The sequence below is a fragment of the Vidua macroura genome, chromosome 2, assembly GCF_024509145.1.
Source record: "Vidua macroura isolate BioBank_ID:100142 chromosome 2, ASM2450914v1, whole genome shotgun sequence".
Classification (NCBI taxonomy): Eukaryota; Metazoa; Chordata; class Aves; order Passeriformes; family Viduidae; genus Vidua; species Vidua macroura.
This window is the reverse complement of record NC_071572.1, coordinates 37,747,711-37,891,889: the sequence shown is the minus strand read 5'-3', so window position 1 is coordinate 37,891,889 and position 144,179 is coordinate 37,747,711. Positions and strand designations below refer to the sequence as shown.

Below are 144,179 nucleotides of genomic sequence, written 5' to 3'. Positions count from 1 at the left end.
CAGGCTGTTTTCTCAGGCTCCTGTCACTGGTCATCACAGAGAAGAGATAAGTACCTTTCCCTCCTCTTCCCTTCTTGAGGAAGTTGTAAACTGCAATGAGATCTCCCAGAATAATCTTCTCCATAACTTTACCAGGCACTGAAGTGAGGCTGACAGGCATGTAATTTCCAGAGTTCTCCTTCTTGCCCCTGTTGAAAATCAGGACAACCTTCACCAGCTTCCAGTCAGCTGGGACATCTCCAGATTCCCAAGACAGCTCAAAAATCATTATAAGAGGTTTTGTGGTGACATCAGCTGTTGTTTGAGGATTCTTGGATGTATCCTGTCAGGCCCCATCAATTTGTAGGGATCTCGCTGGAGCAGCAGATCCCTCATAAGTTCAGGGTCATCTGGGAGTTGATCATTCCCACAGTCGTGGTCCTCCAGTTCAGGGCTGGAGACACCCTTGGTCCATCATCCATGCTGAACACAAAGGCAAAGAATGTGTTGAACACCTCTGACTTGTCCATGTCCCTGTTTGTGAGGCCACCATCCTCACCCTGTAATGGGCCTTACATAAAGCCATCAGGTCAAAAGGGAGTGCTTGTAAGCTCTCTGGTCCTGTTAGCAGTGCAGGCCATGTTGACCACAAAGGAACAAGGCTCTTTTTTTCAAGCTCCTGGCAGTTTAGAAGACAATTCAGTGGCATCCAGGAACATCTAAACAAGGCAATGAAACTGAAACAAAAGCTGTTGCTGATGGAGGCTGTTTCCCACATTGTCTCTACCTACCTAAGAAACATGGCATAGCTAGCAAGGACACTTTGGTTATAAAGCAACACATGTGGAATAAAACCATTAAAGAACAATAAAAATTAGAATCCCATGAAGCCAATGTACATGATGATCCCTTATCAGAACATGGTTCTATTTTAACATATGGCCTGTAAAAATGTTACTCAGTATATTTTAATACCTAAAAGAATGACCTTTTTAATTGCTGATGAAATTGGCTTGCTCCCCAGGCAGTCCAGTTTTGATGCAGCTACAGAGGAATTAACTGTTTTGTGACAAAAAATAAAAAATGCATAATTTATATTTCCAGCAAATACCACAGATTAAAAAAGAAACTTAGAAATATGGTGTATCTTTTAATTATATTTTTTTTAATATTCATAGTGAGAAGAAGTAGAAATCAAAGTTACCGCAAGCCACCATTATAAGTATTAATTCAACTGATTAAAAATTATATAAATAATTTAACCAGTTTCAATAATAGAATAACAGACTAGATTTGATGAGCTAATAATAAAAAGATTTATCTACAGACAGAAACACATTATGCACAGGGTACATAATTTCTCATATCCATAGAAGATCCATTTCTCTTATAATGAAAATATTGTAAGATTTGATCTACTGAAGCATCATAGGATACCCCAGTGTGACTGATGTAAACCTATCAAGGGAGCTATGCCAAGCATATTGATTCTTATCTTATTTTAACACTGTTACTTTTCAAATAGTCATTTGTACAGCATGACATGGGGTTCAATGCTGCTTTTTCAAAATCTTTTTTCTTTTCTTAAATGCCATAAAAGCATTTTCTTGTGAAGAAATCATAGCTCATTTTATATTTCTCTTAACAGCATTTACTTAACGACTTCACCACTTCGGAGTTACAGCTGGGACTGACTCATAAGATATTTATATAAAGGACTATTTTATCTTGTAGCTAAATTCCCATATACAGACAAACTCTAACCATAGATAGAGCAGGACAAGATTGGTACCAAGGAATGTGGATTTATATTTAGGATTGCTGAAGACTCAATTTTACAAAAAGCCTCCAAAGTGATCTCAATATTTATTCATTTCCTAATAGACTAACCTGAGCTTATTTCCAGGCAGAAAGTGCCTGTGAATCTTGCAGAAAGAAGCAGCTTTCACAATCCATGTGCTGCCCTCTTCTACCCAGAACATGTGGGCAGTTGCACAGCTGTATCAGTATGTTCCTATCACAGTAGGCTCAAGGAGGCTTCTCAGTTATTTCCTAACAGAGCTGACAGGTGTTGGTTCTTTTCAGATATGCTCTCTGTTTAAATTGAAGGGGTATTTTTTATTTATCCCTGAAAAACAAAACAAGAACATTTAATGCTTTGACAAGAAGCCTTTTCTTCCCAGCATCTACAGCTTTACCAGTAAAGTAAATAATAAAAAAAAAGGAATAACAATAAGTTTAAATGACTGAAAACTCCAAATTATAGTCAAGACAGCCTTAAAAGTAAAAAAAAAAGAGTAATTTTGTGGGGGAAAAAAAGGTGGGTTTTTGTATAAAATAGGCTGGAAGTTTTGAACATTTCCTTTTCCCTACTGCCAAATCAGGGGAGACGCAGACCCCTGCTAGTATCTGATATCCAGTATAACTGAAGCCATTACTCTTAATAGAGGCAGACTACTACAATTATCCATTGGTGCTGTCTCTGAGGGCTCTGGGATCAGCCTGCTTTGGTGCTCTCTGAGGCTCCCAGCCCCATGGGGCAGGTGTATGCTTGATCACAGCCTTTGCAGGGAGGCAACCTCGTCCTTTGAGACACCTCACCCACTGCTGACCATGGTGCCCATGGGCAACCACTGTCAAATTCCACTTACTTGTGGTGTTATGAGTTTACTCATTCTCATGGGCTTGGAGGGAGATTGGAATTTCATCAGATCTTGGGAGACCCTCACATGCTCCCTTTCAGTTCCATTGCCTGCCTTCGAATGGCTGTTTTCAGTAACTTTTTCTCTATCCATGTCCATGTGTCCCTGTAGAGCCCATTGATGCAAATTCACACACAGAAGACTTTTATGACAAACTGGATTTCATTTTTGACAGCAGAGGAAGGAAGGGAGGAATGACCCTCCTAACCTACAATCTTAAAATCATAGTTATATTTTTCTCCTTTGCAAAAATAGCTCTGGTTCTCTGCTTGATCTTGTTCACCACTGAGTTGCCGTGGAAAATGTTGTTTTAGGAACACCTCAGATATTATGATTGATATGTGCTTTTATTCCTGATAGTTGGAAAGGCTTGAAGAAAGCCACCCAATAAACTTGCAGATAGCACATCACTACAAAGGGAAGAACAGCCGTCACTGTAGGGTAAGTTTTGCTTGCACAGACCCTCCTTCCACAGAACTTATTATAATAAGTATTTTAAAACTTCCAGTGTGGTAAAACCACTCTGTGTCACATCAGATGGTATATGTGTTTGTATATATATATCTGTATATATGCTTTCAGGATACAGTGAAATGATTTGTTGACTTCCAAGGAATCAAGGAACCAACCTGACGGTCCACTCTCTGTACTTTTTTTGGCTTATTTGTACAGCACAAAGTAAATATAGAACACTATCTACCAGACTCCTGTCTTTTTTAAAACTAATGCTGAAAGAATTATAAATGTCTGTGACATGGCAGTATTTTATTCAGTGTTCTACCCGCTCTAGCTCAAAGGAGTTTTGGGCAGGGAGTGGAGTTCTGGGATGCTATGACTAAGGGGAGTGTGTATGAGGGACTTTTTTTTTAATCTCAAGATGTCTTTTTTTTTCTTTTTTTTACCCTGCCTGAAAAGTCTGTTCCAAGAGGATTTATCTTGGATCAAGTTTTGAAGGCATAACTAAAAACAAGGAGTGAGATTTTGGTCTTCTGGGAAAAGGGATGGAAAGCAATGTACCAAGGTAGGGGTGTGGATCATCCAGATAAAACAGGTCCTGGCAGAAGTTAATCTGATGTGTTGGACAACTATACTAGTTCTGGGGAAAAGTGGTAAAGCAGATCTCATTACCAATTGTTAAGTTTTCTGATACAGACATTCTAAAGGTGCTTGACACCTCTTCCCTGTGTAAGAAGGATTGGTCCTGTGATTGCTTGTGTCTTCTCCATTTATCTTTGCTTTATGAATGTATTTATAGCTGCTGGAAGCTCCTTTTCTTGGAACCATGAGGACAGGCACTCAGAGCCTCTTAGCTACTGGGCTCTTACTGTTTATTGTAGAATCATAGAATATGCTGAGTTAAAAGGGACCCAAAAGGATAATTGAGTCCAACTCCTGGCCCTGCACAGGACAGTCCCAAGATCCACACCATGTGCCTGAGAGCATTGTCCAAATGCTTCTTGAATTCTGTAAGACTTGGGGAGCCTGTTGCAATGTCCAACCACTCTCTGGATGAAAAATATTCTTCTAACATCTTTTTCTAAACCTCCCCGACACAGCTTCCTGTCAGTCCTTTTGGTCCTGTCGCTACAGTGAAGAGATCACTGTCTGCCCCTCTTCTTCCCCTCTTAAGGAAGTTGCAGATTGCAATGAGTTCTCCCCTCAGTCTCCTCTTCTCCAGGCTGAACAGACCAACTGACCTCAGCCACTCCTCATAAGGTTTTCCTTCAAGGCCCTTCACCAAATTTGTTGCCTTCCTCTGGACACTCTCTAATAGTTTAATGTCTTTCTTCCATTGTGGCACCCCAAACTGCACACAATATTTAAGGTGAGGCCACCCCAGTGCAGAGCAGAGTGGGACAATCCCTGCCCTTGCCCGGCTGGTGCTGCTGAGCCTGAAGCACCCAGGACATGCTTGTCCCTCCTGGCTGCCAGGGCACTGGTGACTCATGTTCAACTTGCCATTGACCAAGACTCCCAGGGCCCTGTCCATAGCACTGCTTTCCAGCATCTCATTCCTCAGTCTCTACCTCCAGGGTTGTCCCATGCCAGGTGGCTGGTAATCTCAACTACTCTCCCTCAACTATTTCAAGGTCTCTCTGCAGAGCCCCTCTGCCTTCAAAGGGGTCAGCAGCTCTTCCCAATCACAGACAGACTTAGTAAGTCCCATAAAATGTGACACCTTTTTCCTGGTCATAGCTAAGAGTCTAAACCTTTTGGCTTCTGGTAGAGATGCCAGTTTTGGGATGATTTTGGGATCTTGTATGCTATATCCAGATGTTGTAGAAATCACACGTGGCTTAGTGCACCAGTTCCCTGCTCCTGGCTGAGACACCCACAGATTCCCTCATGAGGAAGCAGTGAGGAAGCAGGGCAGAGGCAGGCTGCCCATCCACCCTGGCAGGGTGCACACATTGTAGCAGAAACTGAAAGGAGATGGAATTAAGAAGGGCCCAAAAGGCTCTCAGTAAGCAAAACCATTTAGGGTAACAAATGACACCAGATGGCTGGATTTGATGCTGTATTTATGAGGGAGATCAATTAAGAGAAGTAGTGATTCCACCATTTCATGGAGTATGTCATCTTCAGAGGCCAGAGATGACTGTTAAATTACTTAAACTGACTTCTCATGTATTAAAGGCTTGTAAATGTCACCCACACATTCCATTCTGAACACAATGACTTTAATTAGACTTAAATATTTCAATCCTCAAGCAACTAAAACCTTTGATACCACAGAGTGGGAACAGACAAGATTGAGGCATCAGTCTACAGAGAAGGGAATCTACTACATCTGAAAGGACCTCTTTTACTTAAATTCCATAAAATGCCATGAGTCTTTCCAGTACGAATATATTTTTCTTCCCAGAAGCATTTCTTTATAATCCCAAATCTGATATTCATTTTGACTTTAAGTAAATGCCAATCATCCATCTTTTGACAGGTACATTTCAGAATACCAGTTCATCTGTTGTCCTGCTCCAGTCAAAGTCTGATGTCTTAGAATAAGGGAGAAAAATGAAGAAAACAAAATTTGGCCAGTTTTTGGTCTTACTGAAATAAGGAGCCTTGAGAACAGATTGCAGCCATTTATTGCAGACCTGCCACTTCTGTGGCACTGCACAGGCAAGACACTTGTACCTTCCTTGCCCTAGGAATATGTGGCTGAAAGTGGATGGCAGAGTGGTATTTAAAGCCACAAGATCCAAGGTAAGAAGGACCACAACCTCTTAGGCTTACTTTGGTACCTGCTTGTGCTATCTTCACGCTCTCAGAAGCTGGTTGAAATCCTATCTTTAGGACAGCAGGTAACGTCACCTTCTAATTATAGTGACTGCACCACCCTACAAAATCAGTGTTAATTTATCATCTTCCCTGTTAGAAAACTGCATCATATGTCAAGGTGAATTTTCCTGACTTCTGCTCATTGGATCTGGTTGTCTCATGTTATATAATACTGAATAGACTTCCAGTTTTACTTTCTTTCCCGAAAGCCAGAACTACATACTTGTAAGACCTTTTTTCCCCCTACATGTATGAGTAGCTACGCAAGATGTTATCTCAGCCTCCTTTTTATAAGCTGAATAGGAACAGCTTCTCATCTGAAGAGTTATTTTTAGCAATTTCATTTTATGACTCTTCCTCTGGTAGTGAGGATAGCAGAGCTGCTATGGTAGTCCAGCATCTTACAGCAGCACAGCACATTACTGCAGCACAGAAGTACAGCTATTGTAGAACTATTACTGTGGCATGTTGCTCCTTTGTGTAAAGGCAATACTGAATCTCTCCCCTGCACTTTGATGCTCCCTCTTTTTTTCCTCAGTCAAGGAGGAGCATCATCTTGATCAAGGACGATGCTGATATCTCTAAGGGCAGTGTGACACTTCACCTAAGGAAGGTGATGAAGATGGCCAATGAATAAGCAAAAAAAAAAAAATGTTTCTGAGTTCTGGAAAAAGATTTCTTGAAATATTTGGGGCAAGGGGAAGAAATTCCATTTGTAGTCATTGTGAAAGTGGAGAGCTATGGTGTTTTTATATCATATTTTAAAAAGAAACCAGAATGCACTACTTAACTGCTACATGTCATTGTGAACCTATTACAACTTCCCCAAAAAGAAATTACAACATTTTAAGATTCAAGGACAGGTCAAGGAAAAAAATCAAACAGAGAAGAAATATTGACTGCCTCACTCTTCTTCTTAGAGTGAGGCTCAGAACCAAAAGGAAGAAAAAAAGCTGAATACATGCCATGTTTGATAGCAAAGAATTTGCCAGAGGTAGTTTTGAAAACACATTTGGAACGTGTAAAGTGCACTACTTACAGGGAAATGTGTTCAACTCCCTGATGAAGTAGGCGACTTAAAATTTAGAGGCAAAGCTCAAAAAAGTTCCAGTGTGTCCAAAACATATCACTTCAAAATGGTTTGAAGAAAAACAGATTTATGTTGCTAGAGATATTTCTCAAGATAATTTATAAAATTATAGGTTTACAGTAAGCAGTTATGTAAGAATAGAGTAAAATATTTTTAAATGTATGTAGTTAATAAAGCAAGCTTATTTGAGCTATGTGATAAAATGGATATATTTTACCTTCAGGAAAAACACAGAAAATAATTGGACACTTCTTTTCCAGAACAGAAGAAAAATTAAAACTCAAAGACAGCCATTTATGATAGATATTTCAGAACATATTTATCATCATGTGTTCATGAATACCTATATGATATGTAAAGAACATGTTTCTCTTTAATAATCAGCAGAAACTACATGAAAGAACTACTTCTAGATTTAAAAAATAAAATAGCCGTATATATAATTTATAACAATTTCAGGTTTCAGTACAATATGCTTGCCTAAGTAGATCATGAAAATTGTTCATTTATACTGCTAAATTGAATAACTGAATATTCTTTGAAGAAGAAAACTTCATACGATACAAATGCTAGTTAGACACATGATTTCCACCGTACTTCTACAGAAAATAGGTCCTTAATAATGTGATTTTTGCACACTTAAAAATCTTTCCTGCAATCATATGATCTTAAAAGGGTGTTTTTCTTTTAGAAGAATGCATATTCATTCTACCAAGTTATCAGTGGGGAGTGTAGCTCCACAGGATTTTCATTTCTGATGATTTTTTCAGTTCTAAAGGATGGGTCCCTACCAGAAACTCTCAGAATGAAAACTTATCATCTCAAAAGGATCTGATCTCTGAAACCAAATAAAAGCTAGACAAACCAAAATGATAGAGTTGCCTCTACCATTCAAATTTGAAGCTGAAGTATTATAATTGTGTTCTGACTTTATTTGAGGAGGTTAAAGCAGAAGTTATAGAACTGCAGAATCTGACAGAATGGTTTGGGTTGGAAAGACCTTCTAAAGATTTTGAGTCCAACCTCACTGCCAAGGGCAGGGACCCCTTCCAGTAGATCTGGTGCTCAAAGACTTTTCCAGCCTGGCCTCAAAAACTTCCAGGAACAGGACAGTCACCACTTCTCTGGCAAAGCCTAGGAATAAAGGACTAAAGTAACCCAGGTGATTAATATTGTGGAGAAGGTATCCAGCTGAGAGTTGAAACACTGCTGTGAGTTGGTTGTGACTAAGCAGGACCTGGATGACACATGGAATTGCTCAGGAACAGGGTTCTCTTCCCTGTGACTTCAGTGTTCTGAGATTATTGAGTACATTCCATTAAAAGTAGGGGGTTTGCCTTTGAAATTTTCCAGTCTCTATAGCATGATTACTCTTGATTCTTTCTGGTTTTCCCTCCCCAGAAGCACCTGTCACAGGCTCTGTTATCCTGACACTGTAGCCATTCACAAAAATTGAGTTTCTCATTATTATGTAGGAATCTAAAAATTGGTGGAGAAATAGACTGCATAATTAAATATATTTATTCTTATTACAAATCCTAACACCATTTAGCCACACATTTTTCCAGACACATGGATTTTGTGCAGTTCTACTTCAGAGAAACTAAATTGATTTTTTTTTTCATGGTCACTTGGATAAGCAGCAAAAAGGTATATGACAGCAGCCTGTGTTTTAGCCATGGAGACAATCTCCTGTGATATCAGCAAAGTTGACAAGCCCGACCCTGAAGGTTACTCCAGTCCCAGCAGACCCTGGAGAAGGTCGATGTGCTATCTTTGGCCTTCAGCTAGTGCCAGGGAGACAAGCTACACTTGCTGTTTACCAATCTGGTATCTTACAGAAGAAAAGATAGGTCAGAAACTCAATTTTTTTCTGTCTATGCTCTATTTTTGTCTTGCTGAAGAATGCCATTCTCCTCTTCCTTATTTTCTCCTTGCTTTTGTGCAGGGGCTTTTCTGTCTCAACCAGTTCTGACACAGTAGGGACCTATAAAAGAGTAACTAAAAATAAGCATCTTCAGTATTCCCTGAGCTGCAAAAATTTTCCTCTAGCTCATCTTTCTGAAAAGCTCAAAAAGTAGAATCAAATTTTAATTTTTAAATTACTAAAATGCATACTTTTGTGCAATGGTTCCTTTAGAAGTTGAGCCCAACAGAGATAAATCCAAAAAAACCTTAGTAATTCATTTTAGTTCAAACCTGTCTTTCCTCTGGTCATCTTTCCACTGAGGAAAATGTGTATTTCGGTGGAGGAATCTGCCCTGACTGCCTCCAGGTTCTTGCCTCTTTCACTACAGGATCTCCACTCCTGACCCTCTGCTTCCACTTAAAAAATCTTTTTCCTTGAACAGTTTTCCAGATTCTTTCTGAAAACTGAGTTTGTTTCTGTTACATGCTGCTGTGCCATATGGACACCAGGAAATTTTCAGAGTAGCTGTGTTTCTAAGAGCCTAAAGGTATTCTGGCTTATGCTGGTAAATCATCTGCTGGTAGTGTCTAGGATTTGCTTAGGGAAAATGATATGTACAGTCCCACAGATGAAACTCATGCACCATTTGTTCCTCTGCTACTGGTGCTGGAATGCAATTTAAGAAACTACAGGCCACAGAATTTTGAATCTGTTCTGGAGGGTTTGGGGCCTCTTCAGCCCTCCACCACCTTCTGAGGAGTGAATGAATATTGATGTCAATAAAATGAGGTAATGGTGCTGTTGCAAGAAGTCTCACATGACCATGTGGATTTTCCATTCTTCTTACAGGACCGTTGGCTTGAATTGACTGACACAGGAAGGTGTAGCAAATTGCCAGGTGTCACTGCAGCTGGTACTATTTGATCCTTTCCATCCTTAACTGCTCTGATAGCCAGTTCAACAAGCATCAGCAAGATGTAAAATGAGTAGAATTAAAATTGTGAATATTTTCATATTTACATGTATTTCTGTTTTTAAACAGTAGTTGAAATGAAAAGAAGATAAATTTAGGAAGGCTGGAGCTTAAACAAAATACAATTAAGGAGTCACAAATGGCTTAAATGAAAATAGTGGCATTAATGAACAGTAGGAAATCACATTTTCTATGAATGAATGAATTTTCACTGCTGCCCATTGTTTACCTGTGTACTAAATGTGTGTGTGTGTGGGCGTGTGTGTATTTGGGAATGACACCATCTTCCCTATTGTAGCTACTTGCAGGAGCATCAAGTCACACTTGTCCATGAATTTAACAGAAGTGACAACACCAATTGTCACACAGCATTCCCAAGGTGGATGGTGTGTAGGAGAAGGCAAAGTAGTAGGACACCAATTAGTGGTTTTGCTCTATTTTGCTAATGAAAACTACATTTCCTTCTTCATAGATGCCCTTTATCCGGGGGAGGAGTGGAAATTCACAATTTTCAAATGTGATTATCATCTGCCTCTAGTGGAATTAACACAGCGAGTTGAGTCTTCCAATCACTGTGGCTAAAAATAATTCTTTTCTAATTTGTTCTTATATTGAGTATTCATTTATTCTCATTTTGCTTATTCTTTGAAAAGTAAACTAAGTCTGCAAATGTTTGATATTGATGTTGGGTCAGACTTCAGGTTTTGATATTTATCATTTGTTCAATGAAATGGAACTTTTTAAAGACAGTTTATAAATCACTTTGTCAGCTGAAAAGTGAACCACCAGAAAAAGAATGGAAGTAGTAAAAAGGCTTTTAAAAATATCTTACACATAGTCTGTGACTTCCTGTGAAAACTGTGGAAGGAATCTTTTCAGTCAGTTTCCTTCAATCCATTCCTGATTTTCCCCTGAAAATTTTAATGTAGCATCTATTGTGAAATATGTGTGCACATGCCAAGGTGAAAGATAAATGTAGCTCTTTGTTCCCACTGTTTCCTCTGGATAAATCCAATATATTGTAATGAAAATACCTGCAGGACCTGCAGCTCACCTCTACAGGCTGGTGTGAAAAGACATATATATCAGAAACTACCAGAACCAACATGGCATTTCTAAAAATAGACTAACACCAGCAATTGACAAGTGATGTTGTCGGTGAGGCAATTAAATGCCCATTTCACTTGAGAATTTTTCTAAATGACAGATGGTTCAAAGCATGAAGTTACATGATTTGTGCAGTGGGAAGAAAGGGAGCTTCCCTGCAATGGGCAGAGCTCATCTGGGGCCTGTGGGAAGATGATGGAATGCCACCAAGGGGAGGACAGGCCAGGACCCCTGAGCTGAGAGGTACAATTGAATCCTTTCATCTGGGCACACCCTCATTCTTGTGTGGTCAACTCTGAGGGCTTCTACACTATCAAAGTGTGAACTGAATCTTTGATTAAAGTTTAAATACAGATTCCACTACCCCAGGTATGAATTTGCTCAACTTCTGCTTACAAAATAAGTATACAGTAATACAACCGTGTATCATAAAAACCTTGAAAACTTATTTCTAAATTTGCATCTCTTCCCCATGTGAAAGACCTCATCTGTGAAAGGGTTTAGTGTGAATTCAATATTATTATTTAGTCATTATTTAATATTTATCAATATTATTAGTTAAATTCCCACATATAATCAAAAAAATGAAAGTCAAACAGATGTAAAAAACTCAGACAGAGACTGGAATGTCTTTAATGACTGTTATTAACAGAAATAATTATATTCTGCAGCAAAATCAATTTAGTCAACATTTGCTGGATTGGACAACAGGCATCTTTTGTGCATGTCAGTGCACAAAATTTACAGAATTTAGTAATCAATTTTTTTAATGTCAGTGACTGTTTTGGAGCATGTGATTGAGTGTGCAATATTCATGTCACAATTTTCAGCTATTTTCTCCAAAGCTTGGTGATTGTTATTTTGTAACAGTTGAAAAAGCAATTTCACTTTACTGGAATCTGTCATTGGACTGCCTTGACAATTACAGGATGTGCAATACATACAGGATAAAGACAGGACAAAATTAGAACTGCTGCCCTTCTTTCAGTTGTGCTGTCATCAATATTTAGGACTTCAGGCAGCTGGGCATTGTGGTTTGCATGGCTCTTGTATTTCAATGCCTTCATAAAGTCAGAACTGAATATTTATAACCTGAAGGAGAGATGATATACAGAACCAACATGAGGAACTTGTTAAGATGCTATCAATGCCCTCGTGACTGATGATGTTACCCCAATTAGAGCAGGTTAACTCCACTTATATGTGCTACTTCAAGAAGTTACTTTGGACCATAACAAGCAGCAATGGCTCAGCTTGTCTTCTTGAAATGTGGGGCCTAAAGCCATCCTGGCGGAGGTGTGTGTTTGCTTCATTCCTTTGAGGAAAGTACTGCAGGAGAATGTAGATGCTCGCAGTCTAATTTTCATTTACAACAGCACGCACTCACACTGACCTAGATGTTAATACAGGGGCTGTAGCACTTGATGAAGCCACAGCCACACCTATTTTTATTCTGTCATACCATGAAAATTGAGTTTACAGAATCTTGCCCTGATGGGCCAATGAAGGCAGATAGTGTTCACCTTGCTTGCACAATTAGCCTCATCTACACAGCTTCATCCCATGATTAAAGGGAAAGGATGGCTTTTAAATTTCATTAACTCAATATAAAGGACTCTGTAGAAGATAAAAACCAAGGTTCTGATCCTGCAAACATTTTCTCCTTTGGGACGTTTTACTTTATTTTCCCCCTTGTATTCCTCCTTTGCTAAACCATCTTCTTAGGGTTTTGTCAAACACTGATCTCTCATGGGAAGTGCAGCATCCCTGCCAGGACCTTGTCTTTGGGGTTGCCCATCTCTCACATCCTCCTGTGCAATGAGCCTCGACAGACATCTACCTTTATCTTTCTCAAAGGTCCTTGAGAAAGAAAAGTAATGAGTGTTTCTGCTCACCTATATAATATAGTTCTTGTATGTTCTTATTATGCTTCTTAGGGCATTTTATTCTTTCTCTCCATGTTCCCCCCTGTTTGTTACCAATGAGATTCATTGATTAGTTATGTCAAGTTAAGATGTAAGCTCTCCCAAGCATGTGCCATCCTTTGTGTTTGTAAAACACTTGATTCCAGGATGCTAAATGGATGCCAAATCCATATTAGGCCTGTTCCTGTGTGCCACAGACAATCACAACAATCCCATTAGTCATAAGAACATATAACTAGTGCTGCATTTTTGTGTGCATAACCATAAATTACGTGACTGTGTGTTTTTTCTACGAAAAAAGCCCTGTGATTTCAGCAGAAGTGTAGGCTGATTTCATGAATAGGTAGTACAAGAAAAATTTATCTCCAAATTCTGATCATCCAGCAAATCTTTTGCTTTTGATTCTCATGACATGATTCCTTTGTGAGGATATGAATTCTCTGAATACTTATTTTCAAGGAATAACTCCTTTCACCGGGTTGCAGATGATGTGAAAATATAATAATACATTATTCCAACACAAAGACTCAGTTAGGTTTTCAAGAGAACTGTATAACTTTCATTTCAGTTGCTTCAGTTAATTCTGTATTTCTTGAGGCTCTGTATTGTCCAAAAGGCTTCCTCCAACTAAAGAAGAATAAAATAATTTCCATTTGGCATTAGTTGTTCTATTTCTTTTCAAAAAAGAGCAGCAGCCTTGATAGTGTTCATGCTCTGCTATTAACGGCTAAGAAACCTTTTCCTTAATTATATTTTTGCAGACAATGCCTTCATTTCACCTTCCCAAGGCAGATAATGCCATGCTGCAACACATCAAGTCCTGGTACACAAGCCATACACCTCATTATCCCAGGTCATGGGATGGAATACAACAAGCCTGGTATAAATGGATGTCATGAAGCACAATGTAGGATGTCAGGAGTCCTTGACATGCAGCTCTTCTCTGCAAAATGTAGCGTGATGAAACATTGCCTTCTCTTCACTCTTCAGCAGCTGAAGGCAACAAACTGAAAGTGTATGCAAGAGCATAAAGAACTCCAGACCTTGCTAAAATGCTTTTTAAAATTTTCTAAACAGAGGTGATTATCTAGCTGGAGTTGCAAGCAAAAGTGTTTCAATATAATAGGATTTCATACAATAGGAATCTCTTCCTGCTTTTCATCTTTTAGCATCCAGGCCATTCAGCTCTGAGAAACAGCATCTCTCTCCCTCTGGAAATCATAAAAGTCAATGACGCACCTTAATTGTCTATACAGGAAACTTTGGCACTTGCTTGAGAAGAATTGCCTTTGTTAGACATGTATGAAGATGTATGTACAAGGAAATTGCTAAATTATGCTGACTTGATACAATCCTCCCTTTTATTTCTTGTGGCCCTCATTAATGGCTAATTTATTAAATGTATGGGAATAATTTACAGTTTAAAAAAATAATTACAACTCCAAAGAATTATTTTTTATTATGTAAGAACAGAATCCAATTATTTTAACAGACTAATCAAGGTATTTGAGTTAATCATTTATTTTAAAAATGTAGCTAAAACTTCCTGTAATCTGAATGAAAGCAGGAATTAATTTTTGCAACCAGAATCCATTTTAAGCACTACACATCCTGTAACCAGTACAGGCATGGTATGCATAACAGAGGGACTGAACTGTAATAGATGAAAATCACTTATTCTTGGGGAAAAAATAAAGGAAAACATATCAGCTTTCCCAGGAAGGAAAAAAAAAAAAAGAAGAAATCAACAGAGCAGTGTTCCTCCGCCTCATGTTCTATTCATCAGCCTTTCATTACCTCTGGCATTCTTGGGGCATATTTCCATGGTGTTGTCTCCAGACTTGAAATGCATGGTAATATTTTGATGGCATGTGTAGTGTTCTGAATCCTGTAAGCAGCATTTGTTCTCTCAAGGTGATGCAGCTTGGAGGCAGAAAGGTTTGCTATTTGTAGCAAGAAAATTGAGGAAGAAAAGGATCACTCAGAACAGTCTACTCTGAGAGTAAAAGTGTTTTGTGCAAGAACCCCCAAAATTGTCCTCTTTCAGCTTGAATGGGCCTGTATTTCTAAGCTGTTTCACTGAAGCCTAAAGTACACAAATGGAAGCAAATTTTAAAACACTTTTGCTTTCTGGGATTTTTTGCAGCTATTATATGAATTATTTAAATCTATCAGATAAAATGTAGTAGAGTGAAGAGAGTTCACTTGCTGTTCAGGTCTCTTCATTGGAAGGAGTTGAAACTCCCTCCCAAAACAAAAGCGCAGTTCTTTTGCAGGTGTGTGACAGAGGAGTGTAAAGCTCAGTAAAAACTGCAGTTACGTGCCAATTTGCACACTGTTTTCTCCTGAAAGAAAAATGTTTGGGCTACAATTCTCATCTTTATAAGCCTGCTTCATTTCTCAAGGCCAGAATCATCCACTGATGCTCTTGCAAAACACCCTGCATAGGCTGATGCCACCATCTCCTCCTGTTCTGTGTGCAAGAAGGGCACTGGCCTTGTGCTTCACTCCTCCCAGGCTGATGCATGGTCAAAGTTGCTGTAAGAGCACCCCTGAGCACTAGAAGGTTCCTGAGCTCTCTCTACATGCAACACTGAGTCAGGCACTTCAGGATTATCGAGTATTATATCAATAGAAGAGGTCTGTGTGCACACAGTATGAGTCTGTTTGTCTTCCCTAAAATTTACTGGTGTGACTCATGACTGGCTTTCTTTCTGCTGCTAATGGCATAATTGAAATACTTTTAGAGTGGTCAATTTAACATTCTTTAAACCCAACAGTAAAAAGAGAGGAATGGCAATTACAATCCCACACACATTTTGAAATTTTTAATATCCATGGGCGGAGTAGAATATATTCTCATTTACTAAAGGTATGGCAGATTGCTGGTGTGCACCACATCACTACACTCTCCTCACGAGTCATGCAGGATTTCAGTGGGCTATGTGCAGTGGCTGGAATGGGATCAAGTCTGCCTATGTGTTCTCAAGCCAAGATGGAACAAAGGGAAGGTAAAGCAAGGTTAATGTAAGGTAAAAGCAAGGTAAGGTAAGGTAAAAGCAAGGTAAGGCAAGGCAAGGCAAGGCAAGGCAAGGTAAGGTACAGTAAGGTAAGAAGGTAAGGTAAGAAAGAGCATCAAAGTAATATGAAGGGACACATGGAGAAGAATTGGTAGTAATGACAAAGCAAGAGAAAATACTTAGGGAAAGTGCAAGATGACACTCTTGATAGATGGAAAAGACTTGATCCTGTGCAGAGGGATAAATGAGGAGGACAGACAGCTGAAGTGAGAAACAGTGAAGTAAACAATTCAGATTGGTACAGAGAAGGCATGCAGGAGTATTGTGAAGCATTTTCTGTATGGAAATGAGAGACTGAAGGTGTCCCACTGCCTTTCCTTTCATTACATGACAGCATTTGCTGGTTGCAGAAGAGTAGCCTCACAGAGAGTGCAAGTATTAGTTCTCCCTCCAGAGCTGGCCAGCCCCAGGCAGAGTTACAGGCATTTCACACAGCACAGCTGTACTCATTGTATTGGTCAGAGGTCTCAGCAGTCAGATTTGTGGTGGTGACAATACACCCAAAGGTCAGTCAGCCTTGTCACACAGGCAATGCTCCTGAAGATTGAGCTGTTGGGTTTGCGGCTTGCCAAGACTGTAAAAGTTATAAACCATCACACTGATCATCTGAATAATAACTCCTTCTCTTTGAGGCAATAACCTCTCTTTCTGCAGCAGGGACATGTCTGTGACACCATCTATGGCTGAAAACATTTAGAATACACATATTTCAGGGATGAATTCCCTCCCTGGGGCTCACTGACTAAGTGACAAATGCTGCAGTATAGAAAGTATTTTTCTGATGCAATTTGGTGCGAGACTCTGCAAAATGAGAGACTTTAATTGCACATGATTCCTTAGGGTTGCTGGCAAGTTAGCCAGTTCTGGACTTCCCTTTTTCTGCAGTTTTTCAACATTGCTCAGTGCAATTACACACACAAATGCTCGAGACCCCTCTCAAACTGTTATTTGGGTGCAGAAAATGGTAGTTTATGCTAGTGAGAGATGTGCAGGTATAGTCATACACCTTTAGTTTGCATGTGAGTCCATTCAGACCCAGATTCAGACTCTATGTAGGACAAACTTTATTTGACTCCCAAAATTTCCTCCTTTGTCAGCGAGGTTCATGTGAAGAATAGATGTTAATGGGAGTTTTATACAGGAGCTTTGCTGGGTAAAGAACTTCACCTAGTGATATTATGGCAGCTTCTTGGTTATATATTAAAATGAGGACAGAAGATGTTGTATTTTAAAAGGTGAATACTAATATACTTTGAAATATATTGGAAAGCAATTTTTATAGCTGGGTGGAGTGATTATAGCACTTTAAAAATCAATCACTGTTCCCCTTTTAAAAGGTTCTTTGCATTTACCAAACTGATGAATAGCCTAATTAAATTCAAAGGAGTTAAAAAAAAAACAAGTTCATAAACTGAAGCATGCTGAAGTGCTATTTTGGGGAACACAAAATATGACTATGTCAAAAGCCTGTTTGGTGAAGCAGCATGTGATGAAAACTGTCTTACTCAATTGCTCCCTTCATGTCTCTGATAAAGCTTTTGAATGAAGAATGGCAGTGCTGTTCTTTGAGGATCAGAGTTCCAGTTTCAACCTCACCTTTTTCACTTCCAGTAGTGATGTGAAACAGGAGGAAATTATAAATGCAGAACTGTAAATGATTGCTCTCCATTTTTATTCTTTGTGGAATTATGGATGCACAGTCATTTTATTTCTTATTTTAGTGTCCAGGCACAGCAGAACTCTGTTGCATGAGGCACTGTGCAAGCATAAAGTGGGACAAGTTACTTTAATGTAAAACAGCCATGAAAGTTAAAAAAAATATTCTCCTCTCTTGAATTGGGAGATTTAAAGGATAGGACTGCACTGCTAAAACTAAAATATTTAAAATTTTGTATGTTTAATTATATAACTAATGTATAGCTAATATATTTACACTTGGGTTTTTTTAATCAATTTATGATCTATATTGAATTTATGTCTTCCTTCTTCCTAAAATTTCAGCAGAGTGAAAAAAACAGAAGACTGCTACAGACATTTACATTTGCTTGTTCTACATTTCTGCTGAAGTCTTTTTAGTTTCTCAGGCTTGTTTGGTTTTCAAATACAACATCAGGAGTCAAAATTTCCTTTAAAATGGTCAGGGGGTCTCTTATATGAGAACTTAGCTAATCTAGCACTTGGATACTAAAGAAACAAACTCTCTTTTCTGCACATGGATTGGTTGCTTCCCCACCTAACAGGCAACACTTGTAGGAACATGCTGTCATCAAAACTTTGAACAGTTATCTCATTTTAAATTAAGTGAAAGAAAGAAATGGGAGAAAGAGTATTAGGGGTATTATTTTTTATCCCAAATTTGAAAAGATTTGGCTGCAGAAGTAGAGAAATAGGTAGAGAAAATGTCAGAGAAGAAAATATTATTGTGATTAGAAAAAATGTACTGAAAAGGAAATAGAAATAGAGATAAGGTCCAGAAACAAACTCAATGGGTAGGTGAGAGATGAAGTTGAACTAGGGCTGACACTCAGCACAAAAAACAAGCAGTACAGCAAGGGAGGAAAGTCAAAGGAGTGAAAAAAATGAGAACTGCAGACCAAGTGACAAGTCTTAGCAACATAGAGAAGGAAAGAGAGAAAAGAGCTTATTAGACCAGTCTAGTGAGAGAGAAAGGAAGATATAGTAGGCATGGAAGAGTAACATACAGCTTAAGTGTGGAGCATCCCCGTTCAAAACAATGGTCAGGTGTCAGCTAATGGGAGGAAAGGGACAAAGCACTTTGCTACAGTGATGGATGTGTGGGTTTTAAACACTGTGCTCAGTGAGATGTCAGTGGGCTTTTCTTCAAATTGTCAGTTTTTGAGTCATGTTAAGGATTACCCTTTGCCTTGGAGGAGAGAGAACAAGAGCTTACTCTGATTTTCTAGTTGTAACTCAATGATTTAGCAGAATAAATAGAATTTCAAGTAAAAAGAAAACTACCAGCAGCTTCTTTTCTTGTTTGGATTTATTTTTGCTAGCATATACTGGAGTTTGACATTACTTTCTCTTTGCTCCCAGATGCATTAGCACACACTATTCTACAAGAATAGTGTCACTGTCAGGTTCGGACAGACTTGTGCCACTGACTGACTTAGAAAGGGAGGCTTTCTGGAGGAGATAAGCTTATAAGTAGCTCCATAAAATTTCTACTTTTCTCATTTTTTATATTGTGTGGAGGTTATCAGGCAGCCAAAGTTCAGTCACTCTCAAGTGCAGTTCATGGCTCAGGAACATACAGGTGCCAGACAAATTTATTGCAGAATGGCACAGTCTGATTTCAGCATGTGAATAGTCCCTCTGATAAAAGCATATAGAATTTGGATTTTCCAAGAAGCATCTCAAAATGAAGAGCTGAAGCCTGTGACAAACTTAATGGTGTTTGCTAACTTCTTGATTTTGTAAAACTCATTTGTCTGGAGGAAAAAAAAAAAATCAATCTCCTAACCATTTTATATAGACATTGAAGCTGTTAGTCAAATCCTGATTTTTTTTTTTTCTCTTCTTTTCTTCACTATTTACACTTGCACTTCAGTAGACTAGTGCTAGTATCTAGAGCTAGTATGAACAATATCTGCTACCAGTAGCTGCTGGCAAATGTCTGATGTGTCTCCATTGACTAGTGAGTACAGCTGCACATTTTGTCAGCGGAATTTTGGGAATTTGTAAAGTCGTTTTTGCATATGGTACACCATACTTGCAAAGCTGCGTGAGGGTAACCACGTTAACAGAATGATTATCATTGTCTGCTATTGCTTCGTGCTGATCCCACAGGGTGTGCTGGTAATATCTATGTGCAAATAAGGTAGACATTATTGTTAAGATCTGAATAGTGAAAGATGTGGCAGCCCAAATTAAGGCGCAAACGAGACCATATGCTGAAATCAATAGTATGGATCTTATTTACAAAAAATGTGAGGTAGAGAGATAGAGGGAAATAGAAAAGAGAGGGGAGGGAGGAGGGTGAGAGAGAGAAGAAGAAGAATAAGAGGGAGGAGGAGGAGAAGGCAGAGGAGAAGGAGGAGGAGAAGGAGAAGGAGAAGGAGAAGGAGAAGGAGAAGGAGAAGGAGAAGGAGAAAGAAGGAGAAGGAGAAGGAGAAGGAGAAGGAGAAGGAGAAGGAGAAGGAGAAGGAGAAGGAGAAGGAGAAGGAGAAGGAGAAAAATATGCCACCTATGCATCCAGTGGCATCCCATTGGGTCTTCTTCACCCTGGGCTTCTTGGTGCTGGGCCATCCAATGTCATTCAAAATTTTCCCTATTTTTATGATTTAGCAAACAGAGGAACTAATGCTCATTGGGTGCATAGTTCTTTTATTCTATTTGTTAAATGATTCCCTCACTTATAATGCTAATTCTCTCATTCTAATGCTAATTAATCCACACACTCAGTATTTCTCTTCTTTTGGGTCGTTTCTTGGGTTGATGGGCGGTGAGTCACTGGTCACAATCTCCCCCAGAATTACCTTTTATCCACAAGAAATTATTTTAGCACAGTTATTGAGTTGGCTTTCCTTGTGGCCCATAAATTCTGAATTTTTTGTCCACTGTCCAAGACTGAGCACCAAGATGTTTCCTATTACCATCCAGTTGCAGTTGCATCTGGACAGTTTTCCTTATCTCCTGTTAATAGGCCCATCAATGTCTCCCCTCATGACTCAAAGATAACACTCTCCAGGAGCCAGTTCTGTTTAACAGGTGATTAAGAGCACACCTTGTGACTCAAAATAACATCAGCCCATTGTGAGATGCTCCGCCCAGGGGGAGAAGCTAGGCATTCCCACCTGGATAAATCCAGGAATTTCTAGACAGAAAGGCAGCCTTTCCACAGGTTTCCAAGAAGACACAGCAACCACATCTGCCACTCCAAGAGGACTGCAGCCACTCCAATTTGGACTGCTACCAGCACGCTGGCCAAAGCGGGTGTCAGGTTGTATTCTGACTTTGCCAGTGGTCTTCCTTTTGTATCATTGTGTGTATTTTTGTCTTTTGTTTTCCCTTTTCCCAATAAATTGTATTTCTGACTTGGTTTTGCTTTCAAACCAGAACATCCATTATCAGTGATAGATTCTTCTCCACAAGCTTTGTGAACCTCCCACTAAGTCTGGGTCAATACCTGGACAATAGTACCACGTTGTTTCTTATCTCAGGTTCTTGCTGTGCCTTAACTTACAGTCTGAGTTCCAGGTACCCACAGAAGCATATTCTGGGGGACTTTGGAAGTCATTGGTGGTTGCAGATGTCATCTATCTGTCCCATGACTTGGGGTGATCTTTATTTAATCAGTGATATATGTATGAGCTGTTGCTTCTTTACATACTTTGCCACAGTGGAATTTTTTGTATTAACCAGCATGAGCTAACCAGATTTCACTTCCACCAGGCCTGGAACTAAGCCATCCTGTTGCTCCATTCTCTGCTTATCTCATGGCAAACTCCTTCTGTGGCCTTAACAGTGTTTGAGACAGGCAACTGCGCTGTTTAAGTCCTTACAACTAATGTTTTTTCCATATTTAACTTTAAAAGGTATGTGCTGGTTGACAAAACTGCTTCCGTGTTCCTATATTTTTCCTTCATCTTGCTTCACTTGTAAAGCCTATGCTCTCTCTGTGTCCATAGGGTTTAAATAATCTCTAACTTTAGTTTCAGATGTCTGAAGATCCCCTGGAAGGTGCCCAGTTTCATTATTCAGCTCTTGTGTGGAAAGAGCCTCAATCCCTCTTGACTCTCCCAAACTCCACACTTCTGGGTGAAACAGTAGTGATCTGCAAGACCACCTGGCAATGGTAAGTTTCATTGGATACTTGTCTGGATAGTTGGACTTCTGGCATGTTCAGTACTACCTTCTCTTGTGTGATAGAAGTATTTTTTTTTCTAAATCTACATTGTGTTTAAAGACCACTATGGCTGCCAACCAACCATCTTGATGTAGATGGGAGAGTTTATGTGCTAATGGTATGTGCTGCTATTTACATCAGACCATGATCTGTGCCAGGGAACAAGCAGGACAGGTGCAGCCCTCACAGGCAGGGAGCTGGGGGCAAAAGGTGGCAATGAGCCAGGACTGTGACCCACCTGGTGGAGACCCACAGCACTCATAGAGGAGCAGAGCCCCGGAATAGTCACCCAGGTCAGACAAGAGTTCAGATGGCCAGGACAGTTCACTGCAACAAGGCAGGGTCAAAGTTAATCTAGGAAGATAAGTCAGCGCAGGAAGGCCAGTCCTTATGTGGTACCAGAGTGAGCACTGACTTTCCCATTGTGTAGTTCAGTTAGGAACAGGGGGCTAAGCATAAGGTTCAGTTAACTCTGGGCTAAAAAGCAGATACCAAGGGAAGAGATAGGTAGGAACACTCTCATGGCCCACCTCCTTCCCAGCCATCTGCTCCCAGATGACCGAGCTGGGCAACACCACAACTGGCTTGAGCATGTACAGCCAAAATCGAGGGAGGTGAGAAGACAAAGTGGAAGAAGCTTCAGAGTCTCTTTGTGCATGCAGGGACATTAAGCAGATAATGATTCAGAGAAGTTCCTAGTTCTGCTTCCCAATCGTCACACCAAACTACTGAGTATCCTATGGTTCCTACCCTGCCCTTTCTTCTACAGAAAGCAGGCCTGTGGGCAGGGAATGGAGGAAACACACACAGAGATCTTATCTTAATTTAAAGGCCAGACATTTCTGGATATGAATCTGCCACCTGAAGCTGGAGGGAAATCTGGCCTTTATTGTTCAGGCATAGATATCCAGGGGCAAAGTGGTATCAGCAGCACTGATTTTGGTGCTCAGTCTGACAAAATCAGATTATGGTATTTCAAGTTACAGTTATAATTTTGCAGCCCATGACATGCAGGTATTGGGGCCAGCTTCATAAAAGTTAATGTGAGAGCCTATTGAAACAAGTCTGGAGTGCTAGCCAGAGAGTACTTTTCATAAAAGCATCACAGTGCTTGCTTTCGGTTCTCAATCCAGCATCTGTTTCAATAGTGAAGCCACAACACTCATTTTGTGGGATGCAGAGAACCCTGTAGATCTATCTATCCAGTGCATTTTACAGGTAACAACTTCAGCCACTGCAATGATAAAATTTGATGCCCTTACTACCAAATAAACATGTTTGGTAATTTTCTAAATGTTTAAATTTGTATAGATCCTTATGGGAAAGAAAACACACTCTGCCAACAAACTTGAAGGTTCTTCTTTATAGTGTAGGAATATTAATAAACGCTTCACAAATATAATTTTAATAGCAGAAAGTGAAAGAGCTTGTCCCTAGGGTCATTCTTACATAAAATCTTGTAAAAAACCTACAAATTCACAGCCTGGGGAAAAAGTTAATCCAGATATTTGGTTAATCTTTGGTAACATTTTAAGTAACTGGAAACAGAGTCTTCTAAAGGAATGTTGAAAATTGTCAGGAAAATTGAACTGTAGGAGGGACTGTCAGCTCTGCCTACAATTTCTTATATACATCTCCTGTTGGTGATAACCCTATATAAAAATCTTAAAATGGTTAGTATGAGCACTGCACTTTCCTAATAATTTTCCTTATTTGATCTGATAATTGTCCATTAGATCACCATTACTGCAGTTAATCATACCTGCATTTCTTGGCAAGGTTTGCTTTCTTCAGAGTTAAGTTTTATCTCAAGTTACAGTTCTTTTTAGTATTGCCTTTAAGGCCTGGAAACAGCCTACACCTTGTTTCTTGTGTCTGGATACATGCAGATAATATTTATGTCTTGAACTAAATCCAGGAGGAAACGCGATTGAGACCTTTTATCACTACTTGAGTGACCCTTCTGCACATGTCTAGATTTTGAGTGTCTGAATTTAGGCAAAATTAATTCCATCCCAGCTAGAGTTATTCACTATTACCCTCCTCACTATCAGATGAAGGACAAAGAAACATGAGCAATTCCAAAAATATTCACCTTCATTTGCAGGTGTCATCTGACACTTTAATGTCATTCTCCAAGAATAATGAGGATACTATGCTGGATCTGAATTCATAGTAGGCAAATCCAAACCTGTAAAAACAAATAAACAAAAGGGTAATAGTCCATTCACATCTGCCAACTCCATAGACTAGGCTAAAATTTTCTCATTTTTTCTCACTTTGTATAAAACTGATTCAAAACAAAAGTTGTTATTGGTCTTAGGGAATATCAGGTCTCCCCTCCTTAACATGTAACACATGGATTCTTAAGAAGCTGTTGGTTTTTGTCACTGCTGGAGAAACCCTTCATTTGCATTTTTCAGCAAGAGTCTGATAAATAACAGAAAGTCCTTCCTTCCCATCAGCTCTCCCAAATGCTTCAAGCCAGATGGAGTGTTCTCTTTCTGCTTCTGTCACCTTTGGTTTTGGAAATGCAAAATTATTTATTGTTCAGCCGGAAGCCACAGCTTGTCTTTCTCTTCCCATCCTATTTTGTATCTCCTGCTGCTGTAAATACTTCCAGACTGTGACTCTTCTTCAAAGCTCCTCCAAGCTGTTGGAGGATGATTCTGACCCAAGTTTTCTCAGTTGCTCAGTTGTCCCCAGGGATCCCAGCATTGCCACTGTCCACAGCAATCCTGGCAGCACCAAATCATCTATTCTAAAACAGACATCTAGGACAGATAAATGTCAGGGACCTCATCCAACCATAACCCTTGGAAAAGCTGGAAGCTGCAACAGAAGCACGGGCAGCAGTGTGCTTGTAACCTCAAGGAAGACAGCATTGCTCTCTGGTCATTCCTGCTTCATGTAAAGACGGTTTTCATCTAAATTACACAGGCTTGAGCCTGTTTATTTCCATACTGATATTTAAATAAAGTTAAAATTCTGCAGAATTTGATAACACTTGTTTGGAAGAATCGAGGTTAGAGAGGAGCTGTTTCGTCAAGTCTTACATATTTAGTAGCTGACATCTTCTACTATATTTAGCTTGTGTACTGAAGAGCAGATAGCTGATTATGCAACAAATTGAACTTTTTCTGGCCTCTTTGCAACAAGCAGGGCATTTAGCAACCTGATTACAACTGTAAACAGTTAATAATTATTGTAATAAGGACTGTTAGCATTAATTCACCATTACACTTCTGATCTTTTCAAAGCATTTTACAAAATACTGGAGACTTGTAACATTCCTGTGAGTTAATTAAGACCTGACATTCTTCTTGCTTTGGGAGGGATCTCAGGATTAAAGGTCCCATCTGGAATGAAATGGAGATGATATCAACTCAGGTTTCAGTTTTAACATTAATAATACTGATAATATTTAATTGAGTGTTTAAGTTCATGTAACTTATGTGCCTTAATATAGAAACTGCAAAATTATACTAAGATACTCCTGGCCCAACTTTTCCAGAAGTTTCTCTTGCTAGTTATAATGAAGGCACAATTAAGCCCTCTGTTAATGAACTTATAAATCCTGCAACTGTAACATTTGTTAAATGTGTGAGGAAAAAGAGGAAGTCTGGAAGAAAATTCACGCAGCAGAAAGTCACTCAGATTTTTTTTTTTAATCCCTAGCTAATGGTGAATCAACTATGTAAGTATCAGACATAAGGAATTTTTTTTAAGAACAGTATTTTTGTCAGTGTTTAATTTCATGTAGTTGGCACTTTCCAAAGATTACTGAGGAAATGGGTGGCATCAAGACTTTGAGATATAAAGAAATTTCCCCAAATATCCAGGCCTTTCATTGCTCAGTACTCTCCTCTAAAAATTAAATCCTCATCCTTCAATGAAAGAATGAAACAGATTTCTGAAGCATCATTACTGTGCTTTATAACTCCACAAGTAAATCAGAAAAGATGCTTCAAAATAAACAAACACCTTAAACACTTTGGTTTCTCACAAAGTGCTAATTATCAGTACCATGCTGTATTATTATTCTTTTAGTGATCAATTTTCTAATTTTTTAATAAAATACCATGGTAAAAGAATGACTTTGACAGGTTAACTGCGCAGTAAATTGGCTGTTATTAGTCAGCAACATTTCATAATATTATGTTTGTGCATATAGCTGTAGGTAAATTGTCAAAGTAATATAACACATCAATAAGGAAACCTGCAGTTCTTCTTCCTAATTTCAACAAAAAAATTACATGTTTGAAATTCAAAAATAAGCCAAAAAAACCCACCAAAAACAAACAAACAAACAAAAAAACCCAACAAAACCAACCCCCCCCCCCCAAAAAACCAAACTCAACCAACCAACCAAAAAAAACCTAACCAAAACAAAATCTCTATAGCTGATTTTATTGACTTACTGTTGCTTGATTCATTCATGCTTACACAAAGTGGGGGCCTAGCCATGGTAAGCCTTCCGATGTTCACCCATTTAGAGACTGCAAAAGTCTTGTTGATTAAGTAATGTACATTTCATCATCTGCTAAAGTGTCAGCCCTGGGGAGATGGATGAATTCATATTCTGTATTCCCTAAGGAACCACACATTACCTGTGCATTACCACACAACGGAGACAATAAGGCAGATTTGTTTTATCTGAAACAAGCTATATTTCCCAAGATAGCAGCATTTTGTGTTTAAATTAATATATGCTTATGTGTTACTGCATGCAAAATTAATAGATTATATTTGTTTTTCTTCTGATAGAACTACAAAGTCTCACTTTCCTTCTCTGATTTATTGACATTTTAATGTAAATTTTAATATGATATCTTATATGCTCTTTCCCCTTTTAATAAATCAACTGCCCTCATATTTTGACATTCTGTTTAACCATGGTAAAAAGTAACCACAGATTCAATAGAGCTTCAATTGTTCTCTTTTAAACGTTGACATTCTATGATTTTGTGCAAGCCGCTCTTCCAAAGGAAAATGTGTCAGACCTGGAGAGGCAAATAGAATTACCCATTTTTCATGTGATACCATCCTAACCATTAAATATCACCTATCAGGCTGTAAGGAGGCAAAAGCATGGCCCTCCAAATTAATGATAAAATACCACAAAGCTCCTGCCCCTTCAGCTTTCCAGTCTCATTCAGTCTCAAAGGAAAAGGAGTTTTTTGCTCTTTTCTTTTTCCATCCATAGATATTTCTAGAGTTTTGTGGATTTGGTGGGCGTATTTTTTCCCTAATAGCAGCTCTTGGGATTTGGAAAGTAATGAAGTAGTTTGCTGATAAGTTTCCTCAACTTTGACATCTGTGATTTTTCTGACTAGATACAATGACCTCCTGAATGCTTTGTGACATTAACTGGGGAGCTGACACAAGCATCAGTTCAGACTAGAAGCAAGTGTGGAAGTGCCAGTGCCTGTGCTCAGCCACAGCCACTGGAACAGCCACATGGCTGAGCTGACAAACGTACCCCAGCTCAAGACAAGTGTGATGCAATAGCATTCAATGTAGCTCACTGCAAGGAAGGGTGGCAGCAAGTAGCTTCCCACACATTGCCATGGTCTAGGAATGTGTGCACCAGTGTCTCTTGCTTCTCAGATGACATGTACTAATATTGTACCCTGCAGCAGTCTGGTCATGTATCTGAGCCTCGTGCAGGAGACAGTGAAGAAAGTGCCAGCTTAGAAAAGCTCAGCTACAGGCTGCTGGCAAAAGAGGAGAGAATATTTGTCATAGTCACAATGTGATTGAAGTATTGTTAGAGGTGCTTGTCATACCACATGTGGCTTCTGATGCATACCTTCCCAGTTGTGCTCAAAGGCTTAAAAGTTTTGATTAAAGGCTTTTATTTAAATTAGTGAGAATTGGGAGAGTTCAAAATTTTCTGGGTGACAACTCTATTACTTATGACAGGATGCTTAGTTATTTGTAAGTGAAAACATTAAATTTATATGATACCAGTGTATAAATTAGCTAGAAAACCATGGATTCACTTGTGAAGCCACTCTCTCTGAAGCTTGCTGAAATTAAAACTCCGGTTTGCGTTATCTCCGGATACATAAACACTAACAGGTCCAGAAACTTTATTCCTTTCAGGATTACTGTTACTAGTCAGTTTTTGGTCTGTTACAAGGACCTCAACACACGTTACAACGTGTGTAGAGTTGTCACCCAACACAGATTATCACAGTTTAGCATCTTCTTGTTCATCATTCCATTTTTCATCCAGTACATGTGCTATGAAAAGCACTATATTACTTTTCATCTTTTGTGCTATTTTAACCTAGCACAACCCACTGCCTTTTGTTCACATATGTGGCAGAATGTCACTATGGTAATAACTGTGCTATTTTTTTCAGCTGTTTTAATGGTATGACAACATTTGTTGGAAGCAAGAGATTTGCTGGGGTACTATTTCTAACATCTGGAGCATATTGCCTACTGAGGTTTGTTCTGTTGATTCAATTTCTGATTATAAATCCAGCCCTAAATTTTATTTGTTCTCCTTGGCTTCCACTCAATGATCTAAATTTGTGGGTTTTTACTCTTTATGTATAGTTTTCCTTAAGACATTCAGTGAAAATCGCTATGCAAGCACAATTCGTGCTGCATGGTGTTATTAAGTATTCTCTTTTGAGTTGTACAGTGAAAGAACTGTATAATTCATTTTGTTGTAGCTTCCCAAAGAAATATATTTAGCTAAAATATTTTTGATTAAAAATTGATGTGTCATTTAGTTACTTCCCACTGATTTTAAGTGAACACAAACGGGATAGACTTAGGAGGTTTTTTGAAAAGTGTGGTGATCTCATGTATTTTCTTCAGGTTGAATCTAAAAAAGCTTTCACTGATAAAATATTATTTCAAAGTTATCACACCTAATTTCTTATCACAATGTTCCTCTGGAGATCAAGATTTTAGAGTAAAATAATCAATAACATTATAAGTACCTCGTAGTTGAGGCATATGAATCAATCTCCTTTTCTCACACTTTGAATTTTAGTATTACAGATCATAGCATGGAGAGCCATGATATGCAGTACTGCTTAAAATATTCTGCTGGTGAGAAGACGGTGTGAGAACTGCTATTTTAAATTTAAAAATCCCATTTTTACGTCAGAGCAGGATGTGATTATACCCTGCTACTTTGCAGTTCACCATAACAGTAGTGAATAGTGAAAACTCTGTGAAAACATGGTTCACTGACTTTCTCAACAGATTTTAACCAAACTCCACTTCCACAGGAACCATCTCTGATGCATTAGACCTTTAACAGTTTTTTTTATGGAATAAAAAAAATTGCTTTCTTTGGAGAATAATTCTTAGAGAAGTTCTCTTTGATGCTTTACAGAGGGGTAGCTTTGTCTATGGAACTGCAACCAGATTTTACTCTCTAATCTATATGATCAGCTTTCATTTATCGTCATAGTATTGACAAATGTATACATGAGCTGGTCTAATTTTACTGTGATCTATCTCACATTGACAAAATAAGTTCCAATTCAAATAAATCCTATACATCTCCTTCTTTAATAAGCACTAAATGTGAATCACAATGCCATTAAAAATTAGGATTATCTCCAGATCTCAATATGCACTGGAGGTCCACTAAAACTAATAGTGGTGCTGAATCAAATCCAAATGGAAATACCCTTCAAAGTGGGCAAGGGAAATTTAGAACCGGATCTGAGTTTATGTGACTCAAACCTGTCTTTAACAGTTAATTATGAAGTTACAACCATTCCTTGTTTAACTGATATATACAGGGCACAAAAAAAAACTTGGGATCCTCTGCTAAGGTCTACTGCAGTCCAATTTTGACTTGTTTTTGAAGGCAATGTTATCCTTCTGAGTAACTGAGGTACAAAAGTATCTCTTCTGCTCCTGTCACTGACTTTTTTCATCAACTTCTTTCTCTTTCACCACTCCTCAGTGTTATATCCTGTCTGCTCTGCAGTCTTTCTATTCCTCAGTCAGCATAGGGCTGGCATGTATTTTTATTCTCCTTCTTTTGTGGAATCTTGCTTCATAGACCTATGTCTACTCCTCTGCCCAAATACTGGGGGGAAGTAGAGAGGGACAAGGTGCACAGATCTAGACTGAATAACTCAGAAACCAGATTTTTGCCTCAATTTTTTTGTTCCTAGCTCATCAGTTCTTGTAAATTGTATGTCTTCTGTATATCTAGTGGAGTGAAGAGTGTACCTTTTAAAGCCTTCAGGAGGAGGCCCTATATACTGAAATTTTAAGTGCAAGATAAAAGCCTGCATTAGGTACATGGTTTGTCATATTCTGTGACCCTCTCAATGGAGACATGGGAATATTGTTTAGGCCTGTACTTCCTTAGCTTAATACAACTAAAACTGAATTTTCTTTCTTCCCATCCCTCTTTTATGTAATTGTCACAGGCATTTCAGATGTATTTCCAGTAATTCAAATTTCCAGCTGTGCAGTTCTCTGACCTGTCTTAGGCTTCTCATGGTCAATTTTACTTTTTCAACATCCTTCAAAATACATCCTTTTCTTTATACCTCCACCAGCAAAACTTCATGTCATTTTTCCTTCTTTTGCTTTTTTTCCAAGGTAAAGGTCTCTAGTCTCTCTCACTGAACATTTTCTTCTTACAATTGTTCAGCTTGAAACAGTAATTCAATTCTGCTTAAACTACAGTTAACATGAGATCTGAGATCCTCAACTGGGCCCTTATCTCTTGCAAGCTAAAGCATTAACTCTGCCCTCTCCTACTGAGAGAAGCAAAACCAAGTTGCTGTGTAACTGTGGGGTTACACATTCAAGCATTCAAGTGCCCTTCTGGCTTGTACACCCTCTCTGTTGCTCTCCATCCATTTTCTTACTTTGCTAATTTCTTTGCCTTTCTCCCCCTTTTGGAAGTTTTTCATGTAGCTCTTAGCTTAAGGAAGTGGAGGTGTGGACAATGCAGGATACATGATGGCAGGTTCCTGTTTTCAGCTGGCCTGGCAGGACCCTCCTCCTCTTTCCACTGACTATGGAAGAAATCAAAGACAGCAACCACTGTTGGGCCAGCCACCTGCTGTGTTTCCTTCTATACTCTTCCCTCTGCTTAGTGATTTTCTTAGAGTGCATTAAGGAACATGTCTCCCTACAACTCCAGCCTTCCCGTCCAATAATGACTCCTTGGGTCATTGCCTAGTGGATAGGAGCCATGGTATTTTCAGTTTATATTGCTGTGGAGAACAATTTATCCTTTTAAATCTGGAGGATATTGGTAATTCTGGTACTTGTAGAAAATGGTTTATGTGTTTGCTTCAAATTTGTTTGCTTCAAATTGTATTTTTCATATAGCTTTTATTTGTTCAAGTAATGTTTATTTTTATATCAAAGCATTCATGTCATGAGATGGTTTTTAACCTTCCTTGGTTCTATGTTTAAACTTCAGTGAGAATAATATTTTGATTAAAATATTTGTCTTAGACTTAAATGACAGAGCAAATATTAATGAGTGATTCTGCACTATACGAGCTGCAGAGAATGAAACTATCTTTACAAAACACTTTTTTTTCCTGCTCACTTGAACACCGAATGACTATTCTACCTTCCTGGGAATAGCGTTTTTTGTCCTAGCTCCAAGAAGGGAGTCATACAGGACAGAAGACGCTCATCCATTTTAGCATTTATCTGTTCTAGTGGATTTCCACTCCATATGCAATAGCTTGAGCTGATCAGTCGTTTTCCCCCATAAATTCACTGCACTTCCATGCATCTACTACCATGTCTCACTGACCAAAAATTCTGGCCTTGTTGAATTTGTATTCTGTCTAGAATACTACTTACAGAAAAAAGCAATAGAAGATTTTAGCCACCCTCATGTTCCTTTTCATTCCAAAAAGTCACCTCTCTTTCTTCACTAGTTCAATATGGGGAGAGGGGTCCATCTAGTATTCAAGGTTAAGGTTTAATAAAGAATTACAAGATTTACTATACTATCTTTTAATCTTATTTTTCTGCCACTGCAGAACTTTATAGCTGCCACACAAAACTTGTGGTGCTTGCGCTGTCTGAATTCATATGATGGATTACTGAGAATGAAAAATTATTCAGTGGTAACACCTCACATCACTCCAGTGAGATCTCATATGATGATAAATGCTTCAAGTTCTCTAAGCTCAGACTTGTAGAACAGAGAGATTGAATCTGTTCAACAAAAACAAAAACCCACATGAATGGGCTTTCAAGGAAAGATGAGAAAGGAAGTATAAAACAAGATGTTACAGTGCTCTGTATAGAGGGGACAAAGCCACATATATGTCTGATAGGTGGTGCCTGCAGTCTGGGAATGAAAGGAAAAGAAACTTGACTATAAGACAATTTTATTTGAGGATTGAAGTAAAACTAAATACTAGCTATCCAGTTCCCTGGCAGAGACTAACAGGACTGACATAAACCGATTTCCTTAAGACCTCTTCAGCACTGAAAGTTTCCTTTACATGAGTAACTTCCAATAGAGACTTTTCATGTTTGCTCCACTGATGTCAAAAGTCTTGACCTTACAAACAAGTAAGTGAGCCTAGGATTTACAATGTTTCCTGTGGTCCCTCTACTTCACTGACTGGTCTGGGACATCTAATGGTAGAAGGGGCATAACATAATAAATACGGCTCAGTTTTCTGCAGTGTTTCCACACTGACTTCAGGTGATAGCCTAGAGATATCTCTCAAAAATGCAGCAACAAAGGTGGGAAGTAGGTTGCAGGAGTCAGGAAATGTGTACCCCAAAAAGCTGACTGAAAGCTAACACTCTGAAGTAGTTCCTTCTCCAAACATCTCTTTGCACACAGAAGTTTCGTAGATTTAGCAGCTTATGTGTCTAAAAGGAACTAGAATTTGGCACAAGCTGTGAGCACTTATGGACACAGAAGCATCTGAACACTCCATCAACAGGAGAGCTTCCTTGCACAAACAGCACCACAGGCTCCATCAGTGCTGTGCATGACTCCACAATGCCTGCAAAGTTTTCACTCAGCTGTGAGATAGGAGGTGAGGAGGCCTTTGAAGACATCCGAGAAGGGAAGTGGGAAAACCTTGAGTGATCAGTGATTAGGGGTTCATACTACCATTTTGTTATGTGGTCTCTCTGACCCCATATGAGGCATCCCCATAGAGCTTTCCCCATATGAAGAGAGGCCTTTACCTTCTATGACTTGGACTTTGCAGGGATTGAAGTACATATGAAAGCTGGGTAGTAGGATTAGAGGAATCTGTCAGAAATCTGGGGGGTTGCCAAGGGAGTTAGTGCATGGCAAAAGTAGGGAGTCTGAAAGTATCATATGGTGACTGACTCTAGTGTGGCCGTTCCATGTCATGCAGCCCTCTCTGAACAATGTTTCACAAACATTTGACAATGAGTGAGTCCATCAGGAGGATGGACTCTGGCTGCTGTAGAGGTCTGTGTGTTCCAGCATCAAAATTTCTGTGCAGCAGGGAAGGGAAGGAGTTTCTCCTGGCAGTTTACCCTTGAATTAATATCTATATAACCCAGAAACAGAAGAACTGCATCTTGCCCTTTGGCCATTTTAAAGGGATTCTGTGCATGAGGGTGTGGTGGGCCCTGAGCTCACCACAGAGGGGGTGAAGTCCATGAGGACCAACTGTGGGTGTGGGAAGTTCCACAATACAGCTTTGTTGTGAGGACTTGAGGGAAGGCCAGAGACCAGATGCCCAACTGTACAAAAGCAGCCACTCTTCAACACCCCTACCTCTACACAAGACAGTTTCCAGGCCAACACAAGCTGCATGTCATCATGTCCTGAAGACGATCTTGGAAATTCTCCTACCAGATGTCTCAGACATAGCCCATACAGTCCATCTCCAGTATTTCACATTTAAATAAATGTCATTCTTACCAGAAGTAGACTCTGAAAGGCACATCTTTCTCTGCAGTCAAGCAAAAACAAAAAACCAAAAAAACCTTCAAATCCTGCCACACGGGATTGTTTCAGGTGTTAAACAGCAATCAGTTACTACTCTCCAGTTAGAGTACTTGTGGTTGAAGAAATTTTAACCTTAGACTTCATACTTAAAAGAAATGAAAAGCCAACATTGCTATCTCAATTTAGTTTTGCAACAAGTAAATTTTAAAATATCTAAACTGACATCAAAATTTGTTACATAGGGAACTGATGTCAGATCCAGCTATATTCAAAATCTAAAACTGACAGAAAAGTTTGTTATATTTGTATTTTATGACATGCTAAAGTAAACAGGATTTTGCCTGACAGCTTCTCAGGCAGGCAATCTTACCATTATTGTATTGTGAAAAGTATGTTAGCAATAGAGAGTACTGTAAGGGGTATATGCTAATATGCAACAAAACCTGGACAGAATTTTTGATGCCACTTGAAAATACGTGATGTAAAGACATCTTCAGGTTTGTTTTTCTGTGGTAGACTTACAAGAGCATTAGAAAAATCAGATAAACCTGCTTAGAGTATCTAAATTCCTGAAACTATAATAACTTCTTCCTGAAGTGTTACATTTTCATTATTTTTGCTAATTTTCAGGTTATCTCTTTGATTTTTCAACATTTTTTGTCATAGAAGCATCATCTCTCTTTTCTGTTTTGTTGTCATTCTTTGGATTGTTTGTACTTCAGATACATCTAATAGTATGTCTTAGTTACAATGAGAAGGTCAGAATTCATCCCAGTATTTATGTTAGCAACTTCCTAGTATTCCAGAGAATGAACTTTTTAATACATGCATTCCACTTTTCCTTTAGAGAATGGCACTTACAGCTCTACACAGGTAAGTTAGGCTTGTCCCTGTACTGTACTCTGCAAAATGACAAATTGTTGGACATCTCTATCCATCACCAAAGCATCACCGCTCTAATATATAGGTTCTGTGGTTGAATGTAATTAAAGTATGCATTATTGATGTGTCTCTGCAAGAAAAGAAGCAGTTAAAATGTACTTTTGTCATCAGTATAATTCTAAATACGACGACATCTGTCATTATTAGTTTTACCTAGTATCTTCAAGGAGCAGCACTGTTTTAATTAACTATCAGAGGTAGTTTTTTTCCTCTGTTCATTAAACAGTTTTCTCTGATTTCCCTATCAGAATTACTCTGTTCACTTTTCTCATTAATCCCCCTCCACATCTGATAGCAACTTTATTTTCTTTCCCTGAGTTACCTCAGTCTTTTCTTTCTTCATTTAAACTTAGCTCTGCTTCTTATTTCTTCCCCTTTATTCTTCTCTATGAACTCCTAAATATAATTTCCTTAAAACCATGTTCCTGTTTTTCCAACTGCTATGGCTTTGATGTTTCCAAAATCTCTTCCTTTGAAATATCTGGACAATTAGGTCATTCTGTATTTGAGGACCCCCATCTATGAATGCTTTCTCTGCATTCTGAAGTGCTCCAGGACTACCTAGGAGACTGCTGGGCTCAAGGCTCACTGCAATGCATGCCATTCTACAAGAAATATAAATGTCACAGTACACATGAGGAGTACTGCCTTTCACTGGAGAACTGAGATGCAGAGATGACAGCCTGCCCGTGCAAGTTCACGGCAAAATTTGGAGATAGTGGGCAATTTAATGTCTTTATTACCAAACCACCTCATCCTTGTCACTGGTAAAACTGAGTCATGGTTATCAGTCACAGATGAGTACAGATGATTCAGAGGTTCATTAATGAAGCACTCTTTGATGTTGTTCGAGGCTGAACTAATTAGGTTTGGAGATACAGCCAGAATATTCAAGAATCTTATTGTTTCCCTTTGTTTGCTTGTAATTGCTCTTCTGCAGTACAGCAGTTTTCTGTGCTAGGAGATTTATTTCTAATATCTACAGAATATTACATTACCCTTTAATGTAACTCCCTGGTGACATTTTTAAATGATTCATGCACACTTCATATGTACCAATTTATTTTTAAATGGAAGGTGCAGAGGAAAATCTTAAAAGACACACATCTGCAAAGGGAGCTTTGCTGAAGACTTTGCATTCAAGGAGTTGCTGATCTTGGATAGGTCTCATCTGCTCTGTTACGGCTCATATTTAGGGCTTGAGAAGTCCTCCTGTTATTAATATAATATGCAACTTACATTATAGCTTTGGGAAAGGTAAACTCTACATGGATCAAAGGGCAGTGTGCATTGATGATGATCAGGAGAGCGCTGCTCATTGAGGAGGGAGTGAGCCACACCACAGGTGAGCAGGCACACCACACCTGAGCAGGCACAGGGCAGTATGCACTGGGCTGAATGTCCAGCACAGCCTCCAGGCCCTGTTGTGCCATCGATGTGCATTGAATGCAGGATGAGCTCCACCAACTCATGATACCAAGGGGAGCCTGCAGGCAGCTCCCACCTGACTCTGCTGATTGCAACACCTGCCTGGCCTTAACTTCATCTAAAAAAAAGAGTAGAGAGAAGTTAATGTGTGAACATCCTGTAGGAATACAGTCATTTTCTTGTATGCAGTACAATTATTATATTATACAATTGCTCAAATGGCCGAAAAGGGAGATCTTACCTCCACAGACATGATCAGCTCTACATACAGTGATGGGGAAATTCCATTCAGTCTTAGCTCTGATGCTGTATGAACACCTGTGCCCTCCATCTGAAAGAATATAACATCTACTCACTACATATATTTCTTTCTAGTCTGTCTTATTAAAGCAATTATATTATTGATACTTTTGTTGTCAGGCCCTTTTTATTGAGGTCCAGGAAGAGCCCTGCATGGGCTTGTTCCCTCTCTTGCCCACCCCCAGAACAACCTCTCAATCACTCTTACTCAGTACAAAGTCACTAAGGACCTTAAATAAACATTATTCTGATTTTAAAGTATAGCTAAAGAGGAAAAGCCGAAGGAAAAAGAAAAGTGAGGCAGCTTCTGGTAACTGAATTCAGGATTTGTCTCTGATATTGTTTTGTGTGGTCACTCTTTATGAACAGAACATATTCATTCATGTAACTTAGTAATGGGGGACAAATCATCATAGGGGAGGAAATAAAATCTAGGGCATACTTATTTCTAAAATATTACTCTCATCTTGGAAAACCAGCACCTGAGGACTTTTGATGTTTAGGCAAGAAACTTAGTGGGATTGCTCTACACTTAGAATAATAGTTAAATTTCTCAGTCAGAAAGTCAGATGATGATATGATTAAATCATGGGAGCATAAATCAGGATTCTCATCCAGGTGACTTTCATGAGAAACTTTAATTAAACTTTGATTAGGTGTAGATTGGAGAGGAGAAGTATTTTTGTCTTGCCTATCCACCTCTGTGTTCACCTCTCTGTTCACTGTCTTATAATTTTTGAAGCTACCAGTCAATCTTAATTCATTATGAAAGACTAGGTGAAGTCTTAAATATATCAGACACCAGGCAAACCAGAACCCAACAGTACTGCTGCTTGAAGAACTATTTCCTATTTCCTCTTTCCTTTTTAAATAATCTTTATATTGTATAAGAGATGGAAATATTTCTGTCCTTTTTGATCAGTCCATAGAATCAGTTAGCCTGTATCCTATTTCTAGCAGTAACTGGTACAAGAAAAGCATTTGTACAAGTACAGAATTACCTGTCCACAATAGAGTGGTCCTCCGCAGTGGGATTTCTATTCCCATGCCCTCTTAGTTGGAGCTTGGCCTGAAGAGGATTTTGTATCCCTTCTCTTTCCTAGGTTGGCTTTCTGAAGGCACCCAGGTGTGTCACACTACCATCAAAAACCATTGATCCCACTGGGCATTTTTAGCAAAACATGAATAAATAAGAGAAGTCTGGTAAACCATATGAAAATTGGTGGTTTTGGAAAGGGGCTTATATTAATGTTCCCACTCAAAAAACATCTGGCAAAATTCAGCTGCAATAGACCTGGTCTGGTGATTGCTTGGGAGCTAGCCTTCAGACAGAGAGCTACAGTAGTGTTGCCTCTGGCAAATGAACATTGAGGCCTGGGGAATGAGAGCTAGGACATGTGGGAGGAAAGCAGATGAGGGGACAAGGCCTACAGTAAATCAGTTGGACTACTGTTTACAGACAACTTGCTTCAGACACTGTTGCTTCTGTAATAAGAAAGAAAAGGGTGACAATTTTCACATCAGGACCTTCATGTTATTCTGGAGGAAAGGGGAAAAAAACAAAGGTTCCCTGCCACCATGAGAAAGTTATAGAGTGTTTGCAGGGACTGACTCCATTGTACTAGTAAATTTAACTGAGTGAAGTGTTTATGAATTTTTTAATCCATGTAAACCAGAGTAGTTTAATTACATATAAAAAAAGGTATTGCATAACCTCTGTGAGGTGTTGAATATTTCATCTCAGCCTAAGGATGCAGCATGTTCCATTAGTTGAAAAAGCCCTTGAGGACATGTGAAAGCACTGGATGAGAGTGTCTCCACATTAGATAGGAAAGCATGTATACATGTATATCCATAGGGGAGAAGAGAAAATAGCTATGGGCAATGTAATATTGTGAGCAGTAGGTTGTATCTCATTGAGAGGAATATATAGAAAAATACAAGCATCTTTCATTATAAAATCCAATTTTACTAGCATGATAATTTTGACTGGGAGCCTCATTTTGCTTTGAGATGTGCCTTTGATTTCCTTTAAAGAGTAAAGAGAATGCTTATAAAGTCTGAATAAAGTCTGAAGTCAGTAAAGTCTGAATCACATTCATATATTCTTATCTGAGTATCAGGTTGTTAAATGATAACTTGATTGTAATATTTGGCATCTGTCTAAGATGTCTTTGTTTTTTATGCAATCAGCTTGCTGCTGAATATTCACACTGCTTGTGGCTATTTAAGAAAATAAGATTTAATTTAGCAAGGTATTTATTGTTAATTTGTTTGATAATTTGGTCTCCACTGACATAAAGAGACTTTATTCATTCAGTCATTTATTTTGCTCGTGGCTTCAGCAGAAGCACACCATAAAACATATGAATTCCCCTAACTGCAGTTCAGAGATGTCGTACACTACATTCCCTGCAGCTCAGGTTCACACCTTCTGAAGAGCAGGGATCTGCAATGAGTTCAGAGTCCATAGTGGATAGATGTACGTTTGGCTGTGCAGCCATGCTTGGTTAAGCAAGAACATCCCTCTCTAAGTAGGTACTGAAAACTGAGCTAAAACTTTAGTTTTATTCATCTGTCATTGCCATGTCTCCTATACCAACTCACTAATAGCATGTAACAGTTTAATAATTTAAAGCTGTTCCACACTTAGCTCTTAAAAACATAAAACTTGGCTTTTCTCATCTGTCACAGACCTAGAGCCCAGGTCAGCTCTGAGTTAGATAGTAGCAATTTTGCAAGATCCAGAAATACAGGGACAACATTGATCTGTAGGTGCCTGACCTAGAAGGTGAGGCAGACCTTGCTGGGACACAAGGATCACTGCTGTGATATGGCTGATGAGAGCAGGAGAGGAAGAAGTTGAGCAAGTTGATGTAAGTTGATGCTTACAAGGCATGTTTAGCTAAAGGTCTGTAAATGTCCAGGGAAAGGCTTGGGGTAATAAACAGCTGGTCTTCACCATTTCCTTGTGAACATAAAGAGCTATGACAAGCAGTCACTCCCTGCCACTGCTGGCAAAGCAGATTGCTGGGCAAACCAGATTGCTGCTTTGCTGTCTCCTCTTTGATTTAGTCCAAGCTGTCTACAGTGAACCTCGGCCCACGTTTCATTCCAGTCTGCTGTCATGGTTTAACCGCAGCGATCAGCCCAGCCCCATGCAACTGTAGCTCACTCTCCCACAGAGGGAAGGGGGAGACAATCAGAAGAGTAGAAGTGAGAAATAGTTTAATGGGTAAAAGAAAAGCCACCCACACAAGCAAAACAAAACAAGAAATTCATTCATTGTCCATTGCATGGGCAGGCAGGTGTTCAGCCATACCCAGGAAAGATGGGCTCCATCACATGCCATGTGACTTGGAAAGAGAAACATCATCACTCCAAAATTCGCTGTTTCCTTCTTGCCCCAGTTTTATATCTTAGGCACAATGTCCTATGGTATGGGACATCCCTGTGCTCAGATGGGGTCAGCTGTCCTGGGTGTATCCCATCCAAACTCCTTGTGCATCCCCAACCTACTCCCTGGTGGGGGGAGAGGCAGAAAAGGCCTTGACTCTGTGCAAGCACTGCTCAGCAACAGCTGAAACATCCCTGAGTTGTCAGTACTGTTTCCAGGACAAATCAAAACCAGCCCATACCAGATACTGTGAAGAACACTATCCCAGCCCAAACAAGCACACAGTGCCACAAGATGGAGGTTGCATTGGCCTATTCCCCAGGAAGGCCTGGGTGGACTGGTCTGCTCTGTGTCCATGTGACCCTTCTTCTAGTGTGGGTGGGATGACCAGCAAATCCAGCAGAGCCCACCAAGCCCATACCTTTAATGCTGCAGGAAAGGCAAAGCCCATGCTGAAGGGCTGCAGGGGCCTGAGCTTTCCCCTTTTACAAGCCCCAAAGCTATTTAAAACCCTAAGCCTTCAAGTCATGTTGGGTTGTTGCAGGTGCCAGACAGGCTTAGGTCCAAAAGGATGAGGGCCTTAAGTGTCAACTAAATTTTTTTGACCAGTATAACCTCAGGGTCCTATTCCACTTGACAAGTTTAAACAAGGTTTTTAATGAACTTTGGCACGGGACTCAATCACAGAGGCAAGCTTTTCTGACGTAAGCCTAGGAAATGCCATCAGTGCACCCACATGACAGAAACTCTCTTTCCTCTGTACCCACATGACAGAAACTCTCTTTTCTCTCTTCATGGGGGATTGGGAGTTGTAGCTCTCAGTGCTCCAAGTCAGCACGTGCCATTTAAACACACTCAGCAACAACTATGTCTCACTGGACTTCAAGGGTTCATCCCCCATCATAGACAGCTGCCCTCATTAATGGCTTCTCACCACCAAAAAGGTTGCTGAATTTGTTGTGCTGCTGTAGCAAAACAAATTTGTTTCCAAAAGCTCAGCAGGAGTAGCACACATGCTGGAGAAGGCAACAAGGCAGACTGAAAAGGAAGTAAGACCTCTCAGTCAGCAGTGGTGGCTTTAAACCTGTTCACCTCATCCTGTGAAAACTAAGTTGAGAGTGTGGATATAGTGACTGGCTTTTAGCCTGGTGGCTTTAATACCTAACTGAAATCCAAGGCAATTTAACCACAGCAATTCAGTGCATTCATTCAAAAAACTAATTGCAGAGAGATGCTCCTCGAGTTTGATCAAGGTGAAGTGCATCCATGTTTTAGGATTGCTTTGACAGTCCAAATAAGGAACACTCCAAATCCCATTTCCCCCAAATGGGTGATTTTAACTTTCATTTTTGTCTTTGAAAAATGTCTTTATCACTCCTGGTTATCACCTGGAAGATGTAACCTCACTCAATGGATTTTCACTGCTCCCACAGCTCCTCCAGGCATATTTTAAGAGATGTCTTGGCTTTAATTCTCTCACTGTCCTCTTTCCCCTAATACTTTTCCTTAATGCTATATAATCAGGCAGAACACTATCAGTTAGTCAAATTAGAGCGCAGATGACATGCCATCAGCCAGAAGGAAGGAGAGGGATTAGAGGCTGGTTCAGACACATGGCAATATCTAATTAGTTGACATATTGTGTAATCCTGTGAGATTTTTGGAGAGTGGTGGTAGGCAGTAGAAGAGCTGCTAATAGGTGATAGTGATATTTTTTCCCATAGTCTCCAAAGAAAGTGATTAATTACTCTGAATATTTTGAAAATTGTCATGGGTAGAGCATTTTTTTATATCTAAACAATTTATTTGGGCCTTTTAATACTGTTCACAGATGGGAAGATGGGTCATTTACAGTAGGACTGCAAAGAGTTTAGTCACAGGACTGAGAAAAACTACGGGGAGTGCTGAGATTTTAGCCATTGCTCTTGCTGGCAGGAAAGGAAAAAAATCCCAAACTGGTGACTCAGCAGACTTCACAGCACTTAAGTTTGGAAGATCCTCAGTGGGACACTTGAAGCTTTAAGCTACCCAAAGAGAGATGAAAGGTAACCTTCCCTGCAAGATGTCAGACTACAGGCTTACAGGCATGTCAGAAACAGAACACAATATTTTGTTGTTTGAAGCCCAGGGACTGCCAATAAAGTTTGAAAATTGTATTAAATCTCTAATGAAATGTGCACTGCAAATGTTCATCTCCCATAGCAGTGAGAAAAATGAGACCTACATTTGTTTTGTTTTTTAATTTTGTTTTCATTAACTAACCTGTTACACTAACAATTACTAACCTGTCATTCACACTAGCCTGTCACAATCTGTTACAGTAATTTCTACTTGCAGTACTAATGTGACAGAACTCCAGTTGTACTTCATTTCATACTGAATTACGTAAGTGACAAAAAAAACCCTTTCAGTTTGGACATCAGTAAGAATTTCTTCACTGAAAGGCTTGTCAGGCATTAAAATGGACTGTCCAGGAAAGTGGTGGAATCATCATTCTTGGAAGTGTTCAAGAAACAACTGGACATGGCAATTTGTGCTATGGTTTAGATGACAAAGTGGTGTTCGGTCCAAGATTGGACCTGGAATCTTGGAAGTCTTTTCCAGCTTTAATAATCCTATTATTCTATTCTATTCTATTCTATTCTATTCTATTCTATTCTATTCTATTCTACATTAGCATAATTTTATAACAGGCATGAACAACAAGAACATATCTTAAATCAAAAGCTTGGGCAAACATGAGTATTTCTCATGAGCAAAAATGGTTACTTGTTGATAAAATAACATAGGATTTGATATTTGGTATATATTTAATCTGGAAAAACTGGAATACAAGATGATTATGAGACAAAAACCCAATAATCATAACATCTCACAAAAATCTGAAAAGGAGTGACTCCCTTAGGACATCAGACAATAAGAGTTCTGAAATGTGAGGGCATGCAGAGGTAAAGATGAGATAATACTGCAAAAAAACTTAGGACAAAGAAACAAAAATAGTGTGAACATGTGGAATATTCCTTTTTAAAGGACAAATTGAACCTTCTAAGAAAAAGATATAAATTCTTTGACTGCAGATGCAAAGCACTAAAAGGGAAGAACTGGCTCAAAGAGTCATTTCCAACTGATAGACCAAACCCCTCTTTTTTTGTGGCTAACCAGTGGAATTACATAAGGGGTTTTGCAAACCATCTTGGAAGCCATGTTCTAGTTCATAGTCTGTACTCATAATCTTAATTGTAAGGCAGCCAGTAGTTGATCCATATTTAGGATTTTGAAAATTATTAAGAAATATAATTTTCATTAATTTAGTAATTACTTGTCTTTAAGATACTATATTAGATACTATTTTTAATATGGATTTTTATTGTACAATTTTGTTTGTTGCAGCTATTTTTTTCTTATAGTGCCATTTTATAGGGACTTCAATAGTCAGGCAAGAAATAAACTTCTGAATTTGCATGAAGCAGTCTTTACAGAAGTCCCTCTTCATTCCTTGATATTCTACTTCTTTTTTTAAAGTGATGAAATAACAGGAGCCACGCTGGCTCACATTGGAGGTCCCTTTAGCTCAGTACCTTGTCCTTGGCAGTAAACAAGGGGGGATGCCCAAGGAATTATGAAAGAACAGGATAAACATATAGGATGTTTCACCTGTACAATAAACTCCTCGAAATTTTTGTGGTTTATAAGCATTAATAACTGCTACTTGACTAAGAACCATGAGGTCTCTGATCTCTTACATTTTTATTAGCCACAAAATGCATGAATATTGATTCTGTGTGCAAAGATATGCATCCAATTTTATTTGTTGCATGCCAGGTTTTGTACTGGGGGATACAGAGCAGAACCTACTCCTATTCACTTTCAGCACACTACTTATCTGATTAGACTTCTGCATTATGGCCCCCATTTCTCCCTTTTCCAGACTACTTCCAGTATCTCAGCTTACTGAGAAATCCATGAACTTGATAATCTTTGTAGTTCTTCGCTGAAGTTTCTTCCACTTCTGTCTTCTTGTTTCTCCTCTCTGGGCATTTTAATTTATTCTTCCCTTTTTGAGATGAAGCAAGCAGAATTGTATGTAATGAACCATACAGCCATGGCATAATGACAATCTGCATCACTCTCTGCGCCTTCTGCTAACAATTTCATATTTAGGTTTTTGACCTCTGTCAGGCATTGATTTAGTGTTTTCATCAATGCATCCAAAACTTCAAAATGGCACTTCTATGTATAATGCTGCATGTAATATATTATATACTCTTTCTTTGCCCTCATTCCCCTGAAGGATTTATGTATAATACGCTCTTCTTTCATTTCCCTCAAGGACCAGGTATTATCTGAAAACTCTTCCTTTGCCACTTCCCTTCTCCAGGTGCATGTACGTTTCACACAGATCCATGCAGAATTCATGAATTCCGAAAATCTAAAGAGCTGAGAACTTATTCCTATGCTGTGTTTCTTATTCCAACCAATTACTTGAACAGGAACCACCAGCATCCCCTGGCAGCAGAGACTGCCAAAGGCATATGGGGCTGCATCCCTGGAGCACAGCCAAGAAATCAGGGAGGCATTGGCTGTCCTCTTCTGCTCAGCACTCACTAGCTACATCTAGATACCAGTCCCTGACATAGGAAAGACATCAGGAAACTGCAGCAAGTTCAGTGATGGTCAGGGCTGGAGCAGTGTCCCTGGGGCAGGGGGCTTGTCCATCCTGGGGCAGAGATGGCTTTGGGAACACTGCACAGTATCTATAGGAAGCTTGAGGAGATGGGAGTCAGACTATCCAATTTGATGTGCAGTGGGAGGATAAGAGACAATAGGCATTAAAAAAAAATTTAATCTTCTCTGAAGTTTCACCTTTGCTATTAACAAAAAATATTTTAAAATCTGTGGACTGTCTGCACTGACTTAAAAATCAACGTGTAATGCCTCTGTCTCACAATCTCTTGAAGCTCATGTAGAGTAGCTCCTTTATTTTTGAGGATTCTAAAGTTTTTGAGTCATATTCTGAACTAGTTTTTACTTCATAATGATTTGCAATTCCCTTTGTGATTCCATTTTGCTGACCATATATGTATTTCTCATTAATTCATGGGCAGGAATAAATAGAAGACTGACTCCAGGAAACATTTTGGGCTAGTTATCTAGAAAGGACAAATAGACATGTTATTGGTGTGATGGGAAAAAAATATTAAATTATTGAATGTGTTTTTAATTAGCCCTAAGGGTTATTTTGGAGTCAGAGGAAATAAATTAGCATATGAAGAGACATGTTTTTCACTTTTCAGTTATATCTAAACTGTAAAATATTTTGAGCATCTAATCAAATCCAAGAATGAAAAACCATCTACCAGATCTTTCATGCAAAAATCTACTAATTCATTAACAATTTTATTTTTCTAGAAATATTTCTTCTAATGTAAAGATATAATGGTTAAGACTTCAAAATAATGAAATAATGTATTTTCATTGCTTTACAAATTCTAAGGTGCAATTGTTAAGAGAAATGGTGAATACTCAATGTCTAGCATTAAGGACAGATCACTAGAAAGCTGTAGAGTTATAGTATAGATTTTTTGGGGGGACTACGATTTAGAGCAGTGAATGAGGCTTCAGTGACGTATACACAGAGCAACAGTGACATCTAGTGGCCGTATAGTTAATTACTGCTATATACGTTGCGTGGCTAATCTGAGACCTTTTTTTGTATATTGAGTATCAAATGCTATTATTTTCTATTTACATTGTATGCACATTAATAAAATTTGAAATACTCATATAAGAAAGGCACACATATATCTGTGCAAAAATCAATACTTTATCATTCTGAATTATGTTAGAGTAAAAAATGCTACAACACTAGTGGAGGTAAGAAAAAATGTCAGAAAGCACTTAAAATACTAGTATGGGTACAGAAAACATTTTGATTTTGGCATGGTACAATGCTATTTATTAATCTAGTCAACTGTAACATGTAAAATGGTAATATAGCCAGAATAATCAAAGATTTGAGGGTTTCATATCCTTGAAAGCAGAGGCTTGCCATATATTACAGCAAGAAGGCACATAGAACAATTCCTTAAACTAAGTCTTCAGGGCATGTTAGAGAACAGGGACAAAAATCTTGATTAACCTGGATAAGTTGTTCTTCTGGCAAAAGAGGGATCTATCTAGACAAGGAAAGGGAAAAAGAAACCTTTCCAGGGATCACACAGGGGCCCCATGGCCAGCATTCTGAAGGATTTCACGCAGGCGATACTGATTTCCCCAGCTTTCCCAGCATAGTCACACACCACAGTACCTGGCCTTCTGACTGCTCCAGGGCCATCAGTGCTTTAATTTGCAATGAAGAATGACCAGCAGCATCCAGTCCTTGAGTTCCTCAGCAAAAGGGAGTGTATGGCACTATGTATGGACAAGGGATGGAGGGGCTCCCCAGTCCAGCCCTATGCAGGATGAAGTGATGATCCATCCAATCCTGATCTTGTCCTCTGGCCTCTCTTCAAGGCATAGGCAGGAGAGGGCTCCATATGATGGAGGCTAAGCTCTCTCACCAGCCTAGATGTAGTTCACACTGCGCACCATACAGAATAAACCTGCAAGGTCAGGTCTCCTTCACAAGCCTGCATGGACATGCAACATCCACTGCCTTTCACTTCATTCACAAGGAGTTTTATTCCTTTGGCCTACACGATATTCCTTTCAGATCCTTCCCCCTGATTTTCTCTGTGTTATCATGAACTCTTCAATACCACAATGAGTGGACAGAGTCAAATATGTGTAACTTACTTGGGGATTTGAGTTATGGGATTTGGATAACACATCCAGAGTATACATTCTTGCTACCAGACTCCAGAGAATGTGATTTAAAAACAGAAGTTCAGCAGGACATAATGTCACAGTGGGAGTCTGTTATAGACCACCCAACCAGGATGAACAGGCTGATGAGGCATTCTACAGGTGGTCCTGGTACTCATGGAAACACATTTGCCAGGTGTATTCTATAAGAATACAACACAGCAGAGAGGAAGTAGTCTAAGAGGTTCCTGGGGTGTGTGGGAGACAATTTCCTAATACAACTGGTGAATGAGCTTACTAGCAGAGGTACCCTGCTAGACCTCTGTTTGTGAACCACGAAGGACTAGTGGGTGATGTGGTGGTCAGTGGGCATCTTGGGCATAATGACCATGAAATGTTAATGTTTTCTGTAGGGGGTGAAATAAGGAGAAGCACCAGCAGAACTTCCACTTTGGACCACCAGCAGGCAGACTGTGGCCTGGTTAGGACATTGATTGACAGAGCCCTTTGGGAGTCAGTCCTGAAGGGCAAAGGCATTCAGGAAGGCTGGATATACTTTCAAAAAGAATTGTTTAATATTCAGGAGCAGGTCATCCCCTCATGTGGAAAGATAAGTCATTGGAGGAAAAGGCTGATCTAGTTTAACAGAGAACTTAGGCTGGAACTTATGGATGGTAGGGATGGGTTGACAGTTGGACTTGATCTTAAGGATCTCTTCCAGCCTTGATGATTCTATGATTCTACATGTTTCTACTTGGTTACTCTTTTCTCAGCTGGCTTATAATGTGAAGCCTTGATTTCATAAGCTACATTTTCCACTTAAACTTTCAGGCTTTGTACAGGAATTGTAGATCTGTAAGTGAATCTTACTCTTAACCATGAGAGCCAAGGACAAGCTAACTCTGGCCTATTTCAAATCCAGGATATTCTTTACCACAGCATTAAGAAACATGAACAACTTTTAGTTCTGAATATTTGCTGCCCTCAAGAGGAGAACTTTAACAAATACCTAATTCATTACACTACTCAAAAACAGTGACTGAGGGGGTGTTGTTTTCATGTTTTGCAAAACAGAAACACATTCCAGCCATGAAACCTCTAGAAGACTATGTTGTTGAAGAGACTGCAGTCTGAAAAACTTAGTTTTAGAGTTATTAATATTTTTAAATCAGATACAAATTGAAAACACACACTAGATAGCTGTCACCTCACCACTGTCAACATATAATTTCAAGTCACAGACTTGACTTCCTATGATCCTGAATAGAGGCAGCAATATCCCCACTGAGGACTAGTAATACATTCAAGTAGACACTAAAAAAAAATAGAGAAATTACTTGCCAATGTAAAGTGTTGTAACTAGTTTGTATAAAGTTAATAGCTGCCTCTGCTTTAAAAGAGAGCTAAACTGTCACTGAGTATTTGAACTACTGCATGATGTACAACAACAAAAAAAGATTTAAGAGGGGCTTAGGGATACCACAATAGTCAAGGAAAGAGCTGCTGCCATTTGGAGAGATTTCTGATGAAAGGCACTTCTTATATTATAGGGAATTCACGGTAACTTCTGCTATCATGATGCAGATTTCTTTTTCTTTTATTTCAGGGTATGTTAGTCCTTAAGTACATTCCTTAATCCTGACTACCAAAATCTAACAGCTGCTGCCCATTTCCTATTTGAGTAAGCCAAAGAAAGATATTTGATATTCAAATTTATCCCTTAGAGATAAGAAGTAGAACTTTAGATCTCAGATGATGTTTCCATTTTTGTGTAGGCTCACCAACTAAAAAAAAAAAAAAAAAAAAAAAGCCACAAACATTGCCAAAAAATACTGTAAAAGTGCTTATGGGAAAATCTGGAAATATTCCTAGTTGCCAAATTGTGTAATTTCTGATTAAGAAAACTTAACTTCAAATGCCTCCTATATTTACTCCCAAATATATACAACATTTTTCACACAAAAGCTCCTGAGTTCCATTATAGGAAATATGTACATATTTAATATATTTATGCAGATACGTGATGCGTTTTTCAGCCTTTCTAAGGTGGGGTTGTGGAGTTTAAACAGACATAGGAAATCTTAAGAAAGAGCTCATAAGGATTTACATTCCATCATACATAAGCATTAATTGTTGTCCTTAAATTTGTAAAAGTCTGCTGGTTTTAGCTGGTGTACAGTTAATTTTCTTTCTAGTAGCTGCTATGGGGCTGTATTTTAGATTTGTAATGAACATAGTGTTGATAATACAAGGATATACCAGTTACTGCTGAGCCGTGGTTACACAGAGTCAAGCCTTTTTGGGGGGGGGATTGTCCTGTGCAGGGTCAGAATTCTTGTGGATTCCATCCAACTCAGGAGAGTCTGTGAGTCTATAAGGCCTTTTCTGCCTCTTACCCTACCCCACCAGTAAGCAGGCTGGGGGTGCACAAGAAGCTGGGAGGGAACACAGCCGGGACAGCTGATCCAAATTGACCACAGGGATATCCCATACTGTCTGGTGTCTTGCTCAGCATACAAAGCCTGGGAAGAAGGAAGAAGTGGGGGGACATTTGGAGTGATGGTGTTTGTTTTCCCAAATCCTCATTGTGTGTGATGCCTGGCTTTCACCTGCCTGCCCATGGGAAGTGGTGAATGAATACTTTGTTCTTCTTTGCTTGTGTGCGTGGCTTTTGCTTTACCTATTAAACTGTTTTTACCTCAACACACAAGGTTTCTCAATTTTACCTTTCTGATTCTTTCCCCCACCCCAGCAGCGAGGAGTGAGCAAGAGTCTGCATATGGCTTAGCTGTCAGCTGGGGTTAAACAATGACATAATTTTATCTTCATAAGTGTATTTTTATTTCATAAATTTAAAGAGAAACACAGTTGTGGTGTCTTACAAAATCCAACTAATTAAAGCCTAAAAACTCAAAGTGACTTTCACGCAAGAGAGTAGCACTTGAAATACCAACTGCTTTGGCAATCACCCTATTAGTACAGTATTCCTGACACTGCAAAAATTTAAAACAACAATCAGTGTGAAACCAGCTGGAGGAAGAAGATGCTACCTACATTAAACAAAACCAATTTTGATAATTCATATTCATTTTCTCATAGATTGTTCTCCTGCATTCTCATGTTCACTTGCACCAAGATGTTCCAGTGGTCTGGCCAATTTCACTTATACATGACACAGGGACAAAGGACATTTGCTATCAACTTCTAATTAAACCTCTTGGATTCCTCTTGCTGACAACGGGGTTTACACATAGTTTCAATTCACTTTGTGAGTTAGCCACTATGGCTTCAGAATCTTGTTTAAAGATTCCTCCATATGCTTTTTGGAAGATTGATACCTACGTATTGTGCATCCTCATTTGGGCATCTTTGTGGCTGCAACCTTACTGTCATCCTCCTGTGAGCAGAGTTCGAGTCTTCTACTTAAGTGTTGTCATGCTGTGGCCCCATGAAAACTCAGGCCTTCTGATCTTGCTGCAAACAATAGATTCCTTGTTGTTCACCCCTTTGACTGATGTTAACTGTGTCCTTGGTTATCAGCATATGATGTTCTTAACCTTTGTTTGATATTGTTTCTTTTATATACATGCAATGCCATCTGTAACTCATTCTACTAATCTTTGTATTTCTATCACAAATCTCTGCAAGCTATACAAGGCCAAGTCTGGGAAAAAGACTGAACTCTGCTTTAAGCTTCAGAGAAACATGAAAAATGAATATGCATGCTTAGCTCTAGAAATAACAAGTATGCATTTATAGTCAGTGATTTTTTTGCTCATTTCTGCAGCACAGTTAAAGGAGTGACTCTGTTCTCACAGAAATATGTTTTTAAAATGCAACCCTACTAACAACTCTGCCACAGAAGACCACTAAATGTTTGAGGCTCAACTGGTACTGAACTGCAGCTGCAGCTTTTTGCTGAGGTCAGTGTTAAATGAATCCTACCTTCTTGAATTTTCAGGACTAATAATTTCTTTGAGCAGCATTATTGAGAAAGTATTTAAAGCAATATATTAACTTACCCTTATTATTATATCTTCTTGTTATATCCTGTCTTTATGGGTATAATTTCAGACAATTTTAAACAAGTTTGTAAATGAAAGCACACTCTAAAGACATTAGTTAGGTCGCAAGAGTCTGTGACAGAGAACAATAAGAATTCATTCTTATTTGAAATATGATTTGAAATATGATTATATTGGAGAGTAACACCAGCTGTTGTTCACTAATGATCTCATAATTTTATATGTATGCAATGTTTTTTTCTTTTATATTTATCAAGGGAAGGGCATGGCAAATTGACCCAACTAAGTAAATAACTTCCTGAAGACAAAGTTAAAGATACATTGTCCATTAAGGAAGGTTAAATATCAAAACTAAAAGATGAGTAAATGTTTTCCTCTCTGTGAAGAAAAAGCATTGAAAGGTTCACTTTGCAGATTTAATACCCTTGTCCATGATGAACTGTTCAGTAGTAAATAAGGGAAAAAGAACTGGGATGAGGCCTTCTTTGAAAGCCTTTATTGGATACACACAAAAAAAATTTACACAGGTTCGTAGCTATACAGGCACTTTGCAGAAGGCTCAGTACAGAACCTGGTAAAAAAACCCCAAAACCCCAAATCCTCTAAACCCAGTTTCCCTGACAGAGTGTGCAGTGGCAAAGTTCCCTCATGTAATGCCTTAGTTCCATGGCATGTTTAACTGAGGAGTACTATGCTGGACCATCTCTACTCTGCACCAGCATAAGCATGGAAGAGGTGGTACAGGAGCCTGTCTCAGGTACCAGCTCCCAACCACTTATGTGGGATAGTTTTCAGCCAGATTTATTCCTTTACCAGTTCAATCAAGAAGCCACAACAGCACAAGTAACTTGGGGAGCAGAAGAACAAGAGTGAATGGCCAAGCATCAGGCTGGGAAGGAGTGGGAAACTGCTTCTTCTGGAGGATTTATGTTGTTTTATGCTTACACAGAAATAGCAAGAGCCAATGGGAAAGGGAGACAGAGGCAATGGCAGGAATTAAATCACATCTTGACATCCCCCTCATTCAAGGATCATCTCTTCCCATTATTCCCTGAAGCCAGTCCTCCCTCATAAAGGGGGAATAAGGAAGAGATTCTACTGAGCCCCCTGGTAATTAAGGACCTCACTCAGAACACTGAAGTGCCTGCCTTGCCTAAAACAATTTGATCAAACACATCCTCTCACTGCCTAACTGGTAGAATGATTCCTCCTCTCCACATGTTGTAACTCAGGCAGGGTTGAAAGAAGGAGTGGGTGAAATGTGAAACATAGTGACTAAGGTAATTGCTGCAACTGAAATTTAAACAGTTCATGCGCAACTCCAATTGATACTTTGAATAGAATAATTTAATATTAATTAGAGAAAGAACAAACAGCCCAGTACTTCTACGTTCATGTCAATGCCTGTACTAAAAAGATATTAGGTCATGTTGTTTCAGGTTCACTTTGGGATGTTTCCATGCAAAACAGAACCGCTTGACTCAGAGAGAACCTTGCAGCAGCTAGAGCATTTCATTTGCAGAAAGATGAATGCTCAGACAGAAAAGAGATTTGAAGCCCAGAATGGGACTTCTGGGTGTAACATCAGGCAGAAGATGCAGCAGGTGCCCTCAGCCTTCTCATCCACAATGCATTAGGCCGCACATGAAATCAAAGGTGATTGCTGGCCAGCTCCACATCCTGGCAGGTCTGACACGTGAGTAATATGAAGAATCACTCACGGCTGTCAAGACTGGAACAGCTTTGCCAGGTCTCAGATGCAGACCTAGAAGCACATCCATATTGGGAGTATTCAGAGCAGAATCTGTTAGAGCATCACATGTCCATGCAAATCTAGCTAATTGCTCAGAGGTTCATAGAATCATAGAATGGTTTGGGTTGGAAGAGACCTTGAAATGCCATCTAGTCCAATCTCCCTGCAATGAGCAGCCACATCTTCAACTGGATCAGTTTGCTCAGAGTCCCATCCAATCTAACTTTCAATGTTTCCAGGGATGGGGCATCCACACCTCTTGTGGGCAAGCTGTTACAGTGTTTCCCCACTTTCATTGCAAAACAAACTTGTCCTTACATCTAGTCTGAATCTATTCTCTTTTAGTCGCCCTATTGCTACAGGTCCTGATAAAAAGTTTTTCCCATCAGGAACATGATGCCCATGATGGAATGAGTTGAGTCACCATCACTGGAAGTATTTGAATAGATTTAGATGTAGTGCTTAAAGACATGTTTTAGTGGAGGACTTGGGAGTTTTAGTCCAACCATTAACCTAGCACACTAAACATAAGAAACCTGAGAAGTGCAGGATTAAGTTTAAAATTCCAGAAATCTCAGTATGCTCAGGATCTGCAAAGTCTCAGTAAGATGCACAACTTTATCCTTAAGCTTATGTCCTGAGACTATAGTTATAATCTTACAATTAACAAAATACCTACTTTTAAGACTGTCACAGAAATTGTTTTTCTTTTCATGGTATCACTTCTAAGTCTGTTAAAGGTTGATTGGCACACCTTCCCCAAATCCTGGGTTTTCCTGCAGAACCTGCCCTGCCACTTGGCAGTGCACATAATTTATACATACCTGAACAATATGTACCTGCTAATTAGATGAGTTGTTTGTGGTACTTTGAGACCAAGGCAACTGAACGGAGAAGAAATTCTCAAGACTAGTAATAAATGTTTCCAAATTATAATATGCAGCTTTTTCATTGAATGGGATGTGAAATACTTTGAGAATTTGTTGTAGTTTAATGTCTCAAACTATGGGACATATGAGACTTCTGTTCATGTCAACATGCTGCCAGAAATACAAGCTTCTCCCATTGAGATGCACTAGCAATGATAAACGGAAGGAAAACCAAACTCAAATGGACAGTGAATTAGGTATTAAACAAGTGAACAATCACCCTGTCAAAATAATTCTCTCCACCATAGTAAAATCAGTCAAAGTTTTACATAATATATATTTTTAAAAAATCTGATTAGGGCAGTCAGACATCATCAGCATTCTAAGAAAATTAAGCACATGGTATCTAGACATCAAAATGTAAAATTTTGATTTATGATTGAAAAGCAAAGTGGGAAGCAGATTGAGTTACATGCTACATTCATACAGTACAGCTTCCACTTTTTTAATACTGTGTATTTTTAAGGCAGTGCTCTTCAGGTTTATTTTAGTACTTGCATAAAAATCACATGGATCTTTAAAGCCATTAGTGAGCTGGAAGACAATGCTGACAGTAGCTGACAAAATAGGGGAAAAAAATGAAGTACCCCTATTTGCTAGCAACCCTCTCCCACTTCTTCAAGAGAAGGAACAAATGCCAGCTCCATTTCAATGAAGATTAATGTCTGACAAACATCCAATAATAATCTCATCAGACCTGTGAAACAAAAAATACACAAACAGAAGAACTCTCAGAAGTCCAAATCCCCATTGCTTTACAGTGAACCCACAAACACCTTTGTCTGCCAAGGTGACTAAATAGAAACTTTCTTGAAGAAAGCAAAGTGATCCTCCAGAAATCAACCAGGCTTACACTTATTAGCAGGTAAAATGGCTGAAGGGGCACGTGTCAGACACTACAAACAAGGCATCGTCCCAAAAGACATTCTGTGTGTGTTTTCTGATTCTCCATAGTTCAGGTTCTTTCACAAGTTTGTATGTGAACATGAAAGCTAGAAAAATACCTTTGAAACCGCTGACCTCTGTGCAAAGTTGAGATTTTCCCTTAACTTCACCAAAACTTTTATTTTGAGCTTCCTGTAGCCTTTAGGTAGTCTTTTTGGTTTGTTGTTTTGTTTTTTTTTCCCCTTTAGGTAGTCTTTTGGGTTTGGTTGTTGTTGTTGTTGGAGCTTTTTGTTTTGTTTGGGGTTTTTGTGGCTTTCCTTGTTTTGTTTTTGTTTGTTTGTTTGGTGTGGTTGGGGGTTGTTTGGGGTTTTTTGGTTGGTTGGTTTTTTTTCTGCTCTTTGCTAAACAGTTCCACTGGTACTGCCACCGCCGGACCTATTTGTCCTGAACAATGAATCAGCAGAAAAAAAGAAGAAGAAAAAAAAAAAAAAGAAATCACTAAGTAAATGTTTGCACATCGGTTATTTGAGTAAAGGAGGCTCAGAGGAGACCTTACTGCTCGCTACAGCCACCTGACAGGAGGGTGCAGCCAGGTGGAGGTCGCCCTCTTCTCCCAGGCAGCAAGTGACAGCCTCAGAGGAAATGGCCTCAAGACGTGTGCCAGACGAGGTTCAGTTTGGACACCAGGAAGAAATTTATCACAGAAAGCATGATTAGATATTGGAATGGGCTGCCCGGGGAGATGGGGGAGTCACAGTCCCTGGAAGTGTTTAAGGAAAGGCTGGACTTGGCACTCAGTGCCATGGCGTTCAGTCATAGTTTGAACTTGATGATCTCAGCGGTCTTTTCCAACCTAAGTGATTCCGTGATTCCGTTTTCGACTAGGAGGACGCCGGGCACCCCCGCACTGCCGCCGGCAGGGCCCGAGGCCGCAGCCCGCCACCGGCCGGGAGCCCTGGGGCGGGGCGGGCCGGGGCGGGCCCCGCCTGCGGGCGCGGCGCTGGAAGGTGCCCTCGGCTCCCGCCGCCGCCGTACGTGGCCGCCACAGCCCCGGCGCGTGGAACACGTCCCTCTCGTGATTGGCCGCCTCCACAGCAGGCCCCGCCCGCCTCGGCGCTCTATTGGTCAGTTTAGCTCCGGTGCTGATCGCGCCGCGGGCCGCGAGGGGGTGCGCGTCCCCGCGGGCCGGTGGGGCGGCACCGCGCATGCGCCGCCCTCCCGTGGCCTCTCGCAGCCTGTCCCCACCGGCCCCGCGACCCGGTCTCGCGCCATGGCGGCCGCCGCCGAGGAGCCGTTCCCGTTCCACGGGCTCCTGCCCAAGAAGGAGACCGGCGCCGCCGCCTTCCTCGCCCGCTTCCCCGACTTCGACGGGCGGGGGGTGCTGCTGGCCGTGCTGGACACCGGCGTGGACCCCGGGGCGCCGGGCATGCAGGTAGAGCGGGGTGGCGGCGGCCCTGGGTCACGGCCGCGGCTCGCAGGGAGCTCCCAGGTCCCGCCGGACCGACCCCGGGAGGACGGGGACGAGTACGGGGCCGGCCATGGCACTCGGGCGGCCCGAGGCAGCGGCGGCGAGAGCAGGGGAGGCCCCGGAGGGCTGTCCCGGGGACTGTCCCTGTCCCGGGGACTTGTGGCTGTGTGTTGGCTCACGGTTCGCGCCCAGCACGCGTGAGCGAGGGCTCGGGTGCGGGAGGGCGGGGAGATGCCGTAGCCGTGGGCTCCGCAGCGGTCATTCCGGGTGCTGCTGTGAGGATCCTCCTCCTAAACCGTCCACAGGCGTGTTATGGCACTTAAGTCTAATGGGCTGCCTTCTCTCACGCAGAGCTCATTATAAAAGAACGCTTTGTGTTTTTGTTAAACCTTGGCGTTACTTCGGCAGTAGGTAGCTCGAGGCTACACACAGCCGCCTAGGTCTTTTACATGAAAAGTGCATTTCTGGCACAATTTGCGTACCCGTCTTTCTCTTTTTATTTCTCGTGCGTTTTATTGCAATAGCAGTCTGTATCAAAGTCGATTCTGACAGCTTTTTTTTTTTTTTTTTTTTTTTTTTTTTGATCTGCCAACTTTGTGTTTCCATGTCGGTTTTGTAAATTTCTGTATGTGATGTTAGTTTGGGCATTTCTCAGCACTTATTTCTTGCAACCCTTGTCTCTTAACATTTCTTTATCTTGTAAGTTTGCATGTGGCCTTTTGTGTCACTGCTGCTTTTGATTTCTTCTCAACGTGTTTTCTCTGAGTGATGGCAGAAAAGTCCGTGGAAGAATGATTCGGAGTTGTATGCAACTCACTCGGACGCTGAATCCTTTGTTTTGTTTTGACTAAGCAGGGCTTGTGTTGATTTCTGTCCTTTCTTTGGTGTGGAATTCACTCCTAAGTGACTTCATTCAGGGACCTGACCTTGGCACATTGTTCCTTCCCTAGTCTGAAATTACTCCTTTTGGGATGCAGTTTAACTAGAGGACAGTTTGTGTGGAAGGAAGGAGTGGACAGCTGTAACTTTGATTGATTTAAGCTGAAATGAAGCTGGTGCTTTTGGCAAGAAGTTGTGGGTAAGTGGAAGAGTAATTGGAAAGCTTATTGAAAGCTAGCAAAAAGAAAAGCATGATAATGCCTTGGGCAGAGCAGAAGGTAATGGAAGACAATTAGGAAGGTGTGAATATAAATAGAATGATGTGCATAGTTCTGAAGTTTCACACATAAAAGCAAAAACCCCTAAGTTTCTAGAGGTTATGAATGAGTAGTGGTCAACAACAAGAAAACCTCAATATGATTTTATTGGCGGTAGTGGGAAGCTTTGTTCTGATATAGGTAACCCGAGGCTCATAAGGGGTATTTATGAAGCATCATGATCTCCCTGTTGACCATATCAGTTTTCTCCAACTTACTTTCTTTACACACAGGATAAAATTTCAAGTAGTGCAGGAAAAGATTTTTTAGCTTCTAGGTTTCAGCTAGGAGGCAGAGAGCCATAGAGTGTAGAAGTAGTAAAAGATTTGGAGAGGAGGGTGTGGAATTCATGTTGCAGTGGGTGTGAGTAAGTTTGCAGGGTTGTTAGAAAAACGTGTAAAGAAGTTGTGTGATCTTTCCACACTGCCCACTTAATAGACCTGGCTGAAGGGGCTTGCTAAAGTACAGCCTGGGGAGACTTCCTGCACAGGGAGTTATAAAGGAGGCATAGGCAGCACCCAGTCTAGAATAGCTTTGTAGGTGTTTCTTCAGCAAAAGACTGTTCTCACTCTTTGGAGTATTTGCCAGTTGACATTTTGCCTCAATGCAATGAATCAGTGTCCTGGGCATAGGTAGTGACACAGCATAGCTGTACTGCAAGAAGTAGTTTCTAACCTTAGGACAATTTTTGGATTTTTTTTTTTTTTTACACCCCTGTCTTTGCTGCTGCTTTTTCTTACTGTCAGTCTTCTTGTCAGTTCCTGGCATAGAGTTAGATCTAGGAGAGGTTGAATCAGTTGCAAACCTATAGCCAGGTTAATTGGTATTACAACTTTGAGTTCTGGTTAATGACAATAATTATTACAGGCTAAAATGAGCTACCCTGATTTGAATATAGTGGAGTTCTTAGTCAGAACAAAACAGTTAATTTCTTTGCTGCTCCCTTGTGTTTCATTCCTGAGTAGGGTTCCTTTGCTTGTTGATTCTCTGACTTGGTTTGTAAACATTGATAGCACTGTTTGTTCCTTTTTTGAGGAACAGAAAGATTTGGGGACAGAGTTTAACAGGGAAATATCATTATGTTTCTATTCTTCCCTGGATGTTTGCTGCCATTGAGAGAATAGTTAAACCTTCTTAGGTCTGTTGTCTGTTGGTTGGCTTTCTTTGACACATAAAATGTTAATCTAGCCTGTACTTACTTTTCTTTATTAATTTTTTGTAACCAGTGCCCTCTAGGGAATTCCTTCCACCTCCTCTTCCATTGCTTTTCCAACAGTTGACACCAACTGTAAAGTTTTGTTTGTCTGCTTCTTTCATATGAGTTTTTTCCACTTTCAGTCCTCTTGGTAGAATATATTTCCTACTGTCTGCCAAGTCATTGCTTGTAATTACTCATTAAGGCACAGTGACTGATGAAATTTTAGGTGCATTTAATGGAGTGTTGTGGTTGTATATATATAATCTTTGCTCAGCCCCACCCTGTCCTTTTTCCCTTTCTTTATTCCTATTGTGGCTTCTTATGTTTCATGATAGGTAAGTCAGTTCATTTTGCTTCTTGCAAATTTTTTTATTTTGTGAAGTGGCATTTGGAATTATTATTTACTAACATTAACTTGTACTTTTATGTGACAACTTTTTAGCAGTAGCAGCTAGTTTGGTTTTACTTGCTTTTCAGCACTGAGGTAAAAAAAATTGCTTGGAAGCTATTTTATTTGTGATGATGATGATCAGCTGTCCCGTGACCAAAGTGCTGAAGGACTTGTTCACCTCTTGTGGCTGCAGTAGCTGTCAGTTGGAGTCAGTGATTGTATGGCCTGACAAAAACATGCTAAAATGCATCTGGCTTTCCTTTTTCTTGTGTTGTGATTGTCATAGATAACTGCTGCTTCTCTACTTCTATTATAACTTGCATCAGTTGCCAGGATTATGCACATAGATTAATTTTAGTGTTCTCAGTTTACTAATATATCTGCTTTACAAAGTTAAACTAACATGTAAGTAGGATTTTAAAACTTCAAGCAGAAATGTATAAACAGCAAAGTAGTTTTTAATTTTAAACTACTAATTTGTTTTACAAATGCTTATAGGCAAGCCATAATAATTAAGGCAGGATTTGGGATTATTTTTTTAAACACAGTATAAAATATTTTTAATTGTATAAAAATTCTTTTTTTTTAATTTTAATGCAAAAGGTACTAGAATGTAACTTCTGTCTGTAATCAATTAATTACTTCAGGACTCTTCTGTTCACATAAGGAAATTGATCAAGGTCACTTGATTATTTTTTATTATAATTTTAAACTCAGAATTACAAGATTTGCAAAAGAAAACTGAGCCAAACTCTTGAGTTTCACTCTGGCCTTGCTGCTGGTGGGCAGTGTGCCGAAGAGTTCATGGCAGCAGGAGCCTCGTATCGGTTACTTGCACTAAATTACCGTGAAGCTGTCTGGATTGCTACTGTTAGGAATTGAGCCTTAGACCAGCTGAAACTCTGAGTTTCTTGTGTCTGACTGAGAGACTCTGATTTGTTGGTTCTGACAGTACAAACTCACATACATGTGTGGGCCTGCTAGGTTTCAGGTAGAAGGCAGAGAGCCATAGAACGTAGGAGTTGCATCTTGTCTTTCGGGCTAGGAAACAACTTCTAAAACTACCCAAGCTTGCTGCAGCATAAATCTGTGTTCTGGCCACCTGTTGCTGTATAACTTGCCTCCTTCAAGCAAGTCACCTTGGATTACATTTTCATTCTTGTTTCCTTGTACTTTGATCACTGAATAGTTGACTTTGAGTAGAGGCATACTGAAAAATGTCCAGTGCTGCTAATATCAGGATTGGCTTGCAGTTGCTTTAGTATTGGAGAAGCTCTTCTGTGTGAATTGTGGCCAGCATTGAAGACACTAATTACAAATGCTTGAAAAATGTATGGTTTAGTGCCTACACACTGTTCCCCAAGTAAATTTTCACTGCTGTGTAACTATTGTTTAGTTGATGTTTTACCAGATGAAGATACTCTAAAGATTTTCTCCAGTGAACTTGAATTTCTGTGAACAGAGTGTTGGTTTCTGTCATGAAAGTTCTTCCCTAGCAAGCCTATTCAAAAGCAGTATTTGTTACCTTCTGGGAAATTAAATTGCTGCTGTTTTTATGGTTGCTATGGCTTTAGAACATTTATTTTTAAGCTGTTTAAGCCTGTTTTCTTTGGGGGTGTTGCTTGTTATTTGTCTGAGTTGTTTTTTTTTTTGTTTGTTTGTTTGGTTTTTTTGGGTTTTTTTTTTGTTTTTGAGTTTCTAGGAGGTTGTTTTTTGGGTTGTATGGGTTTTGGTTGGGTTTTTGTTTGTTGTTTTGTTTTTTTAAGCCATGAATTTGAGACCATGGAAGTATCTATCCTTGTTTGCTGAGATGTGATAAGAACCTGAATCTTGTCCTTTTGGCAGCAGCAGAGTGACTCTTATGAAACAGTTTGAATGTGTCAGTAGCTTCCAGTAGCTGAATTCACAATTGCAGAACATTATTGGAACAAAACAACCTTCCATATATTATGTCTAACATCAAAATTATTGATAGAGAATAAAGGCAAAAATACCATATATTTAAATGGTAGAAAACAACAAATGTTGCTGCTTTTCTGAATATGAAGCTTTTTTCACTTCCAGTGTAGTTAATGTATAGGAAATACTAGGAAGATGATTGTTATCTTCTTTTTTAAATCTGTCTTTGATACAGAACTGTAAAAATATGTGTATATGATCAATTCATAGAGTCATAGAATGGTTTGGGCTGGAAGGGACCTTGAAAGGCCATCCAGTCCAACCTCCTTTCAAGGAGCAAGGACATCTTCAACTAGATCACATTGCTCAGAACCCCATCCAGCCTGACTTTGAATGTTTCCAGGGATGAGGCATCCACTGCCTCTCTGGGCAACCTGTTCCAGTGTTTCACTGGTCTTAGAGTGAAAAATTTCTTCCTTATAATTAGTCTAACAGTGTCCTTTAGTTTAAAGCCATTCTTCCTTGTCCTATCACTGCCTGTGTCATGTAAAAAGTTGCTTCCAGGTTTCTTATAGGCCCTCTTTAGATTCTGGGAGGCTGCTATAACATCTTTCCAGACTCCGTATAGAAGTATTAGGTGTATATAGCTGTAGCTACTAACAGTTCAAGTGGATTAAAACACAAAGCAGAATCTTTGAAACAGGAAAAATAGTAACTTGTGTCCCTTTTAGGGTCCTTTAAGCTCAGTTAAGAGATTCCAGTTTGTGAGAGCTTGTATTTCAGTACCTGCCATTTTCTTACTTGTGGACTCACTACTATAAAATTTGTCCAGAATGAAGGGTCACAAACAACACAGCAAATAATATGAAAACAAATAGTAATTCCTGCAAATACGTTTTTTGGAAATTTAGGCTTGGTTTTAAATTGCGGCTGGCTGTGCTTTGTTGATAGAATGTTTTTACTTTTTTCTCTTCTAAATCCTTACTAGAAATAAATGGATTTGTATAAACCAGAAAGAGAGACATGTTGGTCTTAGTTCTTTGAAAATTTATCTTGTGTTCAAGTTGTATTTTCTTCAGTTTAAGGTTGGGTGTCTGAAAAAGCTAGTTGATATTTTTAACAACAAAACTTTCCTGGTTTGTGTGCTAAAGGGTAATGAAGTACGTTTTCCAATTTTTTTGTGTTCATATTTTCAGATTACAACTGATGGGAAACCGAAGATAATTGATATAATTGACACTACAGGCAGTGGTGATGTAACTACATGTACCATTGCAGAACCTAAAGATGGAGAAATTATTGGTCTTTCTGGAAGAACTTTAAAAGTGAGTGTTTGGTGGTACAGAGACACCACTGGACATCATCATCTTTGGTTAACAGCAAATTAAGCATCTGTTTCGGTTTTTACAGAACTTTACTTCCTTTTAACCAGATGTTCTGGTTTAAACCCAGCTGGCAGCTAAGCACCATAGAGCTTCTCACTCAGCCTTCCCCTGACAATATGGGGAGAAGAGAATCAGAAGGGTGAAACTGAGAAAACTTACATGTTGAGATAAAGACGGTTTAATAGGTAAAACAAAAGCCTTGCATGCAAGCAAAGGAAAACAAGGGATCCATTCACCACTTCCCATGGGCAGGCAGGTGTTCAGCCATCTGCAGGAAAGCTGGGCTCCACACAAATGGTGACTTGAATATAAATGCCATCACTCTGAATAACTCCCCTTCTTCCTTCTTTCCCCAACTTTTATGCTGATCATGATGCCTGTGGTCAAGTGGGGGTCAGTTGTCCCAGCTATGTCCCCTCCCAAATCCTTGTGCATCTCCAGCCTGCTCACTGTTTGGGATGAGTGAGAGAAAAAGGTTTGACTCTGTGCAAGCACTTCCCAGCAACAGCTAAAACATCCCTGAGTTATTAAAGAGTGTCCAGTACAAATCCAAAACAGCCCCATATCAGCTACTGTGAAGAAAAATCACCCCTAGCCCAAGTGGAACCTGCTAACAAGATCCTACCCAAACCTAATGCTTCATTTGCTCATCTTCATGCAGATTGCTTAGTGGTTTTTGCACTTTTTATATGTCTTTATTTCTAATATGTTCTGTAGCTGAATAGGGGTTTGTACAGGGCTTTTTGCGGGGCTTGATAATAATTTAATTATTTGTTCAAAACAGTATCTGATACAGCTTTGGAAATTGGCTGAAGAAAATGTGCTAATATGCTTTAAAAATATCAGACACGGTATTGTCTTTAAAAGTGCTAACATTTTCCACATTTGTGTAAGCTACAAGAGGAATTGTGTTAAGCTCGTGGTGAATAGATTTAGAGACTGAAAAATCTCTGAAGACCTAGTTGTAGACTCACTGAATTCTCACTGTGCACAGAATAGAAATGCTGTAGGGTTTCCAGAAAGGACGTGAAATCTAGTAGAGGTCTTCGGTACACAGAACTGATGTTGCTAACATGTTCTTGATTTCCTGATTGGATTGATGATGTAATATGGGGGCATCACATCTTTGGATCTCTCCATGCTGTCAACTTTCTTCTTAATTTTGCACAGAAGGTGATTGTAATGCTGAATCTGTTGCTCTAGTGGATGAGCAGATCCTGATATACAGAGTCTAAATTGCATCAAGATGTGAAATTAGATGTTCAGATGTATGTCATGGCTTCCAACCATACTCGCTCATGTTAGGTTTCACTTATAGTACTATAATTTCCCCAGACCTCCGCCCAGCAAATCCAGTAAAGCTGGGGCTTTGTGTTTTGAAAGTAGACTATCAGAGCAACTAATGCTTAAAGATGTTCAATGGCAGGGTCACATGAACTGACACTGATTTTTTGGGAGCTGGATTGAAAATGCCATGTCATGTTGTTGGAACAGTGCAGTATGTACTGTTATGGAGACAGGGAATTGAATTGACAGTATTTGCAGGTTTGTTCTGCTAAGCTCTCTTACACAGTGTGGGGCTTTTTTGTTTAAGGAGTTCTTTTTATGCCATTAGTTAACCTATTTCTAAATGTACTTTTCTGTAGATTCCAGCAAACTGGGTAAATCCTTCAGGCAAATATCACATTGGCATAAAAAATGGCTATGATATCTATCCTAAAGCTCTTAAGGAGAGGATTCAGGTACGGGTTAATTATCTTTTCTTTCTGGCATATAGTCGTATTTTACATTTCTGTTTCTTAATTTTCTTAGAATACTATAGTATGTGATTTGCTAACATACTTAGACTGCTAACCAGCACTTGAACACTATTCTCTCTGATTTTTATTCATTCCATTTCTTTTATGATTTTTTCAGAGCAACAGGGGGTGGCTTAGAAATCCTCCTCACAGTGGTCCATTGAAGCAAGAAGTACATAAATTACTGTTACCCCCCCTTTTTTTTATTTTGTGGCAATTTATGCTTATTTATACTATTGTATGGAACTTTTTTAGCCTTTATCTCAAATCAGAATTTTCAAATTATCTTTATAGACTTCATACTTTGACATATATTTCTCAGTATGTTAGGGAACCTCTGTTTTATTTTGCAGAAAGAGCGCAAGGAAAAGCTCTGGGATCCTGTTCACAGGTTGGCTCTAGCAGAGGCCTGTAGGAAACAAGAAGAATTTGATGCTGCTCATAGCTCTCCCTCACAGGTTTGCTTTAAGTCTAAATTTATGAAATTGTTCTTTGCAATAGTTTGATACTGGTTGACAGGATTAAAGTGTTTCATTAGATGAGTGAAGGAAAGGTACTTCTGAGTATTTTGGCAGATAATTTACCAGTGTATCTTCTGATTAATTGTATAAGTCTTTATATGCATGGTTGGTTGGTTTGCTTAGTGTTGCTCACTTTTGAGAGTTGGTGTCAAATATGAAAATGGTATTACTTCAAAAAATTTATTGGGTATTTTCAGTAAGTTTTATTTTTAATTTGATGTGCTATGTTTTGAGGCCACCATCCTTTCTGTGTTCGAAGTTTGAATTTTCTAAACATTTTCTTTCTTTTGTAAACGATGTACTATTTCAATGAAGTACCAGAAATGCCTCAGATACTACTTTATCATTTAACAGTCTTTAAGAAAATAATGGCTTTAAATGTTACATTTACAGAAATTAGAAGTAGTTGTATATAATAGGCCAAAAATAAATAGTGCACTGTTGAAAGCCATTGAACTTCTAGATTTTTGTGACTCCTAGGATAGTCCAACATTCCTGAGAAGGTAGTGGAAAAAATGTATAGCACTAGAAAGAATATAGGATTACCTATCTTGTAATTTTTGAAATAATCTGAATTTATTTTTGCCTTATTAGGTAAATAAGCTAATAAAGGAAGAACTTCAAAATCAAGTGGAATTGTTGAATTCTTTTGAGAAAAAATACAGTGATCCGGGCCCAGTATATGATTGTGTAGTGTGGTATGACGGTGAGACCTGGAGGTAAATGACTAAACTTGTCTAAAATGTCTTGTTCTTTACATAAAACAGTAGCTTGCATCGAAGACTTTTTACCTTTTATATCTAACCTCTTTAGAGAGGTTTTAAGTATTTTTCACTTTAAAATAATCGTGCTGTATCAATTGAGTTTCTTGACAAAATTTGGTCTCAAATGAAGATGGGATAGAATAAAGTCTTACTGAAGACAGTGTGATATGAGTGAAAGTTTACAGGATTTTTCTTCTGAAGCAGAATAAAAGTGTTTTGACTATCTGTTGGTGATATGAATTAAACAAAACAGGTGTCTGTGCACAGACTTCAGGATGTAACGTGGCACATTTCTTTACTGATACTGTGCTTCATACAAAACAGTAAAACTTCAAATGTTTGTGTACCAGCACTGAACATCTACTTTTAGAAAAATTTATTCCTTGAACTTGCATAAATTTTCATACTCTTGCTTTTCAAATACAGATTTATTTGAATTTAGTAGTGTTTGAAAATCAGTTTATTTAGATAACTTCATAGTTTCTGAATCTTAAGTAAAAACAACCAAGTTTTAAAGTAGTTGCTTAAAGAACTATTTAAAGATACCATATACACAGAACCAAACTTCTTGAAGTCTTTTTGCTATGCTGAGCTGGAGAGGGTAGGTAACCAAAAGTTTGCAGCAGCTGGGACATTGCCTGTTTGTTTGGTTTTGTCAACAGAGCCTGCATAGATACCAGTGAGAGTGGTGATTTAACTAACTGTACAGTGCTGAGAACCTACAAAGAGGCTCAGGAATATGGATCTTTTGGGACATCTGAGATGTTGAATTATTCTGTGAATATATATGATGACGGAAACCTCCTTTCCATTGTGACAAGTGGAGGTAAATGAAAATAATCTTAAAAACATTTTGCTGCTAAGTAGGTATCATAAGAAGCATTGGGTCCTGTTTCTGATACTTGGGATGGCGTGAGGCAGCTGTCATAGTACAGCATTTGTTATTATGGCTTTTAAGATCAATACTCATATTTCCTGAACTAAATTTATAATGACAGCTCATTACCAAACGTGCTTGCATTTTTGTATGAAGTATTGTCAACTTTATGTACAAAAAGCATGTATACATAGAATGTGCATACTTAGGTATTCTTTAAGATGTACATGCATCTTAAAGCCTAAACTAAAGGGAACCTTCTTTTAAAAGACCTTTTTTGTTTTGTTTGTTAAATATAGTGTGATGATTGATTTGTAATTGCTCTCCTTTGTACTTTTATATTTTAAGAGTCTTAAATATAATATCCATGAACAAAATGGGTATTGATCTTAATTTAGGTTAATACAGACTTTTTTGGTTATGTCAGGTGTCACTATAGCTGTAGCTCCAACCACTCTGAACCTGTTTTAGAGGGTTCTTTAAATAATCATGGTTTGTTTTGGAAGCAAACAGAGTAGTTGGGATGGTATGGATGCATTTGCTTTGAAAAATGCTCCTAATTCCTCATGAAGCTATCCCATCTCAGCAGAGCTACATAAGCAGTCCAGGTTTCTAAGTAGATGGTAACTTTTCTGAGATGTTCCTTTCTATGTTTCTATGTAGTTCTGTTTTCCGTTCTTAATCCTTCCTACCTGAGTTGTCTCAGGTGTAGTATTCATAACTTTGAGTAGGAAGTGTTGAGCCTTCGAAGTAACTTTAGTTAGTGGAATTAAGTTAATTCTTTATCCGTCTCTTCCTGCTGCCTCCGTTCTCTCCTTAAAAAACTGTTTGCTTTGTTGAACCTCATACAATTAGCCTCAGCCAGATCCAGCCTGTCCAGATCCCTTTGTAGACCCTTCCTATCCTCCAGCTGATCAGCACTCCTGCCCAGCCTGTTGTTGTCTGCACAGTGACGGAGGATACTCTCAATCCCCTTGTCCAGATCATCAAAAAATATTAAACAGGGTTGGTTCCACTGCTGAGTCCTGGTGAACACTGTCACCCTTTTGGTATCAGCAGCACTGGTGACTGGCTACTGACTGGATTTATGTGCTTATAGCTCAATAAGTGAAAATTAACTGAGCTGTAGCATACTGAATTCTTACAAATGAAGACCACTAAAAATACATACTTTTCATTTGAACAGGAGCACATGGAACACATGTGGCTAGTATTGCAGCTGGATACTTTCCAGAAGAACCAGAACGAAATGGTGTGGCTCCTGGAGCTCAGATTCTTGCAATCAAGATTGGTGATACAAGACTAAGTACAATGGAAACTGGCACTGGTCTAATAAGAGCTGTGGGTATTTCACTGAATGATTAATCTCAGCAGTGTGTCTTAAGTGTAGAATATTGTGAAACTTCATGCCCTGCTTTTTTATAGGCTTATGGTTCTACAGTATTTCCTGCAAAAATACCAAAAATTAAAAAAACAATCAATCCACCCCCTAAAAAACCTTCAAGCAATAAATAACACAGCCAAAACTCCTAAAAACAACTAGAAATGTATTTTTAAGCATTTTGTAAGACTAGTGTTTTAATATAAAACAAAACTTACGTTGCATAGACCAGTTAGAGATTCTCCAGGCTAACAGATTTGCAGTGTCTGACTGGCTTGATGCATGACAGAAGTTACTTGCATACTTGCTTAAAGTTCTTTGTGTTATCAGTATATCTTTTTAGTTACTCAGATAACTAGAGAAGACACAGAAATCTAGAATAGAGACAAGTATCTACCTGTGTCACTGTATTTGTGTTAACTCTTTTTCTTAAGAGTGAGGAAAAAACACCATTCCTTTTAGTGATGAAAGACCAAGAGCTTTTCTGTATAATGAGTTGATAAGGAAAACATTTACTCAATAAAAGGATATGAAAATAGAGGACTACGTTTGTAGTCTGTAGGATATTTTGATGTAGCAACAGGATCAATAATTTTTTTGTAACTTTTTGGAGTTCAATCAAACCGCACAGGAAAGGAGAATTTTATGTTCTTGAGACAATACTAGTGCTGTCTGCAGTTTTCATTTAGGGTAATGTCTTGATTTATAGCTGGGAACGAGGCAAGAATAAGGCTTTTCAGGGAAGAGGTTTTTTTTAATTTTCTTAGTTCTTTGGGAAAACAGCACTTATCTGGCTGCAATAAATTGTTTTCTAGATTCAAGAGATTTATCTGTCTTTCTTAGATGTGTAGCAAATCAATTTAAGCAGGTGTTTTTTGTCATTCCTGAAGCAACACTTATTCTTTGACTAGCACATATTTTGACTTCCATTTCTACTTTATCAGATGATAGAAACAATAAAGTACAAATGTGATCTTGTCAACTACAGCTATGGAGAAGCAACACACTGGCCAAATTCTGGGTGAGTAGTACTGTGGTTAAAGTATTTTAATTTCACAGAGGTGGAATAGTATTTGTTGAGTTTTCTATAAGTCAACTAGTAGCTAAGAGTGAATCATCCAGGCTCACATGATTCTTAAGTTAGAAACTGTGCAGTATAAATTTTAAACGGGCTTTGAAAGAAATAAACCCATTGAAAATGCTTTTAATTTATAATATGTAAACAAATATATCATACACAGATTTATAACACATATACAAATAATATTTTAGCATAATAAAGAACTTTTATAGTTGCAACACCACATTATATGTGGGGTATTTTTTGAAGACCTAGGATCACTACATAGTTTTCACTGCTTTTTGAAACCAGCAGATATTTTTGTGGTCAGCTTCTGTACTGGAACCGCCTCTGCTAGGTGTGGGAAGCAGGCTGCATAAGCTTCCTTGTTTGGTGGATGGTCAAAGGTTGTACTAGAAATGGGAGCTTTGTCCTGTGGAAGAAAGCAATATTGTTGAGTAACTTATTCATTTCTTTCTCTTACTTCAGGAGAATTTGTGAAGTGATTAATGAAGCGGTGTGGAAGCACAATGTAATCTATGTTTCAAGTGCAGGAAATAATGGTCCTTGCCTTTCTACAGTTGGATGTCCTGGTGGAACTACATCTAGTGTAATAGGTAAATAATTCATTTAGAAGGTTTTTTTTGACAGTATTCAGCTTCTGTCTTTTCAAACTTTGTACTTTTGTTGCATGTTTGATTGCTGAACTAAGTCTAAAAACTGCCTGCTGGGCTACAAGGTTAATTCTGAGAGACGCGCTTGCTCTATGCTTAGGTATACAAATTTAGATTGTTATCTTCTTACAATTCAAAACCTTACATATGTAGAAAAGAAGTAGGAAGCAAATGGTCTTGATTTAATTTGGCTTTGTATAAAATCTGCAAAAGAAATCTTTGGTCTGAGTTATTTGAATATTTCAGGAATGCTTTTTCAACTGTAACTGTCTAAGCACACCACTTTGCTCCAACAAATAGCTGCTGGTAAATGAAACTTACGAAAATATGATTCTAAGTTGGATTCTAATAAGTCTTCTGGAAAGTATTGCAATGTATTTTGAATTGTCAGAACTACAGTTTTTTATCATCTGTCCTCATCAGATACTCTTATTTTTAAAGAAACAGATGTTTTTAATTTGGATAGAAAATAATCCCATGTTAGGATCTAGACAAGTCCTTGTAGGGGAGGAATTTTTCCAGCTGCAGTGCCACTGCTGTGCAAGTCTATTATTGTCATTAAAATTCTTTTTCTGATGGACTAATATATCGTTTTGATATTTTATTGAAAAATTGAGTTATAAGATTCAGCTAAATGTCTAGCATGCAGAGGTAACTTCCTTAGTCTTCATTTTTATATAAATCCTTTATTGCCTCACTACTGCATTACACAAGATTCTGATGCTTATTAAGTGTCAGAATTCTTATGCAAGGAGACCAGTGTGTAAGGAGACTAGCATGAAGCCTTGGAAGCTGGAGAGCTACTATTCCAGGGCAGCTAGTAGAATTAATGCTGATTACTTTCTGAAAGTTAATCTGCTATTAATTCAGTATTGAGACTTGGGGTTGGAACTGGAACTAACAAGCTCTTTTCAGGTCTGCAGTGGCTTTACTCTAACAGTGCATCTACTCTGTCAATTCAACTTTGTTGTATCACTCTAGAGACTGGATGATTATTCACTCTGCATGCCAAGTAGTTTGCTCCTGTCCTCCATCTGGAGTGAACCAGATAGTTTTTGTTTTTTGAGGGTAAAGCAAAATACAGCTGACAGGTTGGCTTAGTTCACACAGACAGACATGGACCTTGCCAAATTTGTCAGCTTGGTATGGTAGTTTTGTACCACAGTGGTAGTGCTTGTGCTGTAAACAAAATCATAGTTGCAGTGTGCATCCTTGGCATTCTCTTCTACAAATGCTGTTTTATCGGGCTTTGATGTAGGCATTTACATACTCTCTGCACTTGAAACTGATACCCAGTAAAGACTGTCTCCTGACTGTCTCAGTCTCCTGACTGAGATGTGTGGATGTGGGCATTTGCTCCAGGGAGTGTAGCTGGGAGCCACGTGAACATGAAGCAGTTCACATGGATTGCTCTGACATGCAGTTGTTGTAGTTTGTGGCAGAGCAGTGTAAACAGAGGAAAGGAGCGCAGGAGAGAGAGAAGACATGTACAAGTTACCTGTTGTGAAAGAAGTGTAGAAGGTTATATTCCAGCTGAATAAAAGTGAAACTTGGAAGTTTGCATGATATTTTACTATTATACAGTGTGCCCATTAGCATTGTTACTGCATAGCATAATGCTTTACACTTGCTTTGCAATAATATCTGGATTTAATGAGATGGAAAATGTGTATTACCATTTTAAATGTCAAGCAAAAATTCTTCTCATAAAGAATTTAAACTACAGAAGAATTTTGCTTTAGTTCTTAGTAAAACTTCATATTACATCTAAAACGTTTGAATGTTTTTTGCAGGTGTTGGTGCCTATGTGTCACCTGACATGATGGTTGCTGAATACTCTTTGAGAGAAAAACTGCCAGCAAATCAGTACACTTGGTCATCCAGAGGGCCTAGGTAGGTTATATATGAAGAACAATTGATTACTTAGGGGTTCAGGTGATAAAACTCAAAATCTAAAATTGGTCACTAATACCAAAATGAAAGTATTTCTTTCCTGTGGAAAGAGCATAACTAGCCTGCTCTTCTGGTAACACCTTTGTATGTTGGGATCTAGAACTGCTGGAGGAGAGGGAATAGCATGGAACTGCCTCAGCACAGCCTGTATTTTCCAGAAAAGTATTTGGGTGCAGATCTTATCAAAGATTATAAAAGTTACTGAAAGGTTGTTCGGAAATTTGTTTGGATTTTTTTAATTTACTTTTTTCTATAGCATTTATTTCATAGGGTTAGTGCAGTGAAGTTAAATGTGCTATAAGTGATGAAGATTAAAATAAATACTGTTACTGCAGTGGTGTTACTTCTGGATTCAGTGACATTGCTGTGATGGCATAACTTACTCAGGGCTTTTGTTTTGAGTTCAGTAGAGGTGTGAGTAGGCAGAAAAAAATTTTACCTTTTCTGAAATATGTGTGTGAAAGAAATTTTAAGGGCAATGTAAACTCCAATTTTTATTTAATTTCTCAGAAGTAACTGATAGTAATGTGATAGACAAACAAAGGAAAAAAATAGTAACATCTCTTCTTGCGTTCTTGCCTGTGTTCAGACTCGGAATTGTTCTCTAGCTGTTATGGTGTTTGTATGTTTATAGGCATTATATTGTTTCAAGAATCTTATTATGAAGGATTGTCATGTTTTGTATAGGGAAAAGAGAAATGTGCTCTCTTCCTTCAGCTGAGAAAGGGAGATTGATTTGTAATTAATTTTGATAGACATACACACACACACACACAGAGATCACTTTTTGTGTGCTTAGTCGCTGTGCCCTGTAAAATAGTCAGCTGAAAGGCCAAGTCTGGCCAAAGGAGGATTCTCCTTGTTTAGGGTGCAATATGCAGGTGACTGGAGAGTTCCTAAAGTTTGCTAGAGCAGTCTCGATGCAGGGATCAATCGGTCCCAGAAAGCAGTAGAGGCTCTCAGGCAGATGTGCTGTGCACTGCTTGTCCAGAGGTGTTGGGCTGCAAAACCTTTTTATGGGTTTATATGAGGCTGTCATAAAATATGTCCAAATGTCACATTGCAGTATCGTGCTTGGAATATTCTGATTTCAGACAGATTTTACACATATGAAGCTCTTAGTGTGGGATATGAATACACTAAAATATCCTGCCTCTTTACAGAACGGAATAGCTCGGGCACAGGGCTGTCCTTATCCAAACAGTGCAATTTTTGTCTATCCAGAGCAAGAAAGATGGAGCATATCTGGCTCATGGAGTTGAAAACTAGATGCTACTCTTAACTGTGCCATAGGCACACAGTTGCTCTGTTCTTAAATATGCTTGTGGGGTTTAGGGATCAGGCCCAGCTGATCCTGTCTTACCTCTTGACATTACTTTTTATATGTTCCCCCTTGCCCTCTTGTCTCAAGCTTGTAAAGTCAAAACTTGACCTGGTAGTGAACTGTCAGCTTGCAAAAGTAGAAGTCTAGGTTTTGGATATTTTCTAGCCTTCCTTCCCCTTTTACTATTTTTCTTTAGAAGTAATAGCCATTGAATAGGCTACATGGAATATTTATTTATTTATTGAAGTGTTTAATAGGTTGGTTTGTGTGCATTTTGTAATTCAAATCCCAGAAAGTATTCTGCTGGCTAAACTCAAGCCTGGTGGAGAATATTGAAGGCATGAAAATTTAGAAACCTCTCACTGTAAAACAGGCACAGCTGATGACTAATGTGACATTTTAAATTGTTAGTTGGTGGCATACTTATTCTTGGGTTTAATGGGTTAATGGATTTAGTGAAATAAAAAGTAGTGAGAATTCTCTAAAGCGAATTCTTTTTTAAAAAAGTACTGACAACTTTATCTTAAATTGTGCAAAAAAAAAAAAAAAAAAGTTGGTGTTTTAACCATTGTTTTTTAATGCTAGCACTGATGGAGCCCTTGGAGTAAGTATCAGTGCCCCAGGAGGTGCTATTGCTTCTGTTCCAAACTGGACTCTGCGAGGAACGCAACTCATGAATGGCACATCCATGTCTTCTCCCAATGCATGTGGAGGCATTGCATTAGTATTGTCAGGTAAGTGCTACAACGTTAAACATAGATGCATCATCTAAAAGAGGTTAGATACGTCTTCCTCTTAAAAAAAATGCTGTCACTTTCAAATATTTTGTTGTATCCAGTAACACTCTTATTTTTAATTTTAGGACTCAAAGCTAATAATGTTCATTACACTGTTCATTCTGTCAGAAGAGCATTGGAAAATACTGCAGTGAAAGCTGAAAACATAGAAGTATTTGCACAAGGACATGGTATTATTCAGGTACTTGAAAGTAAAAAAAAAACCCACTATAATATAAATAACTGCTGGTGAAAAACTAACCCACAAAACAGCTTTTGAGGTGATCTAACTCAGTTTGTTCCATGCTACTTGATTCTCAAATCTCACTGGGGGAGAGGAAAGGAATGTAGTGGGAGGGGAGGAGGAATGAGAAGGTTCTTCCAGTTTCAGCATGCAGTTACTGTAAAATAAATGTGATAACTGGACACATTCTTAGGCTGATCAAAAAGATACATGGACATAAAAATAGGATGTAGGTTTTTATCACCCGCATGTCCTAATGTTAAAAAAAAATTTTAAGTTAACTTGTTCTGTCCAGACAAAAGTTGGGATTGTAAGTTCTGGGCAGTGAAAACAGCTGGTACAGCTGCAGTTGTACAGTGACTTTGCTGCAGGCCTGCACTAAACAGTGTGAGTGCTCATTGTTTCCTATGGACTTCAGAGTAGTTTGGAAATCTGTGACCCGATCCTCTGTATGATTAAGGCATACTGAGTGTCTCCCTATGCATAAGCTTATGTTCTTACAGAGCTGGACTTGGTTTTTGCCTACAGTCACTCCTGCCCTAGTCTAATAGAAGTACTAAGATTTTTCTCCTTTGCTTCAAAATGCCAGATATTAAATGCTTAGCCCAAAATTCATGTTCTGGAGATGCTAGAACCTAGTAGGCAATGCCTGTTAAGCACGTCTGTAATGTTAAGTTTGATAGAGAAGGCAGCAGTGGTGGTAGCCATATCAAATAAAAAATGAAATGCACTGATCATACTTGATGTTTTAGTAGCTTGTGATTAAATCATGTGTTAAAATGTGACTATAATTGATCTTGGAGATGAGGTATTGTATGTCCTCTTGTCTCAAAGGAGAGTGCCCTAATCTTCACTGCTGAAGGTACCTTGCTGTCATGTAGAAGAGAATTTAAGATTTTTGTAGTCAGTAAAATAGCAAATGAGGTAGAAAGGCTGTCTTTTTAAAACAAGAAGGTGAATTTGCTATGTGAATTTATTGCGACAGTTCATGTACTTAAACCCAGAGCTGGATTTCATAACCTGATTCTTTTACTTCATATCAATATATAAGACTTGTATGGGTGTTCCATTGCCTGTGTCTTTTGAATTGCTCAACTTCTTACTGTATAAGAGTTTTAAATGTTTTAACACCTCTGTTTTCATAGGTGTTGCTCCACCTAGGAAAAAGTCACCTAAATTGGAATAGTAGTTTAGGCCCTGAAGTCCTCTTCTTCAAAGTCATGTCTGAATAGGAATCTTTTTATGGATTCTGAATGCTATGCTAATTACCAAACTACATTATAAAGCATACTAAGCAAGTGGTAAAGTCTATTAAAATGACTGTGATAGAAGAGACTTGGCCTTGTTTGCTTTTTCAAGTGTTCTTGGCTTTCTGGTCTCTGTGGCCATTGCAGACTGCAAAAATTGCCTCATTTTCTGTACTGGGTATTGTGCAATCACATGTTCCTCAGGTAGCATGTGAGGTACTTCACTGTTTGTGGCTGTGCTTGCTAAACATTTCATATTGAAGAGCATATGCATAAATTGCTATTAAGTTGAAATTTGTTAATTTTGAACTTGCTCCTTCTAACAGGTTGATAAAGCCTATGACTACCTCATTCAGAATTCATCATTCACAAGTAACATTGGCTTCACAGTTACTGTCGGCAGCAACCGTGGAATCTACCTCAGAGATCCAGCCCAGATAGTGGCACCATCTGATCATGGAGTTGGCATAGAACCTGTCTTTCCTGAGAATACAGGTAGGAAAGAGCTTTTGTAGGTGGAGATGCAGAGAAATACAAATGTCAACTTGAAACAAAAAGCTGTGATAATAATAACTTGTGCAGATGAAAATAAACCTTTCCACAAACCCTCTTGCCTTGCTTTATTTAATAAAAATTGGAACTCACTGAGAGACTGATTTATGTTGTAATCAAAAAGGGAGCCATGTGAGAACTTGTTACTGAGTTTATTCCTTTCCTAAAACCAGTGGTCATCAAGAAGGTTGATGAGGGATGAGTTTATTTAGGGGCAGAAAGGATGTGAATGGGGGCAGGTTACTGACTCTGGATAACTTAATTGCTTGACAGTTTACATTGCAATCGGTGCATTTTAAATTTAACATGTGGCACAAAGTAATTGTTCACTAGACTTCTGCAGGAAATAAGCAATCTAAAAACAGTTAGACATTTGCAGTGGATGACTGGCTCATAGATGTTTCCCTAGTTTTCCCTGGTACCTGTTTTGCCTAGTTATTTCTGTGCTCTGTCTGGTGTCTTCAACAAGATTGAAGATTGTAAATATGAGTTTAGGGAGGCTGATTGCTCAGTTTGTCTGTTAAAGCTCACTTCGAGCTTTTATTTCTTCTGCTGGTACTTATAATAGAGTGTTCTTTTCTCTGCTTAATCTAGATGTGATGAAATGTCTGAAAATTAAGATAAGCTTAATTAGGACTAAAACAAAAAAAAAATTTCAAGGCGTCATTAATCTTTTGAGCAGGAGGAAGCTGCTAATAACTAAAACATTTCAACTGCTCTGGATGCTTTTCTGGAAGCTGGGCCTTAATGCATATAATTTTTGGCGTAAAAGCTAATTTACAGAATCTGCCAGACTGACTATTTGCAAAATCTGACTAGATTATCATAGTCATTTTAATAGACTTTACCTCTTGCTTAGTATGCTTTATAATGTAGTTTTGGTAATTAGCATAGCATTCAGAATCAATGTGATTGCTTTTTATTGTATTTCTCTGCATTAGGCAACACTTTATCTGTAGAAGGAAGTTTATACCTGCTTCCAGACTATGTTGTGGGTAACTGAAGCCTTGCTTACCAGCCTACCTTTGACTTGTCAGGTTTGACTGTTTCAGGGGAGAGGAATTTCAAAGCTGGATACCTCCTTTATTTTATTGCCTACTGCTGCTATTCTTTTTTTGTCAAGTTAAAAGAATATAGAACACTCCCTTTGTGCAGAATCTTGAGATCCAGGGGTCTTAAGGAATTGATTCCTATTATATTTTCTCAATATGTGTATTTTAATGGCAAATACTGTTACAGTGGACTATGCGCACATGTTTGTGTTATTGAATTGTTTTTTATAATTTGTTTCCTGACAGAAAACACTGAAAGAATATCTCTCCAGCTTCATTTAGCTTTAACTTCAAACGCACCATGGGTCCAATGTCCTAGTCATTTAGAACTCATGAACCAGTGTCGACACATAAATATTCGTGTGGATCCACGTGGCCTAAGTGGAGGAGTACATTATACAGAGGTATGGAAGTACTGGTGTTCTGAGCAAGATTTTGTGCCCTTGTGTGTCCTTATGGGGTCTCTAATCAACTTTTTATAGAAATAGTATTTAAGGAAATAAAATCTTTGAGCTTTACAGACCAGAAAGTAGTGCCACAGTGTATTTCTGTCTATAAAGACTGAAGCCAGGGTTCAGCGATAGTTGGGCTATACAATGTTGTATAGTGCATGCGTCTGGAACTTTGAGTATCTGTGTTTGAAAAATAAGAGCATATAGAAAATATAAGCCAAATAAATAACCATTAAGTTTTTTTCCTCTGGTGAAATGAGTCAAAATGGGGAAATATCTTTTTTTCTCTTCAGTGATTGTTAGTGTTTTACTGTTTCTAGGGTGACATTGCACAAATGACCTTTTCTCCTCAATGACAACTACAAAGATTCAAAATACTTTGCAACTGGTTTAAGTTGAATGTTGTCTTCTATAGTTTGATTTTGACCAAAGATTTTGAGTTGTTGTATTTTATTTTGTTAGGTGTGTGGATATGATACAGCAATGCCTAATGCAGGCCCTTTGTTCAGAGTTCCAATCACTGTTGTTATACCGACAAGGTGAGTAAATCCAGAACTCTTGAGAGTTCCTGAACTTTCTGCAAACACCTGAAAAGATTGTTACAGCAGGCCTGTGCAGTTGTGACATTTTTTATAGTTTTGGTCATGACAGCAGTGTGTCCTGGTGGGCTTAGCCACAATGGCAGCAGCTTCCTGGTCCATGAACATACAGATGCCTTCTGGCTTGTTGACCAGTACTGTTCATATGTGTAGGTCAGCTGGAGTTTGGTTTTTCATTTCTGCCTGGTGAAGTAGAGTACATAGAGCTAGAGGGCATTATTTGGCCATTGTGTACATTGGGATAAGCTTTGATCATGACTTCAATACAGTGAGTTTAGAGTTGGTATTGCACCCATCATTGGTTTAAACATAAGACTTAAATGATGTTGATAAGGAAGGAGAGTATTTTATTAAACCTCTTCGGTGGACAATCTACCCTCAGGGGGAAAGACAAAGTAACTGTTCCCTAACTTGTTTATGGAAATATTGCTACTTTCATACCTTAGCTCACTTCAGTGGCAATACACTTGGCCAGGAAAAGCAGATCCACTGAAAATGAGGATTTTGTGATACTTCTGTTTAGGCACTGTAATTTTGGGGAAGGTGTTTACATAGTGTGGTGGAGCTGACATTTTAAATCTTTTAGATACACTGTGCTGTCAGATTCTATATTAGTAGGATTAATATAATTGGTGTTAAAGACTAAATAACCTCATTGTACACATTTTAGAGTATTTTTTGCATTTAAAAATGCTTCAAAAATTGGCTTTGCAGCTTGTTTGACTAATATTTGTGTTTTACTTTTGACATACAGAGTAGATGAATCATCAAGCTATGACCTGACATACACAGATGTTCATTTTAAACCTGGTCAGATCCGAAGGCACTTTATTGATGTTCCCCAGGGAGCTACGTGGGCTGGTAAGGAAAATAACCACATTAACTAAATAACAAATTGCATCTGTCAGACTTGACAAAGTTTGTTTTAAATAATTTTGAGTTCTGCCTGAATAAATATTGATGGTTTTGGCCCATGAATATGTAAATATTTGTTTGATTTTTAAGCTGCTTCGATGAGTGATTTTGAGTTACTGCACGGTTTTTGGGACAGTAGGATCTTGATTCTAAGTCTTAAAGAAACCAGCCAATAACAATCTGCAGTGGTTGCATATACCTGGAGGAAGGCCACTTGTTTATGGAAAAGTATCACTGTCTGAGGCTTGCATAGTTTTTAAGGTGTTTGAATGTAGTGTAGAAAGTCATAATTGAAGAAATGTGATTTTTCACAATGGGTAAAAAGCTCATAATTTTGCAAGAAGGAGAAAAAGGGTGTTTTTTCCTTGTCTTTCTTTGTGAGATTACTAAACAATAGTCCTTTCAAAAATCTTTCATTCAGACTGAAGTTAGTGATAAAACTCTTAATTTGCAATTCAGCAGTCTGACCTAGTACAGATGTATCATCTGTATATCTGATTAATTTTGACCATTTAATTGAGATGTATTTCTCTGTAACCATCTCTGTAACCATAATTTCTCTGAATTTAGCTGGTTTTCCTTTAACCTGAAGGGGCGTTTGAAATTAACTGATGTATAAGCATTTTTCACATGGGGAGCAACTTAGAGTACTGCATAACTTCTTAAATGACTAATTGCTTGTGAAAGTAGTGTTTCTCTGGTGCATCTCTGCTTTTCTTCTAAAATTCTTCTGTCTTCAGACTAAATTTCTTTTTTTTTAATCTAGAAGTGACAGTGTGTTCATGTTCAGCTGATGTGACCGCCAAGTTTGTGCTTCATGCTGTTCAGCTTGTGAAACAAAAAGCATACAGAAGTCACGAGTTCTACAAATTTTCATCCTTACCAGAAAAAGGCTCAGTGATTGAAGCATTTCCTGTTTTAGTAAGTTTCCTTAGGGTGGGCTAAATAAAATAATCTATCAGTGCAGTATAACATAACTTATTTGGGATTTTTTTTTCCTTAGAAAAACCCCAAACTTAAGACTTTGTGCGTTTGTTACAGTAGTCAATGCATCTGATTTTCAGTTTTGAAAAGATCTCTAATAGCTTGGTAATATTTCTGAGCTATTTAATAATATAATACATGTTAATCTCTGCAATTTGTTTTTGCTTGTTTATACAGAGCAGTTTGTTTCCCTTTCAAATAGGAGCTACGCCTTGTTGCATAATTCAGCATATTTTGCTGAATTTGTTAATGCCGTAGTCTGGGATATTTTAATCTTGAAGCTGGGGTAACTGACTGGCTCACATTCATACAGTAATCTTAGCTTGGATAATGCTAGCTCAAGAGTCCAAAACAGTCAGGGAATGAACTAGCAGTTCAGGGGTGTAAATAACAGAGCCTCCTTCTCAAGTTTGTCCCCTGCTTTGCTCAGTTTAGTTGTATAGCTCTAATACCAAAGAGTAGTTATAATTTCTGTACAATTCATTCCCTTACCCTCTGTGGAAATATCAGGTGGGGGACCATAAGCTATGTTGGTCCCAGTGACACATTATTTTGTTGTGTTATTTAAAAACTGAAATAAGAAAAACCCAGAAAACCCCACCAATCAGGCAAAAACAAAGCTAACCCAAACCTCTTAAGTTTTGTGTCATCTTACTTAGGGAGAGAGTGAGATCTCTTTTTCTAATACATTAAACTGATCTGTGAACTAATCTGTCTGCCTAGTTTGAGGGTTAAGAATGGAAGACAGAACATTTAAAAGCAGTACCTTTCTGTGTAGGGTATATCTCAGCACGCCTTGTTTTGAAGCATTTGTCAGTCGTGCTGTTTTGTTGGAATTGTCTTATGTTTTCTGAACCAAATATAATGTCTGACTTGGTAGTGTAAAAATCTGTACAACTGAAGTAAACTGGACATAAGAAGTCTTTTATGAGTTGTACTCCAGTCTTTTTTTTTTTTTTGGTTGGGTTTAGGGAGGCTGGGGTCAATAGAAGAGGAAGATGGGAGCTGGAGTCTAACTTTGTGCTTTTGTTACCCAGGCTGGAAAAACCATTGAATTTTGTGTTGCTCGGTGGTGGGCAAGCCTTAGTGATGTTAGCATTAATTACACAATTTCTTTCCATGGTGTACTTTGTGGTGCTCCTCAGCTAAACATGGTAAGTTTTCCAGAGTGCTTATATTGAATTATTGTGAAATCCTATGGTTTCTCAGAAAAAAGCAGCTTTTCTTCCTTATTACTTGAATTTAGAAACAATGAAAGTACTTTTGTACATGAGACTTCCATGTTCTCTCTTAAAAATTGTTAAATTGGAGTTCAGTCCCAGAGAAATGCCAGTTACCATTATTTATTAATTTTTTCTATGCCTTTTCATTATAAACCAGTAGTGAAAAAATAAAGGAAAAAAAAAAACCCAAACAAAAAACCTAAACTCAACACCAGGACATAAAACAGACTAAAAGGCTAAAAATATAAATATGCTTATGGTACCAAGTGTTTTATGTAAATAAACTTTGCTGGGACCACTGTTCTTTTACTTAAATATCTAGACTACCATTGCTAAAACAACAACACTGTGAATACCATATTCAGAGTAAAATTTCCTTAACATTTATTTTCTCTTCAGTGTTCTGTTGAGATGTGGTGATTGGCTTGAGATTAATCATTTAGGGCAGTTGAAGGTACAGTAGGTGGGACGGTGTCATGATTCCTAATGGTGTGTGATACTAAAGGATTGAAAAAGTTGCTTAAAATGTTAGTGTGATGTCTACAGTACTTTGTCTTGGTCCTGTGTTCGTTGCTGTCCTATGCAACCTGGTTTGGTTTGACACTGCCTCCCTCAGGAGAGAGCTCTTTGAGAGCTGGTACCTACATGAAGCAGCAGCATGCTAATCTGTCTCGGTTCATATCTGTTTCTCAGCTAAAGGCCAGAACAAATTACAGCTCTCCCGTGGGTGAATTTGGATGTATTCAGGCTCTAAGAGCTCAATAAACTGAGGAAGAAAGAGTGGGTAGTGTGCTAAGGTACCAGGTCTTGAACTGGTAGAACAGAAAAAGAGCTGTTGGTGATGGTGTGCACAGAAGCTGCCCCCAGCCCAGCAGGATTATACCAAATGGACAGTGAAAAATAAGAGAATACAAAGAGTCTTGCCCTTCCTTTTTGAGCACCAGAAATTTCATAAAATAAAATTCAATAGTGCTTATATACTAGTGTCTTTGTCATGGGATACTGCTAGAAATAAACTTTTTGAATTATTTTGCCCATCACCAAGTCTGTGTATGCAGTATTGTTTCTCTTGTGCAGAATTAATCTATTCTGTAATAATAGTCCTAGGAAGCACGATAGAATACTTGTTTTAACATTCTGTATTGTATACATTGAATTACATATTGAAAGTAAATCATCCTAAATGCACAAACAAATGCAGTCCTGCCTGTAGTATGACTTACCAGTTCTGTACTAATTATTTAAATTAGGAAGGGAAAGAATGAGCAACTAGAGCTTAAGTTTTATTTATATAAATTTTGCAAGTGCCAGTATTATCTGCTGTTGTAAAATGGAGATGCACTTGTGACACTTTCAAAATTACACAGTATTACTTGTTAAAGTATAAATAATTGCAGCTTACGTTGTATTTTTGAGGGTTGTAATAGGTGGTCCCCATGTGATGCTGTAACTGCACAGAAGCATAATTGTTCTACACTCTTCTTCTAGCACGCTTCAGAAGGCATCGTACGGTTTGATGTTCAATCCCTGTTGAAATACGAAGATATTGCTCCATGCATAAACCTGAAAAGCTGGGTTCAAACGCTCAGGTAGAGTTTCTGGGGAACTGTTTTGGAAGACTGGGAAAACTGCTCATATGTAGAGTTAAAACAGTAACACATTAGTAGTGAAATTCAGGATTACAAAAATATTGCTGTTAAATTCAAACTAGCTTTTTAAGCATCAATTAATTTGTCAGCATTCTCTTCTTTTTGGTGACTTTTTCAAGACAAATTACTTTCCTTAAGCTAATTTGAAAGAAGAAAAATTTACAAAAATATTCCACTGCTTCCAGACACTTAGAGGTAAAAGGTACTTTAATATCTAAAGAAAAAAATTGTAGAGATACTGGAGTTATTATGGGCTACTGTTTGTTGTTTTGATTTTTTTTGTTGTTGTTGTTGTTATTTTGGCTGGCTTTTTTTTTTTTTTTTCTCCCCCTAAACCTGCTTGAGATCCTGCCAAATTTTGGCCTGGGAAAACTGTCCTCTCTCTCTTGCTTGATTTAAAGTGTTTTTGTAGAATCTGGTGCAGATTTTTTGGGGGAAAGGTGTGTTTACCTTGTTAGTTTAACACATGCTGATTAGGGGAAAGAACTTTGCTGGAAAAATTCTAAACAGTGCATCAGTGATTAAAGCTGGTCACTTCAGAAGGATAAAGAAATGCCATGTGGGTCAAATGGTACTTTTGAGAGGTGGGACAATTTCACAGTGGTCAGTAATCCAAAGTTTTTTATTATTTGGGCCTGTGAGTGGAGACTTTGGGTTCTGTCTGGTGCTTTTGGTTACTTGTAACTGGAATTGACTAATTGGAATTGCCAGGAGTTTAATGAACATATCACCTAATGTTAGATTCAGAAATAATCCATTTGAAGTGCCATAATAAAACAGTCCCTTAATATCTGCCTCGTTCTTAGTTGGAAAAATGGACATGCTCTTTATTCCTCGTAAGGCACTCATCTGACAGTAAATGTGTCTCTTGAATGAACTTACGAGTCATGACACAGAGAATTACTGAATGACTTTTCATTCTGTCTCTTATTTCAAATGCTTAGAGGCAGGATGAATGTTAGGGAGGAATATCATATCATGTGTGGTATTACTCAGTTCTTAAGTCTTCTTTCAGTAGTCTATCCAGTGTCTGCCAGACTAGGAAACCTGGATTAAACAGACTTGTGGTCTGATGCAGCACCCATATCTTACTGGGTGACTGCTCTGTGCCCTTGACAATGAAAGAACTGGCAGAACCTTAGAGACAAATTCTGATCAAGTAGTTAGAGTTATCTGATTTAATGAATGAAAGGAAAACTTAAATGATGCCAGACCACCCTGATTCTGCTGTTCTTTATTTCTGAAGCTTAGATTTTTTTCTATAACTATTACTTTGTTTATATTCTTTGATATTTGAGGTCTAAAATGTTTGGCTACCCTGAACTTTGGCTGCTTTTCCCAACTGTGTCTGAGTTGACATACACATTCTGTAGTGTACATTCTTCTGTGTTACTACTCAGATTACTGTAAGGCTTCTTACATTCTCTGAAGATACAACCTTCTATAACAAGGAATTATCAATCGTTGTGTCTTCTAATTGCAGCGCCATTAATCTTCCAGTTATGAATACAAGTGTTGATTTCAGCATGGATACTAGAAATGTGACCTGATTTTTTTTTTTCCTTAAACTTTTAATGGCCTTTAATTTTGAGCATTTAGACATGCTTACTACGTTGTCTTTTTTTTTTTTTTTTTTTTTTTTTTTTGGCAGTGTCTGTAGTGTCACTAAACCTTGTTTTTGGACTGACATTAATTTTAACTGAGGAATTTATGCTGCTTGGATAGTTACAATATATGAGATGTTATGGCATGGGCTGAATTCAGTTGTATCTCAGAACATGCTTCTACTTAAGCAAGACAAATTTTGATAGAGGATACATGTTTCTCAAGAGAACCTTTTGTTGTTTAACTGCAGACCAGTGAGTGCAAAAATAAAACCTTTGGGATCCAGAGATATTTTACCAAATAATCGTCAACTGTATGAGATGATTTTGACCTATAACTTCCATCAGGTAAGGGTTATGTTAGTTGGGGTTTAAGTTATTCATAAACATACCATGTTTTCTTTAACCAGGTCTTAATTTTGACTATCTTTCTCTCAGAAAGGAGGTCTAGAGTCACACTCTAGACTCCCTGCAGTCAAAAGTCTGATTTGACCCACTTTAAAAGCTAGTGTTTGAAACATGCTACATGCTAGTTATGTTATCTTTTTGAGTATGTTTGTAAGGATTGTACTTGTTTTATTCTGTAGTAATGAAATGCTTTTACCTTTCTTTTAATAGCCTAAGAGTGGAGAAGTAACTCCAAGCTGTCCACTTCTTTGTGAATTGTTGTATGAATCTGAATTTGATAGTCAGCTCTGGATTATTTTTGACCAGAACAAAAGACAAATGGGTTCAGGAGATGCCTATCCACACCAGGTACAGAGTAATGTATTTATTTTACCTTCTTTTTGCTGAAAACTGTGAAAATGTTCTTTTTTTTTTTTTATTTCCTAGGCCTCCTTTTAGCTCTTTACGTTTCCTTATGCATAATTTTAATGTTCTTATATATTCACAAGAAGCCATACAAGGTTCAGTGGTGATGTATTTGTATGAAAAAAGATAAGTGTCCATGAAATAGAACATGATTTTTTTTTTTCTCTCCTGAGGAAGGAAAAAGAGGAAAAGCTGTTAACTTCTGATTTCTTGTGATTTTGCTTGGTGCTTTTCAAGAAATGAGCTCAAAATCGTGTTATTCTTTGTTTTGTTTTTTTACAAAGATAATACCTTAAACTTTTCTATGCGAGGTGGAAAGGTCTGACTTGTGTGCTGATAGAGCAGGGGCTTCTGTATTCATGAGCGCTGTCCTTATGCTGTTGGTATCTTCAAACAGCTTTTTTGATGCTTCAGCTTTCTTTGCTTCCTGTTGCCATCTTTGAAAGAGAATTTTTTTGTACAACACTTGTAGATACTCTACCCTCTGCAGGAATCTCATTCTGCCTTAACAGACTATGTGTCTGGATCATGGTGGAAGTAGGGTGAAATAAAAAAAAAACCTAAAAAAGGAAAAAACATCATAAAAGAAACATTATTCATTTTTTTTGTTTGAAACTATATTTTACCAATATAAAATCACAATTGATCATCATCAATGTTATGTTAATTTTGATTGATTATTCTGGAAGTGTACAAAAGATAGTTTCAAGAGACATCCTTTACAGTTTATAAATTATTTTCAGAAATTGCACTGTGTAAGCTTCTGTTCCTTAACCTGCATTTTTAAGATACTGTAAAATCTAAACATCACCCTTAGTGCTTTGTTACTTAGACCTATCATGCTGTAAATCTCTGGTGTTGTGCATCATAGGATGATTCTAAAACAATTCTAAATTATTTAATCCAGGAAGAAATACCTACAGGAAGCATAACTCCCTAACCTAGGAGGGGGAGATTCTAGGAGCAGGGTAGTTCTGTGTTGTTGTTCCTTTCTAATTGGGGCTGCTTTCTGTTTCACTGCAGCAGAAAGGAAACTTAGCATACTATTGCTCAAAACAGACATGTGTTGCCCTGTCAGGTTGATAAAAATGAAAGAATGCTTTCAAAACCTGACAGTCTTATTTCTGGGGTTTGGAGGGTTTTTTGATGAATGATAAGATGTTGAATCATGGCACTTATGAGAACTTCTTTTTTTCAGTATTCCGTGAAACTGGAAAAAGGAGATTACACTATTCGGTTACAAATTCGTCATGAGCAGAACAGTGAGCTGGATCGCATCAAAGACCTGCCATTTATTGTTTCTCATAGGCTGTCTAGTACCTTGAGCTTAGATATTTATGAAAACCATAGCCTTGCTCTCTTAGGGAAGAAGAAATCCAACAGTTTGACATTACCACCAAAACACAGTCAGCCATTCTTTGTTACATCCCTGCCAGATGACAAGTAAGTTACATGTTGTTTTTCTCATCTGCATCTAGGCAGCTGCCTCTGCACCTCACTAAATAATACTTCAATAGCATCTGCCTGTCCAGGCTTGGTTATTCCTTGTGTTACTCTTTCCCTGTTTGGCTTCTTTATTGTAGTTTCCATGGAACCTTAGTGAACCTGGCTTTAACACTGAACTTACTTTCTTTGAACAGAATACCTAAAGGAGCAGGACCAGGATGTTATCTTGCAGGAAGTCTTACTCTGTCTAAAACAGAACTTGGAAAGAAAGCAGTGAGTATATGGAATGGATGACACGGGTTTTTTCTGATTTTTTTTCTAGCAATCAAATTGCATGCCAGGAAGTGATGTACTATATGGGGTTAGTACTTTAAAGAGCATTAGGTTTGGTAACTTAATACATTTTAGAAGCAGTTGTTTCATTATAAAGCCAGCATAATTTCTAGGATGTTCTATTATTATTTTCATCTTCTAATTTCAAATTTAATTGCATTTTCTAAATTTTGAGGTTTAATTCTTTTGCTCTGAAATCTTTTATTTCTAGAAGCAACTGCTTTCTTGTTGGTGTGGAGGCTTTAAAATTTACCTTATGTAACTCCCTAACTTAATATAACTTTTGAATGAAAAATACATGCATATAGTGGTACGTGCATGTTGGTTCTGTAATACTCTTCGTTGCATGCATGCAATATTCAGCAGAAACATGTGCTTTCTAAACACATATGTTACTGTTGCTAAGTAGTAGGTAACATTTTGCTGACTCAAATACATAAACAGATTTTCTTACCTGCTACACACTGTTGTTGTCAACCACTAGTATGATTGTATGCTTTGACAGAATGGTATAAGATCTCTGTGTGTGAGGCTAGAAAAAAAAGATAAAGGATCTTTTTTTACTCATAATACAGCATCCTGTGATAAACGTTTTTTAACTCTATAATGCAACAGTGATTATAGTAACTGTCACTTCTCTGTGTATCTGGTGCTGCAGTGTTTAGAAGATTCCCTTAGCTGTTTTTAAACGGATGGTAAGAGACTAAATTTTAGTCAATCCTGATGATTGTTAGTACTCAGAGATAGTTGATCTATGTGCATATACCACTAGATGTGGCTGAACAACATATATAAAACTAGAGTGTGTCTTCATAGAGAATAAGTTTCTGAGAGTAGGTTGTTATGTACCTTTAGATTTTGTTAAGCATAAAAGTTTAGTTAATTCAGTCTGAATGGTTGTACTTTTGGGGCATATTGCATGTAACTGCAGGTGAGAATGTATCAGGGGAATTCATTTATCAGTGAGGAAAAACCCAGTAAGTAGGAGCTCTAAAACACCTAGTTTAATATTTCTTTGTGATACCTGCGAGGTCGCAAGTGTGCTTTTATGAAATACATGATAAATCCATTACACTAGTGTAATTTAGTTTCCCTAGCTAGAATTGTGCGCTTCCTTGAACTATTGGTTGCAACCTTGCATGTTTAATTCTAAAATCAGACTAAGTGGCTATATACAGTAGTTTCTGGGATAGGAAGCAGGAGACAGGTAGATACAGCCTGTCAAATTTCATATGATGGAGGATACTTGAGACCTCAGACAGAAAGAAATTCTAGCTGAGATGTTCCTCATGTCATAGCCAAAGACATTACTGTTATGGTCATATTTCAATGGAAAAAGTATGGTATCAAAATAGCATCTGATACTTTCTGCTGCCTTTAGTGAACCTCAGTACGTACCAGGGGACAAAAAAGGAGGACTAGGCAGCAAAGTTGTCTCTTAAGTCAGTGGGTGGATGCAAGGTAAGGGAAAATGTATCTAATTTGTCAGTATTTATTATGAAAGAGAACAATGCCACTAAACAGTCAAAAATCTAAAATTCTGGGGCTGAATTTCTGTAATTTATTAATTGAAGCTGAGTGGTTAACAACACTTGCTTATATTGCAGGAGTAATGGATTGTATATACAGTGATGCATTGGTTTATTAATTTTAAAAACCTGAAAGAGCATGCTTTAAGAGCATGTTTGATCATACATGTGACTCTTTAAAAGCTGGAAATCTGTAGGTTGGAAGTATAACTATAATTGTACAGAGAAGGTGTCTCCATCCTGTGTGGTGTGTGCATGTTTTCTTACAGTATGTTATTCTGACTCCCAGGGGCAGTCTGCAGCAAAGCGACAAGGAAAATTTAAAAAGGTACTGAATGTTAGTTTTTGAAAAAGATATACTGAAGTCTTTTTGCATATGACTTAAAGAATTTGTCTACCAGTCTTGGTTTTTTATTTGCCTCCTTCGTCTACCTGCTTACACCTGAGTTATTTACTTCAGCACCTTTAGTATGTTTATTGGTAGAATGACAAAACATTACTGCAACACATAGCTGAGAGGCACGTGAGCATCTGTATACTTCTGCAATAAGTGCTGTAAAAATGAATGTGTTGTTAGTGGTCTGCAATTTTTCTTGTTCTTAAATACTCAGGAATGTTCAGTGTTTGTGGTCAAGACTTCTTGTGGCAAGTGTTTCTGCCTATTCTGTCTGCAGATGGAGAATCAAATATGAACCTAACACTTTGAATTGAATAATTGAATATCTAACTGTATTCCCAGTCTACTAAATTTAGAGTTGTCTTCTTTACAGTCATAAAAAACATACAAGGAAGCTAGAGTTTATACAGTCACGTAGCAGGTAGTAGTATTCACAGAATGAATTTTGGAGCATGTATCAGATAGTTTAGAAAGGGTGTGACTTTTAGTATAACAGTGTTTAATATTGTGCTTTCTTCTATTTTCACATCAATACAGATACAAATACAATATTTTACCAGGAGTCAGTATAAAACAGTTCATTTAAAAAAATGCAAAAATATATTTCACTAAACTAGCTACATAAGGTTACTGGGTTTTTTCGTGTTCTTAAGTTGTAAAGGTATTTACTTTCTGTTGATTTCAAGATACTTTGTTCTGGAGTGACATGCAGATTAACCAGGATTCTTGTTGAGAACCATGAGCCATGTTCTCTTGTTGAGAACATAGTTTGTAGTCATACTCTGTTATTTTGTGAATAGTAAGCTGGAACCTGAACCTGCTAACTTACTCTCATCTTGGTGTAATAACCACGAAGGAATGAGATTAGGCTTTCCAAGAAAGATTTTAGTGTATGTTGTTGAGTTTTATTTTCATACCTGAAAATCATGTAGATTGCTTTCAGAAAGGTAATTTAAAATCCCATGTGAATACATGACTTCCTGGTAAATAGGGTATAAGATCTTCACTAAGTGAATCTCTAACAAGGGAATTAAACTATAATAATAACACAATTTGAGTAACAAAACCTATTAAAAAGATTCCAGAGGTTGTGGTTTTTTGGGGTTTTTTTTGTTGGTTCATTTTTTTCCCTCTTTGGTTTTAGAACAGAGATTTATTTTCAGATCTGAGCACTAAAACCACCAAAGCCAAAAAGAACTGTCCTTCTTGTTACTTCCCTCTATTACTCATAGGTGTACTAGCAGCAAATAAAGTAGTGGATTTCTTCAGGGCTCCATCTTCAGCCCTGTGCTCTTCAGCATCTTCATAATGACTTGGACACAGAACTGGAAGGGATGCTGAGCAAGTCCACAGACAATACTAAATTGGGAGGAGCTGATGGCTCCATTGAAGGCAGGGAGGCTTTGCAGAGAGACCCTTGACAAAATCGGGAGCTGGGCAATCACAACCCATATGAAATGCAGCAAGGGAAAGTGCTGGGTTCTGCACCTGGGATGGGCCAACCCTGGATGTACAGTACAGACTGGGGAATGAGATGCTGGAAAGCAGTGCCATGGAAAGGGACCTGGGGGTCCTGGTTGACAGAAGGTTGAACGTGAGTCAGCAGTGCCCTGGCAGCCAGGAGGGCCAAATGTGTCCTGGGGGACATCAGGCACAGCTGTACCAGTGGGATTTGTCCTGCTCTGCTCCACACTGGGGTGGCCTCACCTTAAATATTGTATGCAGTTTTGGGCGCCACAGTATCAGAAAGATATTAAACTTTTAGAGAGTGTCCAGAGGAGAGTAATGAAGATTATGAAGGGCCTTGAGAGGAAGCTTATAAGGAGCGGCTGAGGTCACTTGGCCTGTTCAGCCTGGAGGAGACTGAGGGAAGACCTCATTGCAGTCTGCAACTTCCTCATGAGGGGAAATGGAGCCACAGACACTGGTCTCTTCTCTGTGGTGACCAGGACCTGAAGTGTCCTGAAGTTGTGTCAGGGGAGGTTTAGGTTGCATATTAGAAGAAGATTCTTTGCCCACAGGGTGGTTGGCATTGGAACATGCTCCCCAGAGAAGTCACAGCATCAGCCTGACTGTCACAGCATCAGCCTGACTGTCACAGCATCTGACTGACAAAGAAAGTTCAAGAAGGGTTTGGACAATACTCTTGGGCACATGGTGTGACTCTTGGAGATAGTGCTGTGCAGGGCCAGAAGCTGGACATGATGATCATTTGATCCCTTCCAACTTGGCATATTCTGTGAAATAAAACTCAATGTATTTCAGGGCATTGTTCTGTAAGAGCTCCAATTAATGCATTTTGCTGAGAATGCAACTCAGAGGCCTTCCTAGTTTAAAAATGCTGGTATTTACCCTGCCCAGTCATAGATTTACATGCAGTTAAGATGTTTTCCAGCACAGAAAACTTGTTTATATATTTCTTCAGTGACGCAGTCAGTCAAAAAAGTATGTGTAGATTTTTCGTATTTTTCAAAGATAGGTCCAGGCCCTCTTGTAAGATTAGTAGCCCTCTTTGCCATAAGGTCACACTGCTGATTCATGTTCAACCTGGTGTCCACCAGGATGCCAAGCTGCTTTCCTATTGGATGGCCCCCAGCATGTAGTGTGCCTGGATTTATTCTTTTCCAGTTCTTGCACTTCTCTTTGTTGAACTTCATGAGGCTCCTGTTGAGCCCATTTCTGCAGCCTTTTGAGGGCCCTCTGGATGGCAGCAGACGCTCTGGCATCTCAGCCACTCCTCCCAGTTTGGTGTCACTAGCAGATGTGCTGAGGGTGCCTTCTGCCTCCATCATCCAGGTAACTAATAATGACATCAGACGGCGTTCAATCCAGAATTGACTCCTGGGGCACACAATTAGTTACTGACCTCCAACTGTGTGTCACTGACCACCTGCTGGGCCCAGATGTTCAGCAGGTTTCAGTCCACCTGGCTGCACCTCTGTTTTGCATAAAAGCAGTTTGTGGTTATGCCAGGAAATAGCAGCCTAGGTTTCCAAAGATAGTTAACTCTTTTATGCTGTACAAAAATGTCAATGAGTTCTTGCCACATAATAAACTGGTGTTTTTGTTTTCATTTGTAACACAGTTACAATCTGATTACATTTTCCCCTTGTCTCCAAGCTTTGTCCAGAACATAGTTAGAATTAAAAACATATCATTGACTTTTTCAGGTCTGTAAGAATGATTTTTTTGTTGGTTTACATAATGCAGCTTTTGAACAGCAATATGTAACAATTAGCCAAGGGATGGAAAGTTTCTACACCTTTTTCCCTATTCTGCTGTCCTTTCTTCCAGTTTAAAGCAAGAAATGCATTACGCAAATATTAATAAGTACTACTGGAAGACTAATAAATACCACTGTGAACACAAATGTAAAAGGGTGACTTCATTTGAGCATAAAGATACTATCCCTGTTTAACCATGAGGCATTCAAAATTAGGATGAAGCGTGTGTCTGATACAATTTTGTGTAAGCCTGCCTGGTGATTTCAAGAAACTTAAATTAATTTTGCATTAAATGACAGTTGCCATAAAAATAAGCAACATTGCACAAATTGTATGCATCTTAAAACAGATTCAAATTCCATATGTATATTCATCTGTATATGTGCAGATAGGCATTAATATGAAGACACTTACTAAATGGAAAATGAGACCTGGGGCATGTTCCTAGAGGGAGCTTTTTTCCTGTGGTTAGCTTTGCTGTGAATGCTTTGAAGTACAAATAACAATAGTTTTATATGTGCTTTACATATAAAGTACTAGATGTTAAAATACCGGACAGAAATCTAAATTGAAACCTTGAAGCCAAATTAACTGTTAATTAAGCTCTTTCAAGAGGTGACTGTTTTGATGGCACTGTGCTTGTTTATGTGTGTAGTTTGAGGCTTACGAGACTCCACAGAGTACATTGACTGAAGTGCGTATCCCATATTCTTCCCAATTTCTCAATGTTGCATATCTTTTTAAAGGATAAATTTGAAAGTTTCCTTAAAGTAATTTTTTAAGTGGATAATATGCTCACTTGCTGTCTTTCTCTGACTATATAGCTCTCTGTCTTTCTGTAAGTATATATAAAATGAAATCTAGTACACTACTCTAGGAATTCTATTCCTGTCAGAGAGAAATTTTAAATAAGAAAACAGATTGGAGTGTTGAATTGTGAAGAGCTGCCCTTGTTCTCCTTACTCTCTAACGATGAATGTTTCTGTAATGGCAATGACAGAGCCATTCTGAGATCTTCTGGTACCTAGGGAGTTGCCAAGTGTTATAAATTATCCTAGTGTTTGCAGATAAAATAAATAAACCTTCAGTCCCTCTTAATGCCCTGTAATAGTTAGTTAAATGTGATAATAACCTAAACTTTATTTATCCCATGAAATAATTTTGAGGTCTGTAGAGAAGTCTGCTCTGTAAGCTCTTTTGAGAGGAGGGTGCCTGTGGCTGAAGCTCATTGTTTTCCTTTCAGTGGTCATAGCTTGTAATGCTTGTAGAACCTCATGAGACCAAAAGTACCTATGTGAGAGCACGGGAAGATGACATTTTACTGTTGATGGTTTAGCTACATAGGGTTAGTTTCTCAAAATGCAAGTGTTCATCCACATAAGCGAGATTTTGTTAATCCAGTTATGTTTGGTTTGAAATTTAAACCAGAGTTGTAGAGCCTTCTCATATAGACAAGGCTTGAGAATGCAGAGGTCATCTAGATATATAACTTCAAAAATATGCTGCCAGGTGAAATGAAAATAGACTTTCAAAAAGGAAGTCCTCAACTCTTGGAAGACTATTTCTTAGAAAGGCAGGTTTCTTTCTTAGGCAAATACTAGTCTCGGTAGAGCACGTCTTTTAGAAGACATTGTAAAGTAAGATTTTTGTGCTGAACTAGCTTCTTAGACTTCTTAAAATGTTTGGTTTGCTTTAGATACCTCTGTATCTTCCTGTATGTACTTCCGTGACATGTTTTGTCATGCTCTGGCCTAGGTCTTGCTGGAGGCTCATTTGGGTGTAGTGGCTGTCTGCACGCTTCATACTTGCAATGCATGTGTGCAGGATAGTTCCTGTGAAAGCTACACTTTAATGCAGATTGGTTATCTGAACTAGTTTTCAAAAAAAGTATTTAAATGTCCATGTTGTGACTCTGTGGTTACATATTAAGTGTCTGGAAAAAATTTTTGAGGGAATACTGAAGTCACTTTTACCAGTATTGTATTCAGTAACCCACAGCAAGATGCCGGTCTGTTAGAGCTGCAAGTTCAAATAAAATTTTTCTGCAGCATGGTTTTTGAATGCTTCAGAAGTGTAGTGTTAAAGTTCATTATTGCAGTTTCTGTCATCATTTTACTTGCTATTTAAGTAACTTTAACTCCGTCTTATACACAAGGGTTAATTTTACTATACAATGCTGACCTGGTTTATGGGAAGCATTCCCACAAATGTATTCTGGAATAATTGATAAGAAAAATTAAATTGCCACAGTAATATTTTGGACCATGTTGCAACAGAGTAGTGGTATCTGGAGGATTTAAACTAATGTGATCTTCTCTGTGAAGTATCCTGTATTTAAAGTAGTGGGACATGTGCCACTCACTGTTTAGGGAGAGGCTTATTAAAAGACTGCAACATTAAAACCAAAAGGAACAAATGGCCTCACCCAGCAGTTTGATGTTATAGAAGCAGTGGATGGAACCTAATGCTACTTGCAAACTTTATATGTAAATTGTCAGGAAATGGACTTCAAGGACATGGTCTTAAGTTAGGATTTTCCTTTTAAATAGCTGTAACTGGTTTTCACGTGCTGGTTATTGATTAGTGTAGCATGAATGCAAACTATAGTCCTATTTCTATGCTACCATTTAAGATATAAAAAAAAATCTTGCTGTTGTGTCTACTTAATTAGAACTGAGATTCAGGTGAAACTGGAGAGTCTGCAGTAGCAAACTGGGAATCAGTTGACTGTGGATGCATCAGCTAATTCAGTATGCACATGGAAGAAGTAGTATCTTGGGAGTAATAAACATATCCTGTGACATGTTTCATGTTTATCCTACTGTGGTACTATTTTTTTAGAGTTCAGCTATCTTTATTCATTTGTTTATTGCCAGATTTGTACGATAGGATCTCTTTCTTTTTTCCCTTATTCTTTTAACCAGGTTATTTGATTTTTTTATCAACAAACAAACAGAAAACCACCTACCTTATTCCTTAACTAATATTATGTAAAATTATGTGACTGTAAAAATATCAAATTAGCTAAATTTTAGGCTTTCCTTTCTTATACCTAGTGTGCTGTTTTAATATTTACATCCTTGCATTGCTTAGAATAAAAACTCAAAGCAGTTCCTGAATTTTTACTGTCTAATATCTTTGCTCTCAGAATCCTTACTCACTATATGTGTAGCTCAGAGTAGTTGCTGGCTGTGATTTAGCTTTCATATGACACACAAAAAAAAAAACTGTACTGTATCCCTCTGAGTATGTGTCTCTTTTCCCACCTCCAGGATGTCCTTACTGTTCATTATCATCTGATACCTTCACCATCAAAGAGTAAAAACGGCAGCAAAGAGAAAGAAAAAGAACAGGAAAAAGAAAAAGATGCAAAAGAAGAATTTGCTGAAGCTTTAAGAGACCTAAAAATACAGTGGATGACCAAGTATGTCTGCTGTCATTACTACACAAGCTTGAAGTTCAGAAAAATACTCAGAATCTGTTCTTTCATTGCTATATCCTCCTCTCTTCTAGGCTGGATACAACTGATATGTACAGTGAGTTGAAAGAAGCATTTCCTAATCATCTTCCTCTGTATGTTGCAAGACTTCATCAGCTGGATTCTGAAAAGGTTATTTAACACTTAAACTTGATTTGTCTCAATGCACCCATGTAGCCTAAACAGCTAAGTCTTTCTTCGTGCACATTTGAACTTGAAGTGATTGTACACAGTATTAAAAAGCAGAAATTTCTAATTAGAGTGACAGGTACCTCCTTTGACTGTAATTTACCTAATTCCACATAAGAATGAAAGAAAGTATGCCTAACCAAAGTGTGTTTGCTCATCAGGTTATTCCTTGTTCAGTTAAACACGTTAAGTTTTCATACTTATGTAGTCTGCAACAGTTTTATTCTGGATGGTGGCTACTGAGACAAACACACATCCTGTTTTGTTTCTCTTCTGGACTGTTAATTTCTCCTAGCAGCATGACTCAGACAGCTGAGGACAGTAACCCTCTAAAGTGACACAGCTAAATCTAGCTTCCATTATTGTCCTCAAAAATGGGAACTGTCAACAGAAGAGTTTGTGTGTGTTTTTTTTTCATCTTGAAGACAAACACCTTTGTGCATATGCCACTAACTTGAATATTTTTCTTTTCATTTCATTCTGATTTTATATTTATTTCTGAATTGAATAATTGCTACATTATACAAAAGTACTGATTTGTTCTGAAAGGTGATTCTCTTTCTGCAACCTCAAACCATATTTCACAGTTTGTTTTCAATGAAATGGACTAAGTATGCAGGAAATATTGAAGACTTTCCAGAGCGTTATAAGTAAAATTTGAACAAAATGGAGAAAATAGTATGTTGAATGATCAGGTGTTATTTCTGCATGGCTTTGCAATCACCCTAATGTTAGTAGAATCAACAACGATTTTATGGTGCTGAACATCTTTATATTCTTGTTTTAGGAACGAATGAAAAGACTTGATGAAATCGTTGAAGCTGCAAATACAGTAATCTCTCATATTGATCAAACAGCATTAGCAGTATATTTTGCCATGAAGACTGATCCCAGGCCTGATGCAACTACTATAAAAAAGTACCTACCCAGTAAATAATTTTCCTGCATCTTATTTCTGTAGTCTATGTACTTTGTCTCTGCATGTAAGAAATGGAATGACTGAAACTTCTTTTGATAAATTGTATTATTTTTTTGTGGCACACGCAATTTAAAATATGATGACATAATGGTTGTGTTCTCGTATTATATCTCCAGAATGCAGGGACACTGAAACTTCCAATTTTTTATATATTCAATAAAATAAATAAGGGTTCTTTCAGGATTTAAATGTATCAGAAAAAATGGGATTTGAAGTTGTTGTATCAAGCTTAGTCTAAGCTCAGAGGGACCACTGGATTATTAGTAGAAGTATCTGTTTTGAATGCTGATTGCCTTTTCTTTATATTTTGCAACCTTTCCCATCTGTATTTGAGGACAAAATTTATATCAGCCAAGGAAGTAACTGCTTGCATGCGAGAGATTTTGTTCGTGAAAAGCGTGATGACCATGCTTCAGAGTATTTGAGACCCATTGTTCTTCTTTAGGTTTAGATTGTTCCTCTGTACTATCCGTATGTATATCCTTAGCAAGATAGTATTTTGGAGGTGACACGTTAGTCTGGAGAATTAAGTGATGGATTTTGCTGTGTGTAGTAGCATGGTTTTAGTAAAAGAACAGCAGATCTGAATATTAGGCCCTTAAAATGGGAGATGCATCTTTGTTGATTATCTGTAAAATATCAGATCTCAATTGTAAAGCTAGTCCATCTGTTCTAGCTATCCTGAATCCAGATTTGTGTGTAATTCTAGAATTGCTGATATAAAAGCAAAGCTGTGGCATAATAAACTTAATTCTAAACATTTCTTGGTAGGTTGATCCAGTAGGTCATGTGTTTTGAATATAACATTGAATTTGAATACCAAATTCAATGGTGCTTTAAATGGATGCAAGTCCTTTGAAGTCAGCAGAATTATATCTGCTTATGTTACTGGTGGATTCAACTCTCTGTTTATAATGCCAGGAACTATAAAGCTGTATTTCTAGATTCTGACTTACTTTTAGAATCCTGAGTTGCCCTTGCTTTAAGTCATCTAAGGCATTTCAAACTTAGAAGAATGATTGAGTATCTTTAATGCATAGTGTCTGGGTAATCTTTTATGGTTAGTTTAATTTATAGTAAATAGCCTTCTGTGTACTAATGACTGTAAACTTTTTAGCTTAAACTGAGTTAACACTGTTTCTGTTCTTAAGGAGGTAGCCACAGAAGATTCTAAATATTTATCATACTGGTTTTTTTTTTTCTCCCTAGTGAAATGGAAAAACAGAAGAGTACTTTAGTGGATGCACTTTGTCGAAAGGGAAGTGCACTGGCTGACCAACTTCTTCATCTGCAGACCCAAGAAGGGGCTGCTTCCAGTGATGCAGAAGGCAAAGATGAGGATCATGAAAGCTGCTCAGAAGCTTTGACAGAGACATTCTGGGAAACAACAAAATGGACTGATCTTTCTGACAGCAAGGTAAGAGACCAGAGCACATTTTTTTTTCATTTGCATGTTGGGTTTTCTGATGGTTTCTTCTGGAATTATGCACGGCCTTTGTGTGCACAGCCTTGTACATTCCTCCCTATAACTTTGCCATGATGTTCCCCCCTGTACATTGTGCTTCCTTTATTATCTTTTTCCACAGAGATTTTGCCAAGCTTGTCAAATCTGTGGCAAGCCCATCTCTGTTCAAGTGGAGATAGAGGTTAAGTGAAGGGTGTAAGATAGTACCAGATTTCCACAAAAAAAGCTGCTTCCTTTACTGAATTACTTCTTTCTGTACTTTCCAGGGAATATTTTCGATTAACCTCTGCGCTCTTGTAGCTTTTCACACAGAGGTGTGCAGCATCCCCACCCTATTCAGTCCTGCATGCTGTAGCCTCTTCCACACTGTGGACAAGAGAAGTTTTGTGTTTTGCTGTCAGTAATGTCTGTAGAGGTAAAGGAAGAAACCCTTGGAAATAATTACACTTACATATTTATTAGCATGGACTTCCCTGACATTTTTGAGTTCCTGATCCCAAGAGTTGAATTTTTTTTCTCCTTCATTCAAGACAGCAGTTCCATAAGGGAAAAAAATCCATTGTAGGTGATTAGTTACGTAGCTTTTAATTTGGAGAGATTATGACTTTGTATTCTTAACTTTTGAACTATTGATGTTAATTAGTTTCTGAACTTAACTGTCACATATGGATGTGTCTTAGTGGAAGGTGGAGTGACCAGGCTATTTGTTGATAATTAGCACTTCAGATAGTTACAAAAGAAAAACTTAATAAGAGTAGAGAAAAAAAAAAAAAAAAAAGAAACAAAAAAAAAATAAAATAAAGCATTTAACTTCCTTGACAGTAGATAAACTTCCTGTAAGAACTTGTGCTTTAGGTGGAGGCTTGGTCAAGAAGGTTGATGGTGCTTACCCTCCTCACTTTCATGTATATGTCCTTGTACACATACATCTTTTCAGGATATCTTCTCTAACAGTTAACTGATGATAATATCATAGGGTAGCAGATTTTGTGCTTCAGTCATATTTTGGGACATTATTTTCTTGCTGTCTGTTTGTAAATGCAGTACTTTGTTCCAGCATAGGTAACCTCTAGTTTATTTCTGTCTCCTGTTCTTTATTTTTCATAGCTGATGAGAATAATTTCAGTGGAAGAATGCCAATATAGACATTTTGTTGGGATGTTCACTGTTTGGCTTTTATTTCAAGACAGATAGCATTGCTAAGCTGTGTGCTTTGGGCCTGGAATAAGTAACTCTGATTTGAGTTCTGTGGATTAGGAACCTCTCTGACTGTCTTAACCATGGATTTGTCAAAGTGTATATTCAGATTTTGCTCTGAATTGATTCTTCTCTATTGTTAAATTGGTACTAACAGAGCAAAACTTCTCTAGATTTTTGTAGCATTTCATATGGAAATAACTTCCATCCTGTTTATGTAGAATGTTTCTCTTCTTTTTCCTACTTTTTTGTGTTTTATTACTCAAATTGAAATCTGAACTGATGGACTGTTAGGAGCTACTGGACTGCTACAGCGCTACTTGTAGGGTGCAAAAACAGTCGGTAAAAAAAAAAAGCCTTCCACAAAAGCAAAACGAAACAAGGAATTCATTCTCCACTTTCCATGGGCTGGCAGGTGTTCAGCCATCTCCAGGAAAGCCAGGCTCCATCATGTGCAACCGTGATTTGGGAAGACAAACACCATCTCTCCTTCTTACTGAGCTCTATATGCTAATTATGGTGCCATATGGTGTGGGATATCCCTTTGGTCACTTGGGGTCAGCTGTCCTGGCTGTAATCCACTCCCAACTCCTTGTGTACCACCACCAGCCTTCTCACTGGTGGAGTGGGATGAGATGCAGAAAAGGTCTGGACTCTGCAAGCACTACTCAGCAACAGCTAAAACATTTGTGAGTTATCAACACTGTTTGCAGCACAAATCAAAAGCAAAGCCCCATACCAGCTGTTGTGAAGAAAATAAATTAGCCCATCCTAAACCAGGACAGATTGAAAGTGGAGCTGTCAAGTCAGATAGAGGATGGACCTTGTGTTAAAGTCCTTCAAAGGAGAGTTGTCAAGAGACAGCCAGCTTATTCTGAAGCAGTGTGTTGGAGATGAAAATGTGAAGCTCTTCTTTGGAGCTCTTCTTTTATCTAGACATGGCTGTGTAATATTGGCACTCCAAAGATGGAACATCTGGGTGAAAAAGGATGGAAAGCAGGCATTTAAGTACTGCACTGATCATTCAATTATATATATATATATATATATATATATATGACTTAAGTTAGAAGCATTGCTCTAAGTGTGTTTAGTTCTATGTTTCCTATAAAGTTCATGCAGCTGTCAGTAATTAAAAGGCTAAGTAAATTTTTGGAAACCAAGAGAGACCATGTTTTCTTTTAGGTTGTTTCTAAAGCGGAATCAGGAGCATCATCACTTTTCTGTGTGTTTCTTCTCACCTTCTAGTAAATAAAGTACTGTCCCTTGTTTCACCTCTCCTCTGCAGATGTAGCACCTGGGCAACACAGGGTATTTCATAGTTCCTTTGAATTGTCTGTCTGTCATTGAAGTAACCTGCTTGTCACCATATTGTAGCACTATATGTAGGGAAGTGACTTTAATTTTGATAGTAAGTGCATTTGTTCATACTTTCAGCTAGTGTCTGAAGGTTCGTTTTAAACTAAAAATGAAAGAAAATATTTATGTCCCCTGTGTACACAAAAGCATTTGAAATAAACTCCAGTTAAGACACCTTTATGCAGCAAGTATTTGATAGATTATGCAAACATGTTTATGATAGTACTTTAGTTTTTTTCCTAAACATGACTTTAAATTTTGTAGGCCAAAATCCTCAGTTTTAAACACAACTGGTACAGGAGAGTAGTAGGATGTTGTGTGTTTGCTATTGGGAATGACTAATCTGTAGAATGTAATGCCCCTCAACCTTTATTAGCCATGGGGGAAAAGCAAAAAGTCACACTTAAAAATAAGTTTAAAAACAAGTAAAAGGCCCATCTTATCTTTTAAACATCTTTAGCCTGGATTGTTTTTCCTGATACTGTTTATATTGTCTGATGCAGCTGTGTTTTGCAGCTGATTTTATTCAGTCACTGCTAAAAATGTGTTGCTAGATATTTGATTCCTTTACCTCTCCTTGCTTCCATGAAAACGAGTACATTTTTTTTTATTAATGTAGTTTTTATTTGTAATAGGGCAATTAATAGAGCAGAGAAAAATCAACAAATGTAGCTAAGAAAGCAGAGTTTATTGCTATAGATGTATATGAACCTGATAAAGCTCATTTGTTGGGAATTGTAAATATTACCACTTCAGTGTTCTTAAAAATAGCTGGAGTCTGTTACCTAGAGATTGTATTGTTTAACCTAGTATTTTAACTAGAGGTAAATGTAGGTATATTTTAATCAGCTCTTTAAATGATGAATTAATTGATTATACAAGTCTCTTTCCATAGGTAACAACATTAGAATACTAGAAAAGTTTCACTAGGCATTTTAGTATTGCTGGATTCAAACACATTTTTTAAAGAATGTTTTCTACGTTTTAAATACTTCAACCCGACAAATGTCTTCAGAGAAATAATTTCAGCATTTTACTGTCCTATATATGTATCTTTATAGCCAGTGGCTAGTTAGGAGGTGATCGTCCCAACACTTCCATGGGTCTGGCTCCTAGCATATGTAGTATTCCAGGCCATTAGCTTGGGGAATAAAATATCTTTACTGTGATTTCTGCCCCCCCCCCCCCCCCCCCCAGTATCCTAGATGTATGCATTGCCTTTTCTCAATACCCTTTTATTGCTCTTTGTACAATTTCTGGCCCATATTGCTTGTTATGCAAAAGCTGGCCTTCATTATATTTATTACTTAATTTATTATTTCATTATATAGTTATGAAATAGTATCAAATACTTTGAAGCCATTGCTATTCTTTCATCTAACAATTTGGTTTTGGATACTACAACTAGGTTTATTTGATGGTTTTATACATTCAGGTAGCAGCTGTTTTCTCTGTTATATCTTAATAGCACTCCAGTTTACATTTTCCTTACATGTCAAGGAATCATAACCTTTATAAAGCTTGCAGTATTTTATCTCTAAGGCTTTATTTGTCCAATATATGTACATATTTATCTAACATATTTTGTTTCTAAACAAATTCTGTTTTTAAAGCAACTCATACATTATTTGTAACTTCTAAAGTGCTAATGAATTTTTAGTTTTGCTGAACTTGTATACAGTTGATTGGGGTTTTTTTCCGAACACTAAGACAGAAATTATTGTCTTGTATCAAGAGCTCTTGGAGCATTGTTTTCAACCTTTTGGTTCAGCAGAGAACCTTTTTCTCATTTAGAAATACCCAACCTTTTATTTGGCCGGAGCAAGGGTATTTCGTAAAATGCTTTGTTTTCTTGCCACAAAAACTCTAGGAAGCCCTGTTACGAAAGAAATGCTGTCAAGTGGCTTTCCTCCTGCCTTTATCACTGATGTTCAATAACCATTCAAAACTTACAGGGTCAGGTAAGAGCTATCTTCATAGAGCAGTGACATTATTTCTGATTAGCCTCAGAAATGTTATATTTGCTGAGAGCTCCAATGCATTTTAATTTGATTTTTTTTGTTTGTTTTTTTTGTTTTGTGGTTCTATCATCTTTTACAGAAGGGAATTTTTTTTTTTTGTAAGTTTAGTTTAGCCAACTAAATCTGCTAATAGATCCACTAAGCAGTTATTCAGAAATGTTTGCTAATACGTTTTGCTTTGGGAACAAATCCAAAATAATTGGATTGAGAATGCAGCATGCAGAGTATTTTTCCAATAGCAATATTTGGAAAATTGTATGTGTGAATGGTGCTGTATGCTCATTGTTGCATATATGTGTGTGTTGTAAGCTACAGCAGCTTAAGTGACTATTTCAACACAGCAAAATAAGTATTTGAAGACAGAAGAATAATAAGCAACTCTTGAATACTTTGGCATAGTATCTGGAAGCTTTAAAATTACACCTTGACTTGCTTGATAATTAAGTTTATTTCTTTTTTATATTTTAACTATTTATTGATCCTGCAAAGACTTGTGCATTGATTAACATTAAGTGGAAGTGTTCAGGCTGCTAACACTAGACAGGTTCTTCACTCCTTTCAAGATTCAGATCTCTGATTCCCTAATGTTTATATTCTTGAGAAATATTGGGGGGTTTTTTTCTGTAATGGAAAATGTGTTTCTGAACATCCTTGAAGGGTTTCTGTTAGCTTTTCTTAATGGGATATTTTAAGTGGGAAATCTTCAACCTTTATTGTAGAGTCAGAAAAAAGGAAAAATGTTGTAGTGAATGAGGGGAAATGAATAGCAAGCTCTAATAAAATATTTCATAAGCACTGCCAACAACAGACACACCACCATATTCACCAACTTTACTGCTGTCACTTTTCAGTAAAAAAATGAAAAATATCTTATTTACTGTGACTGTTCCAAAGGGAATATATGAAAGTGTCTTGATTGCTCTAATTCTTAGTGTTGCAGCTGGTGAAATGGTTTAAACCATCTTGCCACACCCTGAACGCTGTCAGTGTTCGGGTGTTAAGAAACTAAATTTATTATACATTAGGTCTTAGGGAGACACATTCATTTGCTCACATGAACTACTGCACTGGTAAGGACTATAAGCTGGGTTTTTAGAAATAATAATATCAAGAGGGAGATGTTTTATCATCTCTTCTTAAAAAGTTACCAATAGTGAGGAGCTGACCTAAAACCTGAGGCTTGTCTTCATGCTTACCTGTCTTCATTGCTTGTTTATAATTATATACATTTCTCTGTCTTTGTCTATATATATCATTCACTGTATACATTCATACTTGTTTCTGCAGTAAGTTTGTGACTACCTAGGAATTAAAGTTCTCAATTTGGTTTTTGCTTCTCTGGGTCAAAAATACACCTGCCTGGTTGGTGATTAATTATCTTTTTAATATGCCTTACAGTTGCCTATAGAGAATGAAAATCCAAAGGAGCGAGAAAAGTGACAAAAAAATTAAAATAGTGACATCTGTGTTACATAAGTTCTGAAGTCAAATATGTTTGTGAAGTCAGAAATAGTCTCTAGGAAGTTCATGTTTATAACTACTACTGTGAATCATCTGTTATATTGCAAATACCTTATGTAAATGTTTTACTTTGAATCACTCTGCTACCTGAACAGTATTTGATCTTACTTGTTAAACCTTGTAAATATTAAAATACCTAATTTTCTTTGGTTTTTTAAATTTGTATTGTAGGTTTTGACTTTTGCCTATAAGCATGCATTGGTAAATAAAATGTATGGAAGAGGGCTCAAGTTTGCCACAAAACTTGCAGAAGAAAAGCCAACAAAGGACAACTTAAAAAACTGCATTCAGGTAAGGAGTGTTTGGTCGAATAATGGGGCTGTGTTCATGCTGAGTAAGCTTTCAGAAGTAAGATATAAGTCTTCCGGAATTTTTTGTACTCTTCTCATTTTAGAAAGCACTAAATGTAATATTTTAAATTTATCCAGGTTTTGTGACTCAGCCTTCATTTGAAACAGTGATTTTTTTTTCTCCCCTTTCTTTTTCTAGAATAACTTGTTTGTGAGTAACTGTTGTTTTTAGCAGATTTGCTTTTTGCAACTTACTTTGGGGCATAAAGGAAGTAGAGACAACTTAGTCAAAGATATCTGCATAAAATATGCTGCTGTTTAACCACTCGGGGTTTTTTTTACTATTATTAATCATAATTACTGCTCGTAGAACTTAATGGAGAATTAATGGGAATTCCTAAGATTAAATTCTTGTGCATTATGTTGAAAGAATGTGGATCATATAGGATGGGGAGGAGGGGTCTCCCTTTCAGGACTGAGGAATTCAAAACTTACCAGATCTCCAATCTGTTGTCTTTCTGATTATAGACATTTTTAGTAAAATGTTGGTATCAGTGCAGTGTTTGTTTAGATGTTAAAAAGAGTGAGACTCATTTTTTTAATGTGTGCTTTTTTTCTTCAGCTAATGAAGTTGCTTGGATGGACTCATTGTGCAACTTTCACTGCAAATTGGCTTCCTGTCATGTATCCACCTGATTACTGTGTATTCTAGAGAATCAACAGTTGTAAAATTAAAATTATTTTATATGGGACAGGATAGGAAAAGAGAAGTTTGACTTTTTATTCGAACGCATGTTTTCATTACTGAATGCTGATTATTAAATTGTGTGTATTTATCAGTAAAGGCACCTGGGTATGGCTTAATACCTGTTAACCTAACTCCTGTCATCAGGGAGTTTCCTTATTGTGCATCCCATTGCTGGCAATGGATGTGCCAGAACTGCGAACATCAAGGATTTGGAATTAGTTTGGAAAGAATTACTGCATGCATGTTATGTTCTGAATTGTTACTTTAAACTGCAAACCTGTAAAAGTTCTGTATTTTTTATGGTACACTGAATTTTAACATGTTTGATCTTAATTTCAATTGTATGAAGGCCTTAAAGCTACTTCAAGAGTAGCTAAAATCTTACTTATTAGATGAAAATAATGGACACCTGTATTGTTTGCAAGAGTTTACATTTAATGTTTTTAAGAAAAATTCAACCTCTCAAATGGTTACAATGTTTCTTGGAATTGCTGATGCATAGGTACTCTTGTAAATTTTCGAAACGCTTCCATTTTGGAGTGATTTTAGGCAAACTCAGAAATCCTGGTGAAGCTGTGTATCAGGACAGGCTGATCCATGTATAAAAGTGCCAGACAGTTACATATTGATCAGATATTGTAAAGCTATACATAGATGTTTATTAATGTTAAAAATACAAAACACAGCAGAATAAATATGCAAAGTTGGAGACAAAAATACCACCATGTTCACGCTGATACTTTATAAGATTTTTATAATGAATAAAAATACTGAAGCTAAAAATTGTATTGGTTTCTGGATGAGTACCTAAATAAAACTTGCTGAAAGAAAGCAGCTTACAAACAGCAGAGGTTCAGTGCAGCCCAGAAGATCAATGCTTTTTGATAAAGCCTTCTTACTAACATTGTTCTTTCAGTGGAGGGGAGTTGGACAGTTTGAACAGGTCATATTTATCAACCAGAGACAAACTGCTATATCTTTTGCCTTGCTGGTTTTTTTTTTTTTTTAATACTTGCAATGCAAAACTTAGATGCAACTGCAACTTTACAACCATAAATGCTCAGAAGGTGCAACATAATCTTGGAAAGCATTCCAATCTGTGAGGTGCTGCCACTAAATCAAGATCAGTAATAGTTTTCTCTTTAATTCTTCCTTACTGTGGCTTTAAGCAGCTTGACATTAGATTCTGGAAATTCTGCTAGAATGGTTGTGTTAAATATATTGCAAACTTTTTCCAAAAATTCATAGTCTGTACTGAATCTGAATTTATTTGCCCATAGTAATACCGTTCCTGGCTTACAAAAGTACACCATTGTTGCTAGCAGGGGGTCCAGAGCTCCGTGATGGTACACAACATCAGTTGCCAGTATGAAATCATAATGGTATGTTGATACAGGAAAGTCTTCATTGAGGCCTTCTCCCCATACCAGTTTTCTTACTTCAGGTTTGTGCATATTCAAGTTCTGTGTATTTCTTGAAATATTATATGAGAGATTTTCAAGAACTTCAGGCAAATCAGTAGCTGTAACATGAGCTCCTGAAGAAAACATGAGTTTGTTTCAATTCACAGAATCACTAAGGTTGGAAGAGACCTTCAAGATCATCTGTCCAACCATGAACCCAGCACTACCATATCCCCAAGTTCCGCATCCTCTTGGATGCTTCCAGAGACAGTGACTCCACCACCTCCCTGGCCAACTTGTTCCAAGGGTACCTAAACACCCTTTCTGTAAAATAAAAAATTTTTCTAATATCAAATCTGAGCTCCCCTGGCACAACTTGGGGCTGTTTCCTTTCATCCTTTCACTTGAGACAGGGCAAAATTCATAGGTATGTAGTTGAACATGTATGAAACTTTATCTGTGTAACTGGTCCAGCCTCCCCCTCCCCCATAACTAGGGTCATTTAGTTAACAAAACAGTATTTTACAATGATTTTCATTTAAAAAAACAACTACAAAAAAACCCAAACAGTGACAAAGTTTACTTCAACTGTTGTTTCATTGCCTTAAAGTGACAATGGCAGAGCTTGATCATCGTTTACTAGAAACTCAAAAGGAAATAAAAATTTACTGACCTAAGATACAGGCCACAATGGAAAGCAAGCCTGTTCCAGCACCAATTTCCAAAACCTTTTTGTCTTTGAGGTTGAATTGTTCTTGATTTGATTCCAGATACTGAGATAAAGCCAGTGCCTAAAATGGTTAACACATATCCATAAGAGGGTAACAGCTAAGTTGCACAAAAATTCATTAGATGTTTTTATACAAGAGTGTTGTGTTTTTTTAGTATAATGAGAAACACTGAAGGGTGTAACAAAAAAAAATGTAAGATGGGAAGAATTGTGATGTATCCTGGTTTTTTATATAAAAAAACCGAAAGCAGTTAGTTTTTAGTTTTATGTGATACTGATTTCCTATACACTTCTACATGAGTCTCTGACAGCTCAAGACAGAATCGCAGAATAAGCTTGAGTTGGAAGGGACCCACAAGGATAGTCAGTGTTAAGAATTGAACCATACAACAAGTCATAACAACAGAGTTTAACAATACGTAGGAGTAATGTTCTGCTTTATTATAAATGTTATGCTATACTACCACTATCATAAAGTGAAATTAGGCTTCAGCAGAGATTTTTGAAATTTTTTTGTTTCCATTTTTTTAGCAAAGAAAATATTGAAAATTGGTTATTTACAAACTTGATACTTGTTTATTGATAATAGTATAAGCTTTGAAAAAAACAAAACAGCACTGTATGAAAATACTATCAGGCCTTTGTAAAGATTTTGTCAGTAGAATATAAGTGGGCTGTTTATTAACAACATAAACCGATGCCAAAGAAACTGTCTTCCCCTTTTTGCTTCTCTTCTTTAGGATTGTATTACTGTTTTAACTCTTGTGCTTTTCATTATGCAACAGTCTACCTGCTCTGGGAAAGCTGACAGCTAATGAATCACCGGTCCAATTTGTGCAACCTCTCAATTTTCTTGGAGAGTTTTACCATCTGCATTCTGACACTTGATTAATGTGCAAATTGATGATCTAACATTTCAGAATAAGATCCTGTTTCACCCACCCATATGCTCTCTCTCTATTGTTTTGAAATTGTCTGCCATTATCTTGTGAGCTTTTTAAATAAATGTGGATCTGAAAAATTTTAAAATCCTGATTTTCTTGTCTGTATCAGTTTACTCTTCCCTCAAAAGCAGTTTTCTTAGTCTGCGTAAAATTCTGGTTTTAAGAGTAGGAGAAGCAGAGACTGAAGAACTGCTTACAAGTATGATTTTCCATACTGTAGTGAAACTGTTCCAGCATTTTCTTTAAAAGAAACATATTTAGTCATTTTAATGTCCTTTACTTATTTAATCTCTCGCAGTTTTCTTTTTCAGCCTCCTTTTAGTGCTGCTGATTATTTACTTCCCAGCAGTGACTGATTGGAAGTATGGAGGAAGCTGAATGTTTCCTCCTGAGTTCCCTTACTGATTTTTTTTTCAATCCCTACATCCAATGTACAAATGCTTTGGTGCCATAGTCCTTTTGGCATGAACTGACAAATTACCCTAAGGCAGAGCTTTCTGCAGAAGGACTTCATTCTGCATAGGGAAACTTCCATTGTCAGAAGTGTAATCTAAGAAAGCTTCCTTAATATTTGTGTGCTGCTGTCCTGGTTTTTTCTTGTGTCACATGAGCTTTCTGCATGTGGTCTTGTGTACTTACCCCTGGCCATACCACGGCTCCAAAGTGTTCTATGGATTCCTGAATGACAATCTGGTGGCCAACGTACGTATAGTGCTCTTTATCAAAGTAGTGTGAAACTCTAGGAACCCAGTTCTGCAGGATTTTAAGAGCTACTGGTGAGCCTGTGAGAGAAAAGTTGAAATTTCATGGGTGTATGTGCAACTTGTTAAAGGGTAAAAAGTATTTTACAAAAATAGTACGTGGGCACATGGACTAGTAAAGCTCTCAGGACATTGGTCTTGAATCATAGAATCGTTAAGGTTGGGAAAGATCCAGAAGATCATTAAATCCAGCCATTAACCAACCCAGCACTATGTTCATGGCTACAACATCCCCAAATGCCACATCTACACACATCTTTTGAGCACTTCTGTGGGTGACGATTCTACCACTTCCCTGAGCAGCCTGTTCCAATGCCTGACCACCCCTTCAGTGAAGACTAGTGCTGTCCAAAACCAGACAGTCTGGGTGGCCGGGGGGTGAAAGGAACAATGGTAATTTCCTGCCGTTCTAGGTATTCACATGAGCAATTTAGAGATAGAAATGAGCCTTTTAGGAAAAGCTACCAATTCAAATATAACTCTGCTAATAACATCTAGAAGACTTTCAGGACCAAGTTTACTTGTATTTTGGTGTTTGTGCTGTAGATTTCATTTGTGAGGCCAGCAGCTCTAGAACAGCAAGCTGCTTTTTACATAAGGACTTAGGATTTAAATCCTACATTGAAGAAAACCTGACTCTTTAGTGATTTTTTTTTAAGCATCGTTACACAGAAGGAGGGTTGTAAGATGCTTTCTATGTTGGCATACACAATGTAGTTCAGCAAGTCAGTGCTACAGTTGTCCTAGGGTGTCTCATCATAGCAAGGAGGCTCGTGGCTGAGGTTTTTCAGATCTGTGCTGAGGCTGTTCATCTGATCTCACTGAAAACAGGGACACTATTCTGAATGACTGAACTTTTGTTGCAAAGATATGTGTAGAATTAACTGCAAGGGAGAAATTTGCTCTGGCTTGCAGGGATTTTAATTGATACCTGCCTGGAATCCTTAGTAGCTGTTGGAGCAGTTTAGCCTGTTGAAATCTGTAATAACATGGTTTCAACCGTGCCAGCCCAATCAATGGTTATATTATAACCATATCTCTTTTGTAAGAGATTGTAATTGAGAACTAATCCTTAGATGTCTAAATAAAATCCAGAGGCCTTTTTAAATATATTTCTTAATTATGGAGATAGAGGGGTATTTCTTGTAGATTTGATCTGATAATATATTCAAACATAAGGGGAAATAATGGGGGAAATTGGATATCAAAGAAGTAGTTGCATGATGACATCTACTATTTGAAGACTGACAAAAATCAAAATATGATATGCTTGCATGCCATAGAAATTGCAGTATTTAAATTGGACTAAACCTGTGTTAGATTCTGCAAGCTCAGAGCTGCAAGTGCAGTTTTTAGAGTCATACTGCTCTTCACAGGTTTCTTCTTCCTCAGATTGGCAGTCCATTGTTCTTTGAATTTTGTTGGGGAATGGTGGCTGCTGTGCAGAGATCATTGCAAAAGAGCTGAAACAGAAGGGGAAAAAATAATGTTATAAAATCTTGCAGGCACTTTCTTCATATGAAATATGGCTGGAAAAAGACAATGAGTAGTTTAGGTGGCCTTTGGTGGCCTTTTGAAGTTTTTTTCAGTGATGGATTGAAGAAACGGGGTGAAATGGGACATCTCCACTGTGGTGGTACGAACTGTTTCTGAGAATGTAGTAATGCTGTCAGAATTTTTATTCTCTCTCATTTATCATTTTTATTGTTGTGTTTATTTTATCACTTATGCAAAAGCTTAGAATTATGTCACTGAATTGATACCTCTAATCAGCCTGAAAATTGAGCTACTCTTATAAGTTGAAGCAATAGCTGAGGAAGATAACTGTTCTGTTAATATCTGTGACTTTTTATCTGTGTAATTTACTATTTTCAAAAAACTTGGGACTTATGATTCCAGAGATAAAACTATTTCATTTGCTGCCAGTGGTCTTGATTTCATTTGCTGCAGTCAGTGGTCTTGATTCTGTCTCCTTACATAGAGTTGCCTTCTCTTCCCTGTCTTTTCCTGCAGAACAGGTAACCCAGTTACACTGAAATGCAGTCAACTGCAGAATATGCAGATGGCAGTCAGAAAATCATTGCAGTCAGAAGATTGAATCCATAAGGCTTTTTGGATAACTCTCAGTGTTCATCCCCAGGGTACAGGGCAGCACCCAATCTAAGAAGGAACTGATTGATACCAGCTGGCACCAATAAAAGCAGGAACAAGACTTAATATTAGATTTGCTTGGAGAGACACAGGTCAGTGAAATTCTTTGCTTGACTAGAGTTTTCTTCAGTGAGGCACGTATGTATATGCATATATCTGTGAGTGTGTGAAAATTAAATATAGATAATATAGATAAAGATCTATAGATATATACACAGACACATCTATAAGTAAAGAGCAAAAGGTTCATAACTTGCTCTGGCCAGAGGCTGTACATGTTCGCCTTTCCCACACAACATGATGGCTGGAGTGAGCTGTGTTTTTATCCATGATAAAAACATTTATCCTTTCTGCTCATTTTTGAGACTGCATATTTGCTCTCTCCAGCCACAGGCACTGCAGACAAAGGGTTGTATCATTTGAGTTGCATCATACTGCAGGAGGCTGTTTTACATATCCTCACTGGAAGGGGTAAACCTCTAGTAGTGGCCAAGATGTTTAGCAATGCCTGCAGGTATTTTTTAAGGAGCAGTGTGACTGCTGACTTATGTGAGTGATTTAATTTGCACATGATATTGACACCATTGCAATTCTACTGATACTTGATATATTCCTTATTGCTGCTCTGTTTATTCACAAGGAGAGGATTTCTGTTCTAATTCCTCTGGCGCTGCATTTGCTCTGTCTTGGCAGTGATTTTGTACTGCAACAGAAAAGAGTGTTTAAAGTGCTTTAAATCGATTTCTGCACTTTTTTTTTTTCATCAGAGGGGCCTCCATCTGGTTAGTAACAAGATCTGGCTTTCCTCTGTGGTGGGTGATTTGAGGTATGATGAAGGTAGGTAATAGACTGAAGTTAATGGTGCAGTCACTGCATTCCCTGACATGAGTGAGTGCATCCATGTTCACATTCCACGTGTCACAGTGTGCCTCCTTCCAACAGCAATGTTTTTTTTTTCATTTAATCAAAAGTAGGCTTCTGGATTTGAGCAATGTCTCCTTTTCATGCCTTAAGCTAGAATAAAATCTGCTCATGTTTTAGGAAATTGCTGTGAAAAATATTTTCAGACTTGTGCAATTGGGAAGGTACATAATGAAAAGAGAAGAATCTGTCAGGACTTGAAATGGCTACAGCCAGAAAACATTTGGTTGAAGACACAGTCTTCTGAACATTTTATGTTGAAACCTGCAGAGCACTACATTCTCATATTTGGGAGTTTTGGGGTGAGTGTTTGTTTTGATGGGTTTTTTTGTACTGCTCTTCTAGCATGATTTGTGCTATTTCAGTTAAAAAACCAATCCTGAAACTAAAAAGCAGGAAAAAACTTTACCTTGTCCAGTACTCTACTTTGTATAAAACCAGAAGGCTTGTTTAATGAATAAACTGTTAATTTGTCAATTTGGGTGGAAAGTGATCCCCCTGTATTTTTTACCTTGATTAAGCAAGCTCTTACTACAACAGGCCAAAATTTCAGTTGGCTGTGGGCGGCAGCGAATTCCAGAAAATAGCTTGGAAACATGCTAGATAAATACAAATTTGTTGATCAGCTATTAAGTACCCGCAGCAAATAAAATTGTATCTCTGATCCTGATATATATCTATACCCTATTTATCACTCATTCAGAAGACTGAGCTCTAACTCAATTAGACAGTTATGTTACATTTTCAAAATAAAAATCGTAATGCTTTCCCTCACTTGTCCTTTGAGTTCCCCTAAAATGGGAATCTGCTTAAATATTGATAAAGAAACCTTGCTGGTTTTACTAAATTCGTTAAAATGAACAGGAGGCCTAAAATCCACACCAGTGGTTATCCTGCTGCTAGTGTGGTCCTTAAGTCCATAAGTTGCCTGAGCTCCTAGGTGGTGATTTGGGGGGATAAACACTCTGCACTCTGTGTTTTTATGTCACCTGACACACTGGGCTCTGGTTTTTGGCTGGAGCTTCTGGATGCTATAATAATATCTTGTAGTGGTGTGGCTTTTGCTAAACAGAAAGGGGTTTATGACTGTGTATATATGTATATATATGCATGTTCATTCTATTGCCATAATTATTCAATGACATATTTCATAGGAGTTAAAAGTAAGTCTTTTTTAGCTGCAAACTACAGGACAATTTTAGTCTTATAAATTCAAGAATTCAAGTGTATTAGTGTCTTGGCCTTAATGATGCACAGCTTTATTTGTCATTTTAAATGACAAACTCTTCCTGAAGGCTACAGGCACAAGTGAATATTGAGAGGCTGTTTGCAAATAGATGGTGTTTGCATTATTGCATTCTCTATGTGTATATGTTCAAGTTGCTGCTGTGCTCATAGAATTACAAAAAATAACATTTCTCGCTGTTTTGACATTTTTCTGATCCATATTTTACTAAAAATTATATATCTCTAAAAGAATTTTGGTTTGATAATGTTGCAAGCAAAATCTGTTCCCTTAGAAAATGTTGGCTCATTCTGAATGTTAGCAGCTAGGTTTTTTTCCAAGTCAGTCTTGTTGGGAAATAATTATTTAAATTCTTTCAGAGTTTTTAAACCAATATTGACTTCATTAATAGTCTTAAGCTGTTGTGAACAAAACTTAGAAAATCACATTTGATTTCTTCAGAACCTAAGGAAGAAAGAATAATTTACAAAACTCTATTCAACAATATTACATAAAATTAACAAGATAACACTTAGAGGCAAATTGTAAGATGATGATAAACCTTAAGGTAACAGTTTATTCCCTATAAGAATGAACTTTGTGCCTTTTAAACTGCTGAAATCTATTCCTTGGAAAGAGCTTTTAATATCCAATTATGTTGCCAAAAAAGAGTAGGTTAGTGAGCAGTGCTGTGTCACTGGGTCTTCAGCTGTAAACACAACTCTGCTGAAATGTGTTTCATCTCAGCACAGAGTTGCTCACTGTAGTCTGTGTTAGTTTAAATATTTGGGCAAAAGCCAATTACATTTGCTCACATGTGCAGTCTGTTCTTTGCAAGTGCAGTCTGTTCTTTTCAAGATCGGGTTTAACCATACTTGTACCCTACATTAACATCTGTTTCTTGGAGCTCATGCAATTTTCTCATGTTACCATGCACTAAATTAAAAAAAAAAAATAAACACCAACACTACAAATGCTAGGAAGTAAAGGAAATGTCAACCTTAGGAATATCGCTATAGTAAATCTATGTGATATTTGAATCTACAAGGTAAACTCACCCAAATACCGCAGTGACTGTCACTCCGCACGAAACAGAGAGCTGGATTCCACTGGCTCACAAAGCTGACCTGAAATACAAGAATTCAGACAAAGGTGTTTCTGTTGTTAGTTAGCAGGGAACACAAAGGCATGTCAGAGGAGGTTAGCTGGGCAGCTGTGTGGGTACCTGATGTGACAGAGGGCATGGGAAGTTTCCTGTGGGTGGATGCATGCTCCAGAGGTATTTTATACAGGCGTGCACCTGAAAAGAATAACTTTCCCCTCCAGCCAGTCGGATTGCAGGTTATTTAGAGTAACGTTACCAGGCAGCACTCAAAGAACTTACACTTACCATGTTACACTTAAGTCTTCCACATGTGCAGTACAAAATCAAAAACCCTCTTAGGCTCTGAAGCCCCAGGCATACAAACCTTTCTTGGCTCCTCCAGACTCTTGTTCTGTTTTTGCAGACGACGCCGTTCCCTATGTTTGCCTTACGTCAGCGGAGCAGAACCAAGCCAGCAACTTACTGTGGGCAAACTAGCGCATAAATAATGAGTGTGGCAACTTGGCAGCAGCCCAAGCACAGGGAAAAGTTCATGAAGCTCCCACTACCAGGAAAAGGTCAGGTCTTCCTTGCCCTGCTGAGCGTCTGGCTGGGGAAGTTCTGGGTACCCTCCCTACCTTGAGTCACAGACAGTGTGAGGAAGTGTCAGTCCCAAGGAAAAAACAACTTTCTCATCATCTTCACTGCAGGACATAACCATAGGAAATAGTGTATGGACTGAAAGAGGATGAAAAACAAATGAAAATAATGAAAATCCCACTTTTATTCAGAAGATCTTCCAGCTGATTATTTTAAAACAGATGGATGTCATAGATGTTGAAGATGAACGAGATGTGTATTCCTTACACATTTCAAGAATTGGAGAGGTTTACATACATTTATTCCTTTGCTGCTCTTCTGCCCTCTCTTCTCCTTCTTTGCAAAGATTCTGCCAAAAGAAATTCCATCCCATTAGAGGACAGAAAAATTTTAAAGCTACTTTGAAATCATAAAGCTAGAAAATAACCCCTGGCTAATTAATGAACAGATGAAGGCTGGCAAAAGAAATGGGGGAGGCAGAGGAAATGTGGATTTTTAACTCAATGTATAGGCATTTTCATTTTGGGGTTAAAAGCTTTTGAATTTAGGCAATGCTGTCCTGAAAAGTGGCAAAGTTAAAAAAACGAACCTTTTGTATCACAGCAGCTGTGCATGTCTCTAGGAGTCACACCAAGGATAGGAAACACTTGTCTCCACATTAAAATGCTCACCAGCTTCTTTCCTCTGAAATGTGATAGTTAAAAGATACTTTTTAATTTATACTTGGGAACTAGTATTAAGATATTAACTGTATTAAGCTGATATTGTAAACTTTGCATTCCACAGATCTACCAAACTTGACAAGTAGTGCAAATGAGTGGTCCTGAGGCAGGTGAGTAGCTGTTATTGGAAATGAAGATAGGCTGCTGTTGGAATGACTGCCATGGTTTTTTTTAAGATGTGGTCCTGTGTGTCCTGTGGAAAGCAGGCATGTTCCTGCTGTCATCTTTATTGTATTTGTCACCAGGGCTGAATGCAGCTCAGACTGGTGCTGCTGTCAGAGCTCTGTTCTAAGCTTTGGAATGGGACTGATGCTGGACATAAACAGTTTATTTGTTAAATGAAATCAGAGGAATTGGCTTACTCTGTAATGTGTCTCTTGTAGCAGGGGTGGAAACTGTAGAGACAGTATTACCATTTATTTATGAATCATGCAGGCATGGCTTAATTTCTCGTTTATAACTTGTGGAGGAATCAACACTGATGCTCTGAAATGTAGCTTTTGTTGACATAAATTTACTATATACTTTCTATAAATACTTCTTATTCCACACTCAATCTCCAAGTATTTCTTGTTTAACATTGAAAATGACTGTTGTCTTGGAGGGGTAGCCCCATGGAATTAAAATTTCTCCAGACTTCTGTGAATGGGCAGGCTGAGGGCAATACAGCACCTACATGTTCTACATGTAAAAGGACATTTTTCAGTTATCAAGTCAACATCCAATTCCACAAAGCTCTGAATTATTTGGTTGGCTTTTCTGTTTCTCTAAACACTCATGGGAATTTCGCCATCTAGACCATTGGTGGAAGACAAAATGCAACAGGCTGCTAAATGTGATGAAGTAAAGCAAACTTCAAATATTTTTAAAATGTATGGATTTTAATGTGAATTGTGTAGTCTGGGTAGGTCTGAAATGTAGGTCTGGTAATATGAAACCTAATTGGTAGTGTGGGTCTTTTTCCCATTTAGTGCTATTAAACTATCAGGAAATCTGGGAGGAGTATTTTCCCTGACTGTGTCACTGAACTCAGCAGTAGCATTCTCTTGCATGTACAGAGTAAAACTATATTCCTATGATTGGATTATAGATTACAGTGTTTCAATTTTAAAACAAATTTAAAAGTTCCTCTGCTGTTAATAGTACCAATTACAGCATAAAAATTATGTAAAACTATTAAAAATTTAAAAGGTTGTGATAAACAGGAATGAAAATGTTACAGTCATTAAACCCATCAGGAGCAAGAAGCCTGCCAGATTTGTGCCAAAGGACATCAGAGTTAAACCAGAAAAGTGAAATGATATTCTTGTCAATTAAATCAATAACCACAGATGAACAGGACCAGATGGTAATTACTTAGAACTCCGCAGTGGTATTCCCAGCTCCAGACCAAAGTGTGGTGCCTGCATCTAAAAGTAGGCTTGATACCCAAGCACAGGAAATTGTACAAATGTGAGTTGTATTTCTAATGGAGTCTTGGAGGCATATAGGGAACAGTGGGGCAAGTCTGACAGTGCTGGTTAAACTGAGAGGAACAGCAGAGCTGGTAATAAATAAGAGGTACTGTAAAGAAGGTTTTGTGTGTTCTTTGGCAGTGTCTTCAAGCATGTAATGAATGGTCCTCCAGTTTACAGCATACATGGTTTTCCACAAGCTTTTCATAGGTCACTCACTAAAGATCCTTACAGAAATTGAGTTTTGTTGGGATAAGTAGTTTATATTTTGTTTTAGTAATTTAACAGCAAGGAGGCCATAAATGGTCAGGTTTTCAGTGACCCAGAAGAACCAGTGCTGCTGAGTGTATTTGTAAAATGTAGTGGAAAATAATGTGATGACAATGCAAAATTATTCAAGACAGTGAAAAGAAAACTAAGCTGCAGAATTCCAGAAGGATCTCTGGCATGTTATGAGAGGTGATAATGTGATAAATGAAATTCAGTGCTGACAAGTACCACATAATACACAGTCTCTAACTCAGTAGCACCTAGGAAAGAGATATTCATGAAGACAGAGACAGCTATATACCATATCACTAATCAAAAACACAAAGAGATTGTTGCATTTTTATAAGGAAATGGAAAAAATCCAACCAACCAACTAACTAACCAAACAAAAACTGGAAAAGGAACATTATTTTTTTCCACTACAGGAATTCAGATATTATCTCATATTTTCAGTGTGTGCCTCTAATCTTTGATTAAAACATTCATGGTCTTGGAGCTGCTGCAGGATTTGCTGGAGGACCTGGGTGACCTGGTGAATGACTCATGAAAAATGGCAGAGTTACACTTCTGCAGCAGATTCTCCTCATTCTTATTGCTGGAGACATCTGTCAGCAGCCAGCTAAATGTCTACAGCATAGTCTTGGCATGGTCTGCTGAAGTATAAACAACTGCAAGGTGAATTTGTTCTCGGCTGACATCCCTGACAGAGAAACACCAGTGAAATATCTCACAGGAATTAAGGAATGTTTCTCTAGGAAGATGACACAGCTGACAGTTCAGCTGAGGTGCCTTTACACCAAAGCAGGCAGCATGGGAAACAGACAGGGGGAGCTGGAAGCCACAGTGCTGCTGGAAATCTATGACCTAGCTGCCACTACTGGAACTTGGTGGGATGAATCCCATGACTGGAGTGTGACTATCGATGGCTACAGGCTGTTTAGAAGGGGCAGGGGAGAAAGGAGAGCTGGTGGGGCTGCCCTCTACACCAAGAGCTGGATTGAGTGTGGAGAGTTGTTTTTTAAGAACAGACATGAGCAGGTCAAAAGCCTGGGACAAGAACCAGAGACCAAGGCAGCAAAGAGAAACTTGTGTTGGTGCCTACAGGCCCTGGATTAAGGGGAGCCTATTGATGAAGCCTTCTTGCTCCAGCTACAGGAGGAATTGTGCTCGCAGGCTTTTGTCCTGCAGGGAGACTTGAACCGCTCTCAAATCTGCTGGGAAAGTAGCATGATGGCTGTAGGCAATTCAGGAGACTCCTGGAATGCGTGCAGGATAACTTCCTGACTCACATAATAGCCAGCCCTACCAGAGGAAATGAGATATTAGACCTGGTGGTCACCCACACAAGTAGTCTATTTTGGGATGTCAGTATAGGAGGCAGCCTCGGCTGCGGTGATCATATGCTGAGTGGAGTTTGCAGTCCTGAGAAATATGGGTGAGGTCAGCAGTGAAGTTAGGCGCCTCAACTTTAGGAAAGCAAACTTCAGCAAAGCCAACTTTCATCTCTTCAAGGAGTTAGTAAATAGGACCCTCTGTGAAAGTGCCCTCAGGGACAAGGAAGCAGTACAGACCTGGTAGATCTTTAGGGACGCCTTCCACAGAGTGGAAGAGATTGAGCTTCCCAGGAGCAAGAAATCAGGCAAAGACAAGAGAGTGGTATGGCTGAGTTGAGACATGCTGGTTAAACTAAATGGCAAGAAGGAAATTCGTTGGCAGTGGAAGCAAGGGCAGGTGTCCTGGAAAGAGTACAGGGATACAGTCTGGCTGTATAGGGATGAGGTGAGGAAGGCTGAGGCAAAGCTGGAGCCCAGGTTTGTAAGGGATGTGCAGAACGAGAAGGGCCCCTGTAGATATCTCAGCCAGAAAAGGAAGGTCAAAGAAACTGTACCATCCATGACAAGCAAGGCTGACACACTGGTAACAGCAGCTGAAGAGAAGGCTGAGGTACTCGACAATGTTTCTGCCTCATTCTTCACTGACAGCTTTTTCTCCCACACCTCTCAAACGAGTGGACCACAAGACAGGAATGTTGCATGAGCATGAGCATGTTGCTCTCTGGTTCTCACTCATGCACTAGTTCGCTCATGCACTGTTAGTGAAGATCAGGTTTGTGATCACATGAGGAATCTGATTATGCATGAGTTCATGGGATCCCAGGAGATGCATCCCAAAGTCCTGATGGAATTGGTTGATGTAGTTGCCAAGCCAGTCCCCATGATACTTGAAAAGTCACATGAAATTCCAGGTGACTGGAAAAAGGGAAATATAGTACCCATCTTTAAAAAGGATAGAAAGGAGGACCCTGGGAACTACCAACCTCTCAGCCTCACCTCTGTGCCTGGGAAAATCATGGAGCAGATTGTCCTAGAAGCTCTGCTAAGGCACATGAAGGACAGGAAGGTGACTTGAAACAGCCAGCACAGCTTTGCCAAGGGCAAGTCCTGCCTGATCAACCCAGTGGCCTTCTATGATGGAGTGACTACATCAGAGAACAAGGGAAGGGCTACAGATGTCATTTATTTGGACTATGGTAAAGTCTCTGACAGGATCCCCAACAACAACATTTTCTGAATTGGAGAGAGGTGGATTTGATGGGTGAACTGTTCTGTGGCTAAGGAATTGGTTGGATGGTCACATCCAGAGGGTAATGGTCAATGGCTCAATGGACATTGGTGACAGGTGGAGTTCCTCAGAGGTCCATGTTGGGACCAGTGTTATTTAATATCTTCTTAATGACATAGACAAAGGGATCGAGTGCACCCTCAGCAAATTTGCAGATCTCACCAGGCTGAGTAGTGCAGTTGACACACCTGAAGGATGTGATGCCATCCAGAGGGACATGGACAAGCTTGAGAAGTAGACCCATGGGAATATCCTGAGATTTAACAAGACCAAGTGAAAGATGTTGCAGGTGGCTTGGGGCAACCCCAGGTGCCAATGCATACTGGGGGACAGACAGATCCCCATCCATGGAAACATTCAAGGTCAGGTTGGACAGAGCTCTCAGCAACCTGATCTAGTTCAAGATGTCCCTGCTCATTGCAGGAGGGATTGCACTGCATGACCTTTAAAGATCCCTTCCAACCCAAAGCATGATCTTCAGTGTTTGGCATTTTTTTTTCCAATTCATTATGGCTGTGGAATGAATTCTCAGCTTAAGGTCACTAATACTTGAAGTTAATTCTGGTGTAGGATAACACTGAATATGAACCTCAAACCAAACACACTGTTTTCATTATTTTTAGAATAAGAAATTCATTCTCCTTGATAGATGCCTTCTGTTTGCCTGGCTCAGGGATGGTGACTCAACCACTTCACTGGGCAGCCTGTTTCAGTGCTTGACAATTTTTTTTTTTTTTTTCTTTAGTTGATTCAATGTTTCATGTTAATCAGGCTTAACCTTATTTGCACATACAATGAGACGGCACACATCTCAAAGGGAGCAAAGCTGAGTGTTGCTAGGTGAGAAACCTGGAACAAATTGCCCTGAGAAGCTGTGGATGCCCTACCCCTGGAGGTGGGTTGGATGGGGCTCTGAGCAATGTGGTCTAGTGAAAGGCATCCCTGCCCATGGCAGCAGGGTTGGAACTAGATACTCCTTGTGTCCCTTCCAACCCAAGCCATTCTGAGATTCTACGTAATAATTTTAAATTGTGTTGACATGTAGGGGATCTTTATGTTCAGGAGCATGAAGGAGTAAAGAAATGCTCCAAGATTTATGCTGAGAAGAGGGACACCAGGCTGCGCCCACCTTGACACCAGCTCCTGGCTGCTGTCAGCTGTGTATAGTACATTTAATGTCTGCTCTGTCCTTCCCTGGCAATGAAGGCACTGCAGCTAATTAGCAAAGCTGTTGGGGAAACCAGTACTGCATCACTTGGACTTACCACAAAAGCCAAGATGGTGAGGAATGGGACTGTAAACTGAGTGTTTATTTCCATAATCTAACCTTCCTCTGTAATTTAGGCTGCTCTGGATTAACCTGAAGAGCTTCATTCATGTGATGATAGGTGTGGTCTGTACCTTCCATGTCCATCTATGTTGTCTGTTGAACCAAGATTTCTTCCTGTCTTGCAAGAAAAACAAGGGGACAGGTGAGTCAAAAATTTTTGGTGTGCTGAGCAGGACCTTCCTTCACTTTTCTTTAAGTGAAGAGCCCTGGAGTATTATTTAAGCAGACATTCTAATACCAGAATTAACAGCTTGTTTGGGTTTTTTTAACGAGTAATTTCCTTGTTAAGTTTTTTTGCCCAGCTTATCTAAGTGTCTCTTATCATGGTAAAGACCATTTAGATGCCATGCACTTGCCATGTGCTTTAGATGCCATGGAGACCATTTGGATGCCATGCACTTGCACGAAGAGATTGGCTGGAGAGAAGAACTGCAAAGAAAAGGCAGGGAAAGAACAGAAAGGCACAACCTCTGGCACTGCTGGATGTGGAAAGTGCATTTGACTGCAAGAAGTCATGGGCAAATTAAATCCTTTGCCCTCCTTTTCATACCTTGACAGCAGAGGCAATATAACTCATCCATGGATTTTTTTTTTTTTGACACTGATTAATTCCTGTTTAATTATCAAGTCACACACTTCTGCTTCCCTCAGCAATGAGTTTTGAGAATACATTCAAGCCTTCTGTAGTTAATTTTTCAAAATCTGAAGCTGTTTGCCTTATTGTTTTAGTTTGAATTTTATCATTAATCTCAGTTCGTCTCTGTTTTAAATAGGGACAGATTTTTTCCCTTTGGTGCCACCTCTTTCTCATCTGCTTATTCATCCCACCTGTTTGGAGAGCTGCTGCTCCCTGCAGAGAGAAGTCACTAAAGCTGAACTTTCATCTGAACTCTCTGAAAGCTCTTCATGGAGAAGCCCCCTGCCTTGCCATGGGGTGTTGTCTTACCTCCTGTGGTCCCTCTACCATTTCTCAGCCAGTTGTTTGGAGGAGGACTCAATACCATCTGCTGTTTTTTCCTAATGGCAAGGAAAGATCTTGAATTGAATTGATCTTGAATAAAGATGTGGCTTTTTATAGAGCTAAGATTGTGATGGTCTTAATATGCTGAACTGGAAGTTTAACAGCAGGGGCTGCCCTCACTTGATCTGCTTGGGGCTGGTTACTATACACACAAATGAGGGACCAACTGAAGTTGGCTGTGTCAAGGTTGAACACTCTCAGGGCTACAGGCTTTGGCTTACTTTTTTGGTTTTGTTGGACTGTTTGATTTTTTTCTTTTGTTGGGTTTTGGGGTTTTTCTCTGGTGGTGGTGGTGTTGTTGTTGTTGTTTTGGGGTTTTTTTTGTGGGATATATAATTATCCCCTGTTGTAACAATCTTTGCCAAGCAATAAATTCTTCAAATTCTTGTTCAGATAAAGCTACTGAAGCCAATGGGGATATTGTCAAGGTGAGGGTTGATTAAATGGTTGAATAACATGAATGCAGGTTCTGATTAATGGTATCCCACTGAAGAAACTCCTTGCTTCTCTTCCACTTGTGAAAAATGTGGTGTTTCTCTAGAAGGAAAATAAAAGTGTATTTAAAGTGTATTTCAAATGAATGACTAATGAGTAGCCCAAGCAATATTATAATGAAGCAGTTGGTTTTGTAACAGGAATAAGTATTCAGAAATCAGACTTTGCAGACTAATACTAGAAGTATTTTAAAAAATTAGATGGAAGAATCTCTATTGAATTAGAATCCTGGAATCATTAAGGCTGGAAAGAACCTCTAAGATTGACTCCAACTGTTAACCCAGCACTGCCAGCCCCACCATTAATCCCTGTGATTTTTAACCTAGACTTGTATGAGCTTCACTATACAGATGCACAATATAAATACAGAGTGTGTTTCCTTAACTATTGTGTGTGCAAATCAAAAAATGTAATGCAAATCAAAGCAGCTCTGTGCCTGAATTAGTCCTCAGACTCTTGATGACATTATTGAAACCATAGTAGAAATGTCAGATGATTACCATAAAGTAAATTTATATGTCACTGGAGACAGTGGGCTTTTTTGCCTTGGACTGCAAAAAATATATTTCATCTTTTTTCTCAAGTTTATCTTTAAGAGGGCTCTTGTATATTTGGTATCATGCTTTTTTAAAAGTTCTTTTCTTGCCTTTCCTTTTTTCCATGTATAGAATTAGTTTGGGTGCAAAAGAGATAGAGAGAGACCTTTGGTTTCACTTGGATTTAATCAACATCTGTGTACTGTGGTGTACCACATCTGAAAGCTCAGCAGATTTGTCCAAGCAAGAACTGCAGAATTTAATCCTGAGTCACTAATAATATTTCTTTTTAAAAAATCAAATGAGCTCCAATGTCTATCATCACATCTTTTTAACTGCTGGCTGGAGCTATAAATGGGCTATAAATTCAGTGTAGACTTATCTGCTGTATCTTGCTGTGCACCTGCTTCGCAGGTGTGCTGTACTGTCCATCTCATAGGTAGGAATAAGATGCTGATTTGGCTCTGTAGAAGTTTAAAAGGATTGCAATGTGGATGTTTAACAAACGTCTTCAGTCAGAAGTGATCATTAAGTCCTTCCTAGCTCACTGAAGGGGGAACTGCTGACAATGTACGCATCATGATTTCTTCAGGACATCAAAATTAATTCCTGGTTTTAGTCCACAGAAGCACAAATTACAGACATAAATCAAAGTCTGACTGTTTGAAGGGAGAGACTTGGCTTTTTTTATTTTATCAGAGGGACAGCTGAATCTTAGCTTATTTCCTCAGCTTCACATACTTTATCGGTGTGTTTTGTGAAGGTGAGAGGCCAGAAGGCCCAGGAAGTCAGTGCCAGGGAGGAAATCAGCCTTGGCAAACCCTTTGTTGTGTCCCTGTTTCTGCAGTCATGCAGCTTGCCTGTAGTATGTTAGGAATGGCCCAGAAAAAGCAGAATTACGTTATCTAGCAAGTACTAGTAATACTTAAAGCTATGAAAGATTTGCCTGGCAGCTTTTGTAATGCTATTCAAAAAAGATATTTTGGGATAGGTTAAAATGATTCCCTGCCAGCACCACCAAAAAGATGAGGGGTTACTTTATGCATTTCACAACAATACTTTGTTGGCCCCCTTCCCTCCCTGGACATGGTTCCAGGCCTCCATTTTCATGCCAATTGGTCAAAATCACAATTGTTTTAAAAGCTCTTTAAGGACTGCAATTGCAGCACTGCAGCACAGACAGATGCTCAGGGGAGGGGTAGCTGTGCATACAGGAAATTATCATCAAGTGAAATGTATGCCATGAGTAACAACACTGTGCCACATAGCACAGGCTAATCCAGTGTTACAGCAGTAGCAATCCTGGACAGTTACATCTGGTGTTCCAATTTTTTGTCCCTTGCTGTCCTCCATCCCAGAGCTCCGGCCTTCCTGCCTGCGTGTTTGCTGTCATTGGCAGGTGCTCTGCCTTCTGCTCCTGTGTGCCTGGGTGGTAGGGAGTGATGTTCACACCTGTCTGAGTGTTCGGGACCTGCTCTGGTGTCACTGCTCCATGTGAAGCCTCTCTGTGGGGCAATTATTATTCACATATTATTACTCACAACAACTGTGCCTTTATATGGATATTTTTATGTTGTTTCTATTTCTTGTCAAACACTGAAATCTACTGCTAAGATTGCAAGGAGTTCTCTCCAGCTGTTTCAAATTGAAATAGCTATTTTGGATGTTATGCAGTAAATGCTTTCCTAGGCAGTTATCCACACATGAGTTATGAAATTCAGTTAGAAGAATAATAGTCTTACTTTGGTTTTAATTATCACTTCTGCAATGCAGCTCTTCTAAAGAATATTGCTAGTGGTAGTGCCATGTAAGTGAAACAGTAAAGTGGCTTCCCCCTGCATGTGTTTCAGGAGACAGTGAGCAGCTTGGGGTGCCTGCCCACTGCCCTCTCCCAGCTGTTGGTCCTCCTGCTATGCACTTGCAGAGGTACCTATTGCACAGGTACCTGTGATGGGGTTTTTCCGTCCTCACTGACCAGATTCTGCAATGTCACACAGGCACTGGGGATGATGTGACAGCACAGAAATGTGCTCTCAAATAACAAGTTTGGCCAAACCTTTTTAAGTTTGGGTGTCATCTTTGCTCTCCTGTATCACTCAAGTGTTTGTGTCAAACTGACAATAGAAACCTTTCATCCCCTTTGCAGGGAGGTTTCATTTCACAGAATCACAAGGTTGGAAGTGACCTTCAAGATCATCAAGTCCAGCCCATGCCCTAACACCTCAACTAAACCATGGCACCAAGTGCTGCATTCAATCTTTTTTTGAACACATCCAGGGATGGTGACTCCACCACCTCCCCGGGCAGACCATTCCAGTACTTCATCACTCTTTCCATAAAAAACTTTTTCCTAATATCCAACCTATACCTCCCCTGATGCAGCTTAAGACTGGATCCTCTCATCCTGTCAGTTGTGCCTGGAGAAAGACATCAACCCCCTGACTACAACCACTTTTCAGAAAGTTGTAGAGAGCAATAAGGTCGCCTCTGGGTCTCCTTTTCTCCAGGCTAAACAATCCCAGCTCCCTCAGCCGTTTCTCACAGGCTTGTGTTCCAAGCCCCTCACCAGCCTCGTTGCCCTCCTCTGGATGCGCTCAAGCATCTCAATGTCCTTCTCAAACTGAGGGGCCCAGAACTGGACACGGCACTCAAGGTGTGGCCGTACCACTGCTGAGTACAGGGGAAGGATGACCTCCCTGCTCCTGCTGGCCACACTATTCCTGATACAGTCCAGGATGCCCTTGGCCTTCTTGGCCACCAAAGCACACTGCTGGCTCATGGTCAGCCAGCTGTCAACCAGTACCCCCAGGTCCTTTTCCACCTGGGCACTGTCCAGCCACACCATCCCCAGCCTGTAACACTGCAGGGGGTTGTTGTGGCCAAAATGCAGGACTCAGCATTTGGACTTGTTAAACTTCATCTTGTTGGACTCTGCCCATCCATCCAATCATTCCAGGTCTCTCTGCAGAGTCATCCTACCTTCCAACAGATCGGCACATGCTCCCAGCTTAAAAATTTACTAATGAAAGACTAACTTGTTCTAGACACCCATATTTAGGCCACTTAATCCTGCTGGGAGAAGGAATTCAATACCTGTATTCTATTCTGTTGTCGTGGGGACAGGACATTTTCATGCTCATTATCCCAATCGTGGTTTCTGTTCCCTGTCCTCAGTTTGTTTTGTCTTCCTTCCCCCCCCCCGGCTGGCTGCTGGCTTGCTGCTTAGCTTGCTTGCTGCTTTGGCTTGCTGCTGGCTGCATGCTTTGCTGGCTCTGCTTTCCTCTCTTTTTTCTCTGCTTTTCGCTGGCTTGCTTTTTTGCCATTTTTTTTTCCTTTTTCCCGGTTTCCGTTTTTCCCTTTCCCCCCCCCCCCCCGAAGACATCGGACCTACTCCGGGCAGGAGCTCCCCCGGGGTCTGCAAAAGAAGCTGCGTACCCTCTGCGGCGAAGAGAGATACAGCTCAACCCTCTTAGACTGGTGAAAACATCTGTGGTCATCTTGGGCTATTTCTCTTGTGCTGGGGAGTGTTTTTTTGTTGTGCCTTAATAAACAAGTTTTTTCCACTTTCCCCTCTGAAGGAATTCCTCCCGAACCCGGTGGTGGGGGGAGGTTGCGGAGGGTTTGGTTTCCTATAGGGGGCTCCTTTGGAGGTGTTTTCCCCTAATTTGTCCAAAACCAGGACAAATAATTTGGTGGCCCGTACGGGGAGGCCCAGACAAAGTGGAAAAAACTTTATTCTAATAATATTTTTGGCTTTAACCGTTCTGCGGGAATATTGGTATGTCTCTTTTTAAAGTTATGATGTCATTTGGAGTGAAAGCCTGCCTCTATATGTGGTCATTAGGGTTCTTCGAAGTTTTGATCGCTTTATGGTCCCTGGAGTTATTTTCTTATCCAGAAGTAGCTCCGGTATTGTCCCTAATACGTAGCTTTTGTAGCAGAGGGGCACTAACGAGAATATTTATCGGGCTGGGCTTGGCTGTAATACTCTGCAAGGGGCTTATAAAAATGTTGTTATCAGCTCCAGGAATGTATAACTCGTGGTTGTGGCTGTGTACTAAATTTGTTATGGGGGAGGAGGTTTTTCAGCCTTTGCTTTCCTTTTCCTCCTCCGAATTGTTTACATCTCTGTTAGGAAATGTCCTGTCCTCCCTGACTGCCAAGGATACCATCTTTCTGTTATTTAATTTAATAACCTTTCTCTATACTGTCCGCAGTTTATATAAGATGAAGGCTGAGATTTCTAGAGGGGCTGGTGAGACCTCTGATTTAGGAGAACAACTAAGGGTGAAAAATCCTGAGTGGTGCGGGAAATGGGAGGATATGGGCAAAATTTTAAAGGAGTTTTCTGATCCTGTAGTTTGGGACTTTCCATCCGAACACATCCAGAACCCAGCTGAGGTGGCAAAGTATCTGAAAGGGAAATGCCAGGATAACTCCAAGGAGAAAAGGATCATTGCAGTGAGCTGGGCCCTGGCATATGCTTATCGTACTCTGCTCGATACTGTAGGGCAGCAGACAGAGGAAGGGGGGCAGGGAGATAAACCAGCAGCAATCCCAGTCACTCAGGCTGCAGCCAACAGCCTAGGTTCGAACCCAGTAGTTAAACCAGACTGTAAGCCTCAACCAATGGCCGTGGCTACTAGCACACGAAGTGGAAAGTGCACAGAGAAGACTGATCGACCCGTGGATGACAATGATGAGTACGATGCAGGAGAAGGACCCTCAACACCTCCTGACATAAAATCAGGAGTCAAAGCAAGTGGCACCAGATCAGAGGCTAATATTGATTCCTTCTCCCTGAAGGACCTCCGAGGCCTAAGGAAGGATTATCGGCGACAGCCCGACGAATCTATAATTAGTTGGCTGGTCCGCCTTTGGGATGCGGCAGGGGAGGCTACCATTCTGGATGGCACTGAAGCAAGGCATTTGGGGTCCCTGTCACATGATCCTGTCATCGACCAAGGCATGATGAGGGGCGCTAGCCCTCAAAGCCTCTGGGAACGGGTCCTGGACAGCGTAGCACAAAGATATCTGTGTGCCGATGACCTCTATGTCCAGCAGACACGATGGAAGACCATAGAACAGGGGATCCAGCGCCTGAGGGAGATGGCAGTGGTGGAGATCATTTTTTCAGAAGACGTAACAATTAGGAATCCGGACCTTGTACCATGCACACCTGTAATGTGGAGAAAACTGGTGCGACTTGGGCCACCTGAATACGCTTCTGCTCTAGCAATAATGAAGCGGGAGGAGGTATATGAGACTGTACTCGATATGGCAAAGAAGCTTCGGGCATATGCGGATGCTGTACATGGCCCGACCCATGCCAGAATTGCAGCTGTGGAGACACGACTGCAGGAATTAGAAGGAAAAATAGAGGAAAGCCGCAAGAAACTCAGGGAAGAGATTAAGGAGGACCTCCTCCAAATCTCAGCTGTGCAAATTAGAGGCCCTGGCACCCAACGCAGACGTTCCTTTGTTGGGGAGAGAAGGTACACCCCACGAGCTGAGTTGTGGTTCTTCTTGCGTGAGTCTGGAGAAAACATGAGGAAATGGGATAGGAAGCCTACTGCTGTTCTGGCACAACGGGTGCGTGAATTGAAGGAAGGTCAGAAAAGGAAAGCAGCCCCAGTTGCCCGTAGCCGAACAGCCAGGTATGATGATGACACGTCTGATCCCCTTGAGGGAACCTCCAAGACATATGCCCAAGGAAAGAAGGATAATCAGGCATAGAGGGGCCCTGCCTCTAGCCAGGTAGAGGCATGGGAAAATCGTGTTTTCTGGACGGTGTGGATCCGATGGCCTGGCGCATCAGAGCCACAAGAATATAACGCTTTAGTGGATACTGGTGCACAGTGTACGTTAATACCATCGGGATATGTGGGGGCAGAGCCTGTTTTCATTGCCGGTGTGACAGGGGGATCACAACAACTGACCCTGGTGGAAGCTGAGGTGAGCCTGACTGGGAAGGAATGGAAGAAACATCCCATTGTGACCGGCCCAGGGGCTCCATGTATTCTGGGCATAGACTTCCTCCGGAGTGGCTATTACAAAGACCCGAAGGGATTCAGGTGGGCCTTCGGAATTGCCGCTGTAGAAGCAGAGAGCATTAAGCAATTAAACACCTTGCCTGGACTGACAGAAAACCCATCTGCAGTAGGGCTCCTAAGGGTGGAAGAGCAACGCGTGCCAATTGCGACCTCGACAGTGCATCGCCGGCAGTATAGAACGAATCGAGATGCCGTGATCCCCATCCACAAACTGATTCGTGAGCTGGAGAGCCAAGGGGTGGTTAGCAAAACCCACTCACCCTTCAACAGCCCCATCTGGCCTGTGCGTAAATCTGAAGGAGAATGGAGATTGACTGTGGACTACCGAGCATTGAATGAAGTGACTCCACCACTGAGCGCTGCTGTGCCGGACATGCTGGAGCTCCAGTACGAGCTGGAGTCCAAGGCAGCACAGTGGTATGCCACTATTGACATTGCTCATGCGTTTTTCTCCATTCCCCTGGCAGCAGAATGCAGGCCTCAGTTTGCCTTTACGTGGAAGGGAGTGCAATACACCTGGAATCGACTGCCCCAGGGGTGGAAGCACAGTCCTACCATCTGCCATGGACTGATCCAGGTTGCACTAGAAAAGGGTGAGGCTCCAGAACATTTACAGTATATCGACGATATTATTGTGTGGGGGAAAACAGCAGCAGAAGTGTTTGAGAAAGGAGAGAAAATAATCCAGATTCTCCTGAAAGCCGGTTTTGCCATCAAGAGGAGCAAAGTCAAGGGACCTGCTCGAGAGATCCAGTTCCTGGGAGTGAAGTGGCAAGATGGACGGCGTCAGATTCCTACGGATGTCATCAACAAGATCACAGCTATGTCCCCACCAACCAACAAGAAGGAGACGCAAGCTTTCTTAGGCGCCATAGGTTTTTGGAGAATGCACATTCCTGAGTACAGTCAGATCGTGAGCCCTCTTTACCTGGTCACCCGCAAGAAGAACAATTTCCATTGGGGCCCTGAGCAGCAACAAGCTTTTGCCCAGATTAAGCAGGAAATTGCTCATGCAGTAGCCCTTGGCCCAGTCAGGACGGGACCAGAGGTCAAGAATGTGCTCTACTCTGCAGCCGGGAACCATGGTCTGTCCTGGAGCCTTTGGCAGAAAGTGCCTGATGAGACTCGAGGCCGACCACTAGGATTTTGGAGTCGGAGCTACAGAGGGTCTGAAGCCAACTACACCCCAACAGAGAAGGAAATTTTGGCTGCCTACGAAGGAGTCCAAGCTGCCTCAGAGGTAATTGGTACAGAAGCACAACTCCTCCTGGCACCCCGACTACCGGTGCTGGGGTGGATGTTCAGAGGAAAGGTTCCTACTACCCACCATGCCACCAGTGCTACATGGAGCAAGTGGATTGCCCTCATCACGCAGCGCGCCCGTATTGGTAAACTGAATCGCCCTGGGATTTTGGAAGTGATTACAAATTGGCCTGAAGGTGAAAACTTTGGTGTCACAGATGAAGAACAAGAACCAGTGACACGGGCTGAAGAGGCTCCACCCTACAACCAATTGCCAGCAGGGGAAACACGCTATGCTCTTTTCACTGACGGTTCCTGTCGCGTCGTAGGAATGAATCGGAAGTGGAAAGCAGCTGTATGGAGCCCCACACGACAGGTCGCAGAGGCCACTGAAGGAGAAGGGGGATCAAGTCAACTTGCTGAACTCAAAGCCGTTCAACTGGCCCTAGACATTGCAGAAAGGGAGAAGTGGCCGAAGCTCTACCTCTATACTGATTCATGGATGGTAGCCAATGCTCTGTGGGGATGGCTGGAGAGATGGAAAGGGGCTAACTGGCAGCGTCGAGGAAAACCAATCTGGGCTGCTGAAGAATGGAAAGACATTGCTACCCGGGTAGAGAAACTGCCTGTGAAGGTTCGCCATGTAGATGCTCATGTCCCCAAGAGTAGAGCTAATGAAGAACAGCAAAACAATCAGCAGGTAGATCAGGCTGCAAAGATAGGGGTGTCAAAGATAGATTTAGATTGGCAACACAAGGGGGAGTTGTTCCTAGCGCGATGGGCCCATGATGCCTCAGGCCATCAGGGTAGAGATGCCACCTATAAGTGGGCACGAGACCGAGGGGTGGATTTAACCATGGATAGTATCTCTCAGGTTATCCATGATTGTGAGACGTGTGCTGCCATCAAACAGGCCAAGCGGGTGAAGCCCCTATGGTATGGGGGACGGTGGTCCAAGTACAAGTATGGGGAGGCCTGGCAGATTGACTACATCACACTGCCTCAAACCCGCCAAGGCAAGCGCTACGTGCTCACAATGGTGGAAGCCACCACAGGATGGTTGGAAACCTACCCTGTGTCTCATGCTACTGCCCGTAACACCATCCTGGGCCTTGAAAAGCAGGTCCTTTGGAGGCATGGTACCCCTGAGAGGATTGAGTCAGACAATGGGACTCATTTTAAGAACAGCCTTATCAACTCCTGGGCTAGGGAACATGGCATTGAGTGGGTGTACCATATCCCCTACCATGCACCAGCTGCAGGCAAGGTAGAGAGGTACAATGGACTGTTAAAAACCACCTTGAAAGCATTGGGTGGGGGATCTTTCAAAAACTGGGAGCAGCATTTGGCACAGGCCACCTGGTTAGTTAACACCCGAGGTTCCACCAATCGAGCAGGTCCTGCCCAGTCTGAGTCCCTGAATATAGTAGACGGAGATAAAGTCCCAGTGGCACATATCAGAGGTTTGTTAGGGAGGACAGTGTGGATCAATTCTGCCTCGAGTACAGACAAACCCATTCGTGGGATTGTCTTTGCTCAGGGACCAGGTTGTACATGGTGGATAATGCAGAAAGATGGAAGAACACGATGTGTACCTCAGGGAGACCTGATTGTGGGGTGAGACTCACATGCAAACATCTCAATTTGCTGGATGCCATTGTTTCTACATTAAACCACACAGACATGGGACAGAAGGAAATGTGTAAATGTCGAAAGTCAGAGCAAGTGAGAATGGAAGGGAATGTGTAAGTGTGGAAGGTTTGAGCAGGTGGGAAGGAAGCTCAGTAACATGTTCACGATATGGGATAAGGGGTGGAATGTCGTGGGGACAGGACATTTTCATGCTCATTATCCCAATCGTGGTTTCTGTTCCCTGTCCTCAGTTTGTTTTGTCTTCCTTCCCCCCCCCCGGCTGGCTGCTGGCTTGCTGCTTAGCTTGCTTGCTGCTTTGGCTTGCTGCTGGCTGCATGCTTTGCTGGCTCTGCTTTCCTCTCTTTTTTCTCTGCTTTTCGCTGGCTTGCTTTTTTGCCATTTTTTTTTTCCTTTTTCCCGGTTTCCGTTTTTCCCTTTCCCCCCCCCCCCCCGAAGACATCGGACCTACTCCGGGCAGGAGCTCCCCCGGGGTCTGCAAAAGAAGCTGCGTACCCTCTGCGGCGAAGAGAGATACAGCTCAACCCTCTTAGACTGGTGAAAACATCTGTGGTCATCTTGGGCTATTTCTCTTGTGCTGGGGAGTGTTTTTTTGTTGTGCCTTAATAAACAAGTTTTTTCCACTTTCCCCTCTGAAGGAATTCCTCCCGAACCCGGTGGTGGGGGGAGGTTGCGGAGGGTTTGGTTTCCTATAGGGGGCTCCTTTGGAGGTGTTTTCCCCTAATTTGTCCAAAACCAGGACATCTGTAAAATTGATGAATCTAGAAATAATTAAACTCTCTAAATCCAGGATTCAGTAGCCTAAAAGCAAGTGTCTAATGCTATTTTAGGTGTTGTGAAGTATCCCGGTTGGCATCCAATTGCTTCATCAAAAAGAATGTGGGCTTTCTCCATCTTACATCACGTCTACCAGCCTTGTGCAGATGTCTCATCGGCCCTGGAGTATCAAATGGCCAGAGAAGCCAACATTAAAGAGCTGAAGCCCATCTGCTCTTGTAGGGCATCTGATTCTTCCTCCAGGCTCCCTTGACTGCATCAAACTGATCTCTGCTGATTAAAGAAGGAGCCAAAATACTAAATTCTGAGATAAGATATAAGCCCGACTCCCCAAAATAAAGCTATCTTACTGGAAAAATAACAAGATTTGGGAACTGAAAGTGACAACTAGATGATTTATGGGTGCAACTGTCTCTATTCCATCCTTCTCTTATCACCCCAAATGGCAATCCAGCTTACAGGGTAATGATTATTTTTAAGTCAGTTTTTCAAAGTCCCTCTTGTTGTAACTGCACCCCAATGTGAAACTGGCTTGAGAATCCCTTGTCACCTAGACAAGGATGCCAACTAGGGATTCAGAAGCAAAGTATGACAGAAGTCAAGAAGTAGACTTAAAATTAAGTCTTTCCTTTGCAAGGTGAAAAAGGTGGAAAAGTGTCTCTGGAAAATTCACCAAAGATTTTTTTTTTTTTTGTGCTCAGACAAGAACATTTGGATTTTACTAATTGCATCTATGGCCAGCATCTGATGAGATGGAAATTTTGCCACAGAAACAGAGCTACAGGGCAGATTTAGCCAGAGACAAACAGCTTAGGGTGGGAGTTCACAAGATTGACATTGAACTTGGCTGTTCAAGAGGCTTACGACTGCCTTTTATGGTCTAGACTTTTTTTCTGTCTGTATCAACACTTGAGAGAAGTGACAGGTAAAATGGGATGGAAAGTGTGTCCTCTAATCTGTAAGCTGAAAAGCATTTTCTTTCCAACAGGAACATTCTCTTTCCCCCAGTCTCCTCCTCTTGGAAGTGATGCCTAAGTAAAGTTAGAAAGGTTTAACAGCTACAGAAAAATCTGAATAATTAAGATTTGTTTTAATTTTGGCTACTAGCTAGTAGCTGTAGTTGTCATCCATCTAATACTCTAACCATCAGGTAGTATAATTTCCTAGAATTTTCAGAAAAGTGGGTTGCAATTGCTTGTGGAAGGCCATTCTTCCAGTCCAAGGCAGAAGAACACCTGAGCTATTCCTAGTAGACATTTAACTAACCTGCTTTTCAAGACCAGCCAAGAGGTGCAGTCTTCATTTTAGTGAGGTCTGTGAGGAGCAGAATGTCACAGGTGCTGGGTGCAAGGGTGAAAGCAGGTTTGAAGTTTGTTTTTGTGCAGCCTCTGGTTGAAGCTCCAAGTCAGATGATTGCACAGCTGTAGCATAAACACTGGGAACACTCCAAATCCCATTAAACCCAATAAGATTAAATTGAAAAATATATGCAAGCTCATTGCTGAATGACAACCACAACTGTGTTTGAGCATGAGGTGGCATTACATGACACCTTTCCATATCCTTGGTACCTCACTAGACTGAGACTTACATGGCAAGAAGTTGCTCCAACCCCTTATGAGCCAACAAGTTCCACAGTTGAGTGCCCTCTGAGTTAAACTGTGCTTAGCAAGATTAACGGGCAAATGATCATTTAAAAAGAAGAAAGAGCATAGGTAGGCAAATACCCTACTCCCATCCCCACGACATTTCAAAACATTTGTAAACTGAAAGGTGTGAGTGTGTGACTCACTTGGCGGGCACAGAACTTGCAGCCATCTGTGCTGAAGGAGGACCACATGGAAGAGAACTGCTTTGGCATGTTGTTTTTTCCAAACTATATCACTATGAAGACCGGACAAGAATGTACTTACTCCTCAAAACTGGAATGAGAGCCTGCAAACAGAGCTATATCTAGCAAAGTTTTATAGACTCAGAATTATCTCCAGCATCTGTGCCAGAAACATGAGAAAGGACATTCATGCAGTGATTTAAGATGTTGCTAATGAGGATAAGGTTGCCTCTACCAACTCTTTTCAGCTTCCCCATGCACATTCAAGCTATTCCATAATTTTAAGCCCTTCTTTGAACACCAAACTGCTATGGGCTCTCTTCTAAAGGCTACTACCCAATGGATCTCATGAGCTCTGATACACCTGTACAAGCAGGAAGACTTGTCGAAGAGCATCCTCTTAGAGTGGTCACTCTTCTGCAGAAAGCCATGTCCCTGGTTTGTGTGTGCTCTGACTAGAAAAACATTTCTCTGCTGCTTGACTGATGGGAGAATTCAGGACCAGATAGTCATTGCCTTAGTTCTCGGTGGCAAAACACATCTTCCTAAGAGCAGTGCTGCTGGCATGACTATCTTCAGCCTTGTAGTACAGCTCCTTAAAGTTAGCTGCTTCCTAGAACCAGGACATCAATAGCCAAAGCAGTATAAAATCCCTTTAAAAGAATAGCACTTTCAATTTTTCAAATTATTATTTTTTATGACAAAATAAATATAGCCTCAGTTGTCAGTTGAAAGGGACAATTTCTACAAAAGCACTTCTTATCTTGCAGTGTTTTAAAGGTTTTCTCCTGCACTTCTAGCTTAAGGTCTGACTATGCTGCTCTGAATAGAAGAAACTCCTTTAATAAGGATCTTTGATTTGTTAGTTCTTAAGTACAGCTTCAAAAACACTAGAATTCTTATCTGCTACTTTAGAAATATGTAATAAACAACAGAAGCAAAACCTGCATAGAGCTAGGCTTGTGGCGTGTAACATTTATCTTTTCATTTAAATTCAGCAGTGAGTAATAGTGCCATATTACTTAGGAGAATGCCTTGCCAGTGTTTGCTAATCACTCTTCCTAAATGTAACAGATATCCATGGTCCAACAGATATGTATGGTCCAACAAATTGTAAGTCAATCTTCAGGTTCAGTGAAAGGCAATATCCTGAAAGAAAAATCACTTTGGCAGTTTGTGATCAGCAACTTGAGTTACAGGCTTGGTACTCTCAGCAGCACACTGTTTCATTTAAGAAACATGACCACATATTTTTGAAGTGAGGTCTGGTTTTTTATTTCATTGCAGAAGCCAAGTTAAAAATCATAAAGACAGCAAGAGAACAACAACCTTCTTCATCCAGAGGAGGAAAAATCAGAACATAGCTGTTAAATATAAGAAGGAAATAAGTATATTTAATATATATAATGGTTTATATAATATATCTATAATACCAATTATGGTTGTTTAATAAGAGACTTCTGTACTCATTCCATTGCTCTTATCTCTGGATACAAATGTGGTATTATTTTTTTCCATTGTGAGTACCAATTTATCAGAAACTTTGAAATGCCTGATATTCCCTGCTTCTGGAAACATCCCTTTCCTATACTCAGGGCTCTAAAGCATTGCTGAAAGGTGGGGCAGAAGTGAAGCAAAGGCCAGGGGCTGTCTCACTTTTTGTCTCCCCCAGGAACAGGAAGAAAGAGGTGGTGGCCCTGCAGGCTCTGCCCTTGCTGCCAGAGCTGGTTCAGCTGACTACCCAGGATTAACCCAAACAGTGCCAGCAGGTGCTGGGAGAACCTGCTCTGGTTTTTAAGCCAGGAGAACAACGACAATAGTTGAACACAAAACAACAGGCCTTTTGGCAGAGCCAAAATAACTCAGGAAAAAAACATTTAGAAAATCCTTTATCCCTCACCCCTCAGCAGACAAGGCAGGGCTGGGCTGGAGCCAGACAAGACACACCTCACAGTGTGTGCACGGAATGGGAGAGATGAGCTTCCTCATCCTTTCCCACCATGACACCCAGAGCCGGACAGGTTATTTCTGAACTGCTGTCTTCAGGGACTAATTAGCTCAGGCTTAGTTTCAAATGAGCCATGAGACCCTCTTAACTCAAGCATCAAAATTCCAATCACTTGATCCTAGGTCTGACCTACTCAGCTCTCCGTGAGATAGGAGAGGACAGCCTGAATGGGCACCTGGGATGGTTCCCACTGGCTCAAGGATTTTTCCACAACACGGAGCCATCAGCAATCCAGGTCTTGGGGAGCTTGGCAGAGTAGCACCCATCTATTCACCCAATTCCACATCAAAAAGTGGATGCCCTTGGTTCTCCTAGCACTGCAAGCAGAAAGTTTTGCTCCCCACGGCTGTGCCTGCCTTCCCAGCCACCTCCCAGCCTTTAGGTGGCTCTGGCACTCACTGGCTGTGACATCACTGAGCTTGGTAAGCCTCTCCCCGCAGGAGAGGAGTCTTCTCCTGGAGAGTGTTTGTGTGTGCCACAGTGGTTGACCAGCAAGGAAATAGTGGCACTGTGTGGTGGGAAGCAGTGGGAAGAGGAACAGAAGTGAAGAAGGAAGACGTGCCACATTCTCATTTCCATTCACCATTCTGTGCTGGCACAGAGGCTTCCACCCTACCAAGAGTCCTGCAGCTGCTTCATTTAAATCAATCAATGGGGTATTCATACACCAGGAATGAAGCCTGTGGTTTGAGGGCTTGCCCAGTGCAGGAGTGATGCCCTTTGCCAGCCAGATTCAGTACACAGATACAGCACGTTTACATTGTACATTGACAGCAATAGAGATGTTGAGAAGTCACCTCACTTGGTCCATTTCTTCCCCATCCTCCCTCTTACTCTGCTGTGTTCCCAGAACACTCTCTTCATTTCTTGGCTAGAAAAGTTCACTGGCAGTTTTACATGAGCAAAGACTCCTTTCACAGAAACAGCAGCTTTTCTAATCTTACCCTCTCCCTGATTTATAGGCTTGCATTTTGAACTCTGACCAGGTGCCTAATCATTTGCCATGTCTATTATGGCATTTCTAGTGCAAGAGGACAGTGACTAAGTCAGGCTGCCTTTTCTGCTGGGCTGTTGGACCAGTCATACCACCTCACCCAGGTGGCTTGAGACTCCAGGCACTAGGATTACTGGTTCTCTATGGAAAGAGAACCGTAGTTTCCTGATGGGGAGCCATGACTAAAACTTGTCAAAATGTAATTTAAAATAAACCTGAAAGGGCACTACTTATTTTATCTACAAAGCAATCTGGCCTCAGCAGACCAGAGACTCTGGGCCTCCCAAGCCTGCTGAATTGGTACTTCAGCAGCTGCATATTCATTTTCACTTTCTACTGTCAACGACTTCTTATTGGATCACAGAGTGTTTAGTTTTCCTCAGTAGTGACCATGTCTGTTTGCCTGTAAAGCACTCAGCAAACTGAGCTTGCCACAGCTAAGTGTCCTTTCATCCCATGCAGCTGTCACATCTAGATAGGGATTTCCTCCTTCAGATATGGGCAAGGAGGGAAGCGATGAATCCTTTCAATTACAGACTTTAACATACACGTGCTGTAACACCTCTGATTAAAGCTTCCTGGACAGCGGGACATGTCTGTGCTGGAATGGAAACGCAGTCCTGTTAGAATAAAGTTCACTATACCAACAAAGCCACCTAATGCCATTATTTTATTTTACTGTTATTTATTTTATTAAGCCAGCATCCCAAGTTCTAATTCAACAAAGGTCACAGTGGTACACATGTAGGCCGTGACTCAAGCATGGGTAGCCATAACCATTAAGTAATGCCCGGCATGTTCAAGTTATGAATGTGCCTACGAGCTTATGTTTGATCTTGGCCCCTAGATGTGAACTACTTTGGATCTGATGTAGATGTGATGTACATAGTTCCTTCTTCAGTTAAATATGTCCTGGAAAGCAGCTATTCAATAAACTGCAGATGCATTTATGGGTCTTCACATTTAAGGTTATTTTTTATTTTAAAAAAAGCCTGTGTTTATTTCTACCACATGGTACAACTCTTCCCAAGTAAATATTCTTGAATCCTGGGGCTTCCCAGCCTTCCTCAGGAACTTCTCCTAAAATCTTTTGACTTTACTGTACAGAAGGATCCTGAAAGTGTTGGGAATAACGTGTTTCCTTATCTCAGTGTGCTTCACATGCATAACCCACGTGGAATAGCCCCACTGTCCCATTCAGTGACTGTTCATACACCTAACAGAAACCAAGGTTAGGCTGAAATACGCATATCCATATGAGTGTACATGTACTCCATACACATACACATTTCTTTCAAAAAAGGCTTCACAAAGTCTTTGACACACATGAAGGAACACCATGAAGCTGTGCCAGAAGAGGTTTATGCTGAACATAAGAAATGGGTTTTGTGTTGAACATTAAAAATGGATTTTTCATGACACCAAGCCTGCCAATATTTCAAGTGTTTGGACAATGCACTCAGGTACATGGTGTGACTCCTGGGGCTGTCCTGTGCAGGGCTAGCAGTAGGAATTCAATGATCCTTGTGGGTCCCTTGTAGATCAGGATATTCTGTGGTATCTCACTACAAGCACTCCCAGATATACATATCTTTTAACTGTGACACTGCATCCCAGTGATACCAGGAAATACACTGAAGCTGGACACCTGACACAGCCAGGCACACTCCTGATGCTGCTCCCCACACCTCTGAGGAAAGAGGGAATATCCTGGCATGGGTCTCCCCTGGGAAACTGAAACCTGAAGTCAGAAGCACTTTGCAGCCCTGTCATGAGCTCAACTACCAACCTGCCGGTTCAGTGCCAGAGAGTTGCCTTTGATATCAGTCAGTGTCAGAGGTGTTAATATCCAATTATAACAAAAAATGAGCTTTGCAACCAAGGAAAAACTGATGTTGCCTTTTCTTAAGCTGGGAAATCTTTTTTTCTGGGAGAGAGCGGTTTTTTTTAATCAACTATGAAATATATAAAATCACTGTGAGATGTGTTTTCATTAAATTGAGAATGAGGGCTTTTTTTAATGCATTGCTATTCTTCCAAAGTAAAAGAGACATTATACACAGAAAGACTTTGCTAATATATGAGTGGGGAAATTAAACTGTCTAGCACTGTCAAAGACTAAAGTTATCTTCATCAATATCTGACACCTCACTAAGTTTCAGAAACACAATTTACCTTTCTCCACTTTTATTCCACTTTACACATCCATTGTCATGGGTTTTTATGCTTGTTTTTTTTTCAGTCGGTGGCAAGCTGCTGAGTGAGTTAAAAAGGCTGACACGAAGAATGGCAGCAGAATTACCCTCTGCACCTCAGTATATGGGATCCCCCTGCCTCTGTGGGGATTAGATTACTGCTGAGTGAGAAGGTCTGCATGGTCAAAAATACCCTGAGAACAGTCCACTTCCTGACTTCCCATAATAAGCAGCAACAAAACAAAATCTGCCCTGTGTACCTGTGGACAGTGCCTTTCTCTTCACTCCCTCACACAGGTTTGGGGTACCACTGCCTCAACCAGCTGGGGGGTTTTCACTCACCCAGGAGGAACGGCTGGACCCCAGGAGAGTGGAGGCAGAATGTCCTTCTTCTCCAGCAACTGAAACAGAGGTGAAACCAGCCATCATCTCTTCCTTCACGACATCACAGAGGCCCCAGCACTCTGGGTCTGCCTCCTGCCACCAAGAGATTTGCCACCTTTCCTGACTGACTGGTAATGGTGCTCAGGCTGGTGAGGACAAGATGGCAGTACCCACTTGCCCAGAAAAGGAGAGTTCAGCCACGGAGTGGGAACTGTGGAGTCAGATCCAGTCAGACTTTTTCAGGTGCTGCTCTGCTGCCTGGAGACATTCCTACTCAACCATAGCCACGATGGAGGTCACTTCATGCTTTTGGCAATGCCCACAGCTGTTCCCAGCATTGCTTTCCTTGCCCTTCCTGCAAGCACATGGAAATTTATTAATCATATCCTGGCAACATTTCAAATCCTGCTAGGCCAGGCGGCCTGAAATTACTGTTTGGAACATGGTGGCAGCCAGGTGGGAGGCTCCCCCAGGGCTACACATTGCAAGCCTTAGGGAAGACGATACTGAGAAGGGCTCTGTGCTACACTCAGGCCACTTCTGTCTCAAATATGTCCTCAGACACAGTCTCGTATCAGCAGAGAGAACTCCTTCACTTGCTGACCTCTTGCTCCCAGAGCTGCCTCATGAGCTGCTTACCAACACTATGTATTTCAAGCATGGCCTCAGAAACATCTCTGAAAAATCCCATTCCCTGGCGACATTGATCTTGCAGCATCTGTATGCTTAAAGCAAGGAGGGCACTGCTGCTGGTGGGCTTGGCCTTGCCCAGGTGCAGCATTTTCCAGTTATTCATAAGCCCTGTGGGGCACACAGAGAGGTGCTGTCCTCACCTCCACAGCACTTTTGCCTAAGCTGCAGACCAGATGCCTTTCATAAAGGTAGCGTCCCATGCAGAAACACTTCTTTATTTGTATATTCCTGACTGATTGATCCCAAAGGATGTCACTCTGTAGGTGTTTCTGCCCCATGGATGTACCTTCCAGCTCATTCCCCTAAGCACTGGGGACAAGCTTCCCCCAGGAGCCTGGGGTGCAACCTAGGCTTCAAACCCTACCTCAGAAATGAACTGAGCGGCTCAAGCTGAGCTCCAGCACTGCAACATTTTAATGGGTTGATGTTACTGACCTAGCAGTGTTTTTCACAGGCTCATCTGAAATGAGGGCACTCCCCAGGCTTTTTACACAGTGCTGCTGCTCTTTCCCTTCTGACGGGTGTTTTGATGGGGATTTCTGCCATCCAGAGAATATCTGGGGAGGAATTTTCTGAAGGGAGCAGCTGACTGGCAAGGGATCCAGCCACCTTCAAAGCTGTCATGTGAGATTTTTCACAGGATGCCAGAGAGGGCACTGAAATCATCAAGATCACAGGTTTTCCAGGCATGGATTCCCGGTCATCCTACCTCTAACTATTAACACAAGCATTACTTCACAGTGAATGAACTCTACCCACTCCCCTTGCAGAGATGTGGCATGAGGCTCCTGCAACACTTAATGCGATTTAACCTCTCAGACTGGGGCTTTAATGAGACCCCAATGCTGAGTTTGTGCTAGACTGTCCAGAGGAAAGTTTGCTTCATCCTGTAGGCCATGAACTTGTAAAAAATTCTGGTATAAGCTCAAAAATTTTTTTTTCTGTTTTGCATATGCATCAGCATACCTGCACATTTTTGTGGGTATTCCCATGTGCTGGTATTTGAAAAAGCACCCCGTTAAGTTTTTGACCAAAGATTAACTGGTATAAATATAAACATGAGAAGAGGTGTTTGGTTTTGGGTTTCTTCCTACTGTATTTTATTCGTTGCACAACATTAATACTGCAAATGAAGAATGGGAAGTTCCAAGACTGTGAACATATCTCACCAATGTGTACATACTGCAAGTGTCCATTTTTGCCTCCTCTGCAGAGAACAGAACACATTAAGGATGATCCCTGTGGTCCCCTGAGGCTCAAGATGCTCTAATCAGTCCTTGTGGCTTGGAAAATCCTTTTATCAATTGCCTGAAGACTAATTAAAAGACCTAGTGTCATATAAATGGCGTAGTGAATATACATATATCTGCCAAAGATGCAGTCTTAATTTCACAGCTGGTTAGGGACTGGAAAGAGTAAACCGGGAAATAGAAAACCTTCTTGATTAATATTTCAGTCATTTTCTTCCCTTGATTTTTCTCAGCAGTTTTTCAACATCTGTAAGATGCAGAGGAAGGAATCCCACACTTATGACACTCCTGCAGTTCTGGCTAAGAGAGAAACTGGGAAGACCAAGCACTTCAGGATGTAGAGCCAGCAATAGACCATCCATGCAGATGAACACCTGACTTCAGCATGTGTCAGCTTTACCAATACAGCTACCACTGGGGTTGCTTCAGTGCTTCTGCTGAACCAATCACCCACAGAATGAGCAGGAATAATGCAGTCTAAATTGCCTGCACTTAGCATGGGAAACTGTCAGCACAAGTAGCACATGTAGCACATTTTTTTTATCACCTTCTTCAAGGTGATAAAAAAAGCTACTGGCACTGGAGAATTCAAGGCTCCTTAAAAAGAAAAAAAGAAAGAAATAAAGATAGTTGAAGTGAGTGTCCTTGGAAAGATAAAGAAAAGGATGTAACAACTGGAAGAGGCAAAGCAACATGTGACATATTTGAGGTCTTATCAGCTTCAAACAATAAACTTGAAAATTTGTGAAAGGAGGTCAGAACAAAAATCCATAGGCACAGGAGCTTAAAGGCTAGATCTTCATGAAATTATGAATTCTCTGCCTTCAGATTGCCCAGAATCTGAGGCCCTTGGCAAGGTCTGCAGATGAAACCCTTTGGTCTCACACAGAGCACATCCAGTAGAGCGGGCTGGCAGAAGAGACACTTTGCTGCTAATCATATGCTTTGCAACTATCCAGTTTCACTTCTTTGGTAGAAACAATGTTGGGACATATTTAAGAGATGACAATGTGACATTTCCGACTGCTCTGCTACTCCAAAATATGGAGATGGGTCTGCAAGTGTCAAGGAATGGTAGAGTGGCAGAAATCAAACTCCTCCCTACAATGCTCCACTGAAACAAATCAGAAAGAGGACAGAGAGAGATCAGTCCATGAAAGACAAGAACCCAAAATGGCATGCTGCATCCTCCAGCTTCTCCTTGAATGATTTGGCTGGAATTACCTGAGAGCCCTGCCTGGTCAAAATTCAGCACACCCTGTTCAGGTCAGGCCATTTGACCTGAACCCACTGTGTGTGCCAGTCCACAGAAAACTTGCCTGCCCTGCCAAACAAAAGGAGGAATCCTCTTGAGAGCTGAATAAAAACACTGAAACTCTAAGCACAGGTCCGTATTAAACCTTGTGAGCCAGCATTCATTACTACGTAGGTGAGATCTGGGACTGGGACCTTGCACATAAACACTTTGTCATATGAACATTAAACATGCACTACCCTACCCTGATTGTGCAAAGAGAAAACTAACAATCCAGTTCAAAAGACAGCATTTGGTTGGTTGCACACTTCCTCCAGGCAGAGAGGGAGAGGACAAAGACCTGATGTTAATGATACTCTGATATAGGCATAAACTTACAGGAGTGAGAGAGCTGCAGGGACCAAAGAGAATTATCTACTGTGCCTGTACTGGCACAGCCTCTTCCATCCCCTCTGTGGGCTGGGTCACTGCAAACACAAGGGCTGCTGCCATAACATGGTCTTAAAAGTTCCTGACAGTCACCACAGCAAATGTCATATAATGTTGCACGGGCAGGGATAGGGGGAGATGACATAGCTGGATTCTCTCATTTCTGCAGTACGAGGAAAATGCCTTGCCACTTAAAAATATTTAACTGCCGTAATGTCAAAGCATCTACTGAGATATGTTTCTGCTGCATTTCATTTGCACTAGTAAATATTGAAAGGGACATTTTAAGAATTCTAACAGATTGATGCAAAATCAGTGCAAAACCATTACATTCTTCCAACTCTTCTTTGACAAATCAACTGACCTACCTCACTGATTAATTGGTCCAACTCCTTTTTTGCAGGTACAAATTAATTCCTGACCACATGAGGGCCTATAACCTCAGCTCAGCATTTAAACAAGGCCAAGAGCTCAAAGTGAACAGAGCATTTAAGAGAATGACATAGTTTGCCACCACTGGGTCTTAATCCTGATTTGGATACAGTTCTACTCTGGGCTAAATCTGATCTTGATCCAAACTGAGGGCTTAGAAATCTCCCCTAACCTGGAAATGGCTCATTTTCTTAAGGGTCAATATTCTAAATTTACTGGCTGGAAACCAGAACCTGCAGTTA

At 39.5% G+C, this 144,179-nt stretch overlaps 2 protein-coding genes and 1 long non-coding RNA gene across 4 annotated transcripts; 2 read left to right on the top strand and 1 right to left on the bottom strand.

Moving 5' to 3' along the window:
* The first annotated feature begins 55,535 nt into the window (after nucleotides 1-55,535).
* Nucleotides 55,536-107,643, top strand: TPP2 (tripeptidyl peptidase 2). Of its 2 annotated transcripts, XM_053970294.1 has the most exons (30): nucleotides 55,536-55,731; nucleotides 61,648-61,776; nucleotides 63,483-63,578; nucleotides 63,989-64,093; nucleotides 64,751-64,875; nucleotides 65,583-65,746; nucleotides 66,984-67,138; nucleotides 68,123-68,199; nucleotides 68,728-68,855; nucleotides 70,706-70,805; nucleotides 72,775-72,923; nucleotides 73,052-73,167; nucleotides 74,783-74,951; nucleotides 76,307-76,464; nucleotides 76,975-77,051; nucleotides 77,866-77,972; nucleotides 78,793-78,947; nucleotides 80,048-80,164; nucleotides 81,722-81,822; nucleotides 83,738-83,834; nucleotides 84,105-84,242; nucleotides 85,498-85,742; nucleotides 85,940-86,018; nucleotides 87,897-87,935; nucleotides 94,501-94,652; nucleotides 94,742-94,838; nucleotides 95,683-95,813; nucleotides 97,084-97,291; nucleotides 103,609-103,728; nucleotides 104,350-107,643. In XM_053970294.1, the coding sequence occupies exons 1-30, from the start codon at nucleotides 55,570-55,572 to the stop codon at nucleotides 104,437-104,439; spliced, it is 3,786 nt and encodes a 1,261-aa protein (XP_053826269.1). In that variant the 5' UTR covers nucleotides 55,536-55,569; the 3' UTR covers nucleotides 104,440-107,643. The 2 variants fall into 2 exon arrangements, with proteins under 2 accessions (XP_053826269.1, XP_053826270.1); XM_053970295.1 differs by lacking the exon at nucleotides 87,897-87,935.
* METTL21C (methyltransferase 21C, AARS1 lysine) lies at nucleotides 105,454-114,003 on the bottom strand. Its single transcript, XM_053969769.1, has 9 exons — nucleotides 113,995-114,003; nucleotides 113,836-113,910; nucleotides 113,669-113,737; nucleotides 113,058-113,075; nucleotides 110,301-110,320; nucleotides 109,625-109,776; nucleotides 108,192-108,334; nucleotides 106,552-106,669; nucleotides 105,454-106,012 (listed from the first exon to the last, which is right to left on the bottom strand). Exons 1-9 carry the CDS (start codon nucleotides 114,001-114,003, stop codon nucleotides 105,618-105,620), a joined length of 999 nt encoding a protein of 332 aa, XP_053825744.1. The 3' UTR covers nucleotides 105,454-105,617.
* Nucleotides 114,004-114,432: 429 nt separating this feature from the next.
* On the top strand, nucleotides 114,433-121,767 carry LOC128803386 (uncharacterized). Its single transcript, XR_008435706.1, has 4 exons — nucleotides 114,433-114,581; nucleotides 115,081-115,126; nucleotides 120,707-120,834; nucleotides 121,466-121,767. It is a non-coding gene; the product is annotated as an uncharacterized LOC128803386 (long non-coding RNA).
* The last annotated feature ends 22,412 nt before the right edge of the window (nucleotides 121,768-144,179 follow it).

What these genes read in the sequence shown, in the direction of transcription:
- METTL21C (XM_053969769.1), bottom strand. An exon ending in GAGCCGTGGTATGGCCAGGG is followed by an intron (nt 106,670 to 108,191) that starts GTAAGTACACAA and finishes TAACCATTTTAG; the next exon opens with GCACTGGCTTTATCTCAGTA. An exon ending in CATTGTGGCCTGTATCTTAG is followed by an intron (nt 106,013 to 106,551) that starts GTCAGTAAATTT and finishes TGTTTTCTTCAG; the next exon opens with GAGCTCATGTTACAGCTACT.
- TPP2 (XM_053970294.1), top strand. Translation starts at nt 55,570, where the DNA reads ATGGCGGCCGCCGCCGAGGAGCCGTTCCCGTTCCACGGGCTCCTGCCC. An exon ending in TATGACGGTGAGACCTGGAG is followed by an intron (nt 64,876 to 65,582) that starts GTAAATGACTAA and finishes TTTTGTCAACAG; the next exon opens with AGCCTGCATAGATACCAGTG. An exon ending in TTCCATTGTGACAAGTGGAG is followed by an intron (nt 65,747 to 66,983) that starts GTAAATGAAAAT and finishes TCATTTGAACAG; the next exon opens with GAGCACATGGAACACATGTG.